General features: G+C 37.1%; 1 protein-coding gene across 3 annotated transcripts; it reads left to right on the top strand.

Annotated features, from left to right (window-relative positions):
* Positions 1–30,669: 30,669 nt before the first annotated feature.
* On the top strand, positions 30,670–96,519 carry ETV1 (ETS variant transcription factor 1). Of its 3 annotated transcripts, none has more exons than XM_058833375.1 (13): positions 30,670–30,850; positions 31,388–31,522; positions 32,334–32,421; positions 34,165–34,212; positions 44,095–44,148; positions 64,528–64,657; positions 66,227–66,415; positions 70,183–70,430; positions 82,326–82,394; positions 84,739–84,807; positions 87,782–87,951; positions 91,472–91,573; positions 94,111–96,519. In XM_058833375.1, exons 2-13 carry the CDS (start codon positions 31,478–31,480, stop codon positions 94,330–94,332), a joined length of 1,434 nt encoding a protein of 477 aa, XP_058689358.1. In that variant the 5' UTR covers positions 30,670–30,850; positions 31,388–31,477; the 3' UTR covers positions 94,333–96,519. The 3 variants fall into 3 exon arrangements, with proteins under 3 accessions (XP_058689358.1, XP_058689359.1, XP_058689360.1); XM_058833376.1 differs by lacking the exon at positions 30,670–30,850 and adding an exon at positions 30,926–31,295; XM_058833377.1 differs by lacking the exons at positions 30,670–30,850; positions 31,388–31,522; positions 32,334–32,421 and adding an exon at positions 34,588–34,729 and having other exon boundaries at positions 34,173–34,212.
* Positions 96,520–144,179: the final 47,660 nt, after the last annotated feature.

The following is a 144,179-nucleotide window of genomic DNA, read 5'->3' as shown; positions in this document are numbered from 1 at the left end:
GTCACTGGGTGAGAGCTTTTTTTTTCACTCAAGCAGCTGTCCACTGTACACTGCTGTATACTGCGTGCTACACAGACAAACATCCTAAAAAGGAGCAGTGCTCCAAGAGAATTGATGGACTTCTGGCATAGAATAGATTGTGGGATTTGATTCTCTTCAGTATAAGCAGGTTTGGGTTGTTGTTTGCTTTTTTTTTTTTTTAAATTTCTTTTCTTGATACAAGTTGCATTTTGACCAGCATCTAGAGTCATAGCGAATTACACAAGCTGCAACCCATCATTTTTCTTCCAACTCCCTCAGTCAATGAGGAAGGAAAACATTACATCACCCCTTTGTACAAGCAGATTTCTCTCTGATGTACTTGTCCCACTACTCAAGGCAGTGAGATGTGAAGTGAGAGTCTTTTCTTTAATTCATTTGTCCCTTTCACATCTTTTTGTCATTGGAGTTACAAATTGAATGGTGCTGAGAGAGGGGACTACTATTTCCCTGGATAACCTAAAAAGGCAGTGATGATTTCCCTCTCTGGAATAAATAGTCAGTGGTAGTGTCCTCCCTTGCATTTGTTACTAGCCAATAAGAATCTGGGAAGGATAGGAAAAGCACCTGTGAAAACAAATAACTTGGGGTTTGCCCTGAGCTTCTGTCAGCTCTGGAGCAAAAATAGGAGTACTTCAGTAGCAAACTTTCTCTTTACTGTTTATTCCTTGAGATACACGTGTACTCATTTAGTTTGGGAGGGTAGTGTGCAGTATGTGTGAGGGTTTTTTGTGAGGCATAAGAATCATAAAGGCAGCTTTTCTCTCAGTGAATAATTAGTAGTTTGACTGGTCACACCCTGGGCTCAGGGAGAGGACAGGCTCCAATGCTGGTGGGAGCAGCAGTGTGGCTGTGATAAGACACAGATATGCTCAAACAGGTAGTGTTTACTAACCTATTTTCTGGCATTCCAGCAGAATTGGCTTATCTGTTCAAATTACGTGACATTGTGAGCAGAAAATAAATTTGCATTAGATTTCTCTGTTGCTTGGTTGGGTTTTTAGTACATCATAAGTTCTTCAAATATTTTTTACTCAATCCAATCTAACATCTATTATTGAATTTTTGGTTTCCTAATCTGACCTCCATTCTTTCTCAGATTTTTTCTTTAACACATTTAACATACAATAAAAACATATTTTCACTCATCTCTGTCTTAATTTAGAACACAGTGTACTTTCAATCTTGATTTGTTCTTTTTCTAGATGTAGAAAAATGAGAACATTACAAAAAAGAAGAGAGAACATTTTGTGCTCTTTTTTTCTTTCTGGTTAGGTGTTTGGTTTGGTTTCTGTTTGGGTTTTTTGGGCATTTTTTTGTTGTTTTGGTTTTTTGGTTGGTTTACTGTGGGGTGTTTAGGGCTTTTTTTTGGTTGGTTAGTTTGGGAGTTTTTGTTTTGCTGTTGAGGGGGGTTGTTTTTTTTTCTTATCTGCCTGTAACTGGCATTTTTTTGCTCTCATGACGTCATAATTTGTAATAGCATTTGTTTTCTATCATCTTCTGTATATGCATTTAGGGCTTGTGAAAAGCAACAAACTAGACCAACCTGTGAAAGCAAAGGTTTCTGATAATCCATAAAGCAGATACTCATAGGCAGTAGCAGAAATTCTCGTTTCTTTCCAGATCCTGTAAGACTTAATTTTTGGGGTATTTTTAAGGTTTTCCCTTGATATCTTGCTTGTGGGCATCACATATAGAAACAATGGCTGCGATTACTGAGGCAAACTACAGTAGTTGACTCATATTTATAACAGTCTTACCTGTGAAAAGGAATTCAGATTTTAGGGTTTATTTTCCTAACAGCCTACTGATCTAAGTTCATCTGGTTTAAATTCATTCAGCAACTCAGGAAACGATCATTGATTATTGGTTCTTTAAAAATTCCCTGGTGTGCTAATTCCAATAGACAGTTTCCACCTTGACATTTTTTTGCATTCAAGAAACTGTTTTTAATCCAAATACTGTATTGCTGACAGACTAGGTGCTTTGTGGGATTGGGTTTTTTTAGTTATTTTAACTTTTAATTTTTTTTCTGGGTTTTATTAGAGAAAGAGAGAAATGTCTATATTAGTTTATTGCACTCTAATATATGCAAGGTATTAATAGAGCAACCTATTGTCTCAGAAAAGAAAACAGTAAGAAATTGTAACAGAAGGCAGCCAGCAGCTTTAACCTGGACTTAATGATGGATAATAAGTTGATGACAACAGTGATAACAGAATTTAAGTATTTTACCTTTAAGTGAAATTAGAATGAAATACCAATTAATCTTGTTTTAAAACCCTTATCATTGTTAATTTGCTTTGCAATCCAACTAAACCTCTCAAATTTCTTAATTATGCGTTACATTGTGGTACCCAACTAAATGATTTGTCTACAAATAGGAAATAAAAGCCTTATGATCATCATTTAGCTTTCAGTTTGAGGGCATATCCCCTTGGTTAAAAAAAGCATATGGAATTTATGGAGTTATATGTCAACTTTGAATTAAACCATACAGAAATTTACACATCTGAATGATAATTTCTGATACCTCTTCTCAGCATTTTTTAGTAGATTCTGCTATATTAAAATTTATCCTTTTTTTAGAGCTTTTATAAGAACACACTGGGTACTTAAACTTCTAAAGCAGCTTTGTACTATGTATGAATGCTGTTTTACAACTCAGCAGGTCTATCACACATATTTATTTACCCCAAATGTACCAATTCATTTAATTGGTAGAGAGTGATGGACTACTTTACTGTTTTTATCACTTTTCAGTGGCATCAACTGTCTTCCTTCCTGCTTTCTACATCAATGGAATAATGAGTCAAGTTAAATTTTTACTTCCCTTTCTTAATGACAATGATAAGCAAGGAGGACTTTGGGTTCCTGTCTGACTCTGTGACATCTATTTTAGTTTGAGTCAAGTACATAGCATTTGTGTGCAAAATGCTATGTAGAAATTAACTTCTTACTGAAAACATCAGATTCCTTAGGTTTCAGGCTTTAAATATAGATTCTCTAAATTTAGGGTGAGATTTGTCATCCTTCTGAGAACAATAACCTTTCTAAGACTGTAGCTCCTATTTTGTAGATCAGAAGGAAGAAAAATCTCCCAAACTATAGCTTTTCTATTTAATGTGGTCAAATCTTAATTATCCCAAATACACGGAGTTAAGCATTTCCATGTAGCCACTGGAAAGATAAACATTTTTACCTAGGGATGAGTTGGATCTAGTTGGTTCCTTGTTCTGAAACAAGCATAAATAAGGTATTTTCACAATGTGCAGACTTAATATTTTCTTCCATGCATTAAGTTCACCTCTACAATTGAATTGGTGGACTGCACAGATGCAACTCACATACTCCTTGTGCTTATGTCACACAGTACTAAGATCTTTTGTGGTCTGCTTTACTTCAGAACTTCTACCAGCACAACAAATATTTCTGAGAGCAGAAGTTTATGATGTGATTTTATCTTTTGCTGGTCTCCTTAGACAGGGTGAGAGCATGCTCTTGGAGAGCCCAGGGGACTTTAATACCTGCTGCAGTGGGTCACCCCATGTTAAGGAAAGTACAACAGCACTGGTGTGGTTGAGGGTGCAAGTTGCCTGGACATACAGACACAAGTCTGTGTGTGTCTCAGCACAGTAAGTACCCTTTTCACACAGTTCAGTTCCACTTCTTACATCAGTGCATCTGTTGCAAGAGTTGGTTAAATATAATACACAGAGCAGCCGAGGAAACTGTTCCTTAAAGCAGAATCTCTCTTGCGTTGTTTGTCTGTGGAGATATTTGGAGAAGAGCTTGTGTTGCTAGCAACGCAGGGAAAGAGAAATTTCTTTTTGAAAAGGAAAATGTTTTCCTGAGGTTTCTCATACAATGTATTTAACTAGATAGATGCCAATGAAAGTTCCAGGCAGATTTCTAGCAGAACTGTGATATTGTCAACAAAATTATTTACATAACAAAACTATTTTTTAAAAATAAGTTGTTCTGATTATAAAAGTGCCACACAAATGTCACTTCTATTCCTACAGTGCAAGAAAACAATGGACCCAGAAACTTCATGTATATAACAGAGTCTGCCCTAAAGGTTTTGACAACATTTGGCAAATTTCATTCCCAGAGCAGGCACAATAGTTATTGGTACTACGGTTCAAGCTGTTGTTCTTGGGTACAAACCTACCACTCATAGCTGACTACTAATGTCAAACACCATGTTATTAGTGCCAGAGAAGACATTAAAATGTGATAAAAATTAAAAACCCCACAAAATCCATGGATAAAATAAAATTATGCTATCTTACTAGACGAAGAATAGAATTAAAAAATATCTTTTATTTGTTCCTTGATATTATTGTAAGTACTTGTCCTCAGTGGCTGGCACTGTCTCAGATCTAGCCTCTGTATAATAAGCTAAAAAAAATGCTCTAAAATAAGTGAGTAGAGAGAAATTTGGTACTTATTTTATGTGATATGTACAACTGTTGATGAAATTGTTGACCTAAAACTAAACTAAATACCTCTGTGTAAATATTCCATTTTTGAAGTATTGGTTTCACCTAACATTTCAAATGTCTATGCATCTAAACATTTAAATAAGTTCTATAGGAAGTTTAGACTTGAAAAAGAATACCTACCTCAAAAAAGAATACAGGAACTATGTGTGTTTGTCTACACAAAGCACTTTTTTATGTTGTCAATATTTTTGTGAGGTTGAGCATTATTCAGCAGTGAGATGCCTGTACAGGACTGGAGGCTAACAGAGTTTACCTAGTAGCAATTAGAAGACGTTGCTTAAACCCAAACTTTTAACTTGCCATCAACAGAGACATACTTCAACTCCAATTTCATGAATTCCACATATGTTTTGATTATTATTACCTAACGATCAGCATTTGATACCTCAAAATAGAAATAGAAATTGTTCATACCCCAGAAACACCTCCTTTATGAAACTTCTGTTTCACAAAGATCTATGGGGTTTTTTCTGCTTTATCTTGTAAACCTTACCATTTGTATGTGCACTACTTGTGTAAGGTTTATTTTGTCAAGTTAGAAATTTAGCAACAAGCTAGCATGATTGCTTTTTTATTTAATGTTTTTTTTTCTGTTCAAAGATAAATATTTTCTTCTTGAACTTCCTTTCTTCACTGTGTACAGAAGAGAAACTCGGGTACCTTTTTGTTCATATGAGTTTTATTGCCTGTACTGTTATTTTGTCTGTATTTCATGATCTTTGAGCTTTCAACCTTTACCCTGTTGCAAATCAAGTTTCCGCTAGCACAAGCAGCTCCTGAAGCAGCCACTTTGGCTATAGTCAACCTACCTGGGTTTCCTGAGGATGTTCACCCTGTGGTTTCACAGATTCTGAAACAGGAAGCAATTTAGCGCATTCTATTCACTGGAAGGGTCAAATGCCCTCTGCTTAGAAAAAGACAACTGACCTAACAAGCATTACCAAGTGGAAATAACTTCTTGTGTTTGCTGCTCAGTTACTTTATTGTCTTTCTTACCTAGTTAAACATGTTGTCTTGTTTCTGCTGGTGCTTTACATTTTTCACAGCACTACTCCATTCAATAGATATATTACATAAACACAGTGGAAATTTTTATTTAATATCTATAAACAATTTATACTTAACTATGTGTGGACAGATCTGCGTAAAGCAGTAATTCTTTCATTCTCTCCACATTAGGGAAAAGAAGCTGTGCAAATTAGGTGTGCAGTTCCAATTGACAAGCTCAGGACTCATAATCTTGAAGTTACTCTTTAACCTATATGAATGATGACAAGATACTTAACTTTGAAAATAAGAAAAATTGTTTCAAAGCTATTTTTTTCCTTATTACTGCTGTGGAACTGAATATAAAGATTGAGGTTTTTTTCCAGAAACACAAAAGATTGAGGTTTTTCCAGTACATTTTCCCTCTTCTAGATGCAGGAACAGAACTTGCAGAGGTTTGTAACTATTGCTTCATCACTATGTTTTCAGTGAATAAATACTGCTCATCAATAAAACCTCAGGCAGACGGTCAATAATGGTTGAATATTAGGTAAGGCTACAATGAATGTCTGGATAAATTTATAGGTTGAAGGAAAAGACAACAGAAAACTCTGAAGGCTAAAGAGAATATTTAAGCATTCTGTAGGAATTAGAGCCAAGTTGTTCACTGGATAGTAGGTATCTTCTTACTCCTTTGGGAAACCTAAGAGTTATGTGGGATTTTATTATTGGAAATGCTAAAGAACAGTTATGTCAGCAGCATTATCTTGTCCTAAAGAGTCTTGCTGAGTTCTATATATAATTTTTTTTAGTCTCGTTGAAAAGCAAAGTAGATTTTTGTTTGCTAGACATTCATAATGAGTAATATCTTGTACCAGAGGAACTTTTCTTTAAAACTTCCAAATGTTACACATGGTACCATAGAGCTAGATACATGTGCCAAGCCATGCTTTAACAGATAATGAACCTGGTAAATATAAATGTAGGGTAACAGCAGAAGTCATCCTCTGAGGTGGTTTCAGTTCACACAGAACCCCTTTTTTCTATTTCTGTGGTTTGGATGAAATTTTTTTTTCCTTTAATTCTAGTACTGGACATACTTTTTTTTTTTTTTTTTTTTTCTTTTTTTTTTTTTTTTTTTTTTTTGTGACACTTAACAGGCATATTATCTATTTCTTTGTAGACCTGAGTGCAAGTTAGACAACTAAAGAAAAAAAAATCTGAACTTAACATGTTTGAAAATCTAGGCAAGAAAGAGAATTCTTCATTTGTCCCCCTGTGTTATAAGGTCACACTTGAGAGTTTTATTATCACACTGGATTTTTCTCCCTCTCCTTATGGGTTCACAGCCATTTAATTTGTCTGCCAAGACTATTGGAGAATCTTTATTTATCCTCTGTCTGCGATAGGTACCAAATGTAACATTGCTAGAGTTCATTTATGTTTTTTCTGGAAAGTTAGAAGCATAACAAATCTACTGCAGTCTTTCAATCCATCGCTGAAATGTTTTCAGAAACTTCTCATTGCTCACCTGTTTTGACTTCCTTTGCAGCCAGTTCTGGACAGCAGAATATGAATTAGTGTTGTTTTGTGCCTGAGCAGCCTCCTTGACTGCTGCTCTTTGCAGTTCCTTCAGGAAGGTGTGAATGACTTGTGTAAGAGTGTTTTCAAGTGTAGAAAGGTCCTGGAGGCTGCTTGTACATCAGCACTAAGATAAAATGTTAATTTAGGTCCTGTAAAATGTATAACTCAAACATGTGTTGTAGGTGCCTTTATAATTATTTAGTTCATTAAAAATTATCATGAGACTTGACTCATAGGCACAGGATCCCTAAGATACAAGATACCATTCCTGAGAATAGTGGGAAAAAAAGATATAAACTCACCTTTTTTTTTTTCTTTTTTTTTTTTTAATAGGAAAGGAGTGTGTTAAATCTGAACATTCCCTGAACCTACATAATTAGAATACTCATATAAATTAGTCATTAACTATTGATGTCTTAATAGATATATAGAAATGGAGCCCTATTCATTACCATTTTCTGCTTACATAATACTTAGGGTACTTATGGAGTCTCTTGGCAGTGGGAAAGCCTAGAGAGAAAGGTAATTTAGACAGAAGATAACTGTTGTGTTAAAAGGAAGGTATTTCCAACATTTGAAAAAGGGCCATTGGAGAATATGGTGAGGTGGCTTTTGTGTTTTGCAGATCATTATCAATGATTATCAATAAGGTTTTTCTGTACATCCTTTTTACTTGGGCCTAGAAGCTACTCAGTGAAAGATATTCATGTTCATTTTCTTGAATATGAGGGATTATTTTTCAAAGATAGAAGAAGAGTTATCTACCCTAAAGTCTAGTTTAGGAAACACAGAAATGGCCATATTCCAGCACATAAAAGACAGAGCCAAGGTGGAGTTGGAGATGAACTTAGCAAGGGATGCAAAGAATAACAAGAAGTGCTTGTACAGGTATGTCAGCCAGGAAGGGAAGGTTATAGAAAGCAGTACCCCTCTGATGAGCAAGGCTTGGCAGACTGGTAGCAAATGAGAATGAGATGCTCAGCAGTGTTTTTGTCTCAGTCTTCTATGGCAGCTTCTCTTTCCACACCTCTCCAGTGGATGGACTGCAAGATGGGGACAGGGGAAAAATGAAGAGGGACCTTGAAACACCTGGTAGGGGAGTCAAAGGTAACCACATGAAGTTCAACAAAGCCAAGAGCAAGGGCCAATCCCCAGTATCAGCACAGTCTGGGGGATGAATAGATGAAGAGCAGCCCTGCCAAGAAGGTCTTGAGGGTGCTGGTGGATGAGAGGCTGGCCATGAGCTGGCAGCACTTGCTCACATCCCAGAGAGCCAAATGTGTCCTGGACTGCGTAAAAATCAGCATGGCCAGCGGGGCAAGGGAGGGCATTCTGCCCCTCTGCTTCACTCTCATGACAACCCAGCCAGAGAGCTGTGTCCAGCTGTGGGGTCCACAGCTCAGGAAGGACATTGACCTGCTGGAGCAGGCCCAGAAGAGCGCCACAGAGCTGATTAGAGGGAAGGAGAACTTCTCCAGAGCAGAGAGAATTGGACTGTTCCACCTGGACAAGAGAAGGTTCCAAGAGAGACCTTATTGCAGCCTTTCAGTACTTGAAGAAAGCCTAGAAGATAGCTGCTGAGGGACTTTTTTGCAATAGCATATAGTAATAGGACAAGAAATAATGGTTTTAAATGATTTAGGGTAGGCTTGGATAAGATACTTAGAAGAAATTCTTTTGTATGAGAGTGAGGAGGCACTGGAACAGGTTGATCAGAAAAGTTGTGGAAACATTCAGGACCAGGTTGGATAGAGATTCAAGCAATCTGGTCTAGAGGAAGTTGTTGCTTGGAACAAGATTATCTTTAAGATCCCTTCCAAATCAGACCACTCAGTGATTGTATTATAAAAATTATTAATTTGCTAGAGGTATAATTTCAGAGTCTGTCCACAAAATGATGATGTTTGCTTGACAAAAGAAGTTATTTGGTTTGTCATTTATCTTTCTCTCCTTTTTCTTCCTTCGCCCTGCTTTGTGCTGTTGAAAGGTAGCAATATATTACACAATTTTCTGGTATAATGATGGTACTCTGAATCAATAAATGAATCCTCATGTTGCACAAAGGATACTGAGCAATTTTATTTCATAATAGGATGCAGAAAGTGACCATACTTTGCATTTCCTGCCCTTGCAGTGGTTTTTGGCTTTCAAAGCTCCATCAATATAAAGAAAGTAAGAGTCAAGTGAGATACAAGAAGCAGTGAAGAGACATGAAAACTAATGATAACGTAGGAAGCAGACAGATCTATACCAAAGTTCAGGTTACAGTCATACCTCTGTCTCCATGTATGTTGTCACACCACCCCCAAATTCTGCATATTGAAGAAGCTATTAACATCTGAGAGACAGGTGCTCTATCTGAAGAAAAGACCTCCATTGAGCAATTAAATGCATTACCACATTGCATTTAATTAACTAGCAAAACACCCTGAAGTAAAATAGAATTAAAGCCTAATTCTAAAGATTCCTTAAGCTAAGGAAGGTGAAGAGTTTCAGACTTAATTTGCCAAACAGTATTTCACTATTTCAAAGGTAATGTGAAGTTCTTACATAAAATCAGTTATGGCCAACTTGGTGTTTTATATTGTAAAGTTCTTGAATGTGTCTATGCCTTAAGCAGAATTTCTTTTCTTTTGGACAAGTAAATTGACATCATTTGCAAAAATTTTGTACAGCAACTCCATGTTCAATGAGATTAATTATGTAAAATACCCTGGGAGCAACAAACAGACTCAGTGATTTGCTCTCTAGTTGGACAGGTGAGATAAGTTGTGAAGTTCTTGCTCTTCCTTTACTCTTGGAAAATCCTAACAAAGATGTAGGAAGCTGCTTTGGAGTGCAGAAGGATGTTTTTACCTACCTTCTGTCTTCAGGTAATTTTTTTTTGTGTGTGTGTGTGTGTAGTACATATAACAGTCTATCACTCAGTTTCTATTACAGAAGCAAAACACTGCCTCTATTTGGAATAAAGTCAGCACCTGTCAGTATGTTCATAACTGACAGGACACATTGAAAAGACAGTTTCCATACTGAACTTCTCCATTTCTGTTTACCTAGACTGTTACCAGCCCATATAAATGTACCAGATATTTACATTTTAAGCATAGAATAGGTCTAAAATGTTGTCTTTTTCATTTCTTTTATAGTAGCCAAATGATATGTAAACTTTTTCCATTGACATCATAATGGTTGAGAACTCAAAGGGTGTGTAGTGATAGGAATATTTACAGTATGAATTCAAGTTTTCTTTTTTTAAATAGATTACAAATGCAGTAACCTCTGATTGCTTTCCATTATAACGTCTCAAATATTGTCTTCTCAAAAAGAACATACCTCCTATCTATGTACTACTTTATTTTAAATCCCATATGCAACTATTGCTGATCTTCATTTGAATGTAAGGAGCTATAAATACTTATATGTGGAAAAAAGCTACTGTCATTATACCTGGTTTTGAACTTCCATTTCTGCAGTTAGATGATACTTGCACAAACAATAAGATAATATGGTGAAAGTGTAAAATTTTTAGGTAAGCTGGCATTTTCCTTCATGGAAGAACTTATGCTTGTATAACTACAGTGTTCTTTCATTATTATTCTCAAAACCTGACTGTAGAATATTGATCTTAATGTTGGAATTAGCACTATTTTATATTTCTATCTGTGGTATCTTTACTCACATTCTATCCAGTTGCCTTTAATCTGTGGGACAGAAGATGAGTTGTGTGCAAAGATGAAATATTTGAGGTAGTTTATTACATAAAACAGAAAATTCTGAAGAAATGTTAGGGCTTCTGTATATAAAATCTTAATGCCCAAAGAGAGAGGTGTCTGCACAAGGCAAGAAGTAATGTGATTAGTTTGACCATCAAGAACAACAATCTTGTTATAAGGGACAGTTAAGAAGTGGAGTAGTTTGCCTAGGGAGACTGGATTCTCTGTTGCTGGAGATTTTTAGAAGCTGGTTAGATAGATATTTTGGGTATGGGGTTTTTGCCACTTGTTACTAGGAACACAGGATGGACTAGACAGCCTCCTGAGGTGTGTTCCAGCCCTTTCTTCTTTTTTTGATTTCTTCTATAAAGGTTCCAGGACAGACTACATGAAAATCATTACTAAAAATCTATTAAAGCAATTACAATCACTTTACCCAGCAAACCATCTCTTTTAATTTTTTTCAGAGATGGTTTGGTTTATTGTTGCCTGATAGGTTTTATTAAATTGATCCTTGTCATTTATCATTCACCATCTGGTCTTTCCTAAGTGTTTATATATTGATTCCTTTGTTACTTAAATCTGACCGGGTAAGAAAAGGAAGCAGTCATCTTCTCTTCAGAGAAAACAAGAAAAGTTAACCAACACCTGTACCATGTTTTTATGTTGATAAATCTACCAGCATTTTCAGTAGTCTAGTCAGTGCTGCTTTGCTGTCCTAAATAATCCCTCAAGTCTCACCCTACGGCAGCCTCGTGCCATGCAGTTGGCATTAGATACCCTTGACAGGATTTACATAACCTCCACCACCCCTGGGAGGAAGTGCTTTCTTTAAGGTGCACTTGAGGCCCTTACAATATCACAAGTTTTAGTCCTTCTCAGATGGACATATGTCACACAGACATTTGTTCTCTCCAACATTAATACGAAAGTCTTGAACCCAGAAGTATTATATTGTAGAGTAACCCCATGAAAACTGGAAAGGAAAAAAATAGACAACAGTTTTTCTCAGCTACCTAAAAGGACTTGAAAATAGAAGAAAAATCTCAACTGAAATCAGCTTTAGATTTTATAAACCATTCATGCAAAAAACATTTCTTAAAAATCTTCATACAATCAAATATTTATACATGGAGGTTGTGATAAGCATTTTACACTAAAAAATGGTCAAAGCAATTTCTGTTCTGGAAAAGGAAACATTAATTTAAAAGACAATAGAACAAAAACTTATGAGAATTTTAAGACTTTTTTTATTTTGGCATTCTTTATTATTCTTTTCTCTTACAGGTTGTGTATCCATTCTCTAAGACTGACATTTTCAGTCCTGAAACATAGAGTTAAGTGTTTCTCCAACTACAAAATCAGATGTGTACTAAGTTTTTGCCTGAGCTAGGCATTCCTTGTATCATATGCTCACAGTAGCAGTATATAATTGAACAAATAATATTTGCATTAGCAATAAAATTTCAGTAGTTAAGATTTTATTTTTGCAAGATGGGGGAACTTTAGAAGCCCTCATTTCCCTAGGACAATAATGTACCTGAAAACTGAGCTCATCCTGTTACAAATCCTGAAAAGAATTAAAGAAATTCTTGTGGATTTGTCATTTAAAATTAGTGAGTCCTATTTCCTTAAACAGGCATTTTGCAGGTGTTTGATTGTTCTAATACAACATATAACCTTCTAGGAAAACTTGTTCTTCTGAATTGAATGACTGAAAGTTCAGATGTTAACAAATAAAGCAGCTTTACTTTAAAAATTACTGTGGCACGTTTCTTACCACTAATTACTATTGTCTATTCAGAAATCCACTCCATTCCATTTACTTGTGTGCCACAATATTGCATATTTTCTGAAGGCTTTCCTTTGGAATAGCTAATGTAAAGCAGGAAACTGGGAATATTGAGAGCGGAGACTTTGAAATTTGCAATGAAGTGTATTGACATGGTATAAGGCATAGTGATACTAGTTTTCAACCTGGAGACACACTTGGGATAAGAATATATAAGTTTACAGCAGCTGTGCTTTTTTCATGATACCACATTATTGTTGCAATGGAACTCCATTCATTTTCTTCTGCATATCCACAACCATTTACTACGGACATGTCCAGTAAAACAGAGGGTCACAAGGCTTTGAAGCCAGTTTGAGGGAGTGTATCTTGACATGATCAAACCCTTCTGGTGCCTCAGACCCTGAGATTAGCTGAAGACTTCTCAAAGTTGCCTGACATCCCTTCATTTTAGCTCTGTTCTTCAGGGGAACAGTAGTAAATTCGACTCTTAGAAACACTTCTGTCACAGTGTGCATCTTCACAGTGAAACAGTAAGAACCTTCTTGTTGTGACTGGTTTATATGAATTGTTAAGAATTGCTGGAAGAATGCTAATGATATGACACAAGTCAAGATAGCTGAATATTTAAAACTAATGCTTATGCTCTTCTCTTTGGCTTATGTGTCTTTTCTAGATTTTATGGGTGAGGGAACAAAGCACAATTAGTCACGGTGTGAGACTTAAATAGGTAACCTTTTATGCCAAATTGCTAACCTACTATTAATGCTAAGTATTTCCAGGGAAATATACCTTCCATTCCAACTCAGGTTAAAACAAGCATCTCCCCACCTTCATCTACATAATACCACAAATTTAAAATTCACTTCTGGAGGCAAGTTTTACTCTAATTATTTCACATTGTTTTATGTTTGATATTAGGGTAAATTCCTATATATATATAATATATATTATTACTGTTACATATAATAATATATTATCAATAATATAATATTATATATACTATCTATAATATCTATATATAGATATATCTATATAAAATTATAATATAATTCCTATATATAAGGGTGCAAAAAAGTGGGATTTAATGTGATTAAACCCTTCTGAAATTAACACAAATATTTCCACAAAGTTAATGCAGATTTACATAGAGATATAAAGGACAGATCAAATAAACAACCTGGTTACTTAAAGTAAGTGTAGGTAGATTTGTTGCCAAAGTTGAAGATTCCTACTTCCCTGCTCTGTTTGTCTAGAGGCAGTCAATAGAATAGGCATAATCTTTCTTTCTTCTCTGGAAGTTACCTGTCAATTTAGGTATAGGTAAATGTGTTGAATTGAATGAATAGAACAGCTGAACAGTGACTGCAACAAAGCTTAATTTGTCCATCAACTATGTTTTTCTGCCAAAGTAGCAATGTGCAACCAATTCAGTAAGCCTTCTTAAGGCTAAAACAAACTGCAGTAGTCTGAAGTGTACCATCTTTCATGTATTTGAAGGCCCCTGTTGTCTACAGTGCACTGAATTACGCTATTTTTTGAGCACTGTACTCTTTTAGAGAATTAGATTTGATATAGATGGGGATTAGATGGTTTCCACAAACAAAGTATCAAAATTTTCCACTTGTCCGTGTATTTAGTGGCTACAATGAAATTTTATTTATCCAACAATGGACACTATTTCGGTATGCAATATCTATACGTGGAAGTAAGCTATTTGCTTCATGTGCATTATTATGCAATTATTTTTAAGATGAAGAGGTGATTTAATGCTGAAGGTGAGAGGAGTTACACTTTCTCAAGTGTTACACAATGACCTTTTTTCAAAGTCCTCTTAAGTCATCACTAGAGAGTTGATGATGCTCTTACAAAACACTCAATTATTGATTTTTAAGCACTTTTAAGATTCTTGAGATGAAGCTTATATGCTTGTACAGTTTAGAAGATGCACCACAACTTATGCTTTGAAAAAGATGCCAGATATTTATGGTTGTATGTCACACATGAACTCCCAAGGAAGTACTCTCCTAGTTGAAGTGCAGTCAAATCAAAAGAATAGAAGAAAAGTGAAAAGCTTTAGCAATAATTAACAGTACCTAAAAACGTGAGTATTTAAAACCTGATAGACATAACAACATGAAGTAAAAATGGTACATTTCCTTCCATGTAATTTATTTCTTAAAATATTTCTCAAAATCTTTAGAAATTTTGGTGGAAAATTCCTTAAACTCATCCATGGAGACAAATGTCAAAGCAGAAGATGGTGTTTAGCCTGTGGCATACTGTGAATTACTTTTATTGTTATTGTTTTACTGGGGCAGGGATTTTTTTAGTTTTTTGGGTTTTTTTGTTGTTTTTTTTTTTTTTTGCTTTAGGGAACTTGGTGTACAGCACTTCTACTGTATAATGAGGTTTCTGTGTGGAAGTCTCTATGAAGTAGTGGCATTTTTATATGCTTGAACCAATGTGGATTAAATTTCCCAAACAGGGAACACAATTTCATTCGCATGAATCGATAATACCATTTTCTTTCAAAATGTAGACATTTATTATGAGATTTGTATTTGTCTTTAGACTTCTAAATATGTTGGTAATGCAAAGCCCCTATTGATTTCAGTATGGGCTGGGAGTTAGTTGTCCATCTTTAGACATTTTTCTATCTGTCAAAATCAAAGTCAAAATTTAACTCTGAATAGGTGTTTTTCCTTTCAAAAACATAAGGATTAAATCAATTTGTCAATGAATTGTAAGAATGCATGCTCTAAACAAATTTTTTTTTTTTTCACAAGTATGTATCGAAATAAATTTATCAAATAATTTACAAATACTTCTGAACTTCATTTTCAAAATAAAATTCAGAGACTATAGGCATATAAACTTATATTCATTTATGTGTTTTGTGATGAAACTTCAAAAAGCCATAATTTATGTACGACTATATGAGGCATACTTACTGAAGTGTAAGTACTGATTGTACTTACAATTTTCAATTTATTTTTGTACTAGCTTTCAGAAATATGTTACTAATTTTCTATTTCTTTGTTAATAATCTGGTCCCTAAAAGAATTTTAAATAGAGTTAGCTGTAGTTTTTGGTCACAGAAACTATAATCTGGTTTGGTTAGAACCTCATAGACAGGACTGAAATGGAATAATTTACTCAGGAATTTTTCTTTTATGAATAATGAGAATTTTAAAATTATGCAGATTGTTCTGCAGATTACTAAAAAACACTATTAATGGACTAAATTTAGGTTTATTATTATTACTAAATATGCTACTTCTCTTACAAAATCTTTGAAGTCACAATTGTCAGTTTTCATCAATTAATTATTCTAATGTTTTGTAGATATCTTCATGCATAATTATTTTCACATTGCATCCTATTGGTAAAGGATGGTTTGCACAATATATCCAGGTTGAGTGAATAACAATGATAACTCAAGGACAGATAATGTGATTTCATATGTACAGACAGAATGATCCATTTCATGTTCATATGTCTCAAAAACTGGATTTTTCTTCAGAGATTTCAGAGGAAAAACCAACCATAAGTGTGATTTTATGACTGAGAAATTTCCATCACAGGTTCTTATCTGTCTTGTTTCTCTGTAACCTCTATGTTACAGTCTATTAACAGCCATGTAGTTTGGACTCTCGTGTGCTTTGGCATGAGTGGTGGATACTGGGCAGGGAAACCTTCCAGATGAAAGGAGAAGTTTGTCCTTTCCCATAAGCAAGTCCCCAGGCATAATTATAATAATAAGGTTGGCAAAGCCTTCTGGGGTTCAGCATAGAGTAACTGAGGTTCTCATTTAAATAATACTGCTTATTCCAGACATCCCCATGTTTAGAAATGTAAAGATTTTCATTTTCAAAGAAGAGAAATGAAAAGCACTCACTTCAATGAAAAGTTGCAGGAAGTTAGCCTTAAGATATTAGCAAAATTGGAATGACATTGTGCAGATAAATAAGACCATTTTGTCAGATTCCACTTTACAGCTGCCTGTGCTGTAAAAGAATTGTTCTACTGCTTAAGAATATTACTTTTTTAAAAAAATAGAACATACTGAAGCCTTTTTCCAGGTTTCTCTATTGAAAAAAAAAAAAAAAACCACAAAAAAAACCCCAATCTAAAAAACAAAACAAAACCCCCTGAATGTCTGTGTGGTGCTACCAAGAGTAGATCTCTGTTCTTACGGTTGAACATGGCTGTGGTATTGAAGGACAGAGGGAGGTATGCTACATAGCACCCTAATTGTTATTGTATTGTGCAACAAGGACTGTGTGTAATTCTGAATAGCATTACTGAGCAAGGGTGACTTTCTTATAATCCTCCTACTTTTATGTCGTCTGTCCCAGTAAATCACTCTCTGATGTGTATTAGAGATCCAAGAATTGAGTCTTGCTGAATCTGTGTGGTGTAGTGGTTCAGCACCTACAGAAATGAGGAGCTGGCTGAAGTGAGGATTATAACTCAAAACAGTGGATGCTTGTTAAAATTCACTATTATGCTCTATTGGCATTTCATAACAGAGAATGGATGGATTAAAAATGTGTGCTGATTGCTATACAGCTGGGACTTTTTAACAAAACGGCTGCATACTTGTGGTACTCCAAAGAACTAAACTATGTTCTGAGGCACTTAAACTGTGAATCTATGAAGACTCTTACTTGCAGGGATGAAGTCCCAGCTTCGGTCCCTCAGCATGCTGGATTATGTTCCTTGTGTGGGTGATGCCTCTGGGAACCATGGAAAAGTTCTGGAGTCTGGTTTGATATGGTCAAGAAGAATACAATGCACTCTGCTGCTTTCTGTCTCTTTGTTTCTTCACACACATTCTGTTCAGCTGCCATAAAGCAAAATACAACATATTGCATAAAACCCTCACAAATATTTGAATTGCATTCTCTTTTCACTTTAAGGGCTCTGTTTACTCAAAATACTAGATAAGGTGGGTGAACTGGAACACACAATTAACACAGTTTACAAAGCCAAATCAAGCCCAACTCTAAATACAGTCATTGCTACCATCCCATCTGTACTGTGTGCTGTGTCAATTGAGAGCTAACAAAATTCACTTTGATTTAAAATGTGAGGTAAAGTTTTTCCTGACATCTCCATCAACGTTTTACAGAATTTTCTCTGATATTCTAAAGTCTTATGTGAGTCTTACATAAAATTTCAAACTGTGAAAATGTAAATTACCTGTTATTTTTCCTATGCCCATTTCCTCTATCTAGTGTTGATGTGATGATTTACTTTTTACAGCACATGCTTTTTGTTTTGCCCATCTCTCTGGGGTGAAAAATGGTGTCTCCTGTAAACGAGACCTCCCAGGTGATATTCTACACCTCCCCTTCCCCCTCTTCTTCCTCTTGCCAGTTTCAGTGAACATAAAGGTTGTAGATAATGTAAAGGTTTGCCTTCTGTTGTTCGGTACAAAACTAAATAACAGTATGTGCTTTCCTAGTCCCATAAAAAGATCTCTAGACCCCACTAGTATTACTTACTCCAGACATTACCCAGAATAGCACTTCAGTTATCATACCAGACAATATGCCTGAGCTCATTCTGCATAATTGCCACCCCTGTGGAAATTTTTGTCAGAACAAGAAAAATGAGTTAGGCTAATTAGACTAGTATCAATAAATAAATTTTGTGTCAATTTTGTATTGACAAGGTAAATTTTCATTTAGAATTAGTGAAATGTGGTCTGCTCCAAGCGTGACTCACACAATTTGACCTAGATTCTTAGCCTTTTTTTTCCTTAAATTCTTAATTTTTTAAAAATTTCCTCAATTTTATTTCTTATGAATATATATATATATAAAGAAAACTGACACCATCCTCCCATGCCATGTTGAAAATCTGCTGATGACTATTGAGTGAATTGATCAGCTCTTGCAGTTTTCCAGATCTTATCTTCAGGGGTGCTAGATGTTACTTGTTTGATATTTAACACTTATTATAGATCTCTCTTTTACAATAATGGTTACTATTTCACTATTAAAACCCCCTGCTATTAATAAGTAGAATGTGACATTATCATCATTAGTCTAAGTAAGCAAGAAAGCTTTTTTTTTTCCTTCTTGGTATTCATTAATTTATCATAAAAGTGATAAATAGGATGAATGTGATTTTGTATTCATGATGAGGTGAGTTATGTTTAGTGTTTCATCCTAATGTGATGTGTAGTATTTTCACAAGAGTTGCTTCTGGAGATGTTGGTACAGATAAGAGAGGTCTTCTGAACATGCTCCTGTTATATTACACTGTTAAGCATTCAGAACAGCAGATGATATCCATATGGAAAGCAAGAAAAATATAAAAAATGCTATAATCAGACAGAAAACAGAAATTGTGTTTAGTGGTCTTGCAAAAGCACCACTATAGTTGGCAAGAGTACATTTCATGTTGACAGTCTTTGCTCAGAAGCCCAAGCCTAAATGCTCATCAAGAGTCAACTGCACTCTTCCCATAGGCATATTCCTCTTGGAAAAGCTGAGAGGTGTTTGTCAGCCAGTACTGGCAGCACAGATTTCTCTGCTATATTAAACCTAATATAAACTGCTACTTTTTAAAGGCACAGTGTGGGCACTTCTTTGAGTTGCCATTCCAGCATTTCCCTGAAGTGCTCAGTTCCCTACAAGATGATGTGTTTTCATTTGTTTGGGGTTTTATAAAGACAATGCCACATGTACTTGGTCTTTCTTAGCTCTGTTTAGGGACATGCTTGTGGTTCCAGGAGAAAACTCTGAATTTAAGCTCTGATAAGGGCTTTCTAAATGAGCTTTCAAAATCTGATAGGCTGCACAACCCACTAAGTCACATTTAGCTGACAGCATCACAAGCAATAAAAGAACTATTGCTAGAAAGAGCCACAGGATAAATTAGAAACCCTTAGAAGTTATAGTAAACTATCTATAATAGTCTTTAACTACACTGTTGCAGCAAAGTGAAATGGAAAGACTAATGAAGAACCTGAGCTAGTTAATGCAGAAACTATTTCTGTATCATCAGGTGCCTTCTGAAGAATTCAAGCCAGGTGGTATAGGGTGAAATCACATCCCTTTGCTAAAGGTATTGAAGGAATTTTATAGGCACTGACTCTTTTTTTTTTTTTTTTTTTTTTTTTGGTAACCTGTGCTCAAAAAATAAATCTGTGCAGCCTACAGTTGCTCTTTCCTAATTAAGGATGGCAGTTAAAATAATTAGAGAAACACTACTTCAATTATCCTTTGTAACTGTACTATTTACTAGTAGAAATTAGGCCAGCACCCCTGACATTGGACATCTCTAAGAGGTAACACCTATTTTGGAAAAATAATTGTTAATTACATTTTCTTTAGTTTTTCAAGGTTTAGTTTGTGACCTTTTTACATATGCTGGTGTGGGTGCAGTATTGAACTAGAATATATATATATGTATTTTATGGACATCTGTATTTTTTGCTATGTGATTCAGCCAAAATACTTGAATATTTTCTCTTTTTACCATTGTAATTTGGTTATGGTATTTTTAAGTAATTTGATTGAGTTGCATTATGCACAGCTGTAACAATTCCCTTATTGCTTGTTTTTGAGCATTGCCCAAGAATATTGTCTAACTAACCAATATATGTCATGTACATCTCTTTAACTATCCTAAAGGTAGAGCTATGAGTAGAATATTTATCTTTTGAGTGATTTTAGGTCTGGCTGTGTGCATAGGTGCTTGTTTGTGTATATTACTGCTTCTTTTCATCTATGTCATCCAAGGAATGTGTACCAAAGATGTCATTTTTATGGTCATGACATGGACTTCTCAGGGAGGCAAAGTGAATTTTCATCCACTACCTTTTAGCTTTTGAAATTAGTATTTTGACACCCTTTTAAGAGACCTTAAGGGTAAAGAATGGCATCCAGCCCAGACTGTAAGGCAACAAAACTATTATATCAACTTAGAAGTCCTCTTTGGATGGTTTTTCTTTGACTTGTAGTAAAGTGCAAGCCCTCAAAAACTTGTTACATTTCTTGTGCAATTAATTGGATTTACACAATTAAATATCATAATCAGAGTTGGTAAAACAGATTGTCATTAGAAGAAAGGAAGCAAAAAACTCCACAACTCAAGTATATTTTTATTTTTATCTTCCTTTTCTGAAGGGGAAAAAAATTCACAGTGACTCAGGGGACTGTGCTTAGTAAATTTGAGCTTTCCTTTGTAAAATGTGAGTAGAAAACATCTTTCTTCTTTAGGCTATCATCAAAAGCATAGAGATGATAATATAAAGATTCAACATCCTGAATAAAGTATCACATTGCAGAGATTGTAATCTTAGATATAAGGAGCCTTTTATTTTTTGGGTTTTTCTGAGAAAAATCTAAAATCTGAGGAATTTTATGTCAATCTGAGCTTCTGTTCTTATCTGCACTGGATTCTAAGTGAATGAGAAGATTTTTTAAATTTCTTTTTAAATGTATTCTGGCCCTGTTCACAATGGGATTCCAACACTTCCTGTCAGAGCATGACTTGTCAGGAATTTCATTAATCTCCATTTCAAACTGTAGTACAGGCCTCTAAATTTAAAAAGAAAAATAAGCATAGCACTTAACATTGAAAGAGACCTAAACTTAGAATTATAATAAATAAGAACCTAAACTAAAACTACAAAAAATAAAGATGAACCCAAACCAAAACTGGAAAAAGGAATGTCAGTCAAGCCTGTTATGTTCAAAAGCCAAATATGATTTCTGTATTTTAAATCTTAGGTTAATGGTATAATGTAATTAAATACTCTGTGTCCTATCAAACATAAACTGTAGCTTTTATATTACTCTTTTTCTTAGAGATGTTTATTTCTTGTCCTTCCCTCTTTCTCAAGCCAGGCATGAGTTTGAAACAGAAGCAAACTAGTGTCAATTCCTTTGGTCTCTGTTCTGTCATTCCATTGCTGAAATTCTGCCCAACTGAAAATTTCCATTCAGACTGACTTGCATTTGTTTAACCGGTGGTTGTTGTTATTATTATTTTACATTATTTTAACACTCCTTTGCAAAAATCGTGGACTTTGTGCAATCCTTGCTGTGCCTATGCATGACATTTTAGAAGCATCTGCTTCTGTGGATCTTTTTTCACAGTAGTACATTTTTTCCTGAAGACACTCTGACCCTCACCAAAAAACCCTTCAGTTGCTTTTAAGCTTTGGTCTGTGCTGTTACCAAACTTGTATGTGGAGTAGGTACCACCCAATTTAATACTATGCTAACCTAAGAAATACTGAGACCAAATAAAAAGTTACAAAAGTAAAGAGTAAATAAGATCAGTGGAAGATTTTTCAGCATCTTTAACCCCTCCTTTAAGACAAAATAGGATGTTGTACAGACTTTGTCTTCAAAATCTCTGCTCCACATTATACTTTTTATGATGAGAATTAATAGGCAGAATAATATGCACAAGGAAATAGGTGGAGCAGAATGGCTTATGAGGGTTTCTTATGTAAAAAGTATTTTTCAAATTTACAGTAATTTTTTTCAGCCTGCAGTGTGTTAGAAAGGAAGATAAGACTACGGAATGTCACTATGCTACAAGAATCCTTCTTGCTCTTTGGAACAGTACAAGAGCTGTTTGCTTATTAAGGAAGCAGACAGTTCTTAGAAGATGTCTTATTTTAGTTATTATTTAGTTTCTATTAATATGCATTAATAGAAAGTGACTGGAGAATTCTTCTTTGGTTCTACAGTCCTGAAAAGACTAAAATTGTGTTAATTCATAGCAATATATTTCAGAGGGCAAGAGCTCTGCAGCTTCCTTTAACCTGTAATCATTTTACCTTGCTTGCTTCCCTACGGTGGACCTGTAGCAGTAACAGCAGCAGTTGCAGGTGGAATTAAAGCATATTTGCCCCATTTGGCCCTTGTCACATATATCAGGGCTTGAATTCCATCTCCTGCTTTCAGTTCCTTTCTCGTTTGATTGATTGATTGAATGTGGGACATTTAAAAATATTTATTCTTCAAAATAGGAAAGAAAAAACTTTATGACAAAATGAAATAAAAACCAGTAACTTAATGTCTTATTAAAACATAATACTTTCAAAAATGAAAATCCTAACATTCAAAGATAGCATGTTCTTCCCTTCTCCCCTCTTTTTCAAATACTGAAAACTAATGAATTGCAAAATTGTGAATAATGGTAACCTTGCGCACTCTATGTGGAAGAAGCCTCTAACATCACAGCAGAGTTTGGTGACCCAATATAGCTAGGTCAAAGAAGAAATGAAGTCCTAGAATATTACTGAAATCCTCCCAGCATGCAATGTTTGTCGCTAATATTGATCCTTGGTATACTCACAAGAGCCTAATTTTCCTTTTTTGAAAGACAGGTATAATTATTCTTTCCTGTCTTGTGAACAGATTTTGGGAGGTGCAAATACAAGTTTTTAAGCACATTAAATTCACTGAATGAAAAGATCACTTCCTGCTTCTAAATGTTCTGTGGTTTATAATTCTAAGGGTTCAAATGATATCTCCTTTTTTGGCGTTTTGTATTTCTGTGAAGACTTGCGCTATTTGTCTGGTGGGATTCTGATCTATAGTTGCTGAAAATCCTATTACACCTATACACATGATTTTAGTCTCCAGTTTTTGTTTTTTTTTTTTTCCTACCTTGCATTTCCTTCCAGGGAAGAATTTACTTATCACATGACTCAACATAGCTGTTTAGTCCTCAATCTACACCTTGCAAACATTGGTTTTACCCAGTCACTGTCTACTTACAGTTTTCTTGTATCTGAACTTCATTTTCTCTTTTGGCATCTTTGCCTGCGTGTGCCATGCAGTGCTACCAAGAACTAGCTCCTTGTCTGTATTGCTATCCCCTCCCAATTTCTATGCTCTCCTCAAACACCTTTTATAGATGCACCCCATCTTTGGCTCTTTGCAATACAGTTTAGCTTGAGTGTGAGATTGGTTGCTCTAGGTAGCTCTCTAATAGCTGTAATAGCCATAAAAGCAGTAATGACAGCCTTCAGTGCCCCACATTTTCTTCTTACTTCTTGCTTTGGATGGGAAAAGTTCTCTTGGAAAGCTCAAGAACCTCATATATTGTGTTCTTTCAAATGCTGCTTTAAACCTTCTAATTTAAAATACATCTGCTAGGCACAGATAGAAGTGACACATGGCTACTGTCTATTTTGTTACCTCTGCCTCTCTAGAGTACTGGATTTGGGCGAAAGGGAGAACACATTTTCATTTCTGTTTTGATGAACAAACACCTCTGCTCTCTAGGGAAGAGGCCACCATCTTTATTCAGCACCTTCACAGGTACAACAAAGCCCTGCTACAAAAGTTGGCATTCTCAGCAACTAAAAATAGAGAGTATATTAAATATGGCAAAAGTGAGAACATAATGCATATGATCTCATTCTCTTCACAGAAGTTAACATAGTCAGTTTCTCCTATGTTATCTACTCTATAACAAAATATATGCCCTACTGCAAATGGTCACAAAAAAATTAATTCTTCACCTGAACACCAATGGCAACACTTGCATGCCTCAGCCTCTTAAATAGCAAAGTCACTTGCTAATTAACTGGAGACTGGGGCAGGGTTTGCCCCTGAAACAACATTTACAATGTGCTTTTCAATTAAAATCTTGATTTATTTCGGTCCTTTTATCATCTTTACTAGGTCTTTGCTACTTAAAAAAACCCAAGAAATACTATTCTCTGTCTTTTAATTTTACTTCTGTTAATAACCAACACCTGCTTTTCAGTATCTTGTCATTTTACGTGAATGGAGCTGTGTCCCTTAGATTTTGTCCCTTTTCCTTGACTCTTGAGTTGCTTGTCTTGGAATACGCAGGTGTTGTATGCAGGCACCAAGGCTTAAGGATGGTACACAGGTGGAAATGGATGGCTAGGTCCTAATGCTTATACGTGCTTATAATTTCAAATGTACTTATCTATGATATAATATCAATGTAGCTGTTGTCTACTTACAGTAATAGTTTTGATTATTGCTGTAACTACTAAAATTCATAAAGGTGCTATTGTTGAGAGAGGTCATATTTTTTTAAAAACCTGGTTTGTACAGTTGTTAAAAAAAAGGAAATAGGCTTAAGGCCCTTCTTTGACTCCACAAGCTTGTTTGGTTTGTCATGATAACCACTCATTTAATAAATGGCATTGCTTTTTCCTACAGACCCCTTGCTGCTGTGTTAATATCTGTGCTCAAGCTCTGAGCATGTCCAATAGTGATCTGGAGTGAGAGTCTGTAATTCTGAAAGGGCACGTTGTATCATCTTTGTGTCTTCTGGGTTTCAGGAGGGCTTAAAGGATGACCAAAACCATTTAATGTGCACTGAACAACTTCTAAACAAGAGATTTTCCAGCAAACTTAGTAAACACAATCTTTAAGCATTTCTCTTCCTGTTCCTTGCTTCATGTTTGCCTTAGACTATAACTGCATCAGGAGATTTGAGGTTTTCTACAATCTCTATGAACTATAGAGGGGCAGAAATCTCACATAAAATATGTGAAGGATTCTGAAGTGTTTGCACCATTCTCTCTTGGTATCTGTACAGGAGGACATGCAAATTAAAGCCATCTGTGAGATTATGCACAAATTCTTTTATTGTCCTGATATTCAAGTGACTTCTAGGCTACTTCATTATCACTTTATCATGGCTGGCCATTTCATTAATTTAATTGCAAGGAGAGAAACCTGGAAACTCCACTGACCCTGCAAGAACCTATTGCAATTTACATTTACATGTTTTAACTTGGTTTGTTATTCCAGTGATTCATAAATTGCTATGCTAGGTCCTGGACTAGTATAATTTTTCTTTTATTTTTATTTTCTCAGTTGGTAAGAAAATGAGTATTATTGTGATGGGATTAAGATGATTTATGTAACTCAGTCAAAAAATCATTTCAGTGGTTCTTTAGTATTTTGCACTAGAGGACTGCCTGATGCTTTGGTTATATTGGCACAGAGAGCTGAGAATTCATCCTGATCATTGATTCAGAGTTATAGATGATTCACTCCTGTTGTGTAGTAATTTCAATTTAATTAATTGAAAGTAATATGTATGAGTAGCATTTTTACTCCTCAATGGTTCAGAAGGAGCTAGATTAGGACAATGCAAGGAGCTAGATGCAGCTAGTATCTCCACAATCAATGGTAATAGACTCTTATTGTCAACAGTGCTTCTCAAGTTAAGAACTCAATGCTCAGTATCTCACTTTATAGGCACAAAAACCCCAGTGAGGTGACAGAGGTTGCCTGTGTAGGAACTACCCAGAAGACCACTAGGAGATCCAGAACAATACTGGGGTTACTCTGCTCCAACAACTGGGCCAGTACTCTAAATGAATTGCCAAGCCTTCTCCTTTCTAAAGCTTTCATACTTTGAAGTCTTGGTTATGATGAAGGCTGAAAATATTATTAAATTTAACTTACTTTTCATCTTTCAGGGAATCATGGAATGGTTTGGCTTGGACCAGGCCTTAAAGGTTATCTAGTTCCAATCTCCCTGCATAGACAGGGACACCTTCCACTAGACCAGGTTACTCAGAGTTCTGTCCAACCTGGTCTTGGACACTTCCAGGGACAGGATATCCATCACATCTCTGCAAAACTTGTTCTAGTGCCTCATCACCCTCACAGTAAACAATTTCTTCCTAAAATCTAATCTAAAGCAGCCCTCTTTCAGTTTAAAACTCTTCCTACCTTGTTCTGTCACTGTATGCCCTTGTAAAAACTCCCTCTCCATCTCTTTTGTAAGCCTCTTTATGTACTGAACGGTGCTATAAGGTCTCTCTCCCTGGAGCCTTCTCTACTTCAGGAGGAACAACCCCAAGTCTCTCAGTCTGTCCTTATATGACAGGTTCTCCAATCCTATGATCGATTTAGTGGCCCGCTCCAAGTCTACACCTTTTTTATTTTGGGGGCCTCAGAGCTGGATGCAGTGTTCCAGGTGAGGTCTCCCAAGAAGAGAGCAGAGGGGAAGAATCTCCTTTGAGTTCTGGTCACACTTCTTCCTGGAGCCCAGGATATGGTTGTCACACATTGCAACAAGATTTGTCTGGACTTTTAATTTTTTGAACTCTTTGTGAATTATTTTAATTTTAGTTTTCCTGTGTAGCATAGTTTTCTAGTACATGAATGTTTTCTGAAAATTGCGCTGCATTGCATTATCAGGTAAATGGATATTGAAATGCAGTTGGTTATGGAGGCCTCTAGGTTTTTAATACTAGGTCTAAATGACAATGACATATGCAATGTGCTGTTAATTCATACAGTCAAACTGGGATTACTCTGTTGTTTTCTTTCCTTTTTTCATTGGAGATACTTGTTACCATGTACTTTTAATTCCACATCTCCTAGTCTCACATACAAATAGAATCACCATTTTTTTTTTTTCTTCCTACTGGTACGTTCCTTTTTCCTTATTTAAGGTTTAGTCCTTGATGCTGCATTTGAAACAAAGGTATTATATAACATTGGGCAAGTATCTACCCTATTAATTTCTCTGGTTTTTTTTTCTTTTTAATTTTGCTGTTATGTGCTTTTTTGTTATATGACACTAACGTCATGATAAAATAAGCACCGTTAAACTTCTTAAAGAGTCAGCGCCAAGAGGTTAAAATGTGGTCAAGGGTTAATTTACCAGACAGAAATCTCATTAGGTTTTCATGGATTTGCTGTAGTCAGTCATATATGTAGTTGTTATTTTAATGAGTCTTCTATAGACAATGTTTTAAAAGTTGCTGCTCAACAGTTTGGATGGAGGGCATCCTTTTCATTGTCTGTCAGGCCCATCAGTGACATCGAAGTTTACTGGGGGAATGCCTGGAAGGAATGGATAAAGCAAATCAATTTCAAAAAACTAGTAAGGATTTTTAACTTAGTTTTGAAATGTACCTGCATATTATGCTCCGATTGTGACTATCTTTTTTCTGAAGGATTTTCTTTGGTACAAGCATAATTTTATGAAGGTGTCCAAAAGGTTTATTTTTTCATCATAAAGTATTTTTGAGCATATTTCTCTGTCTTGTCATCAAGCAAATTTTTTTTTTTTTTAATATTTGACTTAGATTTTATCATATGGACTATGATGGTTTATTTTTGATTTGAAAATGTGCTTAAACTCTTCTTACATTTTCAGAAGAAAACAGTATTTATTGAATCTTCTCTTTGCTCTGTCTGGATTTACTTTCATTTTGTACATTACAGCAAGTATTTTTAGCTGCACAGTGTGTCAAATTGAACAGAAAATAGGTATTTAATTGTCCTCTTCCAAATTAATGTGTGAAGTATATATTACCATTTGGAAATGGAAATAATATATAATTTTCAATATTTTGTAAAGCTTTATAGTGTACTTGAACATGTCTATAAAAGAGAACTAGTATCTTATTTCTAAAGTAGTGTTATTAGAAAAGTTGATTTTAAAATAATTTCTTAAAATAAATTCAGCACTTTTTTGGATATTTTCAATTTGGTAAAAAACTTTCATCTTTTCAACTAAAATTGGAAATTATTTTGAAGTGAATTTTTCAGTTTCTAAAAGGATTATTTAAAAAGAAAATATATTTAATGTATGGTACTATTAACAGTAGTTATGTTTTAACTGCTCTAAGAAGAGTAGTTAAAACATAAAAACTTTACTAGAAAACTGTAAGAATTTTGAACAGACATGTAAAATTACAAAGTAATTACTATGCCTTCACCAGTTAACATATGAGACAGTTATGACTGATGACAACCCAAAATTGCAATTCAGCACACAGAACTACAGCATCTTCCTCTTAACAGTTAATGAAGTTTTTCTGAGTGCCACTGACAACAGTGGATGAACAAAGATGAGGATAAAGAGGGCTTCAAAACAGCTTCACTCTTCTCCCTAGCATGTGTAACAGGGCCAGAGAGGGAGGAGGAGGGGAAAAGATGTGTGGCATGAGGAGGAACAGCGAGCAGTACAGTGCTTCTCCTGCCAGGATGCATTTATTGCACAGCTTCCCTTGGAGTTACAGCCCAGCCGGGACCACAGAGAGCTCGGCTGTTTGCAGAGTGTCGACCTCCTACGGCTCAGTAAAACAGGATGCCAAACCTGTGTGCATGGAGTGGGGGTGGTGATGTGTGCTGGAAGGTGGCCACTGTGCTGTGCCAGACTTTGTAAGGTGCAGGTTGTGAGGTAAGGAAGTGCAGGGTGGGACACAGCTGTGTGAATTTCATAGGTAATACCTAAAATGTGATGGCTCTGAGGTAACTTTGGAAACTTGGCTTGATGTTGGTTTAATTACCTTGGCTGACTGACACACCAACAATTTTTAGTGCACTGTTTAAAGATAAGAAAATCCATTATTGATCTTGCTTTAGAGCAATATGTGGTAAAGCTTTGGGAGCTGTTTGATTAGCGTCTCGAGATATGCATCCAGTGGGTTGGGGTGGTCAGCTGGAGAAAGTAGCTTCATCAGCTCTGCTCATCCAGGGGTTAAATTGCCACTTGCTTCCCAGGGTCATATGTGTAGCCACGGCCTTCCCATAAGCTGAGCAGCTGCTCCAGTCTGAGTATGGGCATAAATAAGAAAATGATGGCCTCGTTAGAGAAACTGTGAATGCCCCATCCCTGGCAGTGTTCAAGGCCAGGCTGGATGTGGCTTTGACCAATCTGGTGTAGTGGGAGCTGCCCATGGTGGGGGGTAGAATTACCAATTATTTCATCACAAAGGTGGCTTACAGGAACAGCAACTGAGAGACTTGATCAAGAACAGAAATTATCATAGGTGTTTTACATTTAGAATAACATTACCCTCTTGGAAGGCCGTGTGGGAAGGACAGGAGTGGTGGAAAAACATGGTGCTTCCCTCTTCCTCAGCAGGACTGGACCAGTGAGTATGTGTAGTGAGATCAGAAAGGAGGACAATCAAAGTGTTGTGGCAGAGAGTAATATGTTCCAGAATAGAGGGTAATGAAACAAAGTAGTACAGAAGAAGTAACCTGGATATTGTTAAAACCAACACAGGGAAATTATGCAATAGCAGGTTTCTTTAGTTGGCTTTACACCATTAGTTGTAAAGTGAGCCCTCAGAATGAGCTGAGTGAGAAGTTGGACTTACTGGATTTGGGGCTTTACTTTGTAAATGCTGAAATACATCAGATCATAGAAACCTGAAACTTTGCATCTCAGAGTGAGACAGCATCATGAATACCTAAATTTACACCTGATTGCCGTGATATCTGGAATTTACTGCTCAAAGAGAGGACAAATATAGCTGTTACGAAGCCACACAATCTGCTTTGGTGCATCTTTGCAGTTCGAAAAGGCAAGAGTTTTTGGACACAGCCTTTGAAACAGCCACTCTGTCCAAAGAACAGAAAGTTTGCTTTCTTAGAGAAGTCCTCAGAGCTCCTGAACTTTGTAGGTCCTGGCACCACTACACCAGAAATTCCCCTAGATCTGGCGCAAGGATGCTGGCAAATTCTGTCCACAAAACTTAGAAATTATGTCATCTTCGCAGAAATAAAAATTGCTTTCTATGATTCAACGAGGAAAAAAAAAAAAAAAAGAACAAAAACACCCACCCCAAAACCGCAAACCAAAAACTCCCACCAAAACACCTAAACCTAGAACAACCATGAGCCCTGGGATGCCACCAGCTCCGGACAACACGGTACGAAGTGTCTCTCGCCGCCCTCACCTCCGAGCGCCCGCGGCGCTTTGCGGGGCAGCTCTGGCACCAGAAAGGGCGCGCGTGTGCCTGGGGGGGGGGGTGTGTGTGTTTTGCTTCGCGGAGTCAGGGAGGCGAAACTTTTACTTTAAATCAATTTCTTTCTTTTTGTGAATGGAAGGGGTTGCCTTGCCACCCGCGGGGGCGTAGGGGCCGCGGCGTGCCCGCGGCAGGATCCCGGGATCCCGGCGGGCACCCGAGTGCCGCCGCGCTCGGCCGGCTCGGGGCAGCGGCGGGCGTCGCCCCCCGCGGGGCCGGGGCCGGGGCCGGGGGCGGGCGGGCGCGCGGCGATCCGGCGATCCGGCGGGGGGCGCGGGGAGCCAATGGGCGGCGGGGATCCGCCGGCGCGGCTCGGGGGCCCCTGGAGGAGGAGGAGAGGAAAAACCACGGGATTGAGCTCTGTCAGTGGCGCTCGCGGCTTCCGAGGGGGAAGTGCCGGGGAATAATTAATGTTTTTATTAAATTTGGAGGGAATTTTTTGCAGCCGATCGCCGCGCGTGGCCTTCAGGTGGGTCTTCCCCCACAACTTTGCCCGGCGCCCCGCGGGATTGCGCGGCGGCGGTGGGGCTGCGGGAGCGATCCTGTGGGAGAAGGTGGCCGGTGCGCGGGGCGGGGGGGCCGTGTTGTGTGTGTGTGTGTGTGTGTGTGTCTGTGTGTGTCTGTGTGTGTGAGGGAGCGCTGAGTGCGCGGCCGCCGCCGCCGTGAGGTGCGCGGCCAGCCCCGCGTTCGCCATTACGAGTTGGCCACACGCTTGCGAGAGCCGGGGCTGCCGCCGGCGCGGATCGCCCGCGGGCGCGGCGCGCAGTGTAAATAAAGCCCTGCCTCCCGCCCCGCTGGCTGCCGCCGCCGCGCAGTGCTTCTGCTCCGCGCTTTGCTGGCAGGAGCGTGTAACCCAGGTGAAGGCAGAGAAGGGAGGGTTGTTTTTATGAATGGGACTCTTTGAGGTTAATTAGGTATGCAAATGCAAGCAGTTCATTCATGCTGCCTTTTTTTTTTTTTTTTTTTTTTTTTTTAAATCTAAAAGCCATCTTGTATTCCCCTCTAGGCTGATTGGAGTCCAGATCCCGAGGAAATCTCCAGATCAAATGCCCAGTAAATAAAAACACTGAGCTAAGACTCGTGGAAGAGCTGCAGAATGGATGGATTTTATGACCAGCAAGTGCCTTACATGGTCACCAATGTGAGTGATCAGTTCGAAGTTGGTGTTTATAAACTTGACTTCGACTTATTTCTGTGGGGGAGTTTTACAGACACAGTCTCTGCTTTGTTACGGCTGTAGGGGCAACTCTTCATCTGGGAGCTTTGCTTGCAAGATGAGCCTATCTTCTTAGTTATTGCAATAAAGCATCGTGTTCTTTTAAAGACAGTTTTGGGATGATTAAAAAATCATGCACATGATTAGCGGATGAGGGAGGCGAGAGCAGCAGCAGCTGCATTCAAAGTTTCTGGCTGCGTTTGCCTGCAACGTTCAAAAGAATGAAGTTGAGGCAAACATTAACCTTTTTTTTTCCTCTCTGTTTTTTTTTTTTTTTTTTTTTTCTTTTTCTTTTTCTTTCAGGACTTTGCAAACAATTTTATAAGTAACACAGGGAAACAAAGCAGTCTATTAAAATTTCCTATCTGGGTTCTCCTGCATAGCTTATGCTATGGGGATTTATGGGCTATTGTGTAGGTTTGTATACTTTAGATGCTAAAAATATGATGGTATTGTATTGCTGCTTGAGCACGTTATATATGTACTGTACAAATAGATGTCTACATATGTAGATAGAAATGTGTTGCATTTAGACATAGGAATCTTTTAGAGCATGTTAGGTGCTCAGCAATATCTTTTGTTAGAAATTGAAGGCTTGCAAGAAGTCCCTGTTTGAAAATGTAAAGAATTTATGCCAACTTTGCATATTCTTGATTAAATAAAAAAAAGCCCAAAACAAACCCAACCAAATTTCAAACCTGAGATTTTTAAAGTAACTGATCTTTCCTGTTTATAGAATCCGCGTGGGAGAAACTGTAATGAGAGACCGACAAATGTCAGGAAAAGAAAATTCATTAACAGAGACCTGGCTCATGATTCAGAAGGTGAGGGCTTGTTGTTCCCCCCCCCCACCCCCCCGCTTCTCCCTTTTTTACTAATGCAGAGAAGCTTTTTGAGAGCTCTTTATTTATTTATTTTGGAGATAAATATAGCTGGATCAATCTGAATAAACAAGACAAGAAAACTACATTTACTAATGCAAAACAAACTGGCAAAAGCAATAAATTTATAAAGTTTAAAGTCTTTCCTTGACTTACCCTGTTGCATTTTGTGCACATGTGGCACACGGATGTCATGCACTGAGGCCAAGCCTTTGCAGCATCTGACACAAGTCATGGCACCTGGCTTTTTCACCACCGGGCCTCTTCAGATTTAGGGCATTCTTCATCCTTCCCATCTTTTAATGTCCTTTTCCCTGGTATGTCTTCACTGCTGATAGCAGGAGTGAGAGAATGTGGGTGTGGAGATTTGATTTTTACCAGCTTGACAGTATAGTCAGACTTCTGGTGCCTGCTGGCCTGTTTCTCTTGTTGTATAACACTAGCAGGGTTAAAAATCCAGGGAATTTTGATTAAGGGAGCCTAGAGGGGAGAAAGTTTTGGAGGGCCAAAGGTTTGTAACTTACTCCCATCAGGAGCCATCAGGATTGTAGCTTGAGAACTGAAGGCTGATAATAAGTGTTAACACTTCTTTAGGTTACAAGGTCTATATTGTGATATGTCTACAGCCCTGAAAGTACATAAGACGTACAGGAAGATATGTAGAGGCCTATAACTTACCCCTGTGTAAATCTTATCAGGGTAAAAGCACACTGACACACTTCAAAACCCATACTTGCCTGGAAAAGTAGATTGAAAATAAAGCAACTTTCTGATTTTCAGTTAAGTCATTTCCCAATGTGCTTGTGGGGTATCAGTCCACAGGCTAAATGAATAGCCTCTGTCATTTAAGTATATGTAAATAACTATCTGTCAGCATTCATAAAAGAGGAAGTCTCTCTCAAAATACAGTAAATTAAAAATAAACCATTTCTTAGTTCAAATATCCTACTTAGTCTTAGCAAACAGAATTTTCGTATCTGAGTTTCTGGGGCTTGCAAGTAAGCTGAATGTTGCTTTGGTTTACACCCATTATAAGTAACTTATTTCAGTGAATTGCAAAAGATAAGCTGCTGCAAAATTCAGTCCATGAGGAAGGTAGTTTTAGCTTTTAAGTAGCACAGTGAGCATAGAGGAAATAGTAGTGATTCTCATGTCATACAAAGTAAAACATAAGGGGAAGTACAAAAGATTTCCCATTTCTCTTTGCTATTGCAGCATCTCAGGTCATGGCTTCAGAATTTTTATGTGATAGTTATGACCCTACTATTAAAAATATTCAGTTATTGCTCAGGCAGAGCTGTGGAAGTCCAAGCAAGCTTTATCTGGGCTAGATTTTACAGGTGGAGGCCTGAATTGTGTAAGAAGAAATAGTTCACCTGTAAGAAATATTATGATTTTTAACTTTTCTATGTGTTGCTGAATGAGCCTTTTATACCACAGAGCTCTGTTAAGATTCTGGTTATTATTTCAAGAGCTGAAAATACAGTAAGTACTTGGGTTTTTATTAATAGGTTTAGAAAAATCAGTAACTGATGCCTAAGAATGCCTGCTTTTTTCTCTACATTTGACTGCCAAAACAGAATGAATGTTTATTGTTCTTAAGGAAAAATATATTTTTAAACATGTTTTAATCTCGTGCAGAGATTAAATGTGTGAGTCTTTTATCCATGTCTTTATCTTTTTCAGAACTCTTTCAAGATCTGAGCCAATTACAGGAGACATGGCTTGCAGAAGGTAAGGGAAAAAACTGCTTGTAAAAAGAGGAAAAACAACTCTGGAGAGGAAAAAAAAAGTCCTGAACTTGCTGTCTTAATGTTCAGCCCAATTAATTGAGCTCTAAAAGAGCCACCTCATGTGTCATGCATACATTAGAGCCTCTGATGAGTTTGTCTTTGGGGACTCTGGGGCTGCTCTACCCAGTGTCATCACAAATTACCAGGAGAAATTGCTTCCAGCTCACAATCACATCTGCTTTTGGCAAGAACTAATGCACCAAGACTTCAAGTTCTAAGCCTCTGTTCAGATTTTAATTGCAATTGATCAGGTTTATATTATTGTACCTCGAGAGACTACATACAGCCAGAACTGGGCTTGCTGTTTCCTTTTCAGCAGCACATATAATTATTTGGTGTTCTGGTGGAGTACTTTTCTGATGGCAGAAATTAGTTTCTCTGGGTTCATCGGGACGGGATGCTTCAAGATTTAAGTGCAAGTGTCTTCTTTCCACCTTGTTCACAACACAGAACATTAGGTGTGTATGAAATACTTAACTAGTACTTTTTCTTTCTTTTCCTTTCTTTTTTTTTTTTCTCCCCCCCCGAGAAACCTTTAAATATTTTGCATGTTATTTTTGTCTTTGTGTTTCTAGTCATGAGATTCTGTACCGGGTGATTAAGAAACTGTTTTACAGATGCATGTTCTTTTAATTATTTCAAATAATCTTGCAGAGCACATTCTAGTGAAGAGACAAGGTTTAAGAACAATAATGTGCAAAGCTGAATTTTCAGTAGTTGTTGAGAGATTAATTTAACAGTAACAAAAATGTGCTGCTGCACTAGGAGAACTTTAACAAGTTACAAGGTACCTTTTTGCTTGTTCAAGTCTATTTGTTTTCAGCAACATTTGCTGATTTTTATTTTGTTTGATATTTGCAGTACTGTTTATTTGAAGCATAAAGATTTTTGTGCAATATCTGTTCTTAATATTTCTGGTCAATTTTTTATGTAAACTTCTGCATCTGAAATAGCCATAAATTTGATGCAAGTTGAAATAATCTATCCAGATTCATCCTGATTTAAATGAATGTGAGTATTCACATATGTTTAATTTTTTTCCTGTACAGGACTATGCACAGCTGTTTATAAAAGAGATGGAAAAGGGATATTCTGGGGTTTTTTTGGGTATATTGGGGTTTTTTTGTTTTGTGTGTGTATGTGTGTGTTTTTTTTGTTTTTGTTTAAAAGGAGGGATGTTGGGGTGAAATGCTTGATGTTGGTGTTCATAGAAAGGGAAATATTGCTGATGAGTACTTGCTTATGCCCTGATTCTGTTATAACAGCTTTTTGTGTAGTTTCTTTACCTGTAAGTAAGTTGTGAGGTATTGTTTATTTTGCTGACATTTTTATTCTGCTAGTATTAGTTTTAGTATGGGGTTATTCTGTGTACAATCACAAACCCCTCCTGAAATTAATGGAACAGGGAATATATTTTTATAAACTAATAAAATTCTTCCCTAATAATTGCAAATAGGATGTCCTGTACTAAGATAATTTTTGTAGTATAATGGTCAGATGCAACTGTAACTGTCTCCCTGTTGTAATTTTCCTAGGGAACTCTTTACATTGTATCATCTCATTCATGTTAGCAAATCAGAAACATGTTAAAATGCTACTTGAAATATACTATTGTTTAATTTAGAGGTTAACTTTCAGTTTGATTTTTTTTTTCACTGGCATGGATGGTTTTGTTTCTGAAAAATGATTAAATTTCTTTGATCTTAAGTCAGAAAAAATACAGGCAGATTCATAATGCCTGTGCAGATAATAATGGAAGTTTGAAAAATAATGCAGAATTTAGAACTAATTTGATCATTTTCATAGGTACATTTATTAATGTAATGGCAATTTTTATTCTGAAGGCACTGATTATTTTAGACTAGAAGCACTTGTTTGAGAGGCTTTTTACCTCTTTATAAGAGTGTATTTCACTGAAAAAAATTAGATAGGTTTTGAGAGAGAAGGTGTCTAGTCCCATGTCAGGTCAAATAACCTTTATAAAGGCAGATAAAATAATCTGGGAAATATCTAAAAATTAAAAAAAATAAAAAGTGTTTTTGTTTTGTTTTGTTTTGTTTTTTTTGGTTTTTTTTTTTACCTAGCAGAAAGTAATAAAGCTAAATAATGCTATTTTTCCACAGTATACTGCAACTAAATATTACAGGTTTTTCAGTGTTCTAAAAGTACTTTAAGAAATCTCTGTTTCGGGCCATGCCATGGATGGAGCTGTTTCATGAAACACAAATTGCACAGCTTTTCTTAAGGCTAAACTAAAATCGAAATAAAAAGTTAGGATGACAACATCAAGTATTGAGCTATTAGCTTGACCCCAAAATTTTATGAAAAAACCCCGCCCTTAACAACTTCTGTTAGTCTTTATAATGTGCTAATGTTTGAGGACATTGTAGCTCTGCTCAAATGTCTATATGGATGAGCTTAGCAAGGAAACAGATTTTGAAATCAGACTTGTTTACCCATTGCTAGATGTGTCCATTTATGTTCTTCTGGACCTTCCTAGGCTAGAAGTCTGCCAATTTGGCAGCATCAGTACTGTTTACATATTTCTTTTCATAATGCTCTGGAGCCAGGGAAATGACCATGAAAATTTGACCCTTTTTAAGAAAAGCAGTGGCAGCTGACCAGGTTTCTCCCACTAGTTCAGATCCCCACTGGGGAGTAACCAGGTCAAGAATCTACTTAGTAGTTAGGAGAAGAAAGTGAGTTGCATTTTATGACACACAAAAATAATGCTTGTGGATTTCTTTTCTTTGTTTTGCTTTTTCTGTGGCTCTCCTTACTGCATTATATACTTTAGCCTGAGGATTTTTACAGTTAGTGTCACCTGTGAAAAGTTGGTGGTAAACAAGTAAGCAGAAAAGAAATGTATTCTTTTCCTCTTGGAAATGGTGGGAGGTTCACTTGTATTAAAGTATTAATCCAAATGTAAACAATTCAGTAACCTCTTTAATATTTTATTACAACATAATTAACAAGCTGAATACTACTTACAGAGAGCTCACAAATGTATTCCACTAGCTGCATAGTAGATTTTTATGGAAATGAATTTTGCTTCTTACTCTGTGTTGTATTATATATGTAAGAAAGACTCTAAATTATTTTGATGTAAAACTTACTCTGAAAAAGGTTGCTCTGTGTGAATTGTTATGCAAGACAGAAGATAGAGTATAACAGTTATCTCATGTTAGAAATTGAAAATGGGAACCCTTTAATAATTGTTTTCAATGTTCAACCTTGAAATAGTTAAAGTTGCCTATTGCTAAGCAAGACAAATATTATTTGGATTTTATCTTTTATATTTAAATAACTCAGTGGCAACATGTTGACATGATAATACTATAAAATTACTTTATTGAGTCAATGTTTTTGGAATCAGATTGGTTCTTTCAGGTAGCAATTGTTTGGTGACTTGGAAAAAGTGGTTAAAATATTAATTTAATGTTACCTTGTCATGGTACCTCTTCCTACTTATTGTGCAACAAAATGAAGAGAGAACAAATTGTTAGTGAGTGAGTGCCTCCTTTCTATGGTGAAAGCATTTGATTTTGGGGAATACTAGAGAAACAAAAAACTCAGATTTAAAAAAAAAATATTATTTAGATGCTAATTTCTCCTACAGCTTGTTCAAGATAAATAAAAGGAATCCGAAGCGAAGAAAAATAATAAATTTATGCACTAGATCTGGTTCTTAGAGCGATAGATAGTAATTCTCAGATGGTAATATACTAAAAAATAAAATGTAACTTTTTTGTGTGATTTGAAGAACATACAAAAAGATTAAGTACACAGTAAGTGGTTTGAAATAACAGCTACAGGTAACGAGTTCGTGCCTCTACTACAGCTCAGCTAAATTGAGTGGATGGCTTCTTCAGGCTACTGGTATTCAGAAGGCACTTCTTAGTGTCTGAAAGTAAGTAATTTCTCTCAAATAATTATTGCCCAACTTTGGAATGAACTTGAGGAAATAAGTTTTTTCCCCTCTGTTCTCCTAATGTGAAGGTCCCACCAGTGTTGCAGTGATGTCTAAGCGAGTGTTGACTTGTAGTTTATTTCTTGAATGAGGAGGTGTGAAAGGAAATAGTTTCTAGCTCTTGAAGGATTGCTTTTAATAAGAGAGAGTACTGGATCTTCAAATATTAGTCCAGTTAGGGTGGCTTTGTTTAATCTGGCTAACTAGCATTTTTCTGCCAAAAAGTTGTAAAATTTAACCAGTGTAAGGCAGATGGTATATAGCTGCATTCAAGAATTATCTACATTTTTATAGGAGCAATAAGAGTCAAGAAATAGTAATTTAATACGTCCATGACTGAAGCCTGCCTGACAGGAACAAACATTCTTAAAAGCAGTGAAAACACTTTCAGTTTGTAGTATAGAGAATACTTTTTTAAATTTTTTTTTTTCTGGGCTCTAGTGTTTTGATAGATTTGATTTGCTAATACTCACAGCTCATGATCATAAATATCTGCACAAAAAAAGAGAGGAGTTAGATTAGGCAAAATGGGAGGAAAAGGAATGTTACTAAAAAAAATCTGAAATAAAAAAACCCACCGAAAATGTGCAAGTCTGAAAGTCAGTGCAGTAATAAACTTCTTCATGTTTCTCTTGTTTGCTAGAAAAGTAATTAATTTTACTCAAAATCATAATTTTCAGAAGCATAGAGGGATTTGCTAACCGTGAGGCACATAGCAAAATATTAAATGTGAGTACCCCTTTTAAAACTAACCTTTTTTCTCATTTTTAGTATAGCAGCAAATGAAGAACAGATTCTGCAAACCCATCTTCATATTCCTTGGGATTATTCATATAAGGAAGAATTTTGAGATCTGGAGCTAGTTTTGAAGTGCATTTAAGTTTATTAGTCAGAGCATCTCACGTTATGTAAAAAGGGTTTGGGGTTGTTTTGACAGCAAATCCAGTGCTTTTGGGAAATAATATTTTTTACCGTCTTGAAATTTATCACTGTTTTGCCTTCCCAGTGTTTCTTTGTTAGAAACAGTTGTTCCCGTGGAAAAAGAACAGCCACCAGCCAACACCCCCCCACCCCACTTCTTGCAGGAATACTTACAATTTAGCCAGTCTTTCAGATACTCAGAAGTGACAATGAATCAAAGAAAACTCAATAGATCCATTACTGTTGAGGCCCGAAGTCTTATTTTAGCTGAGGCCAAAATACTACTGCTCATATAGGATTTCCTGTCAATTTCAATTTCTTTTACCACTTTGAATAAATGATGGATATTTTAAAACTAATTGCTCTTAGCTCTAAAAGTGAAGCATGAGGTCAGAGCACACAGTACCGCAGGAAGTGTTCTGCTACCCAAAATAAAGTTTTAAGTGAAGCATTTTCAGCTTCTTGTTTTTCTGGACAGTTTCCATTTTTTTTTTTTTTAACAGGAACACCTTTCTCTGGAGTGCAGCTGAGCTTTTGGGAGCAGTTTGTGAGTGGGAGAAGGAAGAGTTAAGTTTAAGCCCTTTATAGTTTGCTTTACTTTTCATTTATTAAATAACGTTCCTCAGCAGGTCTGTGCTGCATCTTGAGACAAAGCAGTGAAATCACTGTGTTTATGCCTAAAGTTCAAGTTTACTTTGCTGTAGCTTTCTGGAAGGGTGTGACATGAAAAGCTTGTGGTTGGGGCCACATGGTTCATGCTGGACTGTGTTTTTGTGAATGGAGGCAGAACTCCAGTTCTGACTGCTTGTCTTGAGGAATTGCTTCGGAGATCAGCTGTCTCATTCACTGGCAGAAAGAATGACTCATACATCTTCTGCCTTGTTTGGCTCCAGGTCATTGTTACAGTGGATAGAGCTGGTTTTAATTAAATATTAACTCCTTTTGTCCTGGATGCTTGTTAATGGGGACTTTTTTTTTTACTCAAAATGAAAGCAAGCTAACAGGCCCGAGTTCTAAACTCTTTTTTCCCTCCAAATTGTTTTCCCTTTGCAAAATGAGCCATCAGTTCAGCCTTTCAAAGAGTGTTTAAAGCTCTAAAACTACAAACAAATATTAAGTATTTTTGTGCTGTGAATGTTTGCATAGCTCAGTAGGTAGTGAAACTGTAAAACTTAAACTGATAACATCTTCAAGATCATCATTAATGTTTCTGTATGCTTTCCAAATCCTCTTGAGACATTATAGCTACAGTCAGAAGGAAAAAAAAAAACAACTTTTGGTAATATTCTAGGCTGAGCTGGATAGTATATGCTGCAGATGTTGTCTGCTTCAGGAGTCTGAGACTTGATGGCTCTGAATGTGGAATGAACTAATGTAGCTGCTTCTGCTATAAGCAGTAAAAGCCACGTGCTTAATATCCTTCAAAACCTTTTATTAGTCTTTTGGAATATACTTGCCTTCTCAAACCCCCTTAATTAAGTAGCTCAAGGAAATGTTCTCATTCAGATGGGTGATCATTTCAGGTATCTTTTTTCAATTTCTCCCTGAATGGCAAAGTTTAAAAAAAAAAAAAAAAGTTTTGGTGATTTATGCATTGTGTCTCGTGTATATTAACAGAAGCTTTTATGGCAGCCTTGCTAAGTTGCAGTATTTGTGAATAAAAGCGGAAATGAATGGCCTATGTATATAAATGTGTAGACAGCTGTGACACAGCAAGTTACATTTTCCTTTCAGACATTCATGTTGAAGTGTCTTTACCTGCCTATTTAATTTGCTGCAAAATCTACCTGTAATTATCCAAAATCCAGGTACAAAAGCCCTCTTCTGCTTGAGCAATGGGATGATGTATCCCAGTGATATAGCATCTCACAGCGAGATGCTGGTGGAAGGAGTCTCTGTAAGATGATGCATTTCAGCAGTATGATCATGTGCAAGTTTCAGTTCTGCTTGTTTAAGAATAATATCAGATTCAGTGAACTCAAGTCTACCAGTTAGCAGGTTCTTTTAATTTCTCTGTATAGGCTTCTGGGCTCCTTTCTAAGGTACTGATGCTACTAAATTTGCATTCCAGTTGGAAATGCATGGAAATGCATTCTAGTTTGAATGTTTTGGATGCTGTTATTTGTTTTGTTTATATTTGGCAGGGTTTTAAACACTTCTTAACTTGCTGCATTCCTTTTTCTATGGAGGCTTTTAAGGCTATGTTAATATTGCATTTAAAGTAAATTTTGACAGCATATTCTCCACCTGTTTCTAGAGTACCGATTAAGTGATGTGCTCCGTCTCTATTAAATATGCCTTCATAAATTTTGGGGATCCATGAATGAAGTACATTATTCTTGTTTACTCCATAAACGAGAGCAAATCAGGGGTAATGACAGTAATGTAGTGGTTTCCATGACAGTTCAACCAGATATATTTTATTTTTTTTCTTACTCTATGGCTGGGGGAAACAAAAGGACCTTACTTACTGATGTATACATAAATCTCTACAACAGATTTTTTCTGGACTAAGTCAAATTAAACTGATAAAACCAGAACGAAGCACTGGTGAAGCTGTCCAGTGTACAGAGGATGCTCTCTGGAAAGTTATATGATATTTCTATCCCTGTTCTGCAACCACTAAAAGTAGCCTCTTTATTTAAACAGAAGGGGTTTTGTTTTCTTTGAGGCTTTTAAAGACATGCTAGATTCACAAACATATATATATATATATATATATGTATTTACGTATGCATGTATATATAAAATGCAGGTGCATGTTAAAAGAATTTATTCTGCTAGCCTTCTTGCTGCATTTAAAAACGATAGCTGGCTTATGAAAAATGTGTGGGATGTGTCTTCTGTAAACAAGAAGTTACTTGATTCAATTACTTTAAATCTGAATGTACTCACAGGCACTTCACAAACAAGTGGAAATAGAAGAAAACTTTGGAACTGATTTTTAAGTAGAAGACCTTGATTTCCTAATCAGATTTTTCTGTGACAGTCAAATAGTCGGCGTTTTTGTAAGGAAAATGCCAAACATACACGTGTAGTCAATTGCATGAAATGTCAGAAATTGCGGAGTGTTAGTGTTGGCCTCATCCTGTCCCTCAGTTCATTCTTGGTAAAACTTCTGTGGTTTCTCTGGAAGAAAGAGAAATTGAATGCATCAAAATAGTCAGAATATTTCAGTTGTTTTATACAGCTTCAAACTTCGAGGAACCAATATGTCCTCAGAGGTACTGGTTTATTCTAAAAGGACGGATTAGTGTCAGCTTTGATTTTGTTTGGTATTTTTTTAATTAGAAACCCAAACAAGAGAGCAACAGTAGCTATGCTTTTATTTTCAAAATAAGGCTAATTATTCAGTGTATTTATGTTACAATTATTTTCAAATATGTATTTGTGCATTTCCAAGGTAATTTTTTTTTAAGGTGTATTTGCTGCAATATGACAGTAGGATTTTAAATTTATTTTAAAACCCAGAGCAAATAAATTTTCGGTATTATGAGCCTGATTCTGAACTCTTTACCCAGGAAAAAACCTTCCAGTTAAGTCATTAGAAATATTTCCTGAGTAAAGGAGTGGAGATCTTGTCCTTGATGAGCACTGTAGTGCACATTCAAAATAATTGTGAGTAATTTTAGTAAAGTACATATTTTTAATTCAAACAAATTATATTAAAACTAGCAGAAATTGCACATATATGCTGGGGAATATGCACTTCCTATACTAGAAAGTGTTCTGAAGGGCATTAAAGTTACATTTTATCATTTAAAGTATTTGAGAACATTTGATAGTCACAGTTTCGATAAATGATTTTATGAGCAGCATTTACCTTTCAAATCTTTTTGGGTAACCAAATCATGGCAGATGTTAACTTTTAATTAAGATCATATTAATTATTTGCTTGTCTTTGGACAAGAACTGTGGAAAATGTTTTTAAATTGTAATTTTATGCAGCTTTGCTGTGGTGATTCCAGTTAGTGTGTATGTTGAGGAAAAGATGACAAAGTTAAGAGAAGATAAGCTGGATCTCTCTTGCGATGTACCAGAAACAGTCATGCTCTGAGGATGCCGTTTCTTTGTGTAATGTTCTGCAGTTATTTAAATGTATTCATCTATAATAAAAATTAAGTGCTATTTCAGCTTAAATGGTTTAAATGAGTTTACCACACAGTTTGAGAGATGGCTAATGTCTTAGATATACAACGAAAAGGAACTGCGGTACAAGGGGAGCAAAATTATCTATCAGCAGACCATGAAATGATTGTATTTAATAGCTCAGGTTTGTGATGGAAGTTTCCTCAAAGCAGAGATGATCTTACATAAGGCAAATGGATATTAATCGGAATTTTTACTTTAAGTAAATGTTTTTCGGTGTCTGAAATGTTGTCATTGAACGAGGAATTCTGTGGTCTGGAAAAATAGTTCTTTTTGAATATTTAAAACAGTAACAGAAAATCCCTACTGTGTTGGCTGACTGCCACGAACAATTGGAATCACTTTTAAGTAAGCCGAAGGTGTGGTAGTTTCAGGTTAAAGAAGCATTAGTGTTAATCAGCGGGATTTGGTTTTATGTGGACTTTATGTGCAGTTCTTTTGAAAATGGGCACTAATGAGTTTTACCAGTGGCATGGTAGGTCCAGACCCTAGTACAGGGAGTGAGGCAGGGCCAGTGAGCCCCCACATCCTCCCATTCTCCATTGCTCTGTGCTGGGGCTTCTGTGGACTCACACTGCACCACGCAGCTTCACCCCAGGGTTTATCTGATATTAAAATGATGCGCTTGCCTGATTTTCATACTCAACAATGAAGAAACAAAAAGTCATAATTTTAAACTTGACTGTACTTTGAATTAAGCACAAGAGTCTTTATTTATGCTTTAATGGTTTATTTTAATTCTTGTTTCTTGTTTTTTGTTTGTTTTTGTTTTCCTTTCTTCAGCTCAGGTACCTGACAATGATGAGCAGTTTGTGCCAGACTATCAGGCTGAAAGTTGTAAGTATACTACAAATCATCACTTTCTTAAAATATATATATTTGTATATTTATATCTGTGTCTTCATATTCATTTTGTCGTCTGTGGTCATGTGATAGCTCCTTTTGTTGGTTGGTGACATCAGTGTGATGAGTAGATAAAGCAAGTGGCATTTTGATGTGCAGCCAAAAGAACTTGTTTGGGCTGAAGGTATAACCTTTAGCAGGGGGCCCTTTCCTGTCATTTCCACCCACAGCCCCAGGGAAGCATGGAAAAACTTAGGTTATGGAGGTGGAAGGAGTTTCTTTGTCTGTAGAGTGAGCAGAGGAGCTTTTTAGCCGGTACAGATTAGGTATTGTGGGACATAGGATAATCTCTGCTGAGCAGAGGTCAGGTTGCTCAACATGTTTTGTGTATGAATAAAGAAATAAAATTCTCCACATAATCAATCAAATAAAGCTGAAGTCTTAGCATGTGACATTTTCTTGCTTAAACAGTATTTTCCTTTGAGTTAATTGGTGAAAAGAGAAGTTATGTTAAGCTGGGTGCTTTTCATTGTTTTCTACTTACTTAACAAGAGCCTAAACTTATTTTTATCAGCCTGTACCTTTCAAGTCTCGCCTTTACCTATTAAAATGCTCCTATTCTGTTAAATGCCGGCTCTGTTTTGCTGTACCTGCTGTTCTGTGGTATTGGGTGATTGCAAGGGCATAGCCTGAAAAACATCTCACAGTCACAGACAGACTTCTTGGAGCTTCTTTTTGCAGTTTTCTTCTTCATGGTCTCTTCCCAATCATCAGAGGTCTCTTCTAAACAGTGTCTGCTGATTGCAGCAGAGCACATGCTAGCTTTTCCATTTTGCAAAATAACTTAAATAGTTTATCCTATTGGAGTGAATTACTGCGGTTCACTAAACCAGATAGCTGTTAAACACGGCATTCATGTACTGAAATACTTAAATTAATATAGAGAGATTAGGAAGAATTGCATTAAAATAGTCTTTAACCCAAAAATCAAATTCACACTTGCTGATTTTTCCTATAAATCTTTTAGATTATTTTTTCCAGTTATTAAGAAGCTGTTTCAAGAAGAATTTATTGAGAATATTCATAACAGCATTTAGTGAGACAAAAAAACCACTACACTTTTTTTTAATCCCCTGGAATTGTACTATTCTTTGCAGCATAGCATCCCTGCACAGCAACAATTTACATTAGTTTTTCTCTCAAAGTTCCTGTACATATGCTAACCAACAATCATGGTCACTTTTAAACTTTGAAGACTGCCTTTTATAACAGAGGTTTGTTTTTTTTACCTTCAAAGTCTTCAAAGACTTTTTTTTTTTTAATTAAATGAAATATGAAAGACAAAACAATCTACAAATTGAAAATCAGATATGTTACTTTACATATGGATCTGTGTCCAAATATAGTCATTCATGCATATACCTTTGTGTAAGAGTACAAAGTTCAACTGGGGCTTCTATTAACCCACAATTATCGTTACACAACAAGTCAATGATTCTTGGAAAATAATTTGTGGACTGTGAATGAAAAGCCCCATTGAAGCTGGCCACTGCTTTTGGTGATAAAGAAATTCTCCTAATATGGCTATTTTATTAATGCTGTTATGTTTCAAAGTTCCTTAGCCACAGCTTACACAGTATTATCAAAGGAACATTTATTTCTTAATTTCAGTTGGCTTCTTTATCTTAAATAAAGGTCAGGAGAGCTTCCTGGAGAGTTACTCTGGCAAAGGTTATGGAGTTTCAGACATATACTTGGATATAATGTATGTAGCTGTGGGCACTGCAAAACAGGAACGGAGATCAACATAACCAAAGCCATGAGGAAATTACTACTGCAGAAGTAGCACAATTGTGACTGTTTTCTCTAGGATCCAAGCCTGCCTTCAAACTCCATTATAATGACTTGCTCTATGTAGTCTACAGTGCAGTACTGAGCCCGTTACTGGCAGCAGTCTGGCAGAAGCACTTGACTTATTTTTTTTTAAAATCTACTTATATTTATTTTATTCTGTTTATTTTAATATTTTTAAAATATTTAAAATATTTTAATTTTTTTTTAACATGGGAGAGAATTGACAAGATTTTATAGATTTAGTGTTTAATACATATAATTGAGCCTTTAGTGTTTAATACATTTAATTGAGCCAAAAATGAGGAAGGACAGAAGTGTAAACCAAGAAGGGGGTCGCAGCAACTTTAGTTCAAAGGCATCTAAACTGAACTGTGCTTTGCTACAAAAATTTCATTTATGGAGCTGTATATAGATAGAGATGTGTATGTGATGTGCAAATTGTGTAAAGAAAACTGAAGTGCTTCAGTGAAACAGTTAAAATCTGCAATCCAGGTACAAAAAATAATGTCATTTTATTTCTAGCTTCATTGCTTGAGAAAGGGGCTTTAAAGCCGAGACAGATGTGTGCTGTTAAATTGAAAATTGTGATGTTAAATTGAAACATTTAAAAGAGACTTAATAAGCTTCAGTAACAGTGGCAGTTCTGGAATGATGTGGTTAAAATTTTCTTGCCTAGAAATCACCAGCTTGGTGATTTGAGGATGTCAGCTCTTGAAGCAAGATGTGGAAGGTAGTGGAGGAACTGATACTACCAAGATCATGTGCTGTGTCCTAGCACTGAGCAGGATTAAATGTCCCTTAAAGTGCTCTGGCTTTTGCATTTATTTTCTGTAATAATGATTTTAACTAGTGAAACTGCACTGGTATTAGTAACTAGGGGAAACATTTAGTTTAGATTAGATATACAGTCCCACTTTATCCACACAGGGATTTAACTTCAAAGCTAGCTTGGGACCATGAATATTTCAATTATGAGTTGCTATTAAACTTCAATCAGTTTTTGAAAAGCAAACATAATATGTGTATTTATAGTTAGGTGTGGGCTTTAGATATTATGAGTGAAATCAACAGCTAGCATAACTTCATGTGGTATTATTGACGTTATTGGAATTACGCATATTTCTGTTAGCTAAGGATCCAGGACGTCAAGCTTTAAGCTTGAGTTTACCTGTTTAAAAGTAAAATTTATTTTGTTACTCCTTTATGTCTTCTGGAGAGATGCACTTCCTACCATAAGAATCTTAGTAATGCCTGTACTTTCAAACCTTACTTTTTTGTCACCAAAGTCTTCTCTTCCCTTTTTATTAAATATTTTTTAACTTGGCATATCTGTCACAAAGAACCTTTTTGTAATTTTGTTTAGAGTGAGTGGAATTTAGAGTAGATAACAACTAGCTTGTTTGGCTGAAATTTGAAAAACAAAACAGTTTGTTTTCTCGTCTCTTCCTGCTTTCTGTGATCACTGAAATTCTTGAGTTCTAAGAGACAAAAATGTGTAAATTTTCAAGTTCAAAAACATTGAATTGCATATTAAATAGGGTAATTTTCTTACGTTTTAATTTCCATTCTTGAAAAAAACAGAAATTCCACAGAAGGAGTGAGGAATCACTTCTACAGGCTTTTACTTAAAAATTCTGGCTTAGGCAGGTTGGTTTTGTCTCTTTTTGAATCTACTTCTACAACACAGTTAATTTGTTTGATGAGCATTCAGGTAACTTCCTAATGACTATTCTTTAAAAATAACATGAAAAGTTGTGTAAAACAAAGATGTAAAAAATCTGTTTCTTCTAAAAAGGTGAATATTTTGTTGGTTTTTTTTAATCAGCATTCTGTATGTGACGCTTTTTTCTAATTCCGATCCAATTCATAAAACCTAATTAAGCTGGTTTTCCCTCCATATAAAGTCAATATTCACATTTGGAAAAGGGTGACCTGTGTTAACTTCCTCAGATAAGGTTTCCTATTGTTTCAAGTCCATTTTCATATACTGAGGAGGAGCCAGATCCTGAACTGGTTGCAATCAGTGGCAAGGCTTTCAGATACTGTAGAAGAGCAAGGACTTTCCACTCCAGGAGCAAAAATTAATAAAGTGTTCAGTTTGCTCGAAGTCAATAGCTGTTGAGGTGAAGATTACTTGCTCCCATTGTTTGGATGGTTTCTGTGACAGACACAAGAGGAAGTAGGTAGGATTTGCTGATGTTTAAAAGATGTAGTTGGCAAAGAAAACTTGGTATTGTCAACAAAACACTGAATTGTAATGCGACCTTGGTACAGTTGGTTATAAATGGGGATTACTCTGCACCAAAAAAGATTGTTTGGTGTCTTAATCATATTTCGTTGTTTTGTTTGTTTTTTTTTTTTTTAATAATATGTATTTGCATGGATCTACTTTTTCAGAGTTTTCTTTTAATTTTTTTTTTCTTTTTCCCTGAAATGTCAGTTACGTATTTAAAATTAATGATAAATTCTAGATTTTGGCTTTTATTTGTTACGGAGTTAATGAGGATTTGTCTTGTGCTTCACCCTCTTGATCAGTTTCCTTCCTTCTCATTTATTTTGTTCCTGTATTGTTTCCGAGATCATCACAGCTTTAACTTAACACTGCCAAGGGGTAAATGTTAGTGTTAGACCACATCTGTTGACAGTAAATGGGAAGGGCTGGCTGTAAAAATCCATGCTTCTCCATGTCTGATTAAACTTTAAGATAGGAAAAATACTTTTTTTAGTAGTGATTTTGTCACTGATCTTTCATGACCTTTATTCTTTGTCTTGCCTCTTTTTTTATTCTTCCAGGTTTAGTAAAGGGGCACTTTCAATGTAGATGCCAGGAATCTTAAATTATTCAGGGATGTGCTTTTTAGATGCTCTGGCTTCAGTCTTTAAAAGCCTGTTAAAGAGAGATTCTTTACATAGGCTTCAGGTAGCTGTATTCTTCTGTCATTTTAACTAATGGTGTAGGATATTCCAAATGCAGTTTAAATGAGGAAAAGCTTCAATATTTATTTATATATTTGCAGTGTAGAAAATAATGAGGTTTTTTTGCATTACCAGATAAAAACTGCCTCATTTGTTTTATTTTCTTTCTCTTTCTTTCTGTGAATTAAATTTCAGAAGTGAATTTCAGAATTAGAAGAGCATTTTTTGCTTGCTTTAGTATAGCAAGAGAAATTGATAGAGGTTAATTTTCCCTTACTTTGACATGTTTTGGAGAAGAAACCCTACACAATTAAAGTAGAGAACACAAGAATACTACGAGTTCTGACAGGTCAAAATGAGGCATATTTACTGGAATTGGTTTTGGTTTTGATGCAGAATAGTTTAATTTTGCAGCTTCCAGAAAATATTTTAGTGGACTAAAAAAAATGTCATTTTTTTTCATGTGATGATTCACTTCATAGGCAGCTGGTAGTCATGTCTTGGTAGTGCACAATGTTCTAGAAATTGCAGTTGGTAGTGTTTTGGCTGTCTGAGTGTGGCAAGTTGCACACACTAGCATCTTTTCAGGTGGTTTTTTTGAGTGTTTTGGTTTTTGTTTTTTTTAAATTTTATTTTGCCTTTATTTAGAGTCTCTGGATAAACCTTTTCTTTGAGTGTAGCTCTACAAGTGTGGTGCTGCAGCAGGCAGTCTGACGAACATCCTGCAAGGTGGTGCTACTTACTCCTGGTGCTGAGCCCTGGTAGGGCTTTCTGCTGCAGCTGTGTTTTGTTTCTTGCCACTTGTCTTGAAACTACTTCCTTCCATAGGTCAGATGTTGTCAAATACAGAAACATTTGCTTACTTCTTTTAGTGCATGCCCGACTGTGATGGATTCTCTCTTAAGGGCTGTGAGAGTCAGGGCTCTGTGGTTTGTTTCTGCCTTTAGCTTTGCATGACCTTGGGCATGTTGCTTAACGTCTTTGTTTCTGGTTTGAAGTAGGTACAGAAATGCATGTATCACTGCTGTGAGATACACAGCTTTCTTAATGATCACTTATCTGGAGATCTCAAAAGCATTTTACAAAGACAGTCCAGTGCAATTGCTGTTGTAAGAGCGGAGAGGTCAGAGTGAGGAGTCGATGCTGACCACCTTATCTCCCTTCATAGTTGCCTTAGATAGCCTTGCTTCTTTCACAGTATCCCTGAGCACTTGTTTCCTTTGTTTATAGCAGGGCTGAAACTGTTACCACCTGTTAACTTTTTTTTTTCTTTTCCTTTTTTTTTTCTTTTTTTTTTTCTTTTTTTTTTTTTTAATTCACATTCAAAAGAAATTAGGATTTGGTGTCTTTCAGAAAACTCATTTTGTGGCTCATTGATGTGCATTAGCCTGTGCTAATAAGGGGTGTTTTTTTTCTTCTTTTTCCCCTAGAAGATTTTTGGAAATATTTAAATATGCCATATAGTTGTGACCGTAATTGCAAGATTTGATTCTTGAAAAAGTTTTACCATAAGGGAGAGTTTCAACCGTAATGCCTTTAAGTTGTGATCTTAGTAGTGGAGAATTTGTGGTCTTGCTTTGATTTTAATAAGCAGTTTCTCTTTATTTGCTTTTCTGCTTGTATTTTTATACTAAATTTCCTGCTGTGAAGGTGCAGAAATTTAAGATTCTCCTGGATTGCAGTAGTGATGGGGTCTCACATGTAAATGCTGGTGGTGGCAGGAGCACTGTGAGACAAATTAGAAGATCCCATCAAGAACATAGCTTTTGATTTTCAAAACTTCTAAAGCGGAAACGTTCTTTCAGAGTGCCCAGCAGGCTGTGATGTGAATTTTATTGCTAATGGAAAGGTACCTCTGGGCATCTGCAGAGAGAGCAGACACCTTGTGCAGGCTGGTTTAACTGTACAGGACCAATCTGAACCTGATGGTCTCCAGCAGTGTGGGGCATGGGGGAGCCCAGGCAGCTGGACTGAGCTCTTCTTGTGGGGTTTTGTGTCCCTGTCCTCCCACTGCCCTTCCACCACCATGTCCCTGCTCAGCCAAGCTGAGTTAGTTTCCTTTCCTTAGAGCCCCATCCTTGTTTGCTGCTTTATTGCAGATTAAAGGCTTGGGTTGCACGTGAAGGTTATCAGCTAATGAATAAACTTCAGTCATCCTGTCCTGTGATAAATCTGTCTCGAAGATCAAAGATGAAGCATGTAGACCTTTTTTCTTTCAAATGGTAATTTCTTAAGGCCGTTAGATCACTTCCTAAGGTCTGTTTACATGAAAACAAAAACATTAAACATATTTTATTCAAAATGTTGAATTCTCAGTTTTGAAAAAACCCTATTTCCTCTCTGAGGAAGTCTCTCCTCCTTCCTTCTGTGACGGTCTCATCTGTGAAAATACAAGCGATCCTCACATTGTAACTTGTTGTCACGGCACTATTTTCTTAACACTACTGTAATTTCTGTTTTAAACTAGATAGTTCTGAATTTCATCAGGAGTATGTAGATGTATTACAACATTTTTTCAGCTCCAGTTGTGTTAAAGTGTGCATAAATTTCTTTTAGCTGTATTTTCACACCAAAACCAAATAAGGCAGACTGAAGGGTCTTTGTGGTTCTATTTTGATACAAAACACTTACTCTCCTAAAACTCCTTTTTATGCTGTGTTTTCACACAATGAATTTTGTATTTCTAGAGCAGTATAAATACTGATTTGAAAATCTATAAGCTCTGGAATGGTGTAAAATAAGAAGCAGTCTGCAAGCTGAGTTCATCCACTTCTATATGTTACATATGTTTCTTTATGTAAAATGTATTTGTGGTCTGTATAATGTTTTTAATCTTTTTATTTCTGCTTGCTGCCTCAGCAACTGGAGATAGAAATCAGGCTCTTCTACAGAGTGCTGTGAAGTTTTCAAGGGATATAGCAGTTAAAAAAAGGAGGAGAGAGTGAAAGTCCTCGAGACATCAGTTAAGCACTGAGGAGTCTGTGACATATTTGTGTCATGCAGGACGGAGTAGCCCTCTGTAAGCATACAGGAAAAATAGCCCTCATTTCGGGTTCTAAGTCCTTTTTTTGGTCCTGTGCATTTCAGTACTAGGAAGTAATTACAGTGAAGCCATTTATAAACTGATAAATATGCACAAACTATTATATTTATTAATTCTTTTAAATTTTAGAGGTCATCAGGGTTTTTTTTAGGAATGGTCTAAACTTAGTTTAAGCTTGTAAATGAAAAACTAATTATTTTATCAAGACATGTGCTTGTCTTTTCCCTGAGAAGGATTCCTTTCTTTTCCTTTCACTTATTCTTCATTCTCTTTGTCTTCAAGACATTACTCTTAACAGTTCCTGGATTCTAGTATGACCTTGATGAGGTGAATGGAGCAGTGAACTGTCTTGGTAAAGGATATCTTTATTCTTACATATATATTTCTTCTGTATGCTGAGGATTATGCATGTTAGAAAAGAGTGAATCATTAGCAGCTTTATTTCTGGTTGTCTTTTTTCCTGTGGCTGTTTATGAACTTATTCAGCAAATGTGGTTGCCAGTAAGTTAATGTAGTGAAATATTTTCTAGCAGTGACATTTACTGCCGAATCCTGCAGTCATTGAATACGAAGGTTACTGACTCGCCAGGTTTTTGTCTTTGAATTTATATATTATGAGTCGTCATCAAGGACATTTGAAAAATTACATGTGCAAAACCAATTCCCAGTCTTGCTAATTTGATCCTCTTTGCTCAAAGGTTGTTTCCTTTTTGCTTATAATGTATACCTAGAAAAGATAAACAGTTTAATTCTTTTTTAATACTCTGTCTTCATGCTGAAACTGAATGCAATGTTTCCTTACTAACCATCTGTTAATAAAATTTCACATGACCAAAGCAGTAAGAAAAATGGAAACAACAGGGACTTTTAAAAGTGTCAGTATTCTATAAAGACAGAAAGTTTCAAGCATTTGGGATTAGAATTTGGGAGCTGGATAAGGAACGTATATAGTCAGTGTGTGTGTGTGTGTGTGTGTATGCATGCAGGAAATACAACATGCTATTGCCAGTCTTACTGATTGTATGCACATATAAAATAATCATAAAACTTTAGGAATGCTTGGCTTCAGAAAACATCAGCAAGTGTGTTGGTAATGTACATTCAGTTCCGAGCCTCATATACATTAGGAGTGCTTTAAGTAGCAGCAGAAGCCTTAAATATCTGTGCTCAGAACTAGCACCTGGTTGCAGGTGGTCAAACTTCCACTGGCTCCAGAAAGAGCACTTTGCTAGGAGTCTTTGAAAATCGGCCTACTTAAATACAGTCTTGACTTTATGTTCCCAGACGTAACCACTTCTGACAATGGCTTCTTTGTTTCCCTGTTGAATCAGTGATAAAAATTGTGAGCTGAATTTTACTGTTGACTTCTTTCAATGGCCCGCACCTTTTCCGCTGGAGACTGCAGGTTTTGCACCAGTTTTTGGTAGTGAACTAGAGAATTAGATTTCAGCCTTGCTTGAATGGTCTGTAAAAAGGATCTGTTACAGTTGTTACTGGTGAGCATTTGTGAAAATTGAACACTGAAGCATACAGGACACATGTATTTAGAGTGGTGACAGTCTCTTTCTCCACACAAAGTAAACAAGCATTCCATTAGCTGCCCTGAGTTAGTGTATATTTGTTTTATGAATATATACTTATTATTAAAGGCAAAATTGAATTAAAAATAATCTCAAAATGCAGTTTTGTTCTTTTTTAGTGCCTATCAATGAGAGCTGCTAAAATAAAAACAAATTGTAAATAATCTTTTAAATTAGTTGTTTAATTCTTGCTAGAGAGCACTCAGTGTGGAGTCCAATTCATTATTTATTGTTTTTTCTTGCTTTTGCATATACTTGAGCAACTATCTGACAGGCATGATTATCCTTAAGGATAATCTTTTATTAGGATGCTCTTTTATTATGAGGATATTCCTGCTTTTGTAGGGACACAAACTGACACACTGGTTATGGGTCTCTGAGGGTAGGCTCCCGAGGCTGAGCTGCTTCAAACTGGAATCAACCTTCTGACACTGGTTGTTTGGATTATGGCAGAACCAGCAATTAAATCCAGTTTCTTTCACATTTTGTCCAGCAGCAAGAACAAGATCAGTGGCCCTCTCACTTATAGATGGCTGTTAGGTCTTTGCATGAATACAACAGAAGAGAACAACAAAGATAATAATTATATTGATGTAACTTGAAACTTTTCCGTAAGAGGGGAAATGAGGCAGAAACAGTTCCTGTTTGTTTTCTGCTGTGGGCATCTTTCCTGAATATCAAGCTGATGATACCTTTAAAACAATAAATAGAAAATACAAAATGGTTAATTTTAAAGTTTATTGTTATGTTTGGGAAAAATTCTTGTTACAGTTTCCAGTTTTCATTTAATGTCTTCATAATTCTGTTTCTAAAAATAAACTATTTAAATCCAGACCTGAAACCGTCAAACGGCAGAGTTACCAGTGGAAAGTGTGTGTGTGTGTGTGTGTGTATGTATGTGTAAAATGCGGGATATTATTGGATATTTTAGTAATGGAAGTTACTCAGTGCTTAGCCATTACCTCTCACAATTTAAATTAAATTTTGAAAATTGCTGCAAATGGAAATCCTGTCCGTAGAAAAGCATACAGACCCTGATATAGTGGCCAGCCCTTCTCTGTGCATTTAACTTTATTGATAATTCCCAGGTAGGAATATAATTTAAGTTTTCTCCCAGGCTTGATTTTACATTAAGAACTTCCTCTTTAGCAGAAGCTCTAAAGGTGAATTGCCTCTTTTTGCACCAAGCTTTTGGAGCCAGATACATTATCAGTAACTGTCGGAACAAATGCCCCTGATCTCCTCCCAGGATTTTAACAAAGCAAATGCAGGTGAAGAGCAGCCCTGTTTCTCTGTGCGGTCAGCAAGGTTGCAGATCCAGAACAAAAGGATTAAAAATTCTTTGGATTTTTTTTTCTCTCTTGCCTGTAATCATCTTCAGCTATCCACGTGTTTTAGTTCAATTGCTACAGAGCCCAGCTGGTTTAATTTTATTAGGTTACCACTTCCTTCTCCAGAGAGCCCTAAGCCTCTGTTTATTTTGGGGGCAGGGAGAGCTCTTCGTCCTGCCTCACCTGCTCTCCACAGACATCAAAGTGAGCCAGTTCACTCCTCCTAGCTTAATCCTTCCTCTCTCCCTCCCACCAATGTTCTGCAAATTTCCTTGTATTCTTCTGTTATCCAGTGCCCCTGGTATTTGTCAGCAGGTTCACTTCTGCCCTGGAGGTACCTGCTAGGAGGCAGAGACCCTCTGGCAGCACTTTCCACTTGACTGCCTGCAGCTGTGAGTCTCCTACAGCTGGACAGGTAAATCGTCTGGAAAGGAAGGAGAGCACTGCAGGAAGGGGACATAAATTGGAATAAAACAGTGCCTCTGACAGCATTTCTGTGGGGTTACTTCTTTTGGAGTCTACGAAACTCTGTTGATAACTGCAGCTCCTGCTGCCTGAAAATACCTTCTAGACAATTCTTAACGGGAAGGTGGAAATCTTTTGAGGATAGAGGCAGATAGGGGTCAACTAACCAAAATTGTGCCAAAATGTTCCATGCTTGGGGGCAGAAGAGTAGAGACAGTCTTCTAATACTGTGTGGCAGTTCAGCCAGGTAGCAGCTGCCCAACTATACTGTCAGTTTATGACAAAGGACCTATAGTGCCTTACCTAGATATTTACTAGAAACCTCTAGAAAAGTTTGCCTTGGAATTGCTCTACCTTTGCATTTAGTGAGTAGGTTAACTTTAATTGATATTTACTGAAAGTTACTCCCCCTACACCCCAGTCAAGTGGCTTACCCTTTGAGTGGGCTTTTTAATTTTTGTTACACTGAATATACTATGCAATTTTTGACTGACATGGTCCTTTTAAATGAGAAGCCAAGTGGCTACAAATATTTGAATTATCTCAGTGGTCCCTTCAGCACTTCCAGTGTCAGAAGGCTGCAGGTGTATCCTCAGTAACTAATGAGCATTTCAGAAATTGCAACTGCACAGACAAGAAAATCAGGGATATCTTGCACTAAAAGTGAGGATTTATAGCAGTGAACCAATTATTAAGCTGAATGGGTACAACCTCTAATATTGTGCTTCCTCTCCCACACTAACTGGGAACCCCTCCATCTCTCAGGGGAGGCTGCATCTGTCATGGCAAGGGGGTCTTGGGTTAGCTGCCCAGAAATAGCTATACTGGCAAAATTTTTTAGTGCCTTAGCTCACAAGCTTTAGAAAACAACATTCCAGTTAAAGAATCAATGCTAATTTTCTTTTGTGAAGAAGCTTCTAGAAGAATTTCTTTGCTGAACAGGGGCAGGGCCAGCATGTTAAATGTCCTTCAAGTAAATTGAATATGCCTGCATTTTAGTGATGTTATTGTTGGTCACCTCTTCCCTGTGTATAAATGCCCTCATATAAACCCGTCTGATGCATACTGATGCAAACTTGGTGCGCTGTAGGTACAGTGAACTCCTCTCTGTTTTCCATTTCAACACTTTTTTTGGCCTCAGGTGCTAATCTCAAAGACTTCATGTTAATGCAGATCATAGCCAGGATGGGGAAGATTATGTTGAATATATAGAAGTAACACGATCTAGAGATGAACAGGTGATTCGATTAATTTAAAATTGAGTTTTATCAATGCATTTTTTTGTCTTTTAGTCATTAATCTGTAATGCTTTTTGCTTAAAAAATAGGAAAGAAAAACCTCTCACTCCAAAGCAAGATCAAGTGATTTTAGCAAACAATGCTGGCTAAGATGGTTGCATTACTCTAGATCTTAATATCCAGAATTTCCCAATATCAATTGTAGGAAAATGAGCTGTTATTTTCCATCTTGCAACTCCTTGGTAGGAAACAAAAATAAATTCCAGCTTTTGCTGCAGTTCACTTTCACCTGCTTGCTACTTATTCCGAAGTCAAATTCAAAATCAGTATTTTTTTCTATTCTCATACCGTGTCATCTGAGAACAGTCCATGTAGGCTTTGAGGAAAAAATCCCACAATTGTAGGCTTTTATTCTTTACCTTCCCCCCTATCCTCTCCACCCCATAAGGACTGTAAAGACTATACTATTGCATAGCATTCATGCGATTCAAGTAGACCATTGATTGACATGCACAGTATTGTAAGCTTTAGTCTGGAAGAGAAAATAAGCAATTTGCTTCATTTTGCAGCATGAGTTCTAACTGTTATTAAAGTGCATTTGTAGTTGCATATTTTCCAGTAAAGGTGACAGATTACTTCAAAGCTGGTATTTTCTTTTTGTTAAACAAGGTTCTCAAATAGATCCATCTTGCCCACGTATTCTATTCTTGCCAGTTGGCTTTGAAAGCTGGTGCTTGGGCTCATCGTTCAGAACTAGCTTCCAAAAAATGAGGTCCCATGCTGTTTCTATCTTTTGAGCTAGTAGGGGCTGGAAGGATCTGATCTGAAGCCAAGGCGAAGACTGAATTGATGGAATCATATATAATAGCTTTGCCAAGTACTGCCCAGTCATGAAGTCCCACTTTCTGGGAAAGAGCACTGAGACAAGGGATGGCAGAGCATTATCTGTGTTAGGGACTGTCCAGAGATTTCCTTTTCTGAATTTAGTCAGGCTACAACATAAGAAAGAACTAGCATTTCATTGAACGCTTTTTCACACTTTTACAAGTTGTTACTTTCTTCTGCATGTTGCTTACCCATCTTCTCCCCAGTTATACATATCCATTTGAGGAGGAAAAGTCTTTCTGCTCTTTATTACAGTATTACACATATTTTGACCATATGTAATGTATCATTGCAGAGGCATGCTTGCACATTCAGTATGCTTACTTTCATTTGACTCAGCGTGAGCACACAAATACCCAAACACACGTGCAGACTGTTTCAGGTGAACGGTCACTACTTGATGAGTCTAGATGGAGCCCAGTTGTCTTTAGGTCTAAGTTCTGGATCTTGAAGGAGTTCTAGCTTTCTAGATGGAACTGTAAAATGGAGAATAATATCAAGATCATGTATTTCTTCAAGATACTTGACAGAAATGCATAGATTCATTCCATCCCCACCCTTTCTTCCCTTACTAGCAGCTTTCATTTGTAAGGTAGTGAAAGTTCAGGTCTCTTGTGTATGTTCAGCTTTTCTAGAAACTGCCAGGATAGTCTCTGAAACCACAGTGATGATACATATCAGTGTGTCAGATATCCAATTTGTCACCAGCTTCTTCCAATATCTGGCAGAGAGCAGGACCTAAATGAAATCCAGTTGACTGGAGCTCAGCTAAGATCTGATAGAGGTGACTTTGATAGATAAATGGTTGAAGAACCTAGTGGAGTCTGAGTAGATGTAATCTGTTCAGCCACTTTTAAATCAGTCCACATCCTTCAAGTCTTGCTCATTTCTGTAGCTGTTGTAGTAGTCAGAAACAAAACAGATTTTTGCAGGAGATCATGTCGGGTGAGAACAACTGGAGATCTTGCCTCAGACATCCATGCTTGCAGTCACTTCTGTCTTCAGCTGTAGCAGTCTTATGTATTTACAGGCTTTTAATTCAAAATCATTTGGAACAGTGAAATACTTCATTACCAGCCTTTACTGTCCCAGGTCTCTTCATCTGTTGCCTCTCCTACCTGATGTTTTTATTTCAGGTTTTGTTAGTATATGAGGCAGCGTACCACATCCAGCTGCAACACAATTCTCCCCAGTATGAATAAATGGTCAGCTATGTCAAGCACCTCCTTCTGACAACTCTTAAAGAGTCTCAAAGTTGCCAGTAAAACTTCTCATCAAAATATACAGTACAATGAAATTGAAAGAGCACCCTGCTTTGGCATCCTGATGTCTTTAATCTGATGCTTATTAAATGATTGTTGAAATTTAGAGTGCAGCTGTCTACAAATGTCTAAAGTTCAAATCATAATGATCTAGAAATAAATAATCAATAAATGCCTTCCAGAATGCAGAAGGCTATTGTTTTATGAGTTAAGTGCGTATTCTTGAAACCTGTTTGGAATATATATATATATATATATATATATATATATATATATATATATATATATATATATATATATATATATATAAAAAGCCTGGCATTCCCACCTAGAAAGCTATAGAGAAAGTATTTAGGTTCATAGCTTATTGCATCAGATATGCAAATACCTATACTGAATATATGATTCAATGTTAAGGTGACCGTTGCAAAAATAAGGCATTTCAGGACTCGTGAACCCACAGTGTTGTGCTTGGATTTTTAAAAAATGTTTTCTGATAAGAGCACTTAGGTCATTACTGTCACCTAAGACATAACTAGCATTTTACGCTCTTTGATGAACCCTTCAGTAAACTGTTTTAAAGTAGATTTTTTTTTTTTTTTTTTTGACTAATGCCTACCTGTTGTACTTACAGCATAAATAATTTGTTTGAATCATCAGGTGAGTGCTGTTAAGTTATAGTGAGCGAGGAAAATTGCAAAACCACGGATTAGGGTCCCTGTCCTTAAGTGTATTTCAGTTTGCATTTTGATAGCAGTTTAGAAATGTTATCGCCTGTTTTGTCACAGACATAATTCACATCTTTCTTCAGGCACTGTAAACAAGAGAAATGGTTTAATGGCTCCATAAAAGGCACTCTGTGCTGATAGCTGAGATTAGACCCTTTAGTAATGGATTTTTGTGTGTTGGGGGAAGGGGAGGGCTTGGCAGAGGTAAATGTACTGGAAAAGAATCTTGGAGAGACTCTGATGTATCTGAAGTGCCTGCTGCATTGCTGTATGTATTGAGAGATAGATTTAAAGTATGTCAGTGTTGGCCTTATCAGTACAGGGGCCTTTTCTTCTTGCATTTGAAATTTTACCAAGTTTTATCCTGGGTCACCTCAGTCAGTCTAGTACCTGGAGTTGCAGTGCTAGTAGCTTAATCATTTTTACATCTTCTGTCTTTTCATCTTGCTATTGAGTAAAGTCCCCTATATTCAAGCATGTTCAGGAAATCTCTCAAAACTTACATTGCATATTATCAATTTTGCCTCAATTGATGATAAAAATTAGTGAGTGTATTTACAGAATTGTGTTTAGAGAATGGTTTGAGAGCATAAATTTGAAAAGCAGCTCAGAAACAGCATGTTTCGGCCATGACTTACTGTTACTTCCTTTTCAGGTACTCAAAGTCCTCAAACATAATACATGTGAATGTAGTATTACTTAGGAGACATCAAAGTTCACTATAAAATGATTTTATACCATATAGTAAATGCTCTTGACCCACAAGTATGGGATTGGACATTTTTGTCTCTTTGGTCAGTGGAGTCAACAATGCTTGCTGTTAGCCAGCGCCACTGAATTACCTGTTATATTTCATGGTTTTTAAAAGTATGTTTAAAACCATTCTTCCTCAGAAATAAGATTTTATCATGTGTTCTGGGCAGGAATCTGGAGTTTGAAAGTTAAAATATTACTTTTTGTTTAAGGAGAAATGACTTGCCATTTCATATAACAAATTCCTCATTTCTTCTTCATCTGGAATAGTCATCTCTTGAATTGAAAAATATTTTAAGCCATTGCTTAATGCAGTGCATTTCAGGGCTTTCTCAAAAGAAGTAGATTCAGTTCTGTGTGTATACAGAGGTGGTACACTTCCTGTTTCTCAGACTAGAAAGTGTACATATCAGGCTTCTCTGAGACAAACCAATTCCTCCTTTGATTTCAGAGTTCTTAATAAAATTGTTCTTCATTTGTGTGATGTGGTTCTTCATTCTTTGGGTGTTATGAACAAAATGTTCAGGGATTAGGCTGTTGACAGATAGCAAAGGAGAACAGCACTTCTGAAGGATGGATGGCAGGTTTCACCCTGTGTTTTTGCATGTTACATGTGAATTTACTTTGCGGTGAAATCATTATTGCTTTGTATAAAATCTAGGTCTGTACAACAGCACATTATGTATAAGATGCAAGCCCTTCTACTCTGCAGATATAAATAGATGTATTTATGCACAGAGAATATGCATACAGTAATGTATTATACCTTCATCAATTTGCTACAGATGGTAGCAGTCCTTCTGCTTGCTTAAGCCAATGTGTGTTGGCTTTGGAGATGCTCCAGACAGGGTCTGTGGGGCAAGGGTCTGTTTCTAATACTGATAAGCCTGACTTTGCACGGTGTTGAGATGAGGTGTTGAAGCCATCCATCTAAATACACGTTGTAAGATTGTTTGCCTTCCAAGTTCAGAGGCAGTTATCTGTAAGTAATCACTTGGGATGAAATCATGGCCCTTGGTCACTTTTTAAAAAGATCATTATTATGGCAGAGAGCCCCTTACTTTAATAGGGTTGAGACTCTTGTTCTGGGGTTAAGTAAAATGAATTTACCATCAGGAAAAAAGAAGTGGTGAGGAGCTGGTTGTTTAAAATGTCATTTTGTTAATTTGAATGTGTTGGTAGCTGGTATGCTGCACTAAATTTAGATTGTATAAATAAGCAACCCTTCTCTCCTCAAAAGAAAGAGGATTGAGAACATAATATAAAATTCAGTTTAGCAAAAGAGTGTTTGTTTAAATTCTCTTTTAATAGATGCACTATAGAATGAGTGTCACACTAAAATCAGAAGTGATGTGTGGAGGGTTTCAATGATGATACAAAACCTGCTTTGAATGTTTGAAATTTTATTGTTAAAATAAGTCTGTCGTCTTCGGCCACACTTAAGATACGGTCTGAAAGGGCAAATAGCCTTTAAGAAAGCCCCCAAAAAATGCAGTATTTTTATCAGTCTATCTTTTTTTTCCTTTCTACCTCTAAAAGTGTACACTTAAGGAGGTGTAGATAAAGCTTAGCATGGTGACTGTGTCAGGGGAGTGCCTGAGGAAGGCTTTAAATTTTACAGCTACATTATCTTTCTGGCTGTAGTTAAGATAAAGATCTAATATAAAATCACTTTGGTCTGTAATGCTTTCTCTAAATGAAGTGACGGTGTTAACCTACTTGATTTGATACACTTTACCCTAGCTTATAAAACTGGGAGGAAGGTGAGGTAAACTTTAATTAAAACTACGGCACAGATGCCTTCTAGCACTGTGCCCTGTACCTTACTAGGACTGTACAGTAAGCAAAATAAAATGTACCTCGCATTTGAGGCAGCAGGCTGGAGCCGTGTTCAGTGAAAGTAATTTAATTAGTGTTGATCATGACTCCAGATGATGGTGATTTGATAAGGAATAATTTAGTACTTAACAGCCTTTTACATGCACCAACTCCATGTGGGAAGGTAAAGCAAATTGCACAAAATGAATGTGCTGCTTTCACTTGTGCCTGTGCCAGTGAGCTGGAAAACTGCCTGTTAGCAGACGTTCAGGCTCTCAGCACTGTGATGAAATACCCAGCCAGTTCTCCTCACAGGGCTGTAGTGTGGGAGTCTCTGTACTCCCGTTATTTAAAAATAAATAAGGGAAGTAATTTTTCATAACAGATTAACTCCAAGGAAGTAGCAAAGTAAAAATAAAAAAAAAATAAATAGAGCAGCATGTGGCCTTTGTGCAAATATGTGATACTGGCTTTAAAAAAGAGTCTTGTTGCTGTTGTGTTTTAATTTTTTGATTCAAGTTAAGGAGATTGCCTACCTTAGTACTGGAGCCAGTGTCTCAGAGTTGCAGGGCCCATCATATGCATTAAATGTGTGGCATGAATTATTTAACCAAGATATATAAAGGAGAGTCAGCAGTAAAAGTTCACTAGAAACATCCTGAAACAAACTACTGGATATCAGCCTGCTTTGCGATTACTTTGGAAAGCTGACGGGGCTGCATTTTGCCATATTATTAAATCTGAGGATCGCTTTTCAAGAAGTCCATGTTGGCTTCTTTTTAGTGCAAGTCCAGACAGTTTTATTCAGGAAGAATTATTTTCTTCTTGTGATGTTCACATTTTCCATCTCTGTTTCGCTGTGCTTATGCATTTCTATATGTTTTATTGTCTGCTTCTCCTTTCTAATCTTTCCACATAACTGACTATTATTCACCAAATATAATAGCTGAATAGCAGTTTTCTGCTAACTCTTGTGGGTTTTGTGAAAATAGGTGGCAAAATAGAATAGTGTTACATTGCAGATGACTCAACTGAAAGGCAGTAGTAGAAGCTGTCATGTAACAGGGTACGAGAGGATCTGTTTGTGAAAGAGTTCTGTGTACATTGCCCAACCATGAGAAAATCCATGGCAAAAGGCTGGAATCCAGACCTTACTCACAGATGCCAGAGTTTAGTGGTTCTGATGCTCACTTCTTAGACAGCATTTCATTTATCTCCCCAATGAACACTGGCATGTGTAGGCAGATGCATTAGTATCAGAAAATATGTAGTCTGTAACAGTCTTTTCCAAGTTCAGGTGCAAGAGAAGGGGTAAGACGCTACTTGATGGTATATAAAGAGAGCCTGACTTTTTTGCTGAGATTCCCTAACAGGAACTGCTGCATGTATGTGGATTTTTACGGAGATACAAGTACCTGCATCAGGCTGGAAAGTGATGTTCATACTGTGCTGTTTTGGTGACAACATCAAAAATCAGTGATAAGATCATGTCTGAATTCTAGGCATCTCAGAGTTCAGAAATGCATTAACAACCTCATCTTATTTAAAATTTGACAGGTGTGCTTTCAGGCTGTTACATACCTGTCTTTTAGTCCTTTGTCCTCCTAGCCAGTTACTTAGGTTTGGCAATGCCAGGTGAACATTGAATTTTCTTCTGCTTTAATTTTGGTTAAGATCGGATACAAAATAAGGAAAGTTGTCTGGCGTAAATGAATTTCCTGATTAACCTTGCCTTTACTTTTGGCCTTTCTCTTAATACAGGCCAACTTGTGCTTCTAATTAATTCTGCATTTCTGTCACACCCCTCTGGATTTTTTTTTTAGCTTTTAAAAAGTATGACCTTTTTTTTTTTTTGTCTGTCTATATCACATTTACTATTGAATTTGGTCAGACCAGGATTTTATCTTGTTTATTTTTAAGAAAAATTACTTAAGCATTTTCTTCTGAATTTTTTTTAGATGGTATTTACAATTAAAACTGCATATAATCATCCAGTTTAAAGGGTTTAGCTGCAAATTTTCAAGCATTCTGTGGGACAAAAGCATTACTGATCATATACTTGAGGCTGATATATCTCAAATTTATTTTGGATTCGTTTGTGTGGCACTCTTTGAAGTGGACTACTATTGCATTTGTAGCTAAAAGCTACCTCTGATATTACTTAGAAACATTTGGTGCCTGGGAAGTATTTTCCCTCTGACAACATTTACAGTAGTTAAGCCAAATATAAGTGGGCTGTTATTTTCCTGCTAATGAGATGGGATGCTGGCCATCATTCTATTAAACAATAGAAGTGATAATAGCCAATGTGAAGGATCTCTGGTGTCTATTTTTCAGTCGACACTCAAAGAAATATTTGAAATGTTTATTTCCTATATTGTTTTTATTATTACAATGGTTTAATTAATTATGTGTTTAATTAGCAGTGTCGAGCTTACTTGGGAAGGCTAATTGTTGATATTGTACTTGGGTTTTAATTGCATTCTCCTTCTCTTTCCAGTGGCTTTTCATGGTCTCCCTGTGAAAATCAAGAAGGAACCCCATAGCCCATGTTCAGAACTTGGCTCTGCTTGCAGTCAAGAGCAACCATTCAAGTTCAGTTATGGGGAAAAGTGCCTGTACAATGTCAGGTAAAGCAATTAGGAGCATGTTTGCAGTGAAAACTGCTAGTTTAAATGAAGACTGACTAAAGAGTAATAAAACCATAATAGAGATCTTATAAAAGTTACCTCTTCAGCAGATAACAGACTGATGAGATAATGCATTTAGCTGATGAACACTGATGGATTTGTTTACAGTTGTATCAAACACTTACATAAGAGTTTTAAAGCAGTGTTTTTCATGAAAATGCACATCCTCCATTCTTCCTTCATGGGAGCTAGCCAGAGTTTAAAAACCCAGGGTACAAGCATGAAATAGAAGGAAGGAATATCTTGTTTTTCTGTGAGCTGTGTTGAAAGTACTTTCAAAATGCATTATGCACATTAGGAAAGAGAGATCTGTGTAACAGGCAAGGGATTGGCAGGTCTGAGCAACACATTAGGTATTTGACAAATTGTGCAGATGTTGTATGTGTATATTCCTGGGTGATTACCTTTTAAAACAGTGTTTCATCAGTCCCTGCATCTTTGATAGTTACTCAAAAGCAAGTTGTCTTCTTTTATAGGCATAGATAATAAAAGCTTTATTTATTTGTGGGTGGTGGAGGGGCTTGATACCTCTTCATTCCTTATTGACTTACTTTTGGTTGCATTTACTTCTTACATGACACTCCTTCCTTCAGTGTCAGCAGTGAAGGATTTCTTATTGACGTTTCAGTCTATTTTAGAATCTTTCATCTAGCTTTGATTCTCATTAATGTATTACGAAAACTGTTAGCACTTAAAGCATTATAACATTTAACTTTTTGGATATGGGGGGAAAAAAAAGGAAAAGACTGGCAACTTTGCCAGTTATAAGGAGTGATTTTGGTTTCAAAAATCAAATTAATCCTTTGATGGATTTGATGGATGCTAAGGGACCTGACATAGGAAACTATGCAAGCTTGTGCTTACTATATTCCTAATGTCTGCATTTCTCCTGGTAAGAAACAGCCATGATCAAAGTGTTCTCAAGTCTTTTCCTGATTTGAGACACCCTTGAAAATAGCATCTATGTATTTGTAAGACTAGTAGTTTATTTTTGAGAGAGAGAGGGGGAAAAAGCCCTATCAGGAGAGGCTGCTGACATCCTAGTATGGGTAGCTAAGCTAGCATACCATTGTTTTTCTGGGTCAGATCCCTTCCCTCTGGCTGTATTGTTTTACTGTCTCACTTTGTGGTTTGTGCAAAAGAAAAAGAGCCTTGACAGGCACTGTCAGCTCTTTGTGCTCTAGTCCAGGTGCTTCTACTTTTATGTATTTTGTATACATCCTGTTAGAATGTGACTGTAAGATTGAGTCCTTTAAAAATACATTTCTGTGCCTCAGAGAAGAAAATGCTGCACTGAATCACTTGCCTCTAACATGACTTCTTCATTGCTCTTCTTAATGTAAAGTTGAGAATTCTTCTGCCCCAAACTGGTTCATAAGTTAACTATAATCACAAGCTTCTAAATGGGGCACTTGTGATTTTTTTCTGGATGTAGATACTATGGTTTTGGTTTTTCTTCTTTCTTTGGAAAAAATAACCTGCCTTACTTTTCCCTTGCCTTACTAATAGTGCCTATGATCAGAAACCACAAGTGGGAATGAGGCCCTCCAACCCACCAACGCCATCCAGCACTCCCGTGTCACCGCTGCACCATGCCTCCCCAAACTCCGCTCAGACTCCTAAACCTGACCGGGTTTTCCCTACCCACCTTCCTCCATCCCAGTCCATTCAAGACAACAGCTTCCCTATGGATCACAGGTAAAACACAAAACCCATGAAGAAGGTGCAGAAGGTGCTTAGTTTGTGGCTACCACTCTCTTACATAGGGTACCACTGGCTTCCTGCCCACAACTATTCCCTTTTATGGTTGGTGCACTAGTGTATGAGTTCACATTGGCAGTGACAGAATTTAAATTACATGTTGGTTCGGTCTTGTGAGAGTGATTACAGTATGCTGGATAATCTCAACTAGGCTCCCTTTCCCACGAAAAGTTGGACCTGATGGTCTTTCAAGGTCTCTTCTAACCTGGGCTACTCTATAGTTTTGTGATTCACTTGAGGCTAGACAGCTCTTTGAGGTGATGAAGTCACTAGCAAGCATGTTCCTAACTATAAATATCTGGCCTCTCGCTAAGCAGTTCACCTATCTAAGGGATAAGTGGCCATGCTTCAGAATTCTGTGTTCCTGCTTCAGAATATTCTTTAGAAGGGTGGATCATTTTTCCAAGCCCTTTCATAATATAGCATTTCCAAAAAAGATGCCAACATAAACCGTGATTAAATAACATTAGTCTAAGTAAAAGCCACAAGAGTTAGAGACTAGAATTAAAGCTTAAACTGTCCTTAAGTCACCCTGTTTTGTTTTGATATGTTAGAAATCCCCAGGCTACTACCTTTCTTAGCTCAGTTTTGCAACAGATATGCTCAGTGGATTTCCCTGTTTTTTCAGTCCAAACACTTGTTTGTGGAATTCAATTTACCCTAACCTTTATTGCATGAACCTGTTTTTGTATGCTGAGTTTTGATTGCCCTTGAACATTTAAAATTCCAATGGTGTGTAAAGAGATATATGTTCAGAAACTTGTTTTACCTCTTAACTTTTATCAAATTAAGAAAGACCTGAAAAGAAAAACAGTTGTTGGGAGTGTGATTTGCATGCTTCTGCTCTAATAAGGGCTGTCATCTTCAGGGATTTGTGCAGATCACTTCTGAAGGAGGTTACTAATGTTAATATTGCTGTTTTGTGCTCTGCTGAGATAGCTTTAAATACCACCGAGGTTCTCTACAAGCCCTTCTGGCCACCAAGAAACACTGAATTGCACCCTTCACCTGCCATAGTCCCCATCCCCTCCCCAGCCGTGACTGTGGTCTAACCACAAAGGCCCCCAGTGAAGCCAGGCAGTGGTTTAGATTACAGCATGACGGATAAATGTGTATCTGTACGTGCACCAAAGTCGAGCTGCCAGGAGACTGAAATCTGCAGAAGCTAAGTGGTTTACGTGCAGAGAACAGTAGTAAGATTTTTCAGACAAAAAAATCTTTTGTTATAAAGCAACTTGTAAAAAGAGCACTGTATGTCAGCCCTAACTTGAGTATTTATAGACATTTGCATCTATCCTAGTGTAATTTCTATACCCATAACTCTTGCTCTGTGTAAGCTTTGTAGGTTCTTTACGTGATTTCTCCTCCCTCGCTCCCCCATCTTTGATTTTCATGTTCTTTAGGACATTTTGCACTAATGCTTCCCTTCTATTACAGAACATCATGTGTTCTAGCAGAGTCCAAAATAGCTGACTCAAGGAGAAAAAATATATGTATGTGTATATATATATATATATGTATAGATATATTTTTTCCCATTTTTCAAGAAAGGTGGAATTATAGTGGAAGATATGAAGATATTTCCCCCCATTTTCTTATTTATTTTGAATCCTGTGTATGAAGCAAACATGTACTTCATATTTTTGTGAAATCCAAATTTTCCTGACTTACAAGGTGAGCTACTACTACAATGAGTGTATTCAGAAAATGTCATTTAAGCAAATTACCTGCCTTTGTGAGTTCTTATACGAGTCTATAACTCAAGCCATAATTATTTTGGAACATGCATTGGTGGCATAGGGATAGCATTAGTATCTAGTACGTACAGCCCATACATCTTCATACAGGGCATGAGTATGTGAACGATAAGTGGTCCTAACAAGTACCAACAGGAAACAAATCCACTTGTATAAACAAATGGCTTGATTCCATACAAAGCTTCCAGTACAACAAGTATTATTAACTTCCTTTGAGGCTTTGTGAGTGAGCCTGTTTCTTATTTTATCTTCAAGTTGCAATTTTCTGATTCACTCCTTGACAGTTCTTAATGATAATTTCTGCTTCTTTTTTTGGCTAATGAAAAAAGGAAAAAAAGGAAATGAATGCAGTGTCAGTCAGCCTAACTGTTTCATAATACATTTGAGTTTCTAAGTTTATTTTCTGCAGGTGTAGGTGGAATTGCAAAACCCAATGTTACAGCGCAGTACTCTTTCTGCTGCAAAAATTATAGTATTTACAGCAGCATTAGAAAAATTCATTTTGTCCCCACTACCGCATTGTAATAGTTTCTATCTCTGTAGTTTCCACGGTATTTATAATTAAGCTGCTATAGTAAATATTTGTCAGAACAAGTTACACCGTATTATGACAGATGGTAGTAGAGTTTAAATTGGTTTAGAAACATGTACTACCTGTGAGTTGATATTCAAGGATTTTACTGTTTGTGCAATCAAACCCCTGCATTGTGCTTCTCAACAGTTTTCTCCAAAAGAAAGTCTTTAGTGTGTGAACCAAAGTTAGTTCAGATCCGAAGTACAGGAAACTCAGGAATGATTCATTTTTTCGTGTGTGACAGTAAGAAGCTACCAAAGAAAGGCACAAGTTACTTTTTTTTAAACGTGTCTTGTTTATAATAAGTGATAACAGGACTAGTAAGCAGTTTTTCGCAATAACATTTCATCTGCTGTTGGTTTATGTGACACAATATTGATGCTGTGGTGGTTACTACTGTGGAAATCTGCAGGAGATAACAGGAAGACGTCATGCAGTCATCAGGGCCCAGTGGGAAAATAGCATCCTGGTACTCTTCTGTATGTTCTGAACCTGCAGATGTCCAAGTAATTACATTCAGGGCTTTTAGTTCAGGTAGATAGGTTTTATGGACGAAAAAGCAAGCACAGGTTCTTGAGATTAGCATTGCATGTAAATCAAGATAATTTAAAACTAAATTCTCTTATTTTATGCCTACTGAAGAGCATTTGGGCATAGCAAATGGCAGTGTGGCTTGCACAGATTACAACTTCCATGTAGAAAAGACTAAGGGGAAAAGTTAAGGCAGGAGAGTAATTAATCATCGCGGCAAAAATTTGTACCCTCTCCTTTTACTGGGGTGCTGACATTCCCTTCCTGTTACAGTTAGAATGCAGTGCCATCCTTGCAAGTCGATTTCTCATGATATTACCCCCAAGAGGACAGAACACTGGACTTTTACCCTGGAATGTTTCCAAATGTTAAAGCAGACAATATTCTATTCAAAATGTGTTTATTGTGGTCAGAATGGTTTCCGTGTATCAGTAAGATGGGTAAGAGTGAATTAGAGCATGAGCAAGATGTTGCTAGCATTTGTGAAAGAGCTGAGAACTACCTATGCCTCCTTCATGTCACTGTGGTAGAACATCAGTCTTTCTACTCTTTTGAAGCTGGTGTGTTTCCTGTTTGTGTCTTCTGTTGAGGGAAGATATTGATAGCAAAGAGGATGTGGTGGGGACAGGTCTTAGAGCTGGTATTGATAGGTGGGATTTTCATTTGTTTGCTTGCTGCTGCTGTACAATGACAGTGATCCTGATGGGAGCGCTTGGCATGATCATAAACAAAATGTTTGTTATTGAGAAAGTGATACAGCCGCTAATAATGAATTCTGAAGATCTTTGGGAAATGGAATGTAGCTCAAGTCCTTTACATGACCTCTCTAATTTGTGTTCTAGATTTCGCCGCCAGCTCTCTGAACCTTGCAATTCTTTCCCACCTTTGCCTGCAATGCCAAGGGAAGGACGTCCAATTTATCAGCGTCAGATGTCTGAACCAAACATTCCTTTCCCACCTCAAGGTTTTAAGCAGGAGTACCACGATCCAGTTTATGAACACAACGCTATGGTTGGAAGTGCAGCCAGTCAAAATTTCCCCCCTCCTCTGATGATTAAACAGGAACCTAGGGATTTTGCATATGATTCAGGTAGGTAAGATTCTCCTTTAGTTCTGCATAGCAAAGGGATATGTGAGTCCAAGTCAGTGCTATTGATATTTTGATCCTATGAAATGAAACTCGTTCTCTTGACACTTACATCGCACAAATTATGTCTGAGACAGCTTACAAAGTATTAAGATTACTTCATTAGACAGTGTGACTCGTGCCACCATTTCTTGCTCTTTAAAGGGTTTAATTTTCTAGAAATCTCTGTTCAGAAATGTTTAAGAAGTCAAGGAAGAAAGTAACGGGTGCAGATTTGCTTTATTAAGAGGGGACTTGTTCTGTACTGTCTCATCTATGACCTCTGAATTTGTGTGCTCCATTTTATGAGTTCTTCCATCTGCCTGCCAGAAATAGAGGACTTCTTCTCTTGCTTGCATTACTTTAAATCAGGAGTAACTCCACTGAAGTGGGGTTTATACAGCTATAAAACCGATGAGGGAGAAGAATTGGCCAAATTGGTGTCAGCTTCTCAGTTTGTGCATACTGCTGTGTTTTGTGGAGGTACATAATCTGAGATGCCAGGTTGCTGATGTAGAGAATACGCTGTTGCTGTTAATAATGTTTATTATGATTGTGCTTATGGGGCAACTGGAACGGAACCTTATTGCTCTACAGACAGTACAAAACAGAGGAGATGGTGGCAGAGTCTGCTCTCAATAGCTTCTGATCAAAATAGAAAAGATAAGGAATAGAAAGGATAGAAAAATAAATCAAGGGAGTAACATCGTAAATGTTGGATAAAATTTCAACGTAATATTTGTATTATACTTGGGAAAAGAATGAGAGAATTAAGAAGTTAAAAAAGAAATTTAGTGATGAATACCAAGTAACAAGGCGAAGGAAGCTACAATGAGGAAAGCTGGAAAGGTGGTATGGAAAGAAGCTGAGATTAAAACATGAGGAGTGCTCTAGGTGGGGTTAAACCATTGATTGGTATGAAGCCAAGATAATGCAATCAAAATGTTTTTCAGTTTTAGTGTGATTTCTGCAGCTCTGCAGTGTCTGCCTCAGTCCTGCTTTGTGTATGCCACGCTGTTGAAAGTGAGGGAGTTCAGCATGTCCCAGCTATGCTTCTGGAGGAGGGTACATTGCTTTCGTACAAATCCATGCTGACTTGGGCAGGGGGAATGGATAGCTCTCTCTGACTTCAGTCTGACTCCCCCTTCTTGGTGCTGCTGTACTCCCAGAGCTTTCCTTCTGATTCAGTCTCTGGCTAGATGCTTTTGCAGTTTATATTCCATTTATATATGACAGCTGAGTTGAAGTGTCCTTTGAAATTTTAGCTCATGACAAACTATCTTGCAATTTGATATAGCGTAGAACTGTTTTTTTATTTTCTTTCTCTAGATAATGCTGTCTATTTGGTGGGCTATTTTGTGGTTTCATTAATATAAAGTCCTTGTTATAGAGTAGATCTCAATGTTAGAATGGACAAATTTGGAAAGTAGAGCTGCTTTTTCCTTTTTTTTTTTCTTAACAAGCGAAGAACCAGTCCTTAGGAAAATTCGAGTTAGCCCTTAACAGGGAGGAGACTAGGGGTGAAATATTTCTCCAAGCTGAAATATAAGACAAAATGAAAATGAAATCAAATTACAAGGATCAGATCCAGAGCTCAACCCATTTTTTGATGAAGGTTCTGAGATCTGTGGCTTTGTGGAGTTGTGTATCCCTAGTCCTAGAGCATATGGGAGAGACTGTGTAGGTCATGTGGCAGTGGATAATAAATGGAGGACTGCAGCTTCAGGAACTGCCAGTCCCTTGCAACCTTCACAAGCACTGTTATTCATCCTGCTAAATTAAAGGTCAAAATAGGCCTTTTTGTAAATATGCTTCTTATTTGGCTCAGAAGTGGGATCTCCTTACTGCATACTGTTACTTTAAATCTGAGTTGGCTGCTAACATTCATCTTTCTTTGGAATGCTCTGTATGGATGAAAGCAGGAAATTTTATTCTGAAATGAAGATGTACAAACTTGTATCCAGTCCTGTCATGCCTATTTATTTTGTGCCAGCAAGAACAACATTCCACTTTATAATAATGATCTTCAAGCAAAATTGTTGCTTCTTTTGTAGATGAATGATTAGTTTTAAAAAATGTAATAGCTGTGTAACCAGTGGTCATGAAAAATTAATCTGTTGGTATCAGGAAGTACTTTTATTGGCCTCAGAATCACTGCATTTAAGTTGACACATCTGTACACTCCATAAATTGCAGTCAACGACTGTGGTCTGTTGATATTTTGTCTTGTTACCATCTGTTCTCTAGAAACCATCATTTTCCATCCTTGCTAAGAGTACATTAAATAACCCCTTAGGAAACATAATGTATTTGTCACTGAATCATTGATTTCATTTTTCACCTATGGATGTTCAGGGTAGGAGAAATGCCAGACTACAAAGTCTTTTTTTTCATTGTATTTTATTGCAGCTCAGATAAGAATATAGAAACATATTTAAAAAGTTCATTGTAATGCACTGAGATGTTCCTTTTGGGATGTTTTTGAAAGAGGCTCATAAAAGTTCATCACTGTTGTGCACTATTCTTTTATACTTTGTGGGAAGCTGATGAATGAAAAGCATTATTATAGAATGATTACAACTCTATTAAAACATGACATTAATTATGACATGGGAAATGGCAGATCAATTAGTTGTAATTGTAATTGCAGGTATGCAATTTCTACTGCAGAATAGAGATAATGGAGATGTTTGAGATAATGGAAAAAGAAAAATGTCAACAGAGTAGAGGCTCTTCCTTATCCATCCATGCTTCTAGAAGTCACAGTGCATCATATATGTTCAATCAGACATTTTCTGCCATGGATTTTTTTTTTTTTTCATCAGATGTATTTAGTACTTTATGGTACATCTAGCAACTTTAGTCACAGAAGTGCAGCCGGGGACATAGAGAGCTTTGAGACTTTGCTTGGTTAATGAATAGACTCCAAAAGGCTTCCTTAGACCTTTGTTTACAAGGCCTAATAGTGGATATTCCTGTACAGTTAGCACTTAGAGAATTTAGTGATGTATTCAGGTACTTAAACAAAAAGGTCAAACTTGATATGGCTTGTCTCTTCTGCATTTTGTTTTTGAGCAGGATCTTCACAGGCTTAACCCTTCCTACATGATGTAGTGTATTTGCAAATACTCTAAGGTATGACTCTAGCTGTGTGTGTATCAATAAATGCTAAAAATCAAGTTTTATTAAAAATCAAAATGACATCTTAAATTATTAAGTTTAAATCTTAAATTTGGTTTTGCCCAATTGAAATTGTTTTTTTTTTTGGTTGAGAAATTTTTGTGACCATATCTTTGGAAACTGAAATTTGTCACACAGGGATAAAGGAGATGAATAGAGAAGGAACTGTTACTTGCATATATTGGTTACTGATTACCAGGAATTTTTCTGTTGAAATTTAGATAGATTCAGTACTTCCTGAATGTGTTACAGGCATTAGCAGGGCTGTTCTCACAGTTTCATTTCAGGGTAGCCTCACAATTAATATGCTTGAACAAACCTTAGAAAATTTGGATTCTCTCCCTGTCACTTCTGAGACACTAGTCACATCACTTAAAGAATGAACTCTCCAGACAGAATTATTAGCCTCCATGTCTTTCTTTCTGAGTTGCTCATCCCTTTAATTCCTGAAGTCTCACAAGCAAATACCTTGTGTTGGCAAGTGAGAATGGATGGTGAACTGCCCCTCTACTAAGAGAAATGAGTGCAAGCGGAGAGATAAATCAGATATATAAACCTGTTTTCTTTTTGATACCCGATTAGAACCGGGTGATTTTTAAAAGAACATTATGTGCTACAAACGCTCATATCCTAGCTGCTAGGGACTTTGTATTTCTAGATGAAGAATGACGGGAACATCTGATAAGGGTCTCAGTATAGGCAGTATAAAAATTCATAACACTGGAAATCTGGCAGAAGCAATGTGGCTACTTTGAGAAACCTTGTTGGAGCTGGAATGGGCTTTACTGGGGCCTAAAGTTGACCATTTCTTTTCTTGAAATCTAGTGCTTCAGTACAGAGACAACTTCCAGCCCCTGTGACAAATGGAGCAGGGGCTCTGTGTCCTAAGCTGTCTGCAGCATGGCTTTCCCTCCACAAAGAGCTTTGACCTGTGCACTCACGGCAATAGTGCCAAAGCAAAAGGCTGTATCATACTTGCAGCAAAGGATTTGTATAAAGTTTGTGCAGGAAATTGTTAATTGTGACACTTATAAACCTCCTAAGTTTGCTCTTACAGGTATAGAATGTTGGTAGCATTCTGCCATCCATGTTATAAATGTATTTACTTAATGACGGGAAAAAGAATAAAATGCAAGAGTCCTCTCAAATACCTGATGAGGTGTTTTTTTGAAAAGCATGTCAGTGGGTGTTAAAATGAAAAAAGACCCCCTAGTGCTGCATTCTTCCCTAGGTGTCAATGTATTCTTAAATTTGGGGGTTTGCAGAAGAAAGTGTAAGAGAAAGTGTTGAATTGAAATTTCAAGGGGAAAAAAATATTTTTTCAGGTTATATTTATTTGCAGGTTGATTTCTCTATTGTACCTCTGAAGGCAAAATTTAGATATTTGGAGATGCTAGTGTGAAGAGAAAAAGTCAGTTGGAGAGAGTTCTGGTTTGCTTCTTTCCAGGATATTCTCTAGTATATTGGTCAGGGCAGCATTTAAAGTGATACAAGTCATGGTGCTTCCACTGCTGTTTTTGATTATGTTGGCTAATTTTTGTACAGTGCTCTGAAAATATAAAGTTCTGTGTGAGTGCTAAGAATTATTACTACTGTTTCTCCTCTGGGAGATTATTTCACAGACAAATAGACTTCAAAGTTAAGAAATATTTCTTGATCATAAGCCTAAATTTTCTCTTTGATCCATTGCATTCCCTTGCTCATAGGGTTTACCTCTTTATAAACAATTTATTGGTATTAATGTTCCACCTCTAAATCACTGTAGATGGATTGTGTGTATGCTCTAGATTGAGATCTTATATCTTGCTTCAAAAGTCTTCCAGCTGCTTAGTCTTTTCCTCAAATTCTCTCCAAATTTCCTTTCTCTTTTTTCTCTTCACCACCCCCCCCTTTTTTTTTTAATCAGGTTGCAAATACTTGCAGTTTTTTGAATGCATTTTTATAAAATGCTCTGTGAAACAGAACTGACTTTATCCTGTTCCTGGTTATGGTGCTTTGGTATACACATCTCAAAACTGCATCATTTTATGGCCTTAAAGAAATCTTTATACACAGAAGTACAATTGTTCTCAATGATAATCCAGGTGGCATGAAGGCAGGAGGGGACAAGGGACAGGGTTTTGCTCTTGAGTTAGGAGGTTTAAGAGCTCTCCCCTCCTCGATTTTGGTTTTGCAGTTTTCCCTGTGGTTTAAAATATTTTATCCTTGTGTTCTGGGAACTTGGATTTACTGTGTTGCTTCACTGAATGAGTATGAATTTTGTTCAATAGTTAAGCTGCACTGGACTTTGTACTTGTTCTTAAAACACAAATCTGCTGTCAGACTGTATGGGAGCAGAAAATAAGAGCATCTGATAGGGAAACTTGGGAAACCTGGACTTCAGAAGATTGCTGTGAAAGACAGAAATTTAACTTTTCACTTGCTGTCAGTCTAGCTGATTTCCCCTATTCACTATTTTTGTCTGAAATAAATCTATAGCTAGAAATTATTTTATTTTGTCATCTTATCTTTATGAACAAAGGAAAACCTGAATACCAAGTTACTGTGAGTATATAGGCAGGAGATGATATTTTTGTTTTCAAGGCAGACAATACGATCTGAAAAATTGTCCTGCAGTCCCTGTTTTTCAAAGAAATGGATAAATATCCTCTAAATCTACAGTTACAGTAAGTGGCACTGGCTAATGATTTGATTTGAGGATTGAGAGCGCAGTCTGGATTTACTCTTTGTGCATTAAGGCAGGTCAAATGGACACAGGCTGCATTTTAAATCAGTAATGGAAGGCTGAAGCCTGCCTTAAACCAATCACATCAGCCTTGCCCAAGACCAATTGATCCCAAGAGACTGAGCCCTGTGAGCACAGCTTTTATATGAATGGACTCTGTGCAGCCTGAAGTTTCATTCATAAAATGGATGCTGAAAGGAAAAAAAAAAAAAAAAGCCAACTCACACACGCCAAACCCTGGAATGTCCATTTATGCAGAGCTGAAGGGTGTAGTGTTCCCTCAGCTGCTGCTTGCCAGTTGCCTTAAAGTAATGATTAATGCTGCTTGGCCCTGCCTGCCTGCAACCTGACACCATTTATGGCCTTGGTGTGTTTCTAATGTATAGTGAATGAGAAGGCTACATTCTCAAATCAGAAACATAAACAGGAACTGGTTGGTCTGAATTCCATTCAAATATGTCACTTCAGCCGTGCAGTGTTTGTCCAACTTCGATTTTACAGGCAGGGAATGGGGCGGGGGAGAAAAAGCAACACAGACATTTTTGCACTAAGATTACCAACAAAAGGAGAGAGGGAGAGAGAAAATACTGCTGTCTTTTGTTGAACTCAAAGGAGAGCAATGTTTAAGATACATTTTACAGTTACTGAGGTTAATAAAAGCAAATACATGATTTTAAAGTATGCTGAAAAGATCAGCTCCATGTGGAATTTCAATTCAGAGCTGAATGTATGAGCCTTTGTTTTCCTGTTCTGCTGTACAAAAAGTTACACATCGCCTAGACAGGCTGTTGACATCTGGTCTCACAAAATGCATTACATGTTGTCATAGATCTAAAAAACAAAGTTGTGGAAAGGAAGATGTTTGCTTAAGGTTTTTTCTGTATGTTTGTAATATTTCTGTTTAGACATGAACCAGTGGGGCCAAACCTAATTGTCTGACAAGTTTTTGTGAATTGAGGTGTAAGAAATTAAACTAACGATTTTAATTATCTATTTTTAGAAGGAAGTGTATGTGTATCTATAAGTTTACATACTTGTGAGTTTGTTTTTTTCCCCTGGATTGCTGGCACAAAGGCTGGTGACAGAGAAAATGAATACAACCTTCCATTCTGTATGTTTTCTCTCTGTATTCATAATAATTTGGGAAAAGATTGCTTAATTTTAAAATTTATTTTAGAGAATTTTTATCTCTTTTTGCTCATTTAATTTCAGTGCATCTATGTTTTTTTTTCACGCTGAATCTGCTACTGAAAAAATAATGCTGACTTTTGTATTGCCAGGACCTTACCAATTTTTGTGACTCTGTTCATTACATAGCTTGTAGGGGATAAAGCTTTTAAAGGTGGTTGAACTAAGCCTTGATCCACTCAAGCATTTGAGTGGTGAAATATGCTCAAGCAATTCCTGTATAAGGAGTTTGTAATTAGTTCTAGTATTTCTACCTGAATATCTCCTTTTGGGTAGATACAAGTCTGAATATGAATGTATTCTGCAGGTTTAAAAAGCTGAAAGAATTTTTACTTCTCCCCGCAAAACGCAAATCATGCATTTTTCTTAGTTTTCTTAGTTAGTGCTACCTGAGCGATTTGTTGCGATCTTGTTTGAAGAACTCCCTTTCTTACCTATAAAGGTCCTGTTTTCTGGTGATTTCATTATTATCTTGAGCTGGTCAGAACTTCTCAATGGTGTTGTAAACAGCTGCTTTCAGCCAGGAGGCTGAATGTGTTTCAGTGGTGGATGAAGTGCTCCCGTGTAAACAGTTTGTCAGTGCTCTTGGAAATCCATGAACAGAAAAGTTATTTGCAATGATATTGTGACGTTTTAAGTTTAATGCCAAAAGTATGATGTGTTCTAGTTTGAACATTTTATTTTTAAAAGGCTACTTTTGTCTCTGCACTTGGTAAAAATCTCTCCCAGTACAGCAACCACCTGCTCACATAGTAGAGAAGTGCTTGTACTGTGCAGGGGGAGCTCTGAGAGGCACCGAAGGGATGGCTGGTGCGTTTACAGGGTCAGGCTGTCACATGGGAGAGACACCAGGTTTGTCCCAGCTACATGAGGAACTTCTGCACGTCCTTCTCTACCCAGTAGCACAAAGGGTGAGAATCTGCATGTGCTGCATTTCTTGTCTATGGGAAGACAAAGTGGCACATTTAAGTCTACCTGTATAGACACACAAACTCTTGATTACTGAAATAGGGGCCAAAATACACATAATTACTTTTTAGACCAAAAGGAGAATTTAGAAGGATGTGGTATAAGTGAAATTGCGAGATTGCCAGTGAAGCCCCTTCAAAGTTTTGGGGAACAGCTCCTTTTGGAACAGTTCCTTATGGAATCTGCTTCTAATATGATTTACTTGGTAATTAAGTGTAAGTGGAACAGTGGGCAGAAAAACAGTAAGAAGGTTCCAGTCTTATTGTCATCACTTTGTCTTAAACCTGGAGGGAAGTAGGCATGTCTCACTAGGAGCTGAGTGTTTGGTGAATTTGAGTGACTTGATAACAGGCTCCCTGACTACGGCAGCTGCCTGCTGGTGCACCACAGCTTTCACCTGAGCTTTCACATGGAGGGTGAGGCCAGGCAGGCAGTTCCCTTCTTCTCCCGCCCTGTTTCAGATGTCCTGTGTCTTCTAAGGCTCCATCTCCACGTCTCTCCCTCTGCACATGGACACGTGCAATGCAATGCCTCGGTATCACACTGTGCTTTGTCACAGGCACAAGGGGTGTGCCCTGGGCCTCCAGATTTTCAGCTGATATTGATAAAGTGAACTGAAAAGTAATTCAGAGTGTAAAGTAACAACCAGCCCTTTAGTTAGGGTTAGAAACAGAAATGGCAGAAGAATAAATCCTGGTTCAGGTTGCTAGTTCCTGCTTTGCTCTGCTTCATTCAGTAGAAGACAGTCAGTCACTTCATACCATAGAATAATCTTGCCATTTCATCCCTTTACCTGCAGAAGCTCCATCTTCCCTGTGTCTATTCTGGTTAGGGACACAGACTGAAATTGTGGGGTAGGATTGTGGGAATGAAATCTAATTCTTATCTCTAAAAAAAAATAATCAGAAGAGAGGATTTAAGGTTTCTTTACCTGCTCTGAGTTATACAGGGCTGAGACAACCTAACCCTTTAAATTCTGACATGATAATTAGTATGAACTACCTTACTAAGGGACCACTCAGGTATCTTACTTGATAACGAAACTTAGAATCTGTGCCTGCAAAGTTCAATAGCAGTTTTCTCTTGTCCTGAGAAAGTCTGTTTGGGCTTTTTCTGCTTGGATGTATTTTAATGAAGGCATAGCAGAGCTTATTTCCATTATTTTTCTCTGTGACGGTCCTGGATGAGAGGGCATTTTTTGCAGTGTCTTGATTATGTGTACTTTTTAAAACAGCACCTATTGGGAAAAGAATGGCTTCATGGTCTATGATATAAGACCAAATTCATTGTTTTAAGATGACTGCTATGTTTCTAAGAGGAGCAATGAAGAATGACCCCTAAGTATTCCAAACTGATAATAAAAGATAATAATTTTTTTTACATTTCCATATTTTTAGCTAGTTTGTTTTGTTTCTTTTTAAAGAGGTTCTGCTGTTCTTGAGCTGATGTAACCTTATGATGTGAATTAATTCATTAACAGTCTGATATTAGCTTGTTGTGTGTTTAAATCCAGGCACATTTTTCTTCAAAGACTGAAACTTGCAAAAAGATGATAACTCAGTCATCTCAAACACTTGGATCTTGCCCTAGAAGTATTTCATGCCTGCTTCTGTCTTATTTGTTGTCTTGAAACAATGGTTTAAGGAGAAGAAAACATATAATTGCTCTGTAATTTCTACACTAAAATGTTTCCTTTTGAAGTAGCTCCGCTTAGCATATAAAAATACTTCTGGGTCTTAGTCAAGCATTTAGTACAATTTAAAACTGCAATACTAAATTTCATTGGTTGGACTTTTTATTAGATAAGGTAGAAATGAAAGCAGCAGGCAATTTAATTAGCAGTAATTTTTCTGGGCAAGTCATTACTTTGATGAACTTCAGAGCAATGTTTATGGCTCCTAATTAACCATGTTAGTCATTTGATTGAATAATCACTTTGGAAATGTTTCTACAATTTGATTAGAGTCTGACCCACTCTGATAGTCATAAATTAACTGATAGCACTTTAGGATAACAAGACTCTAGTTACTTTACGAGAAATAAACTCATCCTTGCTGTATTTTTTTGGTCCTCTCTGGACTGTTTAAGCACAAACTAACCAGAAGATTAAGTAATGTTGGTACAAACAATGCTTGCCTTAAAGAGACTCCAGATGTTAATTATAATTGACTTAGGAGCATGGGAGATGAAACCTCGACTTGGTTAAGAAGACAGCTTTGTGGATGCATGCATAATTCTTTATTCAGTATACTCTGCTCTATCACTTTTCAAGAGTGGAGTTCATGAGTCAAAAAGGGCTTCGCTGCCAAACTAGAGAAGTTTTACCTAAAATAGAAAATAGCATCTGTTTCAGTTCTACAGCTTCCTCTTTTTTACGTAGATTTTTCCATTCTCCTTAGAATTCAATGTACTTAGTAACAAGAATGATTCCTTGCAGGTGAAGCACTGCTTGTAGCCTTGACTTCTAGTCTGCAGAGCTATACTTGACTCGGGTGATCACTGAGTCACTGACTTCTGTGGCTGCTCAGAATAGCTGCCTGAGACATTAGAGATTCTCTAGGCCTGAGGAGGCAGGCACTGAGCGTTTTATCGAGGGAGGAGGTAATGAAGAGTTTGGCACAGATGTGCAAGAGTGACTCTTAGAGGAAACTTATTATTACTGCCCTCTGTTTCACTTGTTTGTGAAGTCAGTGTAAAACCTCATTTTCTTATCCTGCCAAATCTTTGATACTCATCACTAGTCAGTGAACAGTGAAATTTGGAATCACAGTCTGAAAGAGTTTGTAGGCAGTGTTGGAAAAATAATGTCTGCTCTTTCGACCTCTGTTTGCATCTCTTAAAGAGTTACAAGTTACTGGTAACAGATTGCAATAGCTTAGGGTAGGAGTTCATCGCAAGATCAAATAGACTTTGTTAAGCAAGACTTTTGATATCCAAGAAGTAGGTTAAACATGGTCTAGAAGGGCAAACATTTACAGTGTGTTTCTGTTTGCAAGTCCCTATGCACAGGATGTGGCTACTTGGGGACAGTGCAAGACATGGGGAAGAAATAGAAAGACATTTAAAGAATATGTTTTTCATTAGTTCTATTTGGCTTTTCTCATTCTTTCTTCAGATTTGAGTGTAGAGGTGGAGAATGGCAAATAAAAATCAGTATTACTTAGAATATGCACAGTATTTTTTTGAAAGGTGTTGTTTTTGTTTTAAACTCATACAAGTGGAGAGTGATATAGAAAGACCGAAATTTCTAGATAAAATGCTCAGCAATTGCAGAAAATTTCACTAATCCTTCAAGTTCTTAACCATAGTCTAAAAAGCATTATCCTACTCCAAATTCACTTTGACATTCCTCATGCAAATGTAGCGTTTATACATGTCCAGTGTAACTGGCAGTTTTTTCAGAGCAATTGATTAAAAACTTTGGGTTGAATTAGTTACAAAGATAGATATACAAGCACAGGGCTTAAAATATTCATGGTCACCAGTGTGGATTTTTTTGTGAATGTTCCAAAGTGTAATTGCCATGGGAATCAGCTTTTAGCAAAATTGATTACAAAAGGTTTGGAGTTCAAGTACCTATCGTAGATAGGATCTGTGAGCCTCACATCATGACTTTCTCCTTGGCCATGTGTGGTGTGTGCTGCTCTGAAATGCTGACCGTGTGTTGACAGGTTCCCTCTCACTGTAACTTGCATCCTTTTCTGTTGTTCTTCTGCTTGTAGCCTGTCCCATTGATAACCTGCACACTTTTAATTCCAGACAGTCTTTTGACATGCGTTGTCATCTTCTCCTTTCAGAAGTGCCTAGCTGCCATTCCATTTACATGAGGCAAGAAGGCTTCCTGGCTCACCCAAACAGAACAGAAGTTAAGTTTTCTCTTATGTATCACTTTTGTATAGAGAAATGTAAAAAAATTAAAAAGCCTGGGAGTATTTGGGGTTCACTTGGTTTAATTCTGCTGCTGGGAAGACTTGCATCATCCTTCTTTCCCTTTTTCAGTGTTGAATTTCTGATGCACTGAATTTTTTGTAGGTTTGTTTAGTGCCACGGGTTAATCAGGATAGAAGCAATTATATTGCGAACTAAACTCATTCTGCTTTTCAAGGCCTCTAGCACTTGAAAGGAAGATACCCTTAAAAATTTGTCTGTTTCACCCATTCTGCTCAAGTGATATTTTCCAGGCTGTTAGCATAACAGGCTCAGTTAACTGTGTTAAGTAATCAGTTTTATACTTTAAATTGAGTAAAGGTTTTGGGTTATTCCTTTTGTTATTATTTTTGCAATGTTTTGATGCACTTTATGCCCAAATTAAGATGTACCAACATTCCCAATGATTTCAGTAGGACAGAGCTTTACATAGTTGTCAAAGTTAATAATTCTTTGTGAAAGCACTTTATATGCACTAAAAATAAGAAGTCCAACAGAATTAAGATGACTGAAAGAGAGGTTATAGCCTCCACTGTCCTGTTTTAGTTTATCTGTCTTAATTATTTTCTGCTTGTTTGTTTAGAGCTTATTTGTTTTTCTTCCAATGGGCAAATTTTGGAAATGGGGAATCTGGTTTTGAGATTGATAAGAATTCAGATAGATGTGTGAATCAAAGTCTTCCAAGAAGACTTTATTTGCTAGTGTAAAGACAGAATCAGAAAGATAACACATCTGGCTAAAATCCCGTCTGCTTCTGGGTTGAAATAAAGACAGAAAAAAAAAAAGGTAGCGTTTAAGGTGAAACAGGAGATGGAAATTTCTAAGTCTTGTTATATGAAATTATATGGAGTACAGAAACTTGATAAGGGAGGTGAGAGACATCAGAAAAAAAATAAACTGCAGGGATAAGGGCAAAAGATTTTGAGTTTTAATCACAACACAGATAGGGGAAAACCCATCTGAGCTGTGTTATGCTGTTATAAGGAGTTGGAGGTGGCAAAATTTCCATGAATGATATAAAAAAAGCAGTGATGTTTGCTAAATATTTGTTTTCTGTATTTGGAAATCAGTCAACATAATTTTACAGAGGTCATGTCAAATCTGATTCTTGCTGAAAATAAAAGTTTGATTGTAAAGATGTTTGAATCGTATAGTTAGACTTTTTATGGCATTCAATTTGCCTCTGCATTACACTCTGATTAAGAAGTTAGCACAATGTAATATCAATAAAGTACACATTAAATACATTAAGACCTGGCCAACTGACAGATCCTAAAGAGGCTGTCAGCAGCCAATCATCTCTGAATGGATTATAGTTCTGTAGGAACTCGTATCAGGAGTGTTGCTATTCAATATTTTCAGTAAAGATATGGAACAAAGTTAATAGATAACTTTATGGCACAAAGATAGAGCAGTAAATAGCGGGCAGGACAGGGCAGTCACACAAAACAGTTGTAATGGTTTGATTATCTGGGCACATTAAACAAAATGTTTTCTTAATACATGAATGTAGACCAGGCCTGTGGACGCGGGAAACAATATATTGGAAAAAAGGGTTTTGAGATGGGCCTCCTCTCAGCTTCACAGTGGGAAACCAGCCCAACCAAATACTGTAACCTTAAAAAAAGCCTTCTGTAATACTTAGGCAGTCAAAAGGAGGGTCAGAGGTTGGCAGGAGAGGAGGAGATGTTTTGTCTCACTCAGTAGCACTGGTGAGACTAATACTGATATGCAATACAGTTCTGGTTAAGCAAAACACAAGCATAATAGGAAATGGTTGGAATGTGTACAGAAAGGTGTGCTAGAAGGACTACTGGGTTGTAGAGGGTGTCTTTTAATGACGAAATAAAATTTTACAAAATGATCTCACTTGGAAGGAACATCAAGAGAAGTGTGTGAGGGTGACTTGTGTGGGTGTGAGGAGGAAATACTGAGTGCTACTTCTTTAGTCTTGCGGGGAGAAGACCTGCAGGAACTAATGGTTAAATGTCAAAGCCATGCTAGTTCAAATAGGAAATGAGCAAACATTTTGTAATAAATCATAGAGAAAAATGGGTGCCTTTTCATTTTAGCAGGTGGAGATTAACAGTCTTTTGGGAATGCATATATTAATTAAACACCCTTGTACTTAGGCCAAAATGTTGGGTCTGGGCAGTGTGTAAAGGATGCAGGATATTAATCTGATTCCTGTATAACTTAAGTGTTCCCTCTGGCATTAAGCCTGTGATCTCGTTTTTCTCCATGCATCTTTTATATAAACACCTCTCTCTTTTTAACTTACAGGCTGTATGTATGAAAAGGGACCTAGGCAGTTTTATGATGACACTTGCGTTGTTCCAGAGAAGTTTGACGGTATGTATGACACATCTCTCGTTTTCCTGTGTAGAGAGATGAAAAAGAAAGAGATGAGGGACTTTTCTCTGTTGCTGATCAAAAAAGCCCAGTAACGTTCCAATTTAGGATTCCTTAACACACCATTTGTGGTGCGCCCAACCAAAGCTGACCTTTGTCTCTTGAAACCAAAGTCTCCTCTTCAATAGGATGTCATTCGACTTTTGCCAGCGAAAGATGCTGCATCCAGACTTGTGGCTGAGGAGCTCAGTTCCTGTACTGTTGAGAAGTAATAAGAGGATTTCCATTGCACTGATGATCACATACTGCTTGTTGTTTGAGATTTAATGGAAGCTGTACTTATAATTAACAAAACAGTGGAGAAAGCAGCAGCTTTGGTTTTACTGAGGATTAACCCTCTTGTCTTGCTGTCTACAAAGTGATGAATAGTGGGAAGTGAGTATGTAGGGCATTTTTGTGTTTGTCCAATGTATTTGCGCTAGGTTGAATATACTAGTGGCTTATTTTTCAGTAGGATTGATAACAAATCAATGCTCTATTCACAGCACTACCAATTACAGTAGAGTTTTTTAAAAGAGAAATTCTGAGGTCAATTAAAATGAATGGCCCAAATTATCCTCAGTTACTCTGATGTAAAAGCAGTTTTCTGGTGTAACTCAGTTGTTTTCAGATATATTTCATTATAAGCAAAGTAGATGGACCCTGTATTTGATTGTTAGCCTGCAACTTTGAGAAGAAATTTAGAGATCAATTACTTAAATTTGCTAGAATGGCATTATGTTACTGTGTGCATACTGTAGTGTCCTGTTAGTGTAGCTTTTGTGTTAGTGTGTGTATGTCCAGCTTTATTGTGGGAAAGATTAGATATTTCCTGAAAAACTTGTCAACAAATCTCTGACTACAGTTAAAAGTAGGGCTGGAGAATTGGTGTTTTTCTCCTACTTTACGGATCACTTTATCACTTATGGATTACAAAACTATTGTATGTTTAGCACTGGCTGAAGATCTGGAGACTCTGAAATTAAAGTAACCCAGAGAATTGTACATTCTTCAGAGTATCACATGTATTTTTATGTTGGTAAGAAATAGATAAAGAATTTTAGACAATATTAGGCCTAGCTGAAGATTGCTTAATCCAGTATTGCATTGTCATTGCATTGACACAGTCAGAGAAAGAGTGATTTATTGAAAGTCTGCTTTATACCCTGGCTTTGTAATGTGAGCTAGTTTGGGGTTTTTTAATTATTTTTTTTTTAAAGCACATCGTGTCAGGTAATTTTTGTTCCCACAAAAGACTGTGGATCTGATCTGAGTACCAGTGTCAGATTTATATGTGCATTTATGAAAATGGGATCAGACCCTGTACAACAAGAAGTTAAAACTCATTAATAGCAGCATTTGTCTATGTCTTCCTTGAAAATCTTTTTGGTTTTATTCAGGAAAGGGAATGAAAATGAAAAATAAATACAGTAAAAGAAATAAACGTTGGGAAATATTTTTGTGCCTGCAAAGCAAGCAGTCTGCTGCTAGTTTCTATGACTGCACATTGAGAGAACACCTTGTACTCTAGAAGATTGATCTCATGATGCAAATAGGTGTGTTTATACTTGCAGCATGATGGTTTGAGGGAAAAAATAGCAGATGTGTCATTATATTCTGGACAGTAAAACAAAAGTTGGATAAGCCCAGGACTAGTCTTGATGTTTCAGAAGTAGATTCTCAGCTGCTCCATTTGAAATCAAAGATCAGCACAAGGAAAGAATTTGATCCTGTGTAATACTGCACTTGCTATTTGCACATTGCTCAGCTATCATTACAAGAAAAAAACCTGTCCTTGAAAAAGAAGGACTTTCAGGACTGGAACTTGAACCTCGCATAAACCAAAAAGCCTTGTGTTGATTTATTTGTTTTCCACAGCTATTGAGTCAATTTTCTTTCCTGATTACAAAAGGAAGTGATCCATTTTTAATATTATTATTCTGACTTTCACTACACAGAGCCATTCTGTAATGGCTGTCAGAGAATCTTAATGTTGTGGTTGAATGTAAATTGCTGACTTTCCTTGTTAAACAGGTCACACCATTTATTGGAGGCTTTTGCTTTTCTGATAGTTGAAGTGAGGAATTTTACCAGTGTATCTAGGATTGCAGTCCTTGTGTGGAGGAAAAAAATACTGTCTGCTTCAGCATCAGACCTTTCAGCTGTTGTTGTTTGCATGAGTTGTTCAGTATAATATGATTTAAAACCAACAAAGACAGTATGGATGTAGCAGGTTGGTTTTCTCATTGGCAATTTGTGGAACAGCTAGTAGAATGTTATTGATATTTTAAAAAGGTTTTTCTAGACTTAAAATTTTAGAAAAATCAACTTATTGCTTTTCAGAGGGAATGCTAATTTAATATGTAGATATGAGTAAAAGTAATTTCTGCTCATATGCAAGTTCAATATGCCACAGAGGAACTCGCATATCTGCAGGATTTACATACCTATACATAAAGCACATGGTGTTTAAGTCCAAGTCAAATACTTTGTCAAATTTTCCTTAGAAGCATTTGCATGCAAGTTTCACTCAACAGGGTTTTGCAGCTTTATGCAGCCTACATTACTTTACCAAAACTGGGACCTCTGCAAAGAACACAGTTCTTCACATATCAGTGCTTCAAAAATAGTTTATGCTCTTTCAGAAAGATATTACAAATTAGGGATATTGCAAAATGGTTTGCAAGAGATTTGCGTTTATCAAAACTACATGGGGAGAGGCTTAATGAGACTTCCATAAAACATGAATGAAGTGGTTTTTAGTATATTAATATGTTATTGTAAGTTGCCAGCAAACAAGGGAATGTTGCATTTGAAGGTGGCTCATTCTTCCCTGTTTTGTTACCCCTAATGATTGCTTTGCCTGCTTATCTGACAAACGGAGCGATGGTGTTCCAGGGCACTGCTCCTCTAACACTGTTGTGGTTGTGTGCAGGCGATGTCAAACAGGAGCCAGGCATGTATCGCGAAGGACCCACGTATCAACGGCGAGGCTCGCTTCAGCTCTGGCAGTTCTTGGTAGCTCTTCTTGACGACCCATCAAACTCTCACTTCATAGCATGGACTGGCCGAGGCATGGAGTTCAAACTGATTGAGCCAGAAGAGGTGAGTTAGACAGAGAGCATGGCCTCACATCCACTGCCCCATCCTGCAAATTTAACTGTGCTCCTTTGGACTTAGGCATTATTTTCCTTCAGTATTTTGCACCAGTAGTGCTTTAGAAGGGTGATAGAAAGGACTGCCAAGGGAAGTGCTTCAGTTAGTACAGAAGTGTGGTTAAGCATAGATTTGACTTCTAGTCCCACAGAATAATAAAAATGTTGTAACTACTAAAGTTAGTAAATAGTTTGCATTAATTGTGGAGTCCACAATTTTCAGAATCACTTAATGGATGGAACTGTATTCCAAAATCCTTTGAAAACTCATCCCTTACTAGTCTTTCAACACCAAATATTAGATTCATTAGATTGACTCATTAGATTGTTTAATACAGGCTTAGATCCTAGGCTTGCAAATGCTCATGCACATGCATGGCTCTTCTGAACCATGAAGGACTCATGGGGTAGATAAAATTACTTATATTCATGAACATTTGCTGAAGCGTGGCTTAGTTCACTTGTGTGATAAACAGGAATAAATTGAATGTTTTATTACATAAACTGTTTTGGACTAGGTAATGTTATGTAACCTAGCCTGCATTCTAAACTATCATGGAAACTGTTGGAAGATCAGGTGTACGTGAATTTTGTTGTAAAATTGATGTGGAGGATTTTATTAGGGTTGTCAAAAGGCAGTCTCATTCTGCTTTATTTTGTTGCCCCTTGAATAAGGTTTTCTAATAGAGATCACAGCAAATTTTCTGACAGGATCCCCTCTGAGTTAGAGCTGAGTGGGAAGGCTCGGGGGTGTATGGCTGCTTCTGCATTCCACCAGCTATTTCTAGTGTTTGTCATCCATCTACTGGCATTAGCAGTCTGAAAGCTTTCTTGCATGCTACCTACATGTCTGCTAACAGCTCTGTGGAGATGCTGGAGTCCTGGTGTCAGGACTGATGTCCCTTTCCTTCCCGACGTGGTCTGGCTGAGGAGCAGGTTGCTGCGAGGACCCTGGTGCTGACTCTCCTTTGTCTGAGCATCCCCTGCTCCAGCCATAGTCACCATGGCAGCTCCTGGCATTGTGTATCTGAGGATTTGAACTCAGAACAGTCTTAGTCAATATGATACCGAAACTTTGCTGGCAAGTTCTGCTGTAGCCTTAGCAGACTACATGGATTCCTTAGTTGTGTAACCTGTCCCGGAACAGTGCAAAATCTTTGGAAAGTATTTTGTTTGGTTTTGGTGAATGATGTACATGATTCCCCCCCTCCACCCTAGTCTCATATTTTTCACTTTTTTTACTTTTGTCTTGTCTTTAAGGTTTGTCCGATTTTTTTTCAAGATTGGAGAGTTTTATTGAGAAATGGTTTCCAGCAGATGGTGCAAAAACTTTATAGATTTTATTAGCTAGGGAAAGGAAAGTAACAAAACCCTAAGGTTTGCTTATTGTGTAATTCCCTGAAGAACTGGGTATTCTAAATTAACTTAGATCATCTGCGTGTCTGGCTATGTAGAAGTTGCTTTGTGTTTTTGAGCAGCATTAGATCCAAGATCTGGAGGAGGCTTGAAACTTGCCTCATTCTGTGTGTTCCTAGGAATACAAAGGAGTCTAAGTTCCTTTCATATGAATGTCATGAATCTGACAGAAACAGTCAATTAAAATAAGAATAGCCTATGGGAAGTTGCACAATTCTGTTGGTTGCCAAGTGTAAATTGAAGGGAAATCAAAGAGCTTGTTGGTTCTGCTGCAGCAGGTTAGGATGTCAGTGACATGACCTTTCCATTCATTCCTTACTGGAGGTGTATGCCCTCGTAGAAAGATTGACAACAAAAATGAATATGTATCAGCTCCTGGAGTGCCGCAGTTCATTCAGAAAGTAACTGTGAACTATGGAGCCTGAGAATTGGGCATAGGTCCACTTATGCAGACTTGTCACAGGGACAGCAACCTTCAGCAGGAAGGTAGGGTAGAAGGGCAGGAGCCTGAATCCCTTCCACAAAGCAGGACTAGGTAAATGCAATGAGTTCAGGGATGGGAACTGCACCTGAGTGCTTGTTTAGGAGTGTCAAAATACCACACAATGTCACATGTTCTTCACCATTACTTGTTATTTATCTTTGCTGTGTTTTTATTTATTTTGCAAGCCTGTTATGTTGGGGACTTTTAGGACTCCGATTAATGCAGAAAAAAACCTTGGAAGAAATAAAATAGGAGTGATGTGGTCATGTGTTACAAAAATGAATAGGTGAATCAAAGTTAGACATCTAGGCCAAATCTGCAGCTGGAGTAAATTTATGTGATTGGAGGTGTTTTGCAGTACAGCTAAAATGTAGCTGAAGTTATCAGAGCCATGATAATTTACATAAGCCTGAAAAGCTGCACTGCTGAAAGGAAATAATGCTTTCAAAAGAAATTTTAGAAATTACTGTCCAGGTGGACACTGAAATCACGGATTTTGCTCAATGCTGCATGTTGTCAAGGCTTGCATCAAAAAGCCCCAGACGCCTATGGGAAGTTTCGCAGAGCAGTCTTCAGAGAGGCTGCTTGGCTACTCTGTCCTTTTTCCAGAGCTATATGCATGTGCACCTCTCAATCATTTTTATAAAAAGTACTTTAAAGAGTTCATCAGCTATGCCTTTTTTTCCCTCTGGTGATATTATAGTCATTTTTACAGACAGTAATTGAAATGTCACCAATAGCCGATTAAATTTCAGGCAAGGAATAAGAAGTTAAGCTCTTTAAACAAAGGGTCGCTTTGTCCAAAACTATCTTTAGCAGTAAAACAGGAAGCATAAAGTCAAGTAGAAAACATAAGTCAGAGCAGAAGGCATATTGTTCTCTATGGAATAGTTTCGTGAGTTACTTGCAATTCACTTTTTATTGTTATTTTTAAGGGAAATTGTATGACTGAAACTATGAAATTTCTGTTCCATTCTTCATACTACCATATAGTTCTTCCAAGTGATTCTGCCTCCTCAGATAATTTATTTTTTTTTGCTGAAGTAATATTTAAGACTGGGAGTTGTCTTTTCACTTGTATGTCCTAATAATCACAACATTGCTGTCATTCCAAGTACGGTCTGTATTAGTTCATGAACTGTGTATGCATGTGTGTTTAAAATCACGTACTTTTTTTTCAGACAGCAAGGAAAAGACAGGCATGGTACAATTATCCATAGTATAAAATTGAAGAAAGGTTTTGTGAAATGTTTCTGGTGGAACTTGCTAAATATTTTTTGTCTGTCATTGCTTTGTATGGCTTTATTTCTTCACTGGTTTTCTTTATCAAAATCAAAGAAAAGCCCTAACCCTCTACCACATTGTCCAGTAAGTCTGTTTCAATTTTAATGATGGTGTACATCAAATTAAAATTCATAGTAGTACATGGGAAGTTCAGGTCACGGCAACCTTATCCTATTTGTTGCACCTGCAGGGTTTTCCCTCCTGCATCCTTAAATAAAGTATCTGATGATAAGATCTGCTTGTTAAATGCATTTAACGAATCATTGCTAATCCATTTTTGTGGCAGGTGGCACGTCGCTGGGGGATTCAGAAAAACAGGCCAGCTATGAACTATGATAAACTTAGCCGATCGCTTCGCTACTATTATGAAAAGGGAATCATGCAAAAGGTGAGTAGCTGATTTTGTACTACATTTCAACAGAGTCTTGCATGTTAATTCATAGGTCAGTTTACCAGGAGTGCTTGTAATTGCATGGCTTGTAGGTAGTTTTTTGTAGGTAAGTAGTTTTTTCATCTGTTTAGGCAAACACTAAGCTTTTGGATCTAATAGGTCCAGCATATGCATTAAGATTTTTTTTTTCTATGTAAAAAATGTCTGCGGTTTTAGTTCACACAATGCATTTCATGATTATAAGGAAAGAAGTAACATTCAAAAATATCCAAAAGAGCTTCCTGGCAGCTGGGAAAGGCAAACGGTAGAGTGCAGTCTGATTAATGTTTTGCAGATCTGAATTAGCTGCCCAGTGCTTGGGTACTTTAGTAAGTGCAAGATAGGGGAGAATAATTGTGCCTATTAACATACCAAGTACTTTAATATTTTTACCAATAGTAATACTGATTTTGAGTGGAATTTAATATTTATAATAGACTGAATTAGGAGAGATATTTAACAATAATTTATATATTACGGGGTAGTCCAGCTGACAGTATTCAATCCATCCTCCTACTGTGGCTTGCTGGTTTTTAAGTCTTGCTGTGTAGTACTATGTAGATTGACCAAGAAATCAACAGGAGAAACCAGTCTGCTGTATCTACAAAACTGCTAGGTGTGATCAAAGATCATAATAAACACCTTAGACTCCAAAACTTATTCCATGTCTTTTTGCATTGGTCTTGTGACCAGTAATGATGAACATGTTTAAACTAGTCATATGCCAATTCCATGAGCAGAAACAGTGCTCTCAGCTCGAGTTACTGGGCAGCTCTTCCAGTAGGTTTTGTGAAGTCTTACAAACTCTCTTTCTTAGATTATGGGATTGTTGTAGTGCACTCCTTTTTCACTACCAGTAGTCAATTGGACAACAATTTGGGCTAGTATTGACTTACAGCTCTTCAGTAGCTCAGCACCTCATTCCTTTTTGTGTGTCATGTAACTCCACTGCGTCTTTGTCAAGTGGATTGGAAACTGGGTCCGATCAGGGAGAAGCAGAAGCACTTGGTTTCGCTGACTGGTGCTTCCGGCAGAGGAGTTCCTTGTTGCAGGTTACAGCTCAGCTGCATAGGCAACTGTGCTGCCAGAACACTTCAAAGGCAGCAGAGGAAAAAAAAAAGTAGCAGAGTGAAGCAAGTTGGAAGAGTGGGGATAGAAATACCAGAAGGCTGATAATGCAGCCCCAACCCACACATCCATTTAACATGGAAAGTTTGTAAGTACTTTTGACAGATAGCTTGTTACATCCTAAACTACTACTTTATTATCTACAAGAATGTGTTTAACACACGTTTTGAAAGCGAGCTTGTATGCTTATTTTTCTGACAGAGCAATGTTTCAGGTTTGTCCTGGGATCACTCTATCTGGCCAGTTTGTGTATGTTAAAAACTAATGGGGGTTTCTTTAAGGCAAAGTTTTTATGCATATTTTCCTTATTTAATTTTTAAATCAACAATGATAGCAGGCTGTGCAAAAGCTTGATTTCTGAATGCAACCTCTATCCTATCAAACATGCTGACATTAATTTGATTTTAAAAATTCTGCTGCAGATACAGTCCCTACTAAATTCTATTTGTAGAATAAATAAGCTGAAAGTTTAAGGAGGTGCTTCAAACTATTTTGCACCCTTAAGAAGAGAGTTGTTAAGTTTGCAACACTTTCCATCTTCACTCACTCACTTCATTGCTATGGTAGCTAGAGTTGCAAGAAGTAGACAATATGATTTTTATTTTAAAATAATTGTAATAAATTGTGAGCATGCAATCTAATGCATATTTTTAAGCAGTTTTTTAAATAGAAGACACTGTATTGACTTTTGTTTGTAATAAGACAGCACTTCTGTGTTGTTTTTATCATCCTCTAGCTTTTAGGAACTTGAAGCATAGACATACATTTAAGGCTCCATCTGATTAAGTGGAAACTTTAGGATCTTTGGACAAATTGCCCCTCCATAAGCAAATCCAAATATCCCAGCTTTGCATGAGCAATTGCTAAGTACATATTAGCCTACGCATTTGCTTACGCTGTCCCTGTACAATCAGCACACACTATAACTAAAGTGCTTTTATACGTAAGTATGAATCAATCTGTGTAAAGTGAAACCCAGATCTCTGTCGTGCAACGTGATTCTTTTTTCCACTTCGCACACAGAGTGTGTAATTTTATTTTGCCACTGTTGTGACAATTTGTTTACATTTTCCAATAAGAACAGTTCCATTTGTGGTTAACTATAGGAAATGATCGCAAACAAATGCTTAGAGGTAGAATACTTAGTTCATCTTCCAACAGGATGTCACGTGTGGCAAAATCAAGAGCATTTTGCACATCTGTTTTAGCAGGTCCCACTTCTCTTTGCTAGGTCATTGCTTTACCAGTTCTACTGTCACATTATTAATTGTGTAACAAGGGTGAGTTCTTTACAAGACTGTTGAACTGGAAGTTGCAAAACACGAGGCCTTATGCTGCACCTTTTTTTCCCCTTCTGTTGTCCTAAGGTGGCTGGAGAAAGATACGTCTACAAGTTTGTTTGTGACCCTGAAGCGCTTTTCTCCATGGCTTTTCCTGACAACCAGCGCCCCTTACTGAAGACTGACATGGAGCGCCACATCAATGAGGAGGACACTGTGCCTCTGTCCCACTTTGATGAGAGCATGGTCTACATGCAGGACGGAGGCTGCTGCAACACCCACCCCTATAACGAAGGCTATGTCTATTAACAACAGTGACACTGAAGGGGTGTTTCCCCCTCCCTTAAGCTTCTCCTCTTTCCCAAGACCCAGAGGAAAGCTGAATCGACTTCAGTTTGTTTTTTAAATAGTACACTAAAAGGGGCTTTTCCTGTTGCATTACTCCTATGGTCTGCCATGGACAGCGCACTTTATTTGAAAGGGGAGGGTTGGAACCTAAACGTTATTCTGTGTAAAGGAGGAAAAGGGTGGCTTTGCTTTTTACTTAAGTTTGGGATGGGAACATACAGTTTTAAGTAAAAAAAAAAAGCTATATCATGTCTGTTTTGTTTCATATCAGCATAAGATATTGTACATTTTCTCTGGGTATCCGTAGTACAGTTAATTCTCATTGTGCAAAATAACCACTTTTGATGATGATATCAGCACAGCATGCCTAGGGCATTTGTTTCTTGCCATTCTTAATTGTCTTTCTGCAGTTATAAAAGAGAAGCAAAGCGTATACTACACCATTTAATTTAGAAGTTTCCAGTGGCAGAACTTGTTCCTTGCCTCTGAGAACATCCAGATAGTTTTTCTAACTTTTTTTAATTTTTTTTTTTTTTGGGTATGACCTCAAAAATAAAAAAAAATAAATCCTATTTAATGATAGACTGGCCATAAGTACAGTGACCAAGCAGCGAAATTCCTGACTTCAGACTGCAAGCTGCATGCTGTATCTGGTGCCACATTGCTATACATATATGGCCCATGCTATGGCGTTGATTTTTCAAGATCCATTTGAGGGTAGTAATTACATGGAGTAGGCTTTCTGATGATCATGTCAGCATTAAATACAGGATCATGATCAGGAGGGAGAAAACATTTTGTATCCTTCCATTTCCTTTGGTACATAAATAAGTTATTTAATCAATAGGAATTAACTGTACTAAGTCACATATCTAATTATGCTGTTTAGACACAGCAAGCACTCCTTGAGAAAAATATCCAATACACTAAATAGGTACTTTAGTAATTTTTAGACACAGTACCCATTAATATGCATTTAAGCCTTTTACTGCTGTGTTATGTTGATAACATATATAAATACTAGATAATGCTAATGCTTCTGCTGCTGTCTTTTTCTGTAATATTCTCTTTGATGCTGAATTTACTATGACCATTTATAAGCAATGCTGTAACTACAGGTAGCATTTCAGGACAAAATAGATGACTTGAACCATTTATTGCTTAGAAAATAGCTTACGCCATAGCTGTGCTATAAGCAGCTTTTATGCGCATCCACAAATGACTAGTAAGCTTCAGCTTGCTAAGGAAAGCTCTGCAGAACCTTTTGTAATTTTCGGTGGAACAGAGACGAACTGTTAAAGAATACCATGAAGTTGCTGTATGACGTTGTAGTGCTGGCACTGGTGTTACCAATCAACTTGTTTTGGACACTAAATGTAAATGTGATCGGATATGCTCGGAAGACAGTTTAAATTTTGAGGGGTTTTTTTGGTTGTTTTGTTATTTTTTCAAATTGTTTTATTTTTTTGAGAGGGGTTACCTTGAACACAAACCACACCTGCTATTCTGTATGTAAAACAAAAACAAAAAGTGGCAAAACCCCAAAAATTTAAAATATTTATGAGCACCTTTTTCAAAATACAATGATTCATAGTTTGAAGGGATGGAAAGGGAGGTAAGAATTTGATTTCATTTTTTGCCCAGTGAAATTTAAATAGTTGTTATATGAAGTACCTCATTTTCCTAGATTGTCAAGAAGTGGGAGAAAAATAAATACATAACCATGAAAAAACAAGAATAATTTTCATCATAATGGATGGATTTCAAAGAGTCCTAGGCGGTGGGTTAATCTTCCATCCTGTCAGTTAAGACACTGCTTAAGTTATGAATATTTTAATACACAATTAATCAAAAATAAAGAAGTAGTGGTCACTAGAAACCACAGTTGCATAGAAAGCATTTGGGCAGGTAATTAATTTAACCAGATCCATGAGACAACATATTTTACAACATATGCCTTAATATGCCATCTAGTTCTGTCATCCATAGGTCTCAATGGCACTTAAATACTTGGTGATCAACTGAGAAAAAGAAGTCTAAAATTGCAGAACTAGCAAAAAGGAAAGGGAAAATGTTGAGTAATATTGTTTAACAAAATTGTGGTTTCCATTGAAATAAGGTTCAAATGAAACATGCTTTGATGAAAAGTCCTTGGATTGGTTTTGGTTCTTTAATGTCAGCACAGAGCGCCTCTTGCCTGTGGCAGGATGTGGGTATTTGGGAAAGGGGTTGGACAAAAAAAAAAGGAAAAAAAAAAGTTTTAAAAATTGCATCGAATGTGTAATATTTAAGAAGAAAAAAGAAATATATATATATATATCTGTATATGGTAGTGACTCACTGAACAAAACAAGCAGTCAGACCAACATTACATGATATCTCAGCAGAAGACAAAAGGTCTTTCACTGAACTGATTAACCCTTTTTAATGTGTACCTAAGAGGTTTATTTAAAGTCTATTTTTATTCCAATTTTTTGTTTGTTTGGGGTTGGGATTTTTTGTTTTTTTGGTTTTTTTTTGTTTGGGGGTTTTCAGGTAGAATAATAAATCTGGCAGCTGATTTCTGCAAGATTGTTGTGTATTGGATTCCTAACCATTTGGATTGGAGAGGCCCCTGCAGAAAGATTATTCTTTTGGGAGAGGAGAGGATGGTCTGTCCCCAGTGCCTAGAATGGTTTTCTTCCAAGTGTAACAAAATGGACAACAAAAGAAAAGGAAAAAACAAAAAGGGAAAAAAAAGAATGGAAAAAAAAAAAAAAAAAAGATGAGGCATCTATAGAATTCATGTGTATATATATATGAGTTATAGCTAAGAGTTAGATTACCAAAGCATTGTATTTGACTGAAAAAAGGGAGGAGGATGGTCTGTGTATATTTTCCTACTAACAACACTTACACATTTTCAGAGGCCATTTTAATACCCTGCTGGATTTGAGTATGGGATGTTTGGGGCTGGGGTAAGGGGGCTGGGTTTTCATTTGGTTGGTTTGGGGGTATTTTAGTTTTGATTTCAAGCTGTACCACAAGCGGAGGGAATATGCAGCTTTCACCTGTTTTTAGTAGGAGCTATAATAGAACGAGTTTGTCTCTGTTTGCTCGTTTGTCTCTGTGCTGGGCAGAGCAGTGGGGCAGACAGGGTAGAGCTGCTGTGAAGCAAAGCTGGGAGGCATCAAAGGAGGACCCAGCACTCTGGAACAGCTGAAGGGGCTCAGGTTTCATGTGCTATCACAGATCATTTCCACCAATAGCTGAATACAGGTGAAGTTAGTGAAGGGCTTGGCAGATTCCCTCAGAATCCATTTGAGAGAGTTAAGATTACAAGTTTAGGGCAATGGGACAGACTTTTCTTCAGGGATACAACTTCTATGGCAAAGAGCCTGCCCCTTTTTAACTTTCTTACACACCAGCGACAGGACAAACCTTAACATTACATTCACTGAAAAAAGCAAATTTCATCTGCTTCTCAGACCAAATCTGCTTGCTGTACTGATAGTGGTCTGGTGAGGTTACTGGGGGAAGCTGGGATACATTTCTCCAGAAATTCCCTGCAATGAGCCCTTTGCTCAGAATCTTTCCATCTTTGGGATTCTCTGCTACATGGGACTGTTCCCTAGGGGCTAATGCTTAGAGTTTTATTGCCCTTGACATCTGACTGGTTTGGGCTTCAAGTCCATCTTCACAGGACAATATCATCTATAAAATATTTTTGCCTTCTTTGTGGTTTTTTTGTTTGGTTGGTTTTTAATAGCAGGAAACAGATCAATGTGTACAAAAGGTATTATGAGGAAATCTTTGAGTTGTTAATGGCTCTACTTTCTCCCCTGAAGAGCATTAGCTTCAGTTCATGTATTACAGGTAATAGCACCCATAAACAGTCCTATTCAGTGCTCACATTAATAGTACTGAGGACTTTTCTAGTCTCCTTCAAAGATTTTTTGGGAGTCTTAATTAATATGGTATTTTATACTCTAAGAATCTTCACTTTGGAATATTCCACTAATATAGGAGCCTAAGATCTAGCAGTAGGAACCTAGGAAATTAATTTCTCTGATTTTTGCTTATCCGAGGGTTTTTCTGTTGTGTGTTTGAGTTTTTTGTCTGTTTTGTTTTGGTTTTTTTGCTGGTCTTGTTGGTTTGGTTTGGTTTAATATCAGAGGCTACTCTGCTTGGAAAGGAGGTAGTGGCTGAGAGCAGTTCCCTCTGCCTCAGAAACCCCCATTCAAAGTCCACTGCTTTTTGCTAAGACACCAGGCTGAGAACTAGAGCATCTGCAATACAGCACTGAGCCCTGCCCTTCCTGTGCTCTTGCAGAAGAGGGACCTACAGTGTCTTTTGTTTCTTCTGCTACAAGAGCAGTAATCTCTGGCAGAGCAGCAAGATGGAAAGCTAGGGGCATTTTAAAACTGCAGAATTACCTAGATCTGTCTGAGACTCCAAAATGCATCAGCCAAGTGCTGTCCCTTACCTTCCAGTTTTCCTGATTCTGTAGGTAGGTAAAGTTAACTTCAATCTTCTGGAGGTTGAAATAATGGTTTCCTCCCCAAACACCAGTTTAATTTCTGTGGGAAGGAAATATCTGTGCCATCTTCTTACGTAATAGTCTGAAAATGTGTTTGAAGTGTCTTGTTGACATTTTCCCAAATAACTTTTTTTGTGTGAAAATGCCACAACACACATCACCAAAAGAAAGGGTAAATAAACTCCAAGAAGTAATCCACACATCAGGTTCTCCAAAGCTATAGTAGTATTTACTCTAGCAATGTATCCTGTCTTTAATACTGCTGAATTGTCCTTATTACACAGTTTCATTGGACTGACCTCAAAACTACTTGGTGTACCTTGAAATTTTGTACATTTTAAATGAGCTTTTAAATGAGTTACAGGAAGATACCCCTGAGGCAGGGTTACAATCAAGCATTTGGATCTGGTAAGCCATAACTGTGTCTTTGCTCTTTCAAGGCTCTGTGGGCACGTATGCCCATATAAATGTCTTTTAGTTGTGTGGTAGAGAGGTAATTACAGCCACTGGCTGGATTTGGGGGGGTGAGGTGGTTTAGTAGTTTTTGAGTATCTATGACTGGCTTTGTTTCAGAACGAATGCCTATATGTATTACTTTTCACAGTTAGTTTCCAAGTAACCAGGTAGAGAATTGGTGTCCAAAATAGCATTCTTGCTGTGTAATTTACAGTAGAGGCTATGGTATTTCCTTGCCGCTGCCCTAAAAAGGAAAGGCTTGAGGAGATTTTACCATTTTCTTTTCCCCTCCCTTCAGTGATAGGACCCAGCTGATCTCTCTGAAGATAAAGCCAGTTCTTCACTCACCCATGATATTTTAGTGAACAGTCTGCTCATCAGTACAGTGGCACTTTGTAGAAGCTTGGGTACAGTGTTGAGTATTTTAGATGCACTGCAAAGGACTTTCTCTGGTGGTTTTCAGTCAAAATCTTGCATGGGCAGTGGCATATGGCTACACCGCCTAAATAGAGAGAGATTTTTTACCAGTTCCTCTGAGCTTGAGACATTTGCTGAAATCTGCAGCTTAGGCTGCTTCCTGGCCAGCCAGAGTGAGTCTGCCCTGGAAGATCTGGCGAGGAGCTCTGTGTGTATGTAGAAGACCAGAGAGAGCACAATCCCAGCTTGAGTGCTTGAGTGAGGAAGCCCAGAGATGTGAAAAAGTCTGTCGGGGCAATCTGGCTCTACCAAGTAGCTATTCCAGAGCTGATTAGTACAGGAAGAAGGAGGTTATATGACCGGTACAGTAAATCACAAAGATAATTATTTGAACGACATGCTGCAGGAGAATCATAAGAAATGATGGAAAGTAATAAACTCTGTAAACAGCAGTGATTTTTTAAGACCCTGGTGCTTGTGGGAGTGCTTCAGGAAAAGGAAGAGAGAAAGTAAAACACAGAAAGGGATGATAATATTAGATGAGAACAACAGGAGTCAAACCATGAACTGCATTAGGGGACTTGGAAGATTGCAGTGTTTTAGATAAAAGGAAGGGACTAAGATAAGTGCAGAGTCAGTACACTGAGATAAAAGCAAGAGAGTAAAGGTAATTGGCGGCAGTGCACTTTGTGGTCAGCGGGCCAAATGTGTTAGGCTCAGAGCTGCACTGGGGATGTGTTTGGCCCTGGTAACATATCCCCAAGGACAGGAATATGAGTTCTGACTTTGGAGTGATTGTTGATTATTTAGTAAAACCATCTGCACAGTGTTTGGTAGTTATTAAATGAGCAAACAAGATACTGGAATATGCAGAGAGTGTTTGGGGCTGTTTTTCATCCCACTGTATATAAAAACTGCAACAAAACCCACAAACACAAAAGAAGAAAAAATACCTTTCAGGATAATGGGGCAGATTGTGAGTTGGTATAACTCAGCTTGGTTTCCTTGAAATCAGTAATGTAGCTTTATGTTAACAGAGACTATAGTCTGTGTTTGGTAATGTGTTTTCCTGAGTAGCATAGTATATACACAGGACTTTTTCACTTGTTGCATTATCCAGAAAGATATACAAATGATCAAGACATGGGGCATACCATAATAAAACATGGAATTAAGCAATAGTACATGTCTTCTAAATTCTACTGATGTAGAAAAGTCATTCAGCTTTTGTATAAAGCTCTCTGATGGAGCTCTATACACACCTCTAATCCTTGCAATTAACTTTTCTGATCAGTTCTGGCAGGCTCTGTGTGCTGGAGTCTCTGCTCCTGGTGGCTCAGCGCTAGTCTCTACAGAGATACCTGGGATCTGTGGGGTCAGGCTGCCTGCCCAGCTTGTCACAAAGACCATGTGACCATTTACAAGTCTCAAAGAGTGCACTAAGCTCCCAGCCATTCTCTGTATTAGCAAAAATCAGGTATATTGCAGATTCAGCCAGGAAGGCTAGACCTATAAAGGAATGTACCTTTGGCTACTGGACATGAGTATTTGAAATGAAGGCACAAATTTCTATTGGTACAAGGTAGTTCTGTGTACAGCATTTTGTTTGGATTCTCTAACTGAACTGAAAAGGAGGTAACACAACTCACTTAAGTAGTTTGGGTGTTTTACACTAAATTGTAAAAGGCCTGTGCATACTTACAAAGCTGCTGACATTGAGGTTGGAGTTATTTTTAAAGGGAGAAGAGAAATATTGCTTAATTTATGTTTACCTGGAAACTGTATATCTCTGAACAAAGAAGAAATGAAAAAAAAAAATCAAGAATAAAATTTGACCGATCAGTGAGTAATACTCATTTTATATCCCTACCACTAACATCTAACATTTTACCATAATATTTGCTCTCTGCAGGACATTTTTGCCTATAGGAAGCTAAGGCTATATAGTAACATAAAGGATTGAAGTAGAGCTAAGAAGTTATAACCCCCAAAATTAAGGAGAGAGAGGAAAACACACTAATAAACTCTTTCCATTCTCATATTGCCTCTAAATTTATCAATTCCATATTCCATAATGCTCCAAGCTCCAGCCTCAACAGATAACATTAAGCAGTACATATCATAATTTCATCAGACTTGGACTCTTCCTTAAAACCTTAGGTGACTTCATGTATTTATATCAATTTTTATCAACAGAACAGTGCATCTGACTCTCTGAAAGCAGGTGTGGATCCAAGACCAGATTTCTCTTGACAAGAAGGTTTGGATTTTGGTAGGATGCTTATGACACAGACAGCAAGAGACCCAAATCTCTCATGTAAAATAATACAAAAACTCTGGAAATACTGTGTATGTGATGTCTTCAGTTAGTAATATTTTTGGAAGACTACAGGAGGTTTTATTTGGCTGATTTGTGTTACTTGGGGGTGACCATGTGCATAAACTATAACGGGAAGTCAGTATTTCTGAAAATTTATATAAGAGGATTTAGCCAGAGAAGTGTGACCTGCTGACTCATTGTCCCAAAATGGTATCAGTCTAAAATATCATTGCAAGTGTGAGCTGAATTCTCATACAAGCCCTAAATGGGACAGACAGCAGCTCCATACATTAGGAGGACAGGCTGTCGCAGCTGTATCCAGTAGAAAAGAGCAAGGAAAAAAATCCTAAAACCATTAATCATAAAGAAAGAAGATTAAAACTTTCAGTCTTGGTGCAAACTGGCAACTGCAAGCTGTAAATTGTAATTAATGAGAAACAAAATTTAGCTTAGAATGGCTTGCTAAGAGACCTTTGATTCTGGGCAGCAGATGAGCTCAGCTTCTATTGGACTGCACACCTGGGACATGTAAGTAACTCAACCCAATGAATTTCTGCACTACATGGAATGGTCTCAAATTTGCTTATAAAAAAGTCCATCTGGAATCTTCAATGAGTCATGCTAAAGAAAGCATCATCACATAAGAAAGTGCACCTCTATACTGATAAGAGAAAAAAAAATTTGAATCAGTTCATGGATGGTAACATTACTCTTAAAGAAAAGGCCCTTAGAAGGGTCTATATACATAGCAAAAATGGATACCAAGGAAAGAAGGCCTCTCCAATATCTCAGGTTTTAAATGTTTAGACAGGAATAGGGTACCTTCCTTTTCCCATGACTGCTTTTGAAGGAAAAATAAGCTTCCCCTTCAAATTCAATAACTATCAATATTCCTAATCTTTTCCTTTATTCTTGTTGTTGAAAGGTAAAATTCAGATTTAAAGCTAAAACCTGTAACCCACTCTACTGAATACAACTGTTGTTATGTCATAATTAAAGAATAATCACAGAGCAATGTGGTATAGGGTTTTTATTGACAGACATATTAAGGAGTTGTATTACTGTGCCTGAACTGATTGTTACTTCCATGCTGTTTGTTTCTGGAGACAGAAGTACATTTTACAGCTTTGCCCCTGACCAAATATAAAAGGCTTTTATAGCAACAATCCCAAGCATTTTTTTCCCCTGGAACCTCATATGCTAAAAAAAAAGAAAAAAAAAAAAGGAGAAAGAGAAAACTATTCTTCAAGTGCTTAGAAAATTTTAAATAGTGGCACAGGTTTCTTCATTTTTCTGCTTATAAAGTTAATGACTGTGATGGAAAGTCTGAAGTCCTGAGGTCAAAATAGAACATCTTAGAGAAGTAGCACAGCTGTCTTAGCTAATATTTGTGTGCTCACACACATACTCCAACTGCTTCTTTCAACAAAAGTTGTCAATTAGTCCAGACTTTTATAAGGTAGAAACTGGTGGCTCCCATTTTTACTAAACTTCAGATTTTGTGAGAAAAGAAGGAAAATTTTATCAGAAAAGAAAGGAAGATTAAGTTTTCCAGATTGGTGGAATGCGAGATTGCCCAATGGAGCAGAAAAAAGGAAGTTAAAAATGAATGGATAATTACAGTTGACATATAGCTTTGTGATTTACTACATGGATACTATTCATGTACATAGACTCTATAGGCACTTTATATAATAGCCATGTAATTAATGTATACATTATTAATATATAAGTGCTTCTATTAAGAAATGTCATTAATGATTCTGCCATCCTGAAGCTGTAAGATACAAGTTAGTGTGAGCCCCATAAGGCATTTATTCTGGTCTGTCAGAATTAAGACAAAAAAGCTGCACTAAATTCTTACCAGTATATAAAATCTTCTAATAAAAGTCTATGAAAGTAGTCAGTCTCATGGCCCTGGAAAGGAAGAACACAGAACAATTTTTGGTGAAATGGTCAGAAAAGATATGGAAGTGGATCGAGGAGGTCTTAAAATACACTCAGGCCTTGAAATATGCTCAGTTTTCTAAGAAAATACTATAGAAAGGACTGTACTTATAATTATTCAAAGTTTAGAAATAGAAAACTTTTTGTTTTTCCTTTGTTCAGTTTCAAAACAACTGTGGAAATTAGAAAGGGACTGAGCACTTTGGAGAGGAAGAGCATTTAACAGATTCCCATTACTGGTATAAGACAATCCATTTATTTTTTTGGAAGTTTCTGCGTAACAATAGAAAAATGTTCACCTTCCCCTGAGAACTGTAAAACAGAATGTCTTCACACGATTTAAAAAAAAAGAAAAATAATGAGAGAGTAGAAAGTTAGGTATAATAATTACATCTGGCAGCAGAGTTTAGGGTTGCAAATATAATCAGCTCTGTCAAAATAAGTTAGAGAGAAGAATATTTAGTCACAATGTTTTAATGTACACAATTCAGGTGTTTTCTCTGAGTCTGCCTTGAAGTCTGCAGATTTTATGTCCCACTGCCTTTTTTATATCTGTAAGGGATGTATGGTTTCCTGAATGCACAAACATCTCTGCACAGGTGAAACTCTGAACTGTGAAGGGACAGAGTTCAAAGGCCAAACATGATCAGAAGCATCAGTTTTTGTCAACATTTTCTGGCAGCAGAGCTCCACTCAATGATTTGGTAAGTTCTTCAGCATTTCCAGTAGTTCTATGATTTATTTCTGTACAGTTTAGTTAAAACAAGAGCTCAGAAGTCTATTGAACTCAATAGGACTGGGCCCAAGATTTCCCTAGTCCACCTCATTTTCATATGGATGAAGCTAATTTTGTATGTCTTATTGGATTTTTTTGTGTTTGCCTGCTATGAGAGGACTGATTCATTCTGCCTCTGCCCCTTCTTTATACATTTATTCTTGTGTAGAGGGTGTGAATTGAGCAAGGTCAAACCAATCAGCACAAATGCAAATGAAGATTAAAAAGTAAAGAACTGGGCTCTGGCATCCAGTTGTTTTCTATCTTCCCCATGCAAATCCAAGAGTTTTTCTTCCTCTGTTTTTTAGCAGTAAAAGACTATCACCTGTTTTTGTTCTGTATCTCTCTCAGAATTAGAACACTGCAATCTGCTTTTTAACCTCTTCAGATGAGAAAAATCCTTTTTTCTTTTTATCCCATGTATTTCCACTTGCTTAGGTTCTCCTTTTGTGTTTCTTACTCCTTCATTGTGAAAATCCCATTCTCAGGAAACTAAGGCAGCCATAATGACATATTCAGGCAGGTTAACATATTTTACTGAGAGTACTGTGGCAGGAAAAACATTACAAAAGGCAAGTATGTGGAATATTTTGTCTAAGAGTATGAACTCTTCTAGCATTGTCCACTAAAATAAGATCCCTGTAAGTCTCCAGAAGGATTATGCAGTATTAAATAAATCTTCCTTGCTGAAGCATGAACAGAAAAAATTTCAAACATGAAGAAAGCATTACACATCTCTGCCTTGTCCCTGTTTCTGTTTTTGAGGTGACCATCCTCATCCTGTAATGGGATGATGTTATTTTTACACTGCCTATTGCCATCAATACATTTGAAAAAACTCTTTATATTGTTCTTCACATTTCTGGCCAGCTTGAACTCCAGTTGAGCTTTGGCCACATAAATTTTCTCCCTAGAGGAGAAAGCAGCACCTCTCCATTCTTCCCATGTCATTTGACCTTTCTACCACTGGGCATACACCTTCTATTTTTTGCCCAATTTCCAAGAGAAGATCCCTGTTCAGCCAAGCCAGCCTTTTGCCTCGCCCGTTTGACATCTGACACTTGGGAATTGCCTGCTGCTGTGCCTTGAGGAGGTGGTGTTTAAAACGTGGCCAATGCTGATGGATCCCAGCAGCTTTGAAAAACAAGGGCCAATCCCTGATTTCTGCAGGAGTGCTGCCAGGACAGACATCTCCTGCTAACCAGTACCCATAGTGGCAGCTCCACTCAACTGAAAAGTATGGAATAAAGTTGGACATTTTGGAGGCTCTGTAATCTCAATAATAGAAAAGATCAATCAAAGTGGTTGTATGCCACCTACACTCTTACTTACTTACTACTTACTTAGTAGGAGATTTTTCTGTCCTCTTCCGTTTCCATCTATGCCCAAGGTATTTTATATTGTCAGAGGAATGATGGAACAATGCTGAAAAAACTAATTTTTGCTACTATTCCCTGACTCACAAACCCGCATCTGTCTCATTTGCATGTTCTTTATTCATCAAGGAGGATGGTTCTTTGTTTTTCACTGTAACTTTTAATAAATTAACTAAGTAGCTAATAATAACAGGGGCTAAAAATCTATTCTGCCATCCATCCAAATCACAATGACCTTTCTTTGAACATGAGATATCAAAAGTACATAATGAGCATGACTCATATGAGACCTCAAAATTTGTTTGCTTTTGTGCCTAATGCCAGATCTTAAACTCTGTTCTCCCAAGGCTGAAAGGCTAATGTACTAATTCACAATGTCGTGCAGCTGCCTATTTGGTTGAGTTTTCTGTTCTTCTCACAGAAGGTTAATTTCCATAAAAGGGATTTTGATTTGACTGGGCTTGTTTGGACAAGATTTTATGGGATTTGGTTTCAGTCGTGGTGTTTGATGTCTCATTACATAAAGAAATGCAGCACAAGAGTAGAAAATACTGTTGAATTTTTCACTGCACAAGCCTTTCTTTTTGTGCTGAATGTGTGTGCAAGTATGTTGTCCTGGGCTGGTGGAATATGTTGCTGTATCTAACACTTAGCAGCATTATGTTAAGCCAGAGCTCCTTATCACTCTGTTTTTTGGGGTGCTTATTTTCAAGGGATATGTATCAGAAGATAAAACTGATTGAACTAGGTGATAGGCAGTAGAAACAAAAAAGTTCCACTTATCAGGCTGTGGGTTCCTAGTGATCTGGAGAAAATATTTGACTGCCAGAAAGTCATTGCAGAAATCCTAGGATTTTTACAGCTATGTGTTAGAAGTGTGACAAATACACAGCAACCCAAATGAGACAAAGTTAAAGCAGTTGGTAGGTGTACATCTGATCAAGGCATACAGCTCTTGAAGAAGTTAGTTTCCACCAATTGCCTTGTAACTAGAGCTAATACCATTGATTAATAATAGAAGGAAGGTGAAAGAACCTGTAGATTGTCGTGACTCAGATTCCCTGTGTTCTGGCCTCTCCAGCATGCAAGAATCAAAATGTAGAGCAAAAATTTCCATGGAGAACCAGTAATATAACTAAAGTAGAGGAAAGAAAAGTCTCAAGGCAGTAAACAAATTCATCTTCTTTAACTCCAGTGGGTGAAATTTAAGTTGAGATCAGTCTTGTACAACCTTGCTGAATTTAAGGCCATCTTCACAGGGGTAACTGATGGCAGCATTTGCCCCTGCAACTCATTTAGAAATATATCTTCATTTGGCACAATCCAGCAGAGATGAAACGCAGCAGCACTTTGTGAGCTCTGCTGAGCAAAAAGGTTTAAAGCAGCTGACAAGCACCATAAGATATTGTTGTACCAGTTTGTATTGATTGTGCTGGAGGGCACCTCCTTCTGGAAGAGGATTGATTTTTGTGTGTTTTCACAAAGAGATTTTAATAGTCTTTGTACTTGCTGTCATGTTGCAAAGGCCCACAAGCAAGGAATGCCTGATACCACAACTTTAAATGATTGGCCATCCAGCTTGCAATAAGCATCAATTAATACTGTATAAAAACATCTCCAATGCACTTATACCAAAAACCAATTTTTATAAGCTATAAGGTCAAATTTCTGCTGTAGCAAAGAAATCAGCTTCATCCAGGAATTAAATTAGCTCAGCTTCAAAGAGTGATTAAGAGAAAGAGTGCTCAGTTTCTGATGCTTTGTTAAGAAGGTCAGACTTTTTCTTAAACTCATGAAAACGTGAAAGCTGTTAATTGCAATCATTTGAGTCATTGAATAGAAAATTGTTCCTAGAGTTTTTTCTTTTGTTACTTCACTCAGAAATTTAATGCCTCTATAATTTCCTGAGGTAAAAATTCACAGCAAAGGAATGACTAGCTAGTTAACTTTTTTAAATTTGGACAGAAAACCCACAGAAAAGAGTGTAGGGTTTTTGTTTCTAGGTTTTTTGTGCCATATATATAGGCTAGGTCAAATGAGTATAATATTACTAAAGCTTCAGCATAGATCATTGATAATGCTATCAATACAATAGAACTTCTCCATTTGGAAAACTGATGGAGAATTTAACAGTGCTGAAACCAGAAATGGAACACAGAATATTATGTGTAGATTTAAAAAAACATCTTTCCAGTGCTGTGATAACTATAGTAGCTTTCAACAGGTGTGTCAGAAAAAATTTATTCTCATCTCTTGAGCTTTTTCATAAGATGAGGAAAACCTTTATAAATCCATGTCCAGTCTGCCATCAGATGCCAACTCTGCTGGGATGCATCTGTTCTAGCAGAACTGAGGCACTGGTTCTTGTAGGTGCTCCAAACAGCAAGTGGTTAATTTGTGGTTTCTCCTGACCACAGAAGGTGATGCCCCCTTGCTGACCCAGTAGTGACTTCTGGAATTGCTTGGCTGCTGCAGGTGCTTGAAAACATAGGTGAATGTGGCCCTTGGGGACATAGTGGTGGACTTGGCAGTGCTTGGTTAATAGTTGAGCTTTACAATGTTAGAGGTCTTTTTCAACCAGAACAATTCTTTGAATTCTTTGAATGTCCTCACGTCATATTTTCTTCTTCCATCCCTCCTGCAGGTATAATTCTCTCTTTCTTCATGTCTCTTACTATGGGTATTGAGGAGAAACTGAGGTTTTGCCACAATGCCAACAGGTAGAGCTATCTTTGCTTTCTGATTTGGCTTTTAGAAACATCACTGACAATGCCCATGCTTAAATTAGTTGCCCAAAATCAGGGAAAATATTCTCTGCTACTTTGGTTTTGTTTTATCTTAGTGCTCACAAAAGTCTTCTGAATTTTCAGGCGATTGCATGTGAGTTGCAACCACTATAATGCAAATTACAGATTAAGCCCAAATCGACATAGAGATAAATATAATTAATAGGACTATTTCCACCAACACGTACGGTAGGTTGATCTGAGTTAATAAGGTTTCTGAATAAAAACTTTTCTTTTCCATATATTCACGCAGTATTTTGTGAAATGGCGTCTGGAAACTGTTTTTTATTGCTGCTGCTCTAAAAATAGCAGTGATGTAATGTACTTTGCAAATACTGAGCTTCACTGTGAAACCTAGAGTTGTAGCTTCTAACTTTTTCTAGTTTGTAACTGCAATTTGTTACAACACTACCTGCATATTTGGACAAAGCAAGCTCAAATGTTTGGGTGCTGGGATAAGTAAAGAGCAAAGAAATGAGGTGATGGAAAATGTTGGATGGTTCTTAGGAAATAAAAATAGTTTCTATTCAAAATAAGTAAAGAAAACCTTCTTTTAGTAACTCATTTTTCTAGAACATAGAAGATGTGAGAGTGGACAGAAAAACATTTCTTAATTTTAATGAAATATGAATATAGAATATTTCAAGATAAATCATGCTCTGGTTTTTCAGAACCATCAGAACTATTTTTTGGGGAACAAATATGCAAACAAAGGAAAGATTGCATCTTTTGTACAGTACTGATCAGAAATATAGAGAAAAGAGTAGAGAAAATGTGGAAGACAGACAAAGAGAGGATGAGTAACACGACTTTGTGAATCAGCAAGTATTGGCAGTGTTCCTTAAACTCTTAACCAGCTGGGAAAAGTTGGCTCTGACTGTAAGCTTAGATACAGAATATTTATATTCTTCAGTATAAAAGAATAAGAAAGAAAACATATTAACGAATTATTTGTAGATGAAGATAATTATATTATTAACTAATATACATGTAAAATACTTTCTATGTTATATGTTTTTTATTATATATTTTACATCTTGTATGCAGGGGACAGCTGCTATCTCCTTCAAAACTGTGTACTAATTTCTAATGTAAGATGGTAATAGGTCTTCCATTATAGTGTAGCTTTCATCTTTTCTTAGGCAGCTTTTTTGGGTGGAATGGAAGGATCAATTCATTAACAAGTAATGAATTCATAAACAGTAGAGGAGTCTTGAAATGACAAGGTTTTTCCCGTGCAAACCCAGCAGAACATTCTGCCTCACAGTTAATTTTAAAAGACTGTTGGGTTTTTTTTTTGTGTTTGTGTGTGTGTCCATGTGTGTGACACAACCTAAGAAGTTTTTGAAAGGAAAGTGTTATGTGAGAGTATTTGGGAATAAAAGCAATGAGATCCAAGGCACTTAAAAGAATGGATCTTAAAAGGCAGCTCAAGATGTTCAGGTATCAACTGCACAATTCTGTCATTCAAGGAGTATAAAAGCCTGATCACGGATGCTTGTAAATATCATTTATTAGTGACAGAAAAATACTGTACATGAATTATCTCACTCAGCTCTCTACTATGTGACTGTTTCATACAATATTCATTGTACTCTTTTAAAAATATCACTATTTAACTTCCAAGTCTGCCTTTAAAAACAATGTTGAGTAACTGAGATAATATTCTTATGCAAATATGATGCTTTATTCTTAGAATTAGCATGGAATAGATAATGATGCTTTATTCTTAGAATTAGCATGGAATAGATAATGAGAGAAAGGTAATGAGTTGTGATTATGTAGTTGATACTGAATAGACTTTAACAGCTACAGTTGCATGTGTGAGATAGATGTCAAATATTTTCTTATGCAGTCATCAAACATTTCATGTGATATTCTACATAGTCAAAGAAATTCCTAGCTATTTCTTTCTGGTCCCTCTGCACCATTAGAGATACAGCTGCATTCTGCTTTTAGGACCTTGCAAAGACCTCTGTGTGTATCCACAGATATATTTCTCAGACAAGGGAGGTAGAGTGATGATATTTACAGGTCAACTACCTGAGAAAAGATGAGGAAGGAATGAGCCCAAGGGCTCCGTTCTTAACCCAGAAACATGAGCATGTATGATGAGTTTGCTGTGTCCCATGTCAATTTAACTCCTTCCACTGCACAATGTTCTCAACGATGAGGTTCTCATATATAACAATGGAATTAGTTTCTAGATTATATGTTTTCACCTGAAATGGAAGATTTCAGGACTTCAGGTAGGTGACTTTTCTTTAATGTTTATCAGGGGAAAGTATGCTTAAAATTTGTTGTCAAACGTCTGTCACATGCACTAGAGCAAATGAACCAACCTCAGTGTTATGTGTCCAGAGACCTGTCTGTTCATTCAGATCTTTACCTGACCTACTTAACAAGGATGGTCACTGTCTTCATTTTTTTGTGCTCAAGTTCTCCATCCTCAAAATGGGAGTAATTGCATTGATCTGATATCCCCAAATATTATTGTTAGGCATAAACATTGTTTATGAAAAATTGAAATGAAAAATTTTTCATTGAAATGAAAAATTATTCATGCAACCTGCTACAAAGACTGGGGTATTTCAGGAATGGCAACAGGAGGTTGAGAGAAGAACACTTAAGCATTCAAGAAGTACTGAAAACTCAAAAACTTTTATTAAGCTCTTGACTGATTTTTGGAGTGTGGCTGCTGACATCCATAGGACACACATACATACATAACCACATGGGAAAAGTAGAGGGTAAGGGGTGAACAGCAAAACGTGTGTACTTCTCTAGGCATTACTAAGTGAGAAGCAAAGTGAAAAGGAAATTAAGTGGAGGGAAAGTAAAGAAAATGAGGAAAGAATCATTCTGTGACTAGAGCCTTATGAATAATTAGGTTTGTTGGAGAAGGGATAGAGATTAGTGGGAATATTTAGAAAAGACTTAGAATGGAGAGAAGAGAACTGGAGGGTCATAAATGAAAAAGAGGCAGATGCATCTGAATGAGGACTCTGTATTATTAAGTCCCTCCTGAACAATCTGGCCTTGAAGATTGTTCACAGAAGTACTTACCTACTGCAGGAGGATATGATCTGCTCATGAAAAAGCAGATGAGGTTCTAGACTGGATAAAGGAAGTTATGGCCATCAGACCCTGAAACCCATCAGACCCATTGGTACTTTGTGCTATGTTTATTATATACTTCCCTAAGGACTTGTAACTGTAATGAATGCACAGAAAGGAATAGTCAGGGCCTGTTTTATCAAGAGTGGTCCCAGGACTGGAGAGTTTGTTATGAGTCACAAGATTCAGATGAGTACAGTAGTTACAGGAAAAGGAAATATTATTAGTACCTATAAATACTTTCCGTGGTTCTAGGCAGCAGCTACTGCCTCACAAGGCTCCTTGGTTCCCCTCGGTTCCTAGCTCAGGTCACATGTAACCCATCCTGTTTAGGATGTTGATGCAATAAGTGACATTTCTAGGTGGTCCATCCGCCACCCTTCTGTGCAATTGAAAAAAGCACCATAATATGACTCATTTAATGTTAGGAGGCTTTATTGCCACAAATTTTACTAAAAGTTTCCATATGTGCAGTACATTTATTTGTACAAAAGCTAAATAGGGAGTAGGAAAGCATTGGTTTTGGTAGAGGATTGCTGCAATTGTACGTCTTGTGCAGTATTTCAGGGGAGTCAGTCATGGCGGAATCCAGTCTCTAAAACACTGCTGAAAGCAACTTGAGAGGAAAATCCGATCAAATTATAGGAGTTCAAATAGTATTTTTAAAAGGGAAATATTGAGATTCTAAAAGTTATTAGAAGTAATTTTTAGCTAAATGGGATGGATTTGATCTCAAAAGTCTGTATTTGGAAAGCAAAAAAGCCAGCAATATTAGCCCACTGGTTTATTATACTTTGAATAACTGCAGAACATTCTTGGAAAAAAAAAAAAAAAAGAGGTTATGTTTAAATGGACCATAGGAACTAATTTGTAACTGAAACACTGATGATATTTTTATGCTTATTAACTTCAAGCATTTAGGAGGGAGATTAAGCTTCCTACAGAACACATAAACATTTAGTTTGTTGTAACTACAGATTTTAATGGTTGAAAAACAGGCTTATCCATCTGTTGGAGACCAGCAAAACAAATACCTTGAGTCACCTGTATAAACTGCTTTCTCTGTACACATAGTTCTAAATAAGCATGACATGATCTGATAATACTGATAATTTTTTAGACAGGATGTCAAATTTAGGGTAAATGATGCTAAAAAATATTGTAAAATGGTCCCTAGCCTCTGTCAGTGCAATAAAATGATCACAGCAGGTTTTTTTCTCATCAAAGCAGATGGCTTTAATGATTTTTCAAGCCATGCTTAATTCATCTGCAAACAACAGAGATTGGTTTCCAAATGTGTACTGAAAGAGAGAGATGTTACTGTTCATAAATGCTCTGCAAGTTTGTTTTGCCCCATCATTAGTGGCAAATGGTGTTTACTTAAGGTAAATTATTTTTTGTGAACTGCCTTGGAGTTAGTGTTGCAGTTGCAATAAATTACCTGTAAAATGAAATGAGCATCACCTGGTTAATGTGGCTAGTGCAATAGACCTGATGGAATATACAAAATTATCTATTTCTTTTGAATTAGAATTGCAATCTAGAAATGACTGCCTTCTTTTCCAAATACTTGTTTGTTTGTTTTGTAATATAAAACTGAATGTTTTTGGGTTTTTTTCATAATTTTCTATTGTCAGTTTGTTATTGTTGTCATGTTGTACTTTAACACCAAGTACAGAAAAACACAAAAACACATGGCCAATTCACATATGGGTTCATATTTTAAAAATATCTTTGGTTTTGTATTGTGTCAGTAGTCAGAGAACAACTGAAGAACTAGTCTGTATAAGATATCTTACAGGAAGGGAAACTTTAAAATACACTGACTAAATAAAAACAATGATTCCAGCTTCTTTATGTCTTCAGAGGAGAAAATTCAGTTATTCCTAAGATTATATCGTTCCTCCATTTACTTAGTGACTGAACTATAACTGGAGAAAACAAGTTTGTGTTTAATGGATGTACTTCTGAACACTGAAACTTATGTCTGCAGAGGCTTCCTCGCATTAAAACCCTTGGTTTTATCAATAAAATATTGTTGCTCCAGGCCATAAGGAAATGGAAAATTTTGTTTATTTCTATAGATATTTACCAAAACTCTAAAAAAAAGTTTTCTAGAACAGGCATTTATCACTTGTAGATGTGAGTAATGTACAACATTTAGGCCATAGAAGACTTGTTTTCTTTCTAAACTGATCTTAGTTGAAGTTAAAATATGTCTTATGATTTATGATTGATGGCTTGCCAGCTAAACCATTTAAAATGTAGCAAGAATAGACAAAGGTGTTGGGATGACACTGACTATAATAAATAACATGAGATATGTGTTAAGAAAACTGTGAAATTAGATATTGAAGGGCATTGATGCTTGGGGTTGTAGATGTTCTTGATTTCAAGCTGGAATTATAAACAAAAGTTGTATACTAAATAATTTCAAAGAAAGTTAGATGCAAGTGGTATTCCTGATATGAGCATTATGTGTTTCTCTGTAGTCTAGACCTTCATACTCAAGCTTCATATTGAAACATGTATGCAATTAATATGAACTGTTAACTTCCTTTCTGTGTCATATTCTGTGCTCTTCCCCATCACTCCAAATTGAAAGTGTTGTAAAAAGCCATGCTCTCAACATTGCTCAGGTCAGACAGGGAAGTTTAGGCCTGTGCCCCTACAGAGAGTTTGGGTATGCAAAACAGAGTTAAGCAGAGGTGTGGACACCTGACTAAATCAATATCTCCACAAGAAAAGGATTGGTTGGCCACTCTCATTTCAGACTTTCAGATTTTTCGGTCCTGCTAAGTTCAATGGTAAGAGATACACAGGGTTTATGTGTCAATATAAAATTTTCATTAGGCAGAAAATAGAAAACATATCTTCTAAATAATCTTCTTGTTTCACAGTTAGAAAGAATATTTTTAAATCATCCTCATTTTAAAACCTTGCTTATACAACATTATTCATGATGTCAGTTGTCTGGGAGGAAGACAGCAAGCCCCTACATGCAAAGTTGTGTCATTTTTGAGTCATAGCAATTAGTTCACTTATCTAAGGCAATACAAACAGAAGTGAGAAAGAATGGTCCAGAACACGAATAATCTTCAACATGTCTTTCAATTCAGAAGGGGAGTCAAGGTTAGAAACATTGCATTCAAGATGTCAGAGACAGTGTTAGAAAGCATAATTCAGCAGTGACGTTCATGCCTAGTGCCAGGAAAGCAGCTGGCATCCTACAAGAAATACACTTTAATAGAACATAGTTCAAGACATTCAAGACCTTTCTGAGAAGTGAAAACCTAGATGAAAATACAGCCTCAGAGTATAAATGGAGGATCTGTCTAGCACTATGTTGTTGACATTCTGTTAAAAAAAAAAAAGAAAGAACCCACAACAAAACCCACAGTTGGAAGGTGGGAGGAGGGGATTGTATCCTGTTAAACTGTGAGTTTCAGTAATAAGGCTTCACTAAGAAAAGTGCAGCATAACTAAATTTAACATACATTCTAGAAGAGCAATCAAATCATATAGCCAGAGCTTCAGTGAATAATTCATGTGAAACCTGATGAGATAAAAGGACTGACATGAGAGAACACCATAAATAACATACTGTAAAAAGACTGAAGACCAAAGATCTAGGCTTTCATCAGCAGATATAAAGCAACACTCTCCTTTGGAAATTTTGGTCGTTCTTCACTCAATCTAGTCAACTTGCATTTTCACAGTTTTTAGCTGGGAAACTGACAGAAGACAAATTTCCAAGATGCCAAATTTAGTATTGCTAACTTGCTACTAAACTCTAATTCTTGCCAATTCCTTTATTTTCTCAAATTGGCATTTTGCTGAACAGAATAATGAATACAGGACCTTGTTGCCATTTTCAGTAGGTGTAAACACCAGAGTGATCTCTCCTATTCAGTCTATAATCCACACAACACCTTTCACCACTTCTTGTATTTGGCGTAGAATCAATGCCTCCTTGTCTGAGTCACACTGCTTTTCTTCATCTGATCTTCTAGGTTAGAGCAGAGAGATGTAAAGCACACACTGAAAGACTGAAAATCACTTTTCTGGAAAAAATGAACTTTTTTTCGAATATGTCTTTGCTGCAAAAGATTAGGGTAAGTGAAGCTGCACTTTAAAAATGGTGATAGTCCACTACTGAAATTGACCTAGTAGCAGTGGTGTAAGTGCTGCATTGTCCATCTCTTCCCTTCCATAGCTATGTTGCTGTTACCTGGGCTTTTTTTGTTGTGGTGACTAAGACAGCATGCTTTTCAAGTTTATTTTTTTTTTTCTGACCTTTGCAAGAACACCTGGGTGATCTTTGTCAGCATCTGCCAAACTGCAGCAGCAGCAATCTGCCTTATTGCTTCTGATAAAAAGGGACACCCATGCTAGTGTATTTTACCCCAAAGTCAAGCTGAAGAAGGCTGTAGAATTTCTTTACATTCTAGATGTGTTATGGAGTGGTATGAATGCTTGACAAGGTGCAAACCACTTTCCTCCTCAAGTATCTGCCTTAGTCAATGTACTTCTGACTACATATTGGGATGGGATGCAGGCATAGTCCCTTTTTCCTTTGTAAACAAATTCTGATATACAGGGAATAATAAAGTGTCTGTGATTTCAACAGGTTCTTTTGATGTAAATAATCGGACCAAGATGTGTGGTGGCCCACTGAGTGAGTTTTCATTGATGGGAAAGAGTCAGCTAGAGACCACAGTGGATTGCAAATTATGCAGGTGTAATATATATGCTGGGTTTAAAGTTAAATATGCTTTACTCTGCCTTACTACACCAAAGCCAAGATGCCCAGCACTTTGTAAACTCAAAGGGCTTATAGTATTTAAACTAGATCTAGTCATATTATTTTCAATTAACATGTTTATTCTGTTCAAAAATGCTTATTCCCCACACACACACAAAAAAAAAAAAGGCAGGAAAAGAAACAAAACTACTTCTATCATTAGGGTATGATAACTTATAATCTCTTAACAATTAATTTTGTTAACCTAAATCAAATTACTTTATTTTTAGAAAAAAATCAATATTAAACAGTACTTTTCTGGCTTAGCATGCTGTGAACAATTGTTCAAGTAACTCAATTTTACATGCCCTGGGTTAGACATCGCCTCATTCATATTGGAAAGGAGAATTCCACTTATCACAGCATGTTTGGAAATCCAGAAAGGGTGGAACAATATCACATGGCTCTGTAGGACACATTCAAACCAGATTCACAGTTTCATAGAAGGAAAAATGTCTTCCAGCTTCAATTCTAATTAGTATAATAAAATTGATGCTGAAATGACCAGAAGCAAATTTCTTTGCCTTTTAGTACCATGATCCTTTTTTTGCACTATACTGTGAGTAGTTCTGTTTCAAGTTGTCACCCCAATTTGAAATCATAATAAATATTGACATATGGCTATCACCTATAAAGCACATCCCCACTCCTACCTAGGTCTCAAAAACTTTTCTTCCTGGTCTATTAGAGCTATTGCATCTTAGTAAACATTTGCTAAACAAGCAAAACAGCCTCCCACAGCGCATTTAGATTGCTGTGGTGGGCCAGTGCTTAGTTCACTACAATGCAGTGGTAAGCCACAGTGTCTCATGAGATACTGGACTTTCTGGAATGCAAAGCTGGCATTTGTCATTTTAGTCTCCTGTACATTGCACTGAACATTCAGGCATTTGTACATTGCAATGAACAGCTCTGTCTGCCCTAAGGAGAAGGGCCAGAAACTAACCTTGGTTAATCACTGGATTCATTCTTCTGGCAGTTCTCTCAGCTGATACTTCTTTTCTTAATCTATGAAGTTATTTCACAGGCTTTCTATTTATAATGCATTTAATGTCCCCTACTGGTGGTTTATTCATGGAGTATAGCGGTACAAAAATATGTATTAGAAGCAGACGATATTAGTCCTAGATGTACTTGTTGTCTGAATTTTATTGAGCAATTGTTTCTCTTGCCTGCAGGCACTGATTCATTACAACACAATCCAAAAAACAACCTTGGATTTCAAATAAGTAACTGAGGTCAGAAATTTGGCACAAAGCTCTTCAACCAATAGTGGAGGAAATTACTTTATTACAGAGTTAGGCTGATATTTTCAGAGGCAAGAATAACTCCCATTAACATTGTTGGCAATCACACAGCCTAATCCCAAGCACGTAACTTAGAAAACTTCCCCCTGTGTGGACAAGTGTTCTCAATGAGTTTCTAAATTTATAGAAGCCTCAAAAGCCCATAGTCTCTATGTTTTGTTGTCAGAGTCTGCAGTCAATTCCCAAAGGTAGGACTCCAGCATAGCAACAAGCTGCATTTTTATTAGGGCAACATTCAGCAAAATAACATTGTTTATATTATACATTCTTATTTTTACACATAATTTTCATGATTCCATTTTAGCTCTATTCCCAATAGATGTCTGAAGTAACATTGCTCTAATCTCTACTGACTAAGAAAACATGCAGTAGATTAGGCAGTGGTAATGGTTACCAAGTGTGGGGCCCCTGCTGTTGAACTCAAATGACAAGCTCATCATGAGCTGTTTCTGATGTTCAGCTGTTTTACTTCAATATCCTCCAAGAAGCAAAGTTGGCAAGGTCTCTGCTCTGAGAACAAAGTGACAACATAAGAAAAGTCAAGGCCCAGATCACAATTTACACAGCCCTAAAGATTCCAGGAAAATGACTTCTTTGTTAGCATGATCTGTTTTTAACTTCCAAGGACGGCATGAAAATGACTTTTATAATAACAGCAACATCAGCAAGAAGTTGCCATGACCTATAAGCTTGTATTATAATATCCATTCTCTATAGTTCAACAGTCTTGTCTGAAATCTGATTGCCAGTCAGGCTTGTAGTACTGCCGTGTCTTGGAGATCGTGAAGCAGAAGTTCCTTGTGGAACAATTTTGTTCTTGAGTAATATAAAATTGCAAAAGCTGTTAATATGGCAGAAAGAGAAGAAGGTGGAACAATAATCTAACATCTGGATATACCCTGAAGAAGTTCCCATTTCTCAAAGAGATGAAGTATTAATTTATCTTTTTTGGTATTGCAATTTTGTTTGGATAAAATTCAGAGCTTCACACTCCTCACCTTCACAGAGACAGGACTTTCAAGCTGTCTGTAGAGAAATATTGAGTCAGGAAAACTAGCAACTCCTTTGTATTTCCCATCTTTTGGTTTTGAGGCCCATCTGCATACATTTATAGCTATATTAGGTATATTCCAGAGGCTCCTGAAACATTGGTCTGCTTGTTGCTGGCTGCCAATCTTTGTATTCAATTACCAGGAAGAAATCTTCCTGGGAGGGAAAATGTTGAAGCGAAACAGTAACATTTACAAAATGTGTGAATAAATGAATAGGATGCACAGAAGAGTCTTCCAAAATTCTGTTCGTCCTAGTCCTGGTTCAACCAACAGAGACTATGTATGTGATCCTTGAATGATGGATATGCCAGTATCTAGCAATGTGATTCCACTCATTTGCATTTTAGTATGAGGATCAACATGAAGACAAGATTACCAGGAGCGCTTAGGATTCCAACTTTCTCCAAGGAGGAAGAGGGTGCTGCTCTTAGAGTCCTTTGGTGGACCGATGAAACTGCTCCTGAAGCTGTGTGTCCTCTGTTTGGTTTTGGGAAGGAAGAAGTGATGGTTACAATGAGCTGATGAAACCTGACAGGAGCAGACAGTATGGACAAGAGAGGCAACCTGGACAGTGACATGTAGCAGGGGTGGGGACCTACAGGGCTCAACCCAGCCTTTGAATGAGAGTAGTGGTGTGTGATTACTGTTGTCTGGGTTTGGCCAAGATAACAGAAAGACTATTTGGTCTTGATAGAGTGAAAGACAAATATTTGGAGTTAGATAATATTTGACTGAGAAAGACAAATAGGGTGTGGATGATGAGTTACGTATGAAAGAAGATAGGAAATCTCTGGAAGTCATGCAGGACAGGTGGGTAGGCCAAGGACAGTGAACAAAAAAGCAGTCAACAGCTGACAGGATGGAGAAGATAAAGTAGTAGAAGGGAAGAGTGCAAGTGGAAGTCCTTATAGGTAAAGGAATATGAAAATTCAGGAGTTTCCAGTATTTTGAATGATATTGGGAAAAAAAGGTAATAATGACAGAGAAAGAAGGCATTGTTGTGGTTGATCAAGCTATTTGTCCTGCAAATTGTCTAATAAGCAGACAGACAAGACTCCAATAATGCATTTTACTTTTTGTTTGTTTGTTTGTTTGGTCTTTGGGGATTTATATTTTTTTGTTCCCAGAGAACCGCTTTGAGAAGAATTTTAACTTTTCTATTCCAAAAAATATAATTTTTTGAAGACTCTGGGAAATACAGGTCTGGTTCTTGATCCACTCATGCTTACTTTTAGATAAGTTGTTCAAGAGAGGAAGTAAGATTTTTAGATTAAGAGAACCAGATGTTATTTCTTAATAAAACTTCTGGAATCCTGTCTTTGTAAATTCTTCATTATTTTGATTGTACAGAGTACAAGCATTTGTACCTGTACAAGGTACTCTAAGAAACAACGGTATAACCAAAGAAAGTCAGTTCTCCAGCACCAAGGTTAGATTAATTATTTGTTATATATCTGTGGCAAGAAAGAACCACTACAGTTTATTGGTAGCTTTCACCTTATTGTCAATGTACAGTGTGAATTTTTAAAAAGTGTAATCTATTAACCCTGTGCTTCAGAGTTACTATGTGTACAAGGAAAGGTGATGCAGAATGACCAGTCTGGGCTTTATATGTAGCCTTGCTTGTAACAAATTCCCAGCTTCATCCTGAAAAGCCCAGTCCTTTCTTTATTCATGTCAAAGCTGATATGTGCAAATTTCTTTGCAGTGGTAATAAATACATACCTGATAATAGGGGAAAAAGTAAATTAATTTCCTCTGAAAGCTGAGCTTGGTTATGAGCAGTTCAGGCTTAAACAGCGATCATCTAAATTCTGTTTTTTTAGGAAGTTGATTCAAGACCCATGACTCAATCCTTAAGATTTAATACTGTCTACCTAGGTTTTCAATCATGCTAGGTAAAGAGTGTGTACTGATTCATAAGACATCCCAATAGAATGCCTATAGAGATGAGATGTACAGCTGGAATGAAACAAGGTGCTATGAGCACCACATTTGGAAATAAACAGATAAGTATCAGAGTCTGGATAATATTCACATAATCAGAGTGTTTGAGGTTGGAATGGACCTACAGAGGTCATTTGGCTCAAACCCACCACTCAAGTGGGACCCCTGGAGCCAGTTGCCCAGGACTGTGTTAAGACAGCTTTTGAATACGTTCAAGAATGAACACTTGAGTTTCTAGAAGTGCTCCACCCTTTCCCCTTTGTTACTGAAGGAGCAGGCTGCACACCAACATGGGCAATGTGTCATTAAAACTTGCAAGTGGACTCAAGAGCTTTGGTGTGGGCATGTATTTGCCTCATCCCTCAGAGTATTATTTTACAGTGGTGTACAATCAGCCAAAGTCACAGCTCTGCCTCTGTTTCCCAGCCTTTCTAAAGAAAATGATCTTCTGCTGACTCAGCTCCATGAACTAGCTCAATGCCCAATCACAGAAACACCAGCATGGGTGAGAAGGAGGGATTGAAACTGTATGGCCAGGGGGGAGATGAGGAAAAGACAGTATTATTGTAGTTTGTGTTTGAGTACGACTTAACAGTCACAAATGACATAAGGTGGAGAATTGAAAAAACCTATGGAAAAACATGAAGTACAGTTTATTCCCCTCACTGGTGAAGAGCTGATTCCTCTCTCAATCTACAAAGTGCCTCTGTCATCTAAGTGAAAAAAATATTAAGGTATCTTTACTGGATTTTAAAAACAGTCAATTGTAATTACAGAGTAGGGTAAAACACAGTATAAATAACAATGGTAATCATATTGATAGCTAGATCTTTTCTATTCGAACTTACTATCTTCTTTGGTTAACACCCTTAGGCTTTTGTAGTAAGAGGTTAAGTATTTTTCTTCAAATATCATGGACAAATTAAAGCTGAAGTATCTTTTCTCATTCTGTGTCATGCTCAGCTACAGGAGTCAAACTGAGTTGTTGCAGTGACTTCTGAAGTAACAAATTATGTTACTAATGTGAGAAAATATTGTAAGAATATAAAAATTGATTAGATTGAGGAGTTTATTGAATTTTGGATTTCATCTGCTTTAGATTTTACCAGGAGAAATTTAGCTATCTCTTCCTTAATGCCAGGCATATTCCAAATTTTTTTCCTGCCTATTATTTCTTTATAGAAATATCATTATTCTAACCACATCACTTTTCAATGTAGAGCCTTACATGGGCAGTGATTTGTGAAGGATTACTTGCAAAGCTTACACTACAATTGCCTGAAGTGGAGAAAAAAAAAAAAAAAGGAAGAAGAAAATAAAGCTTACAGTAAGGTAATGTATACTGGTAATATCAAATTGATTCTACATGCAGATTTTCAAGCCTGCCATGTTTGCAAAAAATATTGTTTCCATTTCTATATGTCAAAGAACAGTAATCCATCTGCAAATAAGGATTTGCTTCAAGCTGTCTTGAATATCAAGATTTCAGAATAAAACCCGATAACTAAAATTTATAACTTCTATTGCTATTATTATGCTTAGGGGGTAAAGAGGCCATTTTAAACCTATGAAATTTCTTATTATGATTAGCATACCAATAGCACAACAGTGTTTGCACCCCCTGTATTAGATACTTTATAAATCCTGAGGCTTAAACATCAAAGCTGTTGTTCACTGTGTGCCTGACCAAAGGGACTGGGTACCACCTTGTTCATAAAAAGAAAACAGGTAGGCTAACTAAACTAATCTCTCTAGCTACACCACTGTAATTCTCACAGATACAGCCTCACTGCAGTGAACTGAAACTGGCAGCACATCAGTGATGCTCAGTTCCCTGTTGCACTGCTCTAGCTGGAGCAGAAACATCACTTTGTGCATCATTCTTATAAATATAGGGTCTGTTAGAAATGTACAAGATGTGTATGCAGTAAAGCTGGCACATGCCACTGGAAAGCATATGTGTACAGGCAATCAGGTGGTTTCAAAAGTGAATGCCATAGGAGGAGTGAAAGATTTGGTCTTATCATCTGTGCAGCACAGTGAATCACTGATGCAGTGAATGATGTGCTCTTTTCAGCTCCTTGTCTTCTGTGATGTTTCACTGTCTTTAAGACTGGTGTAACTTCTGTTCATCAGGTAATGCAATGTACTGAATTTCACACACATTTTTCCACTGTGGGACAATCAGGTTTTTTAATTTTTTTTTTTTAATTAAAAATGAAAATTTTTATATTTGGTTTTGCACTTCTTCTTACCAGTATCTAGCCATCATAAATCTTAGGTAGATCTATCTTAAGCCTCCATAAACAAAATTAATATTTATCTCCCTCCCTGGTTGTGCCAAATATGAGGAGCAGGGACTTTATAAGACTCAGGACTCTCTTACTGGAAGGGTTAAAAGTGAAAACTAACAAGATAGGCTCTAAACTTTCTAAGTGACAAGACTGGCTTTCTTGAGACTCAGTATAAGCCAAAGAGACAGTGTGGTCATGCTCTAGTTTTCTGCTGTATATTTATGCCTAGATCTGATTTTCTTTATGGTATCAGAGCTCTGTAACAATTGCTGACCTGCTAATCATCTTGATCAGATCCTCAAGGGCCACCTCACTTTTAAACCATTGAACATTAGATACTCAGATGTAAGCTGGACACACAAATAGGATTGAGGACTGAGTGAATGCTTTCTTTGCTGTGTACCCTCCCCTGGTGCTCCTTTTTAGGTGTTCCTTGACTTTCCTTACTTTCTTCACTGTGGTAAAGTCTTCAGCCATGAATTTAGCTTCAATACTTGCATATTTCAAACAGACAGCCCTATAGTATTTTAGTGCAAGGCTTGTTCTGATGAGCTTCAAATTGATCATAAAGAAGTTTTCCTATTGACTTCACTTAGATTTAGATCAGGCCTAGATGCTGGGATGGAATACATATTTTAAGGATACAGAGTTATGCAAATTCCTGTATATGAGTAATGAGAAAGTAGGGGATGATCATTCAGATAGTTACCTGCCTCTTATGAGTGAAGTGTAAGGTGCTGTGTGTTCTGAATGGTGCTGTTCTGGATACCTGAAAATGCCATCTGGTCTAGGCAGTGTGTTTAGTTTCTGAATACATGTATAAAAAGGTACATCAGGGTAACACTCAATTTGAAATTGTATCATTTGACATCAGGGCAGGTGTCCAAGGCAAGACCTCACAGCTTTCATCTGAAAGATTTAAAGATGGCAAGTGTTTTGAAGGCCCCTCAAGATAGAGCTTAATCCCCCTTGTTGGTATCACATAGCCTAGGCATGTAACAATTTGTGAACTCTGGATTTCCTTAAAGGAGTAGCCCAGGCTTAAGACCAGGCACAGAAGGTCAGGGCAAAGGGAGGGATGAAAGGGTAGCAAGTGAAGAGAGGCAGGTAACTAATACCTGTAATTCTTTACAGCCATTAGACCCCCTGAAATTTGGAATGAACTTCTAAATATTTCTAAAGCTGTTGCAAGCAGGCATTTGTTGCAGTGAAATGGAAGCGAACAACCAAATCAAATAACTCTCTTGCTTCTAAGCATTCAGATCTTGCTTGACAGGTCTGAACTTTTGACAACCTAAGTATTAAAGTTTCTCATTTGGAATTACATGATCCTTTTCCAAAGAATAGACTTGAGACTGAAAAAAAAGAAGAAAATAAAGAAATAAAAACAACCCCCAAACCAGAAAATAAAAGGAGAAAGAAGAAAGCAAAATAAATCTCAAGAACCTGTCTTTCTTCTATTATGTCTCTCTTTACCTCTCTCCTTCTCTCTGCCTCCTTGCTCCACCACTTGACTATATCATACTGTGTTGCTGGTTGCTGAGGTGCTGCTTCACCTTCTGCAATGTTGCTTGATCTTTGATTTCCTGTGAAGCACAATGAATCTTACATTACAGTGTGCAGAGTCAGGTGGTGCACCATCTGTTCCCAAGCTCTGAAAACACTGAGTAACAGAGAGCAACAGAAAGCAACAGCTACACCAGTTTAATCAGAATATTCATATTCACACAGTAACAAAAAAACAGATGACTCTTTTTTCAAGCAGAAAAAAGCATTTAGTTTTCCAAGTTACCTATTAAAGCTAACATGTTGGGCTGGTTTTCTTTCATTTTGTTAAAATATGCTTAATACTCATTAATATGGCTCAGTCATAAAATATGTTAACCAATTCATACTGCTTAAGTGATTTGATGTTATGGAGACCATGTGACATGGACTGCAAGTAGCGTTAATTTAACTGTATTTAAGAACATCTGTGCAGGCAGGGACCAAAAACTGTTGGAAAACTATGGTACTAACATCGTGAGGAGCAGGTAATGCAAAGGACTGGAAATTCCCTAGCCACCAACATATGATAAAACTGTTTTCTTCTAGTGTGCACTAACATTCTGTTGATAAAGCTCTGTGTATCCCTGACTTAGCCTTAAAAATCTCTCTGCTACCCTACTAAATATTGTTTATGAATCATAGGCTACAACTGTTTTAATTATATGTTTTCTTCACTGTGGTTTAATCAGACAAAAGAGAAATACCTTGAGTGCCTTAGAACATGCTTACTGGTTGAGAGTAAATCAGCTACAGTCAAAGTTGCTCACAAAAATGTCTCTAATTCTTCAAGGTTCCTCTCCATATTAATGCTAGAACTGCTTAAGTCAGTTTTACAGGAGTCCAAAATTGCTTTAACTACTTTGCTAAACATTGTGCTTATTATAGAAGAAACTAGAAGGAAGATTTATCGCATTTTTAGAAACCATTTAAAAAGCTTCATTGATCTTCCTGCACTTTAACTTTCTGACACTCTTGTTTTGAAGCACTATATTACAAGAAGAATATAAATGTTCAAAAATAAAATTGCTTCTGCCAAAAAATGAGGAAGTCAGGGAAGAAAGAAACACTGTTTTGTTTAGCACGGGTACCTCAGTTTTCTCTCTAATGTCTTCCATCTCTCAATACACAGCACTGAAAATAAATTGTCTCATGGGTAGGGTTGCCTGTTCCTAATTGTGCTCATGATTTGTTGAATGATCTTGAGAATTTGCTATGTGCTATAGTTCATCCAGACATGAGTAGAGACATAGTTGATTGTATATACAATGATTTTGTATATGCAGGATCTTTGACTCTGAAATGTTCACATATTTTACAACCACCCAATTATCTTACTCCATAACTTCCATCTTTGAGGGATTACATATGTCTAACTGGCAACCACATATAGTGTTGTATAATCATATAATACAAAATGTGTTCTAATACTTGTATTATTTTACATATATGCATATGTGTGCATGTGCTATATGGATTATATAGAAAGTGTGTAAATGTAGCCATACAGCTACACAAATATACAACCTCCTATGATATGCAGTCAGGTTACTGCATGGTTGTAAAACATTTGAAGATATCTGCATCAAAGATATTGTACTAACATAAAGTGAAAAAAACTCTCCTAGCTTAAAAAAATGCTGAGCCACTCACTGTTGCAAACAGGGCAATGGGGAAAAAAAGATAACTCAAAAAGCTGACACAAGCATATTCTGTGTCTTGGCAAATGTTGGTAGCAAAACTGATTTTGCATTGTCTGAATTTGGAATGGCTAATGTTGAAATCAAGCTGCTAGTCTGCAGAGGAGGTAAGAAATTTGGCAGATAGGAATAAGCACAGCACATGCAAGTAAAATGCAGGACAAAAAAAGACCCCAAACCCATTTAAATTAGAGATAACTTCTGGTTTTCAGCCTGGGCAGTGCTCAGTGGCCAGCTGGCTCAGCCCTACCCTTCATGGCTAATTGGGATGATCAATTAAAATATTTCTCATTGCTTAATGTGCAAGTATGTCCTAGATCAATGAGGCTTAGAAGTCCTATAATCAGATGTCCTAAGCTTTTAACCTTTAATAATTGAGCTGTAAGAGATGCTTCCTCATTCCCCTTTTAGCCTTCAAGAACATGTGTCAGTTTATTCTTTGCTTGTTAATTGTTCATTTGAATGTAAGAGAGTCTGACCCTGCGTTTGCTGACTTAAACAACAATATTTCCATTGAACTCAATGGATTTGTCTGCACTGTTGCTGCCTGGAGGTTGGTCATCTCTGAACCAATATAAACACATGGGTGTTGTATATGCTGGAAACAAACAAACAGCCAACCAGAGATAAACTCTTAGCAGGACAATAGATTTGCTGGTTCTGCAGCCTGTGCAGCAATGTTTGTGAATATAAAGCACTATGTAGACAATACTGAGCTACCTCTAAAGAAGGAATTAGGATCAGTCCAGCTGCTATACTCAAATGGTTTTCCAGCATTGGAACAGGCTGTCCAGGGAAGTGGCTGAGTCACCAGCCCCGGAGGTATTTAAAAGATGTGTAGGTGTGGCACTTGAGGATATGGTTTAGTGATGGACTTGGCAGTGCTGGGTTAATAGATTCAAGGAACTCAGAGGTCTTTTCCAACCTAAATGATTCTGTTAGTCTATCTGCAAGTTTCATCCTGGCTAATTTATTTTGCTCTGAAAAGTAAATGTGGAATGTCTATCTAATTTGAATTTCCTACAGCTATATCATAACTTTGAAAGCTTTACAGGAGTAAATTTAAAGAACTCTAAAGAAGCAAGGAAAAAGTGCCTCTGGTCTAAAAACAGGCTACTGAGGCAGAGTTTGGTCTATTAACTTGGCAGAGTTTGGTCCATGCTCCCAGTGGAGGTCTGTGTCAGAACTAGAAATCAGAGGCAAATATTGCTGTATCAAGATGGTTGGAGCCTTAATCCTGTTCTTCTTATGGCAAAGGATCTTTGTTGTGGGTTAATAAATGGACATCAACACCATGCCCCAAGCTCCCCATTACACATTTGTGCCTGTTAGTTCACCAACCAACATTCATCCCATTCAGCTGGGACCAAGTTCTGGATTGAGCCTCCTTGTACTCTTTTAAGATATGAGCTGGATTTTCTGAATAACATAGTGATGACTAGAACAGGTAACGTTTTCCAAAAGCTAGTCTCCCAAACAATCAATTTAGGGTTAACTGACCTGATTATTACATTTTTCTCTCAAATTGGGAGTGTAGGGTGTGTGTGAATCTGTAAGTGCAAAAGGTAGTCCTGAAGGTAGAAAAGAGGTTATTCTTAAGTTCCCTCAAGGTGCTGTGGGATGTCAGCTTCTGTTCAGGAATACTGGGATTTTGTATCCTGTCAGCAATTGGGGTTGTATCATGTCAGCTATGGACTGATCTGAACTCTGGTGCAGATGTGTCTGGGGTGGGACTATGTATGAAGACCATCCAATTGCCAGGGTAATGGCATTGAAGGCAGCAGTGAGTACATTCTCTGGGAAGAACATGGACAGAGTAAGGAGGGGCAGAAGGGATGGTGAGATTGGACTGATGCATATATCTCCTTGGATTTAAAACTTTAACCATATAATCTTTTTCTCTGTTGATTTTTAAAATTTCATAATGTACTGCAATAGATGCTTAAATTAAAATTAATGCTGACCCATTGACTTGAATAGGTGATGACTCTGAATTTCAGGAGCTGAATTTGCCTATGTTCACATTTCCTTCAATTACAATGACAGCGGTTTTAATTTAAAATAATATTATCTGGTACATATTTATCTTTCTGCTGCCAAATAAGATCTCCATGGAGAACCTGAAAGATTGTGACATAATTAGTAGAGACAATTTCCAAAATGCCAGAAGTGAATAAAGTTGCAGGCAATCCCCTCTTGCACTTACCTGCTAATATTTTTTTCTAAAATGTGTTATGATTCCTATTTGTTTAATATTTATGAAAAACCAGAAAGTACTTTCCAGTAGCTGTGTTCTGCATTAATCACATTTTCACTATTATACCTGTTTATTACCTCATTAATTAATTATCATGAGTTAATAATATAAATAATGTTTACATTTATTAATTCTTAATAATATTAATGAATTTAAAACAATTTATTAAAGAAAGTGGAAGTGAAATATTTTGATGCCCAGCAGCCTCTTAGATTTATTGTACAAACTTGCAATGATAGATGCAACCTGAAATTATCCCAGAGATGAAAAGCTATCATGTAACGGATTTCAGAAGGCTGCCTGACACAAAATGCTAGCAATCTCTATCATCATGGACCAGGCTCTAAACCCCAGCTGAGATTTCACCAAACTGGACACGTTCTGTCTGAAATGTCAAAATGTTATTGAATCACAGGTAAATGTATATTTTGATATATATTGTATTTGATTCAGCCTATGGCAAGGATCAATCCTGTTAAATAAGAGATTTCTGAATGCAGCAATTAATTTCAGGATCCCTGCACTAATAACTACTTTAATGCAAACATAGGCTGGCAACTGGCTTCTCAGTGACAAGAACAGTAGAAACAATTTTACTCTTTTTGGCCATATTAAGTCAAAAGTCCGATATCACCCTCATATTTTGAAAGGTATAATCATATAAATTGTTCATTCTACTATAAATTACCCCCTAAAAATTTTAACCTCATTTTGTGCTCTACCACATATGCTTAAGGAGAATAGCGCATCTTGATTCAAGCTCAGTTGTGAATATGTATCAAAGGTTTTATATACAGTTGACAAAAAACCTTATTTGTCAAGATATATTTCCATTATCCAAAGCTAATAACTAGTTTCATTTGCATCAGCTGCAGACAGTATGTACGAAGCTGACACTGAGATTTTGCCTTTTTTGACTGAAATGAGGCAGGTGAAGGAAAAGAGGAAAAAAACCCCAACAGCTGATTTTTAGAAAATTCTAATTGGATGGTGTTCATTTTGCTGAAGAAAATTCGTGCTCCATTTTAACACAGTAGATCTTCCTTTTTGACATGCCATATCAGCTTCTGAGAAGACACGGCACGCCTTGAGATTGTTACTGAAGTATAAAAACCATAATACTGCTTTATTGGGGGTTGAGTTAGAGCAGCAATGTGCAATATGTTGTCAATGCCTAGTAACCCCTCAGCTATGTCTATTCTTATGCCTTCACACATGGGTGGTAAATTACCCACCAGCAAAAATCCTCCTGTATGAGGTAACATGCCTTGATGTTTTAGGTGCCTATAGATAAACTGAACCTGAAGCTTAACCTAGTCTGATTATATTTAGTGCTTATTTTATTTGAATAGTAAATGTAGGGTTTTTCCCCTACCCAAACATGAAAATATAGGGATGGCCCTTCTGTTAGTGATGTTTGAAAAATAAATAATTTTCACTGTACTTGTTGGATTTATTTCAAAGGTTTAGGAACGCGAACTAGCACTCACAGCCCTTCTAGTAATAAGAATACTGCTGGATTTAAAAGAAGAAAAGGACAAAATTATTTTTTCATCATTTGATAAATGTTACAAAAATGTTTTAGATCAAGGTAAATCTGGTAATTGTGTAACATAAACATTGTGTTGAACATTATTGTAATTTGGAGTTAAAAGAGAGACTCTCTTTTCCTCTGTTGCTACCAGCAGCTGAACTGAATATAAAGTAGCTTTGTAGAGAAATGACAGACCCTTTACATTTAGGACACATGGAATAAGAAAAGGAAAAATATTGAAAAAACTCTTCAACTTGACAGTGGTTCTGTAAAGTTGTCCACTGTTGTTCAGGAATACTGACATTACTAAAGTTTTCTTACAAGTTGGAGGACCAAAGAGTCCTATATATTTCTGTGTATATGAGAATTTTGCTCAATATAAACCAGACATAATGTAGGACTTAAAAGCATTTTTCGCTAGATTTTGTGTGGCCAGTAAAACAAGTTGTTTGGAAGTTAAACCATTTATTCAGCTCTTGACATCTCTGTACACAATGACCACCACCACCAAAAGAAAACACCCTTCCTCTCAAACACAGGTAAATACCATTTTTCTACTTGTCCTCCTGTGGCATGCTGTACCTTACAGATCTGCAAGAAAGTACATCTTTATATGAAAAACTATCCACAGGTTACAACAGATGTTAGGATGGAAGCTTCCTAAGGAATTTGTATAATGGGGTACAAAGCTACCAAGAATCATAGAAAGGTCAATGCACACCAAAAGTTAATAGTGTCTGAGAAAACAGAGCTGGATTTTTAAGTAGCGTATTATTACAGGTCAATACTCCCTAAATTCATGAGCTTTTTACATCTCCACTTGTGCTGCTTTACTCTGCCCAATGATGTATCTTTTGTTCTTTGTAGATTATCTTTAATTGGAAAATTGTTTAATAAATCCTCACATTTTATCTCATCAAAGGCAGACATAGTGTGTGTAAATATTCATTACCACTTCATGTTTAAAACCACTTTGATAAATTAACTTCATAACCTTTAGAGAACAGGAAGAGACAGGAAGCCTGGATGTAACTGAGACAGCGCATAAAAAAATGGAATAAAAAAAAGTAACTCAACAAAGTAATTTGAAAATGTGTTTAGATAGATTTTGATTGTCTCTATTAGTCAAAAGGAGATTCACATGAGCTCTCTTAGAGTAGAAGATGAATTATCTTCTTGAGCTGCTAATCTCACTATTCTGTCTATAGATGTAGCTTCAGCCACGGGCTTAATATAAGTTTAAGGTTGCCATGAATCTAAATCTTGTGGATATTTAATAACTACAAACAATATAGTACTGTAGAATGTCTTAGTCCAAGTTCTACAACAGTCTGGTCTCATGTAAAATGCTGTTACAATAATTTCTTTACCTTCTTTCTTCAATCCGTTAAAGGATCAAAGTTTTCCTTTTTCTGTATCTTTTCCCACATTTGTTATGGAAGTTCTGAATTGCTTGACTTCACCATTAGATTTCTCCAGACCCTGTCTCCAGTCTTGATACCCCTCCTATTCACACCTGAGTGAATTCGCTATTCACTAGTTTTATCTTCAGTCACCTCTGAACTTCCTCTCCCCTGCTCTTCATCCTGAGGAGAAGCTTCCTGTTACTATATACACAGCTACTTTATCATCCTCTTTTCATTCCCGCCTTAAAACCCTCTTCTTTGGGACCATAAATTTTAGTGAACAGCTGACAGCAATTATGATGTGAATGTGCTTTGACCCCTATCAATCTTAATGACCAATACCATCTCATTTTTTCCCTTGTACTTCTCCATATGTCTGTATCTGTTCCCTATTATCATACTTCTGGTAAATCTCCTTAATACTTATTGAGCTATCTGCAGAATAGAAAGAAAATACCTGAAATATCTTTAAATGAAATGACTTTATCATGAGCAGTAGTCTCCTTTACAGTATAGAAGTTTCCTTAAATTGTAATCTTGCTGAAGCAGAGCCTGCTTTTTTGGCAGGAGTAGCATAATTTCATCTTGTAAATAAGTCTCCTAAGTACCAGGGCAATGCAAATAATTACCAATAGTGCCAACAAAAATATCCTGTAACCAGACAAGCTGATTAGCAGCTGAAGCAAAAGCAGAGGTCGTCTGCATGAAGTGTTAAGAAACAAGCAAGTAAAATATCCTATATCATTTTGTACCATCCCTCTTCAAGGTTTGCTTGTGCTAACACTTAACAGCATATGCACATCATGCAATTTCTTCTGCTTTAATTAGAGATCTGTGAGGAGTGAATTCTCTAGAGATAAAACTTCTGCTTATCCTATCCACTAATTATCTGCTTTTCCTTTGAAAAAATATTTGATATTAGAATCTACTGTTCTTGAGTAGGAAAAGAAGTTACTGTGACCTTTGACGTGACATAATGCATTGCGAATGAATTTAGAGAATATGATGAAATGCAGTTAGATCGGTCTTTGCAGGAGTTAATATACAGCACATAAAAAGAATTATATCAAGAATCTTGAGAGATTGCTACTTTTTTTTGCATTTTTTTCCACAATACTACTGGGTGAATCAGGTTTGACTGTTGCTATAGGAAATATATTTACAGGAGTTCTTGCTGGAGTCGGACAGTTGGACAATAGTGTTGTGGCATAAATTCTCCTTATGAGGAAGGCAAAAAATATTGGCAGTACAAATCATGGCCAGTCACCACTTCCTAGCTGCAGTCAGACCTGGCTGTTCAGTGCTGGCCCCAGAAACTGTGATGGCTTTTCTGCCAGCCTCACACTGCTCAGTGGAGCAGGAGGAAGGAGACACCCCTCGGGCTTGGTGGCTGGAGCAGCTCCTGGAGCTGCTAATTTGATGCCCCCTCAGGCTGAAGGGAGCAGGGTCCCCCTTCACTCTCCTCAGGGAGTGCCTCTAACCACCGAGCTATTACATGTGGCTCCTCCTTCAGATTTATTTTTGAAATGAAACAATGAGTTCTGCAGAAAGAGCAATTGCTTCCTTTAGGAGAGCATTTGGGACTGAGAGTCCCAAGTGGAAAAGGAGAATCTGTCTGCTCACAGCTCAGATCAGAAAATCAAAATTCCAGAGGAGAGAGAAGGGATTGCAGACATGATTGACATTTCCTATTAGCTAGACATAGGAGATTCATAGCTCCTTAGGAAGCTTCCCTTCACTATAGGATTTTGTTAAGGATATGTTTTACTGGTGCCTAATTTTTCTTGTAAATGGCTCTGAGAGGTTGGGTATCTAGCTCAGTTCTTGGGACTCCAGCTGAGGGGTTAGAAGTGCCTGGCAATAGTGGGAATAGTTGCAAGAGACTCATGCCCTGGGTCGTACTCTCCATCTTCACTTTGATTTATTAATTACCTTGGATCTGATAAATTATGACTCTTTTCAAAGGGCTCAAGAAGAGGACATTAAGATATGGGGAAATTTTAACTTTGTTATTAGACAATGTCAGGTTGCTCTCACCCTGATGACTGAACTCTATATGGCAGCCACCGACTTCATATATTTTTGACCTCTCATTAATTCACAGCACTTTTGTAAACCAGGCAGAGTACCACAGTTGTAATTTCATATGTAAGAAATCTCCAACCAGAGGCCTTACACCTTTTAGGTGTTTTAGGTCAGTTTGATTTCTTGGACTTCAGAAGTGTTACTCCTAACACATACTGATCAGATGAGATCTAAACCAGGGCCACAATACTGCAGATTGTTAAGTGTACTACCCTCACCTCTTTGTATTCCAGTCTTTACAATAATGTTAATGCATTTATGAGGAAGACTGAAAAATAGTGTAAAAGTGCTGGATAATGAATGCTTTCCTTTAGATAAAGTATATATATTTAAAACAAAACAGACCTGGTCACTTGAATAAATTCCACAATACTTTCACAGAAGTAGGAGGATTTACTACAAATTCCCAGTGGATTTTCATTCCTCACTCTTTCCATATAAATGATCTTGGGCTTGGAAGCTAGATTTGCTTTTGCCTGCACTGGGAACCTGGCAGGTTATTTAGAAGCTCCCAGAAGCCAGACAGTTTTCAGGGATGCTAGTATGTATCACTGGCACATGCAGAAATCCTAGATCCCAGTGAATGGGGACAGTTAATGACATTCGTACAAACACAGCTACTTTGTCTGATAAAACATAGATACCTAAAAGTGGGAGTCGGAGAGTCTACTTTCCATCAGTGCCTAACTTTGATGGCCAGAATGAAAGCAGATAAGTGGGACAGAAAATCTTTATCTTATTGATTAAGGATGCTGGCACAGTGTATGTGAGATCTGGGTTTTGATCTGTGTTCCCTGGACTATTTATGCCTCGTTACATTCAATGGTCTAGGTGAATAACAAACAAAGGGAAAAACGAGACCAGACTGTGAGAAAAGGCCCTTGACTTCTGGGCAGATAGGCACCAAGAACCACTGCTGCCTTGCAGAGACAGACTGCAGCTACTGAAAGACAGCCTGCCCCCAGCAAGCTAGCACAGCTGCTGAGGTGTCTTCTGTGCTGAATGGAGTCTTCCTTCTGGAGATGAAGATTTACACCTGAACATCTCAAAGGCTGCCAAGGGATTTGAAACACAATTTCACTGACTTATAGGCATGACTGTTAGCAAAAAGATAGGCTGTGCTATGACAAAGGAACAGATGTCTCAGAAATTTTGTATTAACCAGATGGGCAATTCTGAGGGCTGCTGTAAGTCAGTTGGTCATGGTCTTTTGTTCTTGGAATCTTCAGAAATAAAACTTTGAGGCGTAGCCTTTCATCTAGGTCTTGGTTTCTTACTGAGTTTGCATAATGCCCTGCCTTGTAAACCAGCCACCTTGTAAACCAAACTCTGTAAACACATCTGCCTTTCTTCAGAAAGGACACAGGAAGCTGGGCATCATAGAATCATAGAACTGTTTGGGTTGGAAGGAACCTTAAAGATCATCTGATTCCAACCCCACTGCCATGAGCAGGGACACCTTCCACTGGACCAGGTTGCTTAGAGCCCTGTCTAGCCTGGTCTTAAACACCTCTGGGGATGGGCTGTCAACAACTTGTCTGGACAACTTATTCTGGTACCTCATTACCCTCAAAGGAAAGAATTATTTCCTGATATCCAATCTAAATCTGCTCCCATTCAGTGTAGAGAATGCACATGTGCTCTGGCTCACTCTCCTGGGATAAGTGGATCCCCTTCCTGGCCAGTGAGATGCCTGTATTTTTTTTGTCACTGTGGCTTTGAGTATTGCTTGTTCAGCCTGAGAGTACCTCCACATTTCAGGTGGAGTCTAGAAAGCTAAGCTCTGAAATAACATGTTGTCATGCTCCTGGGAGAGGTGTAATGACACGTTTAGGTGAACTTACCTTCTCTTCTTTACCTGCTGTTTGAGCCAGATTGACTTAAGCTACATAAAGACATCTCTCTATCAGTCAGCTGTGTTTGCAGCACACTGCTTAATTGTGGAATCCTCCACAGATTTAGTTAATTCATACAGGGCAGATAAGATGTATCACAAATGACTGTTTTTTGTAATAATATTTCTTATTAAAAAATTCAAATTTTCCTTTTTTTGATGCTACTCTTAGGAAAAAAAAAAAAACTCTTGGAAAAAGAATTTGAACTTTCAGAAGCAGAAAAATGTAAAAAAGGCATGACAGACAAAAAAATGTTGATTCTTTGATATACTTCTTTATAAACCCTGTAATGTAGAAAATTAACTCTAATGCATCCAAAACCCAGCACAAGCATCATGTCACTTATCCCATTACTGGCAGTGGTCAGTGGGAATACATCTAAATATCTTTTTCTCCGAGACACTGTCATTCATGGGTGCCTGTTCATGCATAATGTGATAGTCCCAAGGTCACATACTACCAAACCTAGTATGACAATGTCATATGCTTAACTGAAGGTTGGATGAAATTACCTTTAATGAGAAAATTAAAAAAAAAAAAAAAGGAAATTAACCAGGGACACAAATATACTAATTAACTTAATAATTTATTTATGAAGTTTACTATGTTTTCTGATAATGCATTCTACTATTCTGTCACTTTCCCAGCTGTTTTAAATCTTTGGAGGAGTGACTACCAGAAAGGATGTCCAGTTCTGGGGAAGGATGGAGGGTAGATAAATCTCACAGAAAATTAAGCATGTTGACTGTTATGCTGCTTAATGTATGAAGCTGATTTACATGTTCCTTAAGCAGATGTGCAAGAGCTATGGTATAACTTAGTTTAATACATGAAGAAGTAATAACAGTTTCGTCTGTGAGATAAAGAAAATCCCTTTATCGTTGCAAAAATGTCAAGTTTTACACTCACTTAAAAATGGTTTTATTAGCTTTCTTTTGGTCACCAATGACAGCAGAAAAGGCCTGATTCATTCAATCATGGAGTTCTTTGCAAAATAATAAAATAAAATCATGAACAGAAAACTGATGCAAGGATGAATCTTTCTAGTTATGGAGAATGTACCATGGTCATGGTCATATTTGAGAATCATCCTTTTGAAGCTTCATGTTGCTTGTGGTTATTCTGTAAAATAAGTTCTGTTGCACAATGACCTTCTAGGTGGCCATTTCTAGTGGTTTTCAAAGTGGTTTTCAAAGTGTTTTACAAAAGGGTATTTAATATATTGCTGTTACTCTTTTCATTTCAGCAAGATATTTTCCTCCACAATCTTGTTAAGGGCACTAAAGAGAGACTATCATTCTCCCATTTTTTCCAGGTTCTGCCCTAATTTGTAAGAGGAAGGTCCAGCCATATGAATTTATCTTCCTCTTCTCTCTCTTGGCACAGAGATGTATGTCACTGTCCCAAGAAGACATGGTAGAACTAGTCCTCTCTTTCTCTACTGGTTTATTGTAAGTAACAAAACAATTATTTGCAAGGGCATGGGAAGATATTAAAGAAAAGAGATGAAAACAAGTTGTGTATTGAACCAGTACAGATACTTTAAAAAATATAATTGAAATGATAATTTTATTATTTAAAAGTTAATTAAAATTCAGTCCTTTTTTCAAAGACTGGGAACAAGTCATTGATATGATACAATGTAGTGGTACCTCTACTTCTACTTTTTGCTTTTAAATGATGAAACAATTAGTGCATTGTTAGCACTACTAAAACTATAAGTTCCAGAAGGAGCTCTTCACTTGTTTAAAGTCTGAAATACAAAGACTCAAGTAAATGGTATAGTAAAAGCTTTTTGCTTTCATTTTGTTAATCTGCTCATTGCATAATTAATACACAAAAAGAATTATCTTCTCAGCTTCCCAAGGAATGATTTGATGTTTCAGTGTTGCAGTATGGTTTGAATAATTTGTTATTTTTTTTAATTAGTGATTTTGTTAGTTTTACATGATCATCTAGCATGGGTTAGCATTCTAATTATTATGTGGTGGTATACAATATATTATTAGTTTACTGTATCTATGATTACAAATTATAGGTACATTTATATATGTAATATTCTTATAAACAATAGTTGTACTTGGAATGTTAATTTCCTTTTGTAATCGTTTCTTGGGTTTTTTAATATAATTAGTTCCCTGTCATTGAATGAAGGCATAATACTTAAGTTCTCAGACTTCTTATCCTTCCCTGTGAATCCTTATGCAGATTTTATTATCAAGTTGTTGGACCATAGTGATGAAAAAGAGTAGGTGTTAATGGTGACTAGTTTCTATGCTTTCTTCTTTTTATTCTTATGAGAAATGTGGGAGGCCACATAGGAACTATGTTCCCATTGTTCTAAGTAGACACAGTTGGATGAATAGCAGACGTAGGTAGCCAGCTGGATATAAGCCAGCCGTGTGTCCAGGTGGCTAAGAAGGCTAATGGCATCTTGGCCTGTATCAAGAACAGCATGGCCAGCACACTGGACTAGGACTAAGGAAATGATTGTGCCTCTGTTCTCGGCACTGGTGAGACTGCATCTCAAGTTCTGTGATCGGTTTTGAGTCTCACTTCAGAAAGGACAGTGAGGTGCTTCAGTGTGTCCAGAGAAAGGCAATGGAGCTGGTGAAGGGTCTAGAAAGGGTCTTGTGTGAGGAGGGCCCAAGGGAGCTGGGGTTATTTAGTCTGGAGAAAATGAGGCTCAAGGGTGACCTTATTGCTCTCTACAACTTTGTGAAAGGAGGTTGTAGCTAGGTGGGGATTAGTCTCTTCTACCATGTCTCAAGTGAAAGGATGAGAGGAAATGTGGCACCAGGGGAAGTATAGATTAGATTTTAGAAAGAATATTCTCTGAAAGAGTGGCTGGACACTGGAATAAGTTGCCCAGGAAGGTGCTGGAGTCACTGTGTCTGGAAGAAATCAGGAAGTGTCTGGATGGGGCTCTTAGAGATATTGTTTAGGGGTGATTATAGCAGTGCCAGGTTGAAGGTTAGACTAGATGACCTTTACGATCTCTTCCAAACATTGATGATTCTGAGATTCTGAGCCCTCTCTAGCTATTATTGGTAACCTGAAGATATAGTGGAAATTTTCAAAATTAAGATGAGAACAACCTAGGTAATCTGCTGAACCCTCATGGCTAGCTTTCAGAACAGTGTCATGAAAGTTTGGTAGTTTTTTGATAATACACGGATAAGGACTGATTAGCCTATGTAGGCTGTAATTGGCATACTGTTATAAAACCTGATTATTGTTGGCTTTAATCAAGAATATACTTCTTCCCAATCTAAAATATTTTGATAATTTTCATTAACACCGCTTCCTCCAGGGAACAGATTCAAGGAGTTCAGATATTGGAAGTGGACTTGAGCCCTTTTTTTTTATTTCAGCTGATGAGGCTAATGATTATTTTTAATAATTCAAATAATTTCAAGTGAGGTAAAATCTGAAATTTAACTCTGGCTCTTCCACGTCAATTACTTACTTATTTATTATAGTCAGTCTCTCTTTTTCTCAGGAACTAGTAGGGTAGTGAAAAAGTTTCATAATTATTCTTCCTGATGGCATCATAAAGCAAATTCTAAAATATCATATAGCTATTATAAATTTGGTAAAAAATAGGTGGTTTTGTGCACTCTCCAGAAAAAATAATCTCTTCAGTATGTCTACTTAAAATTGATGACGACAGGCATATCTATTCAGTGTGGACTAAACTGTTTGCATTTCCAATAAGAGTGACATTTAGAAGCACAAACAGAATATTCAGTGATATAAGAAAGAAATTTGATGAATTGCAGTGCATCTTGTGATGTAGTTCCAAATGCATAGGGCCAAAGTACATTAATAAGTCTGAGTGGTCATCATCTCTCTAGAGAAACAGATGCTCCTGGCTTGCTCTTAGTATATGCCTTGTGCTAGAGAAGCCATTGAAAGACAATGGTAGTCTTATTTCCTACCAGATTTTACACTAAAAGAGGTTGTCATAAGACAATTCAGTATAAATACCCTGAGCCTCTATACTACTTGCGATGAATTTCTACAATTTTGGTAGAAGATAGTGAAAAAAGCATGTCTACTGTTATCAGTAACTTTCTAAATGTGTTTGAAAAAAGGAGCTTGAGCAAGTCCATTCTGTTATGTCAGCAAGGTGGCTTTTTTCATTACTGAATCAAAATTAGACTCTATTGGTTCCAGGATGGGAAAGGCCCTTCAAGGGCTCCATTGCAAATTTTCATGCCAAATACTCTAGTGCTCTTAGGGATCTATTGAGCTCAAATTATATGCTGGCTTCTATGGATCTGGCTTTTGTACCTAGATGAGCCATTCAGCAGGGGTACCAAACAGGGCAAAAATACATCTTTGTTGAAACAAGAAGGTGTCTCCCTGGCTGGGCTGTCTGTGTGCATGTATGCATACATGCATTCTGCCTTCTCTCAGTGATCCAGCAACCAGAGAACTGCAGCAGAAATGCTGATTCCAAATAGCTATAGAGAACGTGACTTAATTTTGAAAAAATGAATCTTCTCCTTCAGCTAGGTAATGATGGTCCTTTAACCATTGGCACAGAAGCTCAGCACAGACACTCATTCCCACATACTTGGATGGGAGGCTGACCTATTGTACTCAAACGTGATGCACATACTGATTCTCAGCATGCCAACACTCATGACCATCTGCTAGGGTGGCACTGTGCCCACCACAAAGGTGGGACACCATTCTCAAGAGGCCTAGGTGCCAATTGCCTATAGATTGAAAAGGAGATTTTAGACAATACAAAAAGTGACACTTTCTTTGTGGCTGTTCTTCCTGATGCCACAAACTAGCTCAAATATTGTTTGCCTGTGTCAGGCAAAATTTTGCTAATTCCGCCAGATAGCGTGTATCACCAGAAATATGGTCTTTGAAATGATTCACAGACAAAATTCCAGACAGGAAAAAAATCTTAAAAATGTTGCTAGGCAGAGTCAGAAACCATAAGATAGAAACTCCCCCGAAGTTGTGCTGAAAACACAGAAGCTAAGCAACAAGCATCTGGAGGAGTGGGGGGGACCTGACACACCCACTGCTGGGACATGGAGCTTCATGCAGCTGTGTCTCTCCCTTCTCAGCGCTCCTTGCTTTATTTTGGAAAACGCAGTTTCTTTCAAATCAAAGTGGTTGCACACAAAGCTCAATATGCAATCAGTCAGATTTTCAAAAAGATTCTGTGTGTACCAAAACAAATGTCATATTCCTCTCCAGGGGAAATTAAAAAGAACACGGATGGGGGAGGAATAGGATTCTCAGATCCTTTAAGCTTGTTTCACCTTTTTCTTTTGGCTTAGTCAGCTTTTAAGGATAGAAAATTTCAGTTTACTAAAATTTTTGGTCATTGAAAGTCCTCTGAATCTTTCTAGAAGCAAACACTGTGCTCTTATACTGATGCCTGGATATTGATAAATCTGTATCAGAAATAACCTTCTGTGAAAAACATGTGGATGATGGTAGTGGAAAATTATGCAGGTTAAGGCCCTGCTGGAGGCATCACAACTGAACATGTTAAGGGTCACTGCAGAAGAAAAATTAGGGAAGTCAGCACTTGTAAAAGTGAGGAGAGGAAGAGTTAGACAAATCTTGTCGCTGAGCTTGATCTATTTAACAAATCCACTATTCTTCAAGTCACCATCCAGATCATTGCCTTATCCATTTCAGTGTTATTGGATTTAAGTCCCCAAAGCATGTCAGGTGTATTTGACTACTCAGTCAGTCACTGCTGAGAGAAGAGTGACATCCCACAGAGAGTCAGTGATTTTGAAGGGGTATGCACTGCTTTGCAATGAATTTTTGTCAAATGTGTTATACTTTTCATTATGAAACCAAGAAATGTTGTGATTCTTCATGGCTGAACATTTTAAGTTAGGATTTCGTTTGCACATAGACACATACATGTCTGTACATATTTATTTTACAGTAGACAATGCAAGAAAAAAAGAGCTTGTTTCTATGGTACAGCTTTTTGAATAAATGTTGAAAAGTTTGCATATTAACAGAATATCCTTAAAACTTCAGTACCTTAAACCTTTACTCAAACCTATGCTAAGACATGAAAGCAGAGCCCCAAATGGCTTGTGTGTTAAGCTATACTGGTTACAACTTCAGTAAAGTTGTATTTCCCTTATTTCCATATAAAAGTCTTTACTCATGGTGTAGGAAAGGAGAATATGTCTCACATCTAAGCTAGCAGGGAAAAATTATGAAAGTATTTTGTATCTTGCTGGGAACCTAAATCTGTTTAGAAAGTTTCCAAAATGAGTGTAGATTTCTTTCAATCTCTGTTCTAGTCTTTCCATTTTCTGATACTTGATACTTATTAGATGTTTATGGAATGTGATCGGACATTAACACACTATTGATAAGGAGTTAACAGGATGAAGTGGTTTGTGTTTTACAAAGGTAGTTCTAATATCTCCTTCTGGCCAGCAAACTTTATGAATTTGGTTTTCTTTGTGTGCTGGTTTTGTATTAATTGATATTTGGTGAGGAGGGAAGAAGCCACCCATGGAAATTATTTTTCTAGGAGGGAGCTGCTGAGAGCTTCCTCTATGCTTAGCAAAAACCAATAGCTGGCTAGCTCTGAGAACTGACAACCTATTAAACCATTAGAAACTGGATCTGCCTCTGTGTAATGCACATTTTAAAGACAGGCAAGCCCAGGAAAGCTGTCTCTGGCTCCCGGCTTTGAAGAGGTAACTGGCCCCGCTCTGCTGCGGCCCGTGCGGCCTGGTGGGGCCAGGCGGGGGACGGGAGGCCACGGGGCCATGGCTGCGAACATCTCACTCGCACTAAGCCCTGCCTCCCCGCCGGGGGATCCCGGAGCAGGGAGGGGCATCCAGGAGCAGCTCTGGGCCAGGCCAGGTCCCCTCTGCTATGGTCCACTCGGCCCCAGCAGCTGCTGGGCAGAGGGAGAGGCCCAGCGTGGCCTGAAATCCATCACTGTGACTGCTGTGGCCACTGCCTAGCAGAAACCACCACGGCCATCTGCAGGGCTGGTGAGATATTAACTCTTTCAGTGCACAGATGAGACCTGCAGACCTTGATCCCCACCTCGGGTGAGAGAAAAGCACAGAATGAGGACACATAGAAGACAATATGAAGGCACCAAGGTCAGTAAAGAAGAAGTCAAGTCCCAGATGGAAGGAGAATGAGGAGATGCCCTAGTATTGGGGCTGAAAGTTCTTGTGGTAAGGCCTTGGAGATGGACTATGATCACTGGAATATTCCCTTTAATTCATGAGAAAGTACGGGGGGATGGAGTGCTCAAACTGTAGCTGTGAGCAGAGGCATCTATAATGAAGCAAAACAGATGCTGAAGTAATTGTGATCCTATGAGAAGCTTGAACAGAGAGGGAGACATGAGAGTGATGAAGACTCTTTGACCCTAGGGAAAGAAGAAGAAGACCTCTGTTCCCAGGGATGAAGATGATCGCAGAGATAGATGAAGAGAACCTTTGCTTTTGAACATCTCATTCTTAAAATAATACCCCATTAAGTTCCCATGGCCCATTAACACAGCTGTGGGAAGGCTGTGAAAATGGGAGGATCCTCATGATTGCAGATTTTTTTCCCTGGGCAGCTGTTATTTGTGGAAATTAAAAACCACGAGAGAACTGCTTCTTTGGAAGAAGTCTCAATGACACAGTGAGAGAAAACTCCTCTCCCTACAAGAACCGATGAAAGACTATTGTAGAGGTGGTAACTGATCAAAAATCACAGGTTTTATTTCTATGTTGTTAGTTGGGAAAGGAAAGAAGTCGGGTAAGGGGAGGAAAAGCGAATCTGAAAGTTTTATTCTGATTCTTTTTACTCTGTTAGTTCTGTTAATAAAGTTCTCTTTATATCTTTTAAGAATTTAGTCTGCTTTTGCCTCCTCCTAATTCATATCTCACAGCAGGAAATGAGTAAATAATTCTAGTAGGTGCACTGGCGATTTTAGCCAGTGCTAAATCCATTACATTTGGTGTGTTGGACAGGAAACTCATATTAGCAAATCTAAACCACTACACTCTGAAAGGTTTTTGGTCTCCTCAGGACATTATAAAATAAAATAACTGAAATCAGAAACATGATTGAAAAGAAGCTACTTACATCTCATTTCTGTTTCTGTACTATATCTTGACCGTAGCATGATCAAGAGATGGAAAATTATCTGCACATTAAGCATGTATGCTTAGCTAATTTTACAAATAACTTTGAGGTTATATTTGTTATGTCTGGATTATATGTAATGATTGGTTTTATTTTCCTC

This window comes from Poecile atricapillus, chromosome 2 (genome assembly GCF_030490865.1).
Source record: "Poecile atricapillus isolate bPoeAtr1 chromosome 2, bPoeAtr1.hap1, whole genome shotgun sequence".
NCBI classification, from domain to species: Eukaryota; Metazoa; Chordata; class Aves; order Passeriformes; family Paridae; genus Poecile; species Poecile atricapillus.
Note: the sequence above shows the minus strand (reverse complement) of the source record. Positions and strands in the feature narration are given on the sequence as shown.

What these genes read in the sequence shown, in the direction of transcription:
- ETV1 (XM_058833375.1), top strand. Translation starts at nt 31,478, where the DNA reads ATGGATGGATTTTATGACCAGCAAGTGCCTTACATGGTCACCAAT. An exon ending in AGACTATCAGGCTGAAAGTT is followed by an intron (nt 44,149 to 64,527) that starts GTAAGTATACTA and finishes TTCTCTTTCCAG; the next exon opens with TGGCTTTTCATGGTCTCCCT. An exon ending in TCACCCAAACAGAACAGAAG is followed by an intron (nt 82,395 to 84,738) that starts TTAAGTTTTCTC and finishes TTTAACTTACAG; the next exon opens with GCTGTATGTATGAAAAGGGA.